Source organism: Ranitomeya imitator, chromosome 2 (assembly GCF_032444005.1).
Source record: "Ranitomeya imitator isolate aRanImi1 chromosome 2, aRanImi1.pri, whole genome shotgun sequence".
NCBI lineage: Eukaryota > Metazoa > Chordata > Amphibia > Anura > Dendrobatidae > Ranitomeya > Ranitomeya imitator.
This window is the reverse complement of record NC_091283.1, coordinates 330,091,145-330,234,101: the sequence shown is the minus strand read 5'-3', so window position 1 is coordinate 330,234,101 and position 142,957 is coordinate 330,091,145. Positions and strand designations below refer to the sequence as shown.

The 142,957-nt window shown below is 45.4% G+C and overlaps 2 protein-coding genes across 2 annotated transcripts; both read left to right on the top strand.

The window, feature by feature from the left end:
* Positions 1-23,556: 23,556 nt before the first annotated feature.
* On the top strand, positions 23,557-83,282 carry LOC138663573 (oocyte zinc finger protein XlCOF6-like). The gene is made up of 8 exons (XM_069749820.1): positions 23,557-23,595; positions 27,693-27,874; positions 30,937-31,086; positions 31,216-31,395; positions 31,470-31,593; positions 31,677-31,774; positions 31,973-32,063; positions 81,706-83,282. The coding sequence occupies exons 3-8, from the start codon at positions 31,009-31,011 to the stop codon at positions 83,124-83,126; spliced, it is 1,992 nt and encodes a 663-aa protein (XP_069605921.1). The 5' UTR covers positions 23,557-23,595; positions 27,693-27,874; positions 30,937-31,008; the 3' UTR covers positions 83,127-83,282.
* Positions 83,283-88,678: 5,396 nt separating this feature from the next.
* Positions 88,679-90,243, top strand: LOC138666491 (oocyte zinc finger protein XlCOF6-like). Its single transcript, XM_069754708.1, has 3 exons — positions 88,679-88,693; positions 89,375-90,113; positions 90,158-90,243. Exons 1-3 carry the CDS (start codon positions 88,679-88,681, stop codon positions 90,241-90,243), a joined length of 840 nt encoding a protein of 279 aa, XP_069610809.1.
* The last annotated feature ends 52,714 nt before the right edge of the window (positions 90,244-142,957 follow it).

Genomic DNA, 142,957 nt, shown 5'->3' with positions numbered 1-142,957 from the left:
AGCGGAGAGACGCTGGGAGCTGCAAGCAAGAAAGGTGAGTATGGCTTTTTTTTTTTCATTGCAGCAGCAATGGCACAGTTTTCTATGGTACATCAATGGGGCAATAATGAACAGTGCAGAGCACTATATGGCACAGCTATGGGGCAATAATGAATGGTGCAGAGCACTATATGGCACAGCTATGGGGCAATAATGAACGGTGCAGAGCACTATATGGCACAGCTATGGGGCAATAATGAACGGTGCAGAGCACTATATGGCACAGCTATGGGGCAACAATGAACGGTGCAGAGCACTATATGGCACAGCTATGGGGCAACAATGAACGGTGCAGAGCACTATATGGCACAGCTTTCTATGGGGCAATAATGAACGGTGCAGAGCATTGTATATGGGGCACCGCTTTATATGTAGCATCTATGGGGCAATAATGAACTGTATGGAGCATTATATGGGGCTCCTGATTCAATATGGATATTCAAAAACAGTTAACCTACTGATGTCTCAATTAATTTTACTTTTATTGGTATCTATTTTTATTTTTGACATTAACCGGTAGCTGCTCCATTTTCCACCCTAGGCTTATACTCGAGTCAATAAGTTTTCCCAGTTTTTTGTGGCAAAATTAGGGGGGGTCGGCTTATACTCGTGTCGGCTTATACTCGAGTATATACGGGTGTATATGTCCACATGATTAAGCATAGCCAATGGTATATTTCTCACGTGCGTATAATCCGGCGCTTGATTCACCGCCGCAAGACACGGCACCATGTCACCGGCCCTGCGGCAACATCACTAGAGGGCGCAGTCACACCCTCTGCAACGTCACAGGCAGGGCACGTGACCAGGCACACGTGCAGGGAGGCAGATCAAGCGAGCTGCACTTAATCATGTGGACATATATATATACGGCTATAGCCCTCATTCCCCATCACTCCCTGACGAAGCAACGTGTGAAACGCGCGTTGGAGTGCGGGGTAGCAGTAGCACCACGTGGGAAATGAATCCTGGTTAGTATATGGAGGTCTTTTTCATTATGTGCCAGTTACCTTCCTATTAGGGAATACTATATGTGATCTTATTATGTGCACTTTATTTATATCCTGAGGTTATATATACCCTGTTATTTATGCACTTTATATGATACTACCTGGACTTGATTGAATACTTATAAGCACTTTATCTATTTATTTATTTATTAACATTTATGAAATTTAGTATACAAAAGATATATTTCCCTAATTATGGCCGCTGAATCTGTATAGTACCATACACTAGTTTGATTAATTATTCAGATTACAGGTGGTGCTCTGCTCCCTCTGGTTTTTAGTTTGTTGTATATGTTTTTTAATTATGTGTTTGTGTTAGATTGGATTGGTGTCTCTAATAAAAGTATTTATATTTGAACATCATTGTTTTTGGATTTAGTTATTTATTTAGATTTTTAGATATTTCTTTTCAAGTGGTTCCTTTTTGGTATCATGATGTGGTTTCTGATTCTTGCCAGCTCCATATTCTGTGCCTCTGCTCTCTGCGTGCTTCCTGGCTGTGTGCATAGGGAGGCGGTGCCTGAACTCTCTGGTTCTTATAGGAATCAGGTGCACCTGTCTAATCAGTTCCTGACCAATTACCAAGAAGCCTCCAGTATTTAGTGCAGCTCCACCCAGTGAACTGGGCCTGTGCAATTTGTTAACTCAGTTAGTGCTTTGCTTCTGAGCTGCCAGGCCTTGCTCTGTGTTCCTCCTTCTCTGGAGGTTCTACTGATGAATGGCTGTTGCTGTCATCTGATATCAGCCCCCACAGTATTGTTTACTAATATGCTAATGACATATTGACCTAGCTTGTTGAAACAAAGAGCCCCTGCGATCTGTTAATGAGGAGAGGGACTTGTAAATATCAGGGAGGTGAGACACAGATCAGTCCTGTGTGGAATGATGATGTGTTCACAGCATCTTAAAGAAAAGAAGAGTATATGGACTATGCTATCCTCTGTCTGCTGGATTGTTGGACTTTTATCCTGTTACTGGACTGCATTCGTGTTCTGGACTATTTTATCCTTTGTGTGGTGGATCATATATGGACCTTTCGTATTTTTGCCTAAATAAAGGTCATGGAATTGATTACTATACTCTAGCTCTGTTGATTGTGTGGTACTGGAGAAGGACCCTGTGACAACTGGTGGCAAGCAGTGGGATCAGCAAAGCGTAACCTAATGGAGAACCACTCACAGAGTGAGTACAGAAATTGGACTGTATCTAGTTTACAGGAGAGAGCCAGAGACCTGGGCCTGAACTACCAGGGACTGACTAAAGGCCTTAATTGACCTACTGGTGGGTGCCAGCCCGGCCACCTCCTCCCATATATCTGAAGGATGAGCACTAGAGGCGAGGACCCCCACCCCAAAAAGCCAGTGGGTGGTGTGGTACGAAGAAGAGATGGCGGTTCTGGGCCCAGGCATCTCTCAGGAGCACAAGGAGGAGGCTGCCCGCGGGGCACAGCTGAGACTAGAAGCAATGGAGCTTGAAAGAGGGAGTAACGCAATGTGAAATGTAAACCCAACGATTCGGGAGCCTGTACGGATCACCTGGACAGAGTTTAAGCCATTTGATGAGACTTCCGGAGATGTGGAGGGGTTCTTCAAGGACTTTGAGCAGCAGTGTTATGTGATGGAGGTGGCCCACTCTGGCTGGATGCGTTTGTTAGTGGGACTCCTGAACGGTAGCCTGGCGGAGGCTTACCGAACCATTGACTCACAGCGGAATCGGGATTATAACATTGTAAAGCAGACTATCCTGGATTACCATGCCATCACCCCAGACTCATATAGGGCCAAGTTCCGAGACCTCCCATGCACCACAGGGAGATCGTTTAGGATGTATGCACATAAGATTTCCCAGGCATGTCGGAGATGGATGGAAGCAGAAAACGCCTTTACTGTGGAAGATGTTATACTGGCGTTCCTTATAGAACAATTTCTTGCCAAGTGCCCCACAGAGGTATGGGAATGGGTCCGGGAGCGCACGCCGTGCACCGTGGATAGAGCTGCAGCCCTGGCCGATGAAGCCCTTACTATCTGACTGCAATGGAGGAGGCTTCTGGACAATGAACCACGGCCTGCTGCCGCGCCCTGTTGTGAATTCTGTTATCGAACTCCCTCCTGTGGTCATGAATGGTACTTTGGCGAGTTCTGTCCATGGACTCCCTCTGGTGGCTGTGAGTGGAGCTGCTGCTTCTGAGGTTCCTTCCACAGGTGACGTAGTTTATTCTTTGGCTGGCTGCTCTATTTAACTCCACTCCATGCCAGCTGTCAATGTTCTTGTACTGGTTCAGTTCGCTCTTGGATCTTTCTGGTGACCTGTCTACTTCAGCAGAAGCTAAGTCCCTGCTAGTTAATTATTTGTTCATTGTTTTCTTGTCCAGCTTGCTATCATGATTTTGCCTTGCTAGCTGGAAGCTCTGGGATGCAGAGTGGCACCTCCACACCGTGAGTCGGTGCGGAGGTCTTTTTGCACACTCTGCGTGGTCTTTTTGTAGTTTTTGTGCTGACCGCAAAGATACCTTTCCTATCCTCAGTCTGTTTAGTAAGTCTGGCCTCCCTTTGCTGAAACCTGTTTCATTTCTGTGTTTGTGACTTTCATCTTAACTCACAGTCAATATATGTGGGGGGCTGCCTTTTCCTTTGGGGAATTTCTCTGAGGCAAGGTAGGCTTTATTTTCTATCTCTATGGCTAGTTAGCTCTTAGGCTGTGTAGAGGCGTCTAGGCAGAGTTAGGCACGCTCCATGGCTATTTCTAGTTGTGTGATGGGATTAGGGGTTGCGGTCAGCAGAGCTCCCACTTCCCAGAGCTTGTCCTGCGTGAGTTTAACCATCAGGTCGTTCCGGGTGCTCCTAACCACCAGGTCCATAACAGCGCCCCGTCCCCCTCCGATTATATCTGCCCTTCCACCTAGTCACAAGCCGATGACAATCACGCCTCAATCCTGGGCCCCAACAGTTCCGATCACGACCTGGGGGTATCACAGAGAGATGTTATGGGTGTGGGCAACCTGGACATTTGCAGTCTGTCTGTCCCTCCAGGATTCGGAGGGAGCCCCATGCAACCCCACTTTGTCCAGTACATCTTGTGCACTCCATCCCGCCTGAGGAAGAGCTACCACCACAGTGGACCACGGCACCATAGATACCCCTCCTGGAGTGTACGGACTCCGGCCTTTGTCCATCAGAAATAGAGAGCAGCGGCATTGCCACCTGCAGGATGTCTTAATTGATGGATACAAAGTGTCGGGATTTAGAGACACGGGGGCATTCCTGACTATCGCTGACCTCCGTGTGGTTCGACCTGAGGCAATTCACCAGGGTTCGGGAATTCCCATTGTCCGGGCAGGTGGGTGTCCGAAAATATATACAGCAATCGTTGGTGCGTTTGGATTATGGTTTTGGAGAAAAACTGTTGGATTGGAGTTATGGGAGGACTTCCTGCAGATATCCTCCTTGGAAATGACATTGGGGAGTTACAAAGTCATTGTGTGGGAGCAGAAGGTTCGTGGGCCTCTCACTCTTCTGAAAGAACAATTGGATGGAGATATCGCAGACACCGAAACGCCCATCATTCCCTATGTTCTAGAGTTCAGAGACTGTGTGGCCCAGCTAGCTACCTGTTATGATCTGGTGGCCTAGGAGCAGCATGAGACGGACTCTGGAGAAGGTGGTCCCTGTACTGACCGCAAACCTTGAACCTAGCAGCGCAACTAGAAGTAGCCGTGGGGGGTGCCTAACACTCCCTAGACCCCTCGGCACAGCCTCAGAACTAACTTCCCCCAAAGACAGAAACAGGAAACCTATCTTGCCTCAATGAAAATCCCCAAAGGATAGATAGCCCCCCACAAATATTGACGGTGAGAGGAGAGGGAAATAACATACGCAGATATTAAATCAGATTTTAGCATAGGAGGCCATACTAGCTAAAAAGAAAGAATAGAACAGAGTACTATGCGGTCAGTATTAAAACACTAGAAAATATCCACCACAGAAAATACAGATCGCCACATCTGACTAAAGACATGGAGGGTATATCTGCATGTCCAGAGACACAGCTTGGCTGCAAAAAATCCTTCACAGACAAAGCTGGACAAGACAAAAACATGAATATGCACAGAACTATAAGGTCCACAGCAGGTGGACAGCAAAAACAAAACCAGGACTTATCTTTGTAGAAAAGCACAGCAAACTGGAGAGACCAGCAGGGAAGTGAATCCTCCAAAAACAATGGACAACTGGCAGGGACTAAAGAGTCCTGCAAAGCTATATACCCCAGTCAGTTTTGCAATTAGTAGATACACCTGTCCAATCCTGCAGTCCAGGCACAACTGCATTACCCTCTACAACCACCGGAGGGAGCCCAAAAGCTGAATTTACAACAGCTACCTTGGCTAATGAACATCAGCAAATGGCCCAGTCCAGTCAAAAAGCCTGGTATGACCATAAAGCCAAGACCCGGGAATTTATGGACAAGTGCTCATGATTATTGCAACCCCTGCCACAGTACAAGGAACTATAAACTATTGAGCAATGTGGACTAAAGTGAGCAGGCCAGAGGTCTGTGTAGACCTCATAGCGTGCTCACTTATTATGAGGGGAGAGAGGTTCTGATGGTGTGATATGCTATGTGGGTTTCATTTTTCTGTATATTTCTATTTTACTTGTTTTTATGGTGTTCTCTTGTAGGATGAGTTGTTTGCTAATTGATGAATGTTTGTTGCTGCCATCTGATATCAGCCCCCACAGTATTGTTTGCTAATATGCTGATGACATATTGACCTAGCTTGTTGAAACAATGAGCCCCTGCGACCTTCCCCCTCTTGACCTGTGAATGAGGAGAGGGACTTGTAAATATCAGGGAGCGCAGACACAGATCAATCCTGTGCGGAATGATGATGTCTTTACAGCATCTCAGAGAAAAGAAGAGTATATGGACTATGCTATCCTCTGTCTGCTGGACTGTTGGACTTTTATCCTGTTACTGAACTGCATTCGTGTTCTGGACTATTTTATCCTTTGTGTGGTGGATTGTATATGGACCTTTCGTATTTTTGCCTAAATAAAGGTCATGGAATTGTTTACTATACTCTAGCTTTGTTGATTGTGTGGTACCGGAGAAGGACCCTGTGACAACACCCCACATAGTATATAGCATAGCCACGTAGTATATAACAGCCCACGTATATAGCATAGCCACGTAGTATAATGCACAGGCACGTAGTATATAGCACAGCCACATAGTATATAACACCCCACATAGTATAGAGCATGGCCACATAGTATATTGCACAAGCACGTAGTATATAGCACAGACCACGTACTATATGACACAGCCCACGTAGTGTATTGTACAGCCATACAGTATATAACAGCCCACGTAGTATATTGCACAGCCACGAAGTATATAACACAGCCCACGTAGTATATAACACAGCCCACATAGTATATAGCATAGCCACGTAGTATATTGCACAGCCCATGCAGTATATAACACAGCCACATAGTATATAGCACAGCCACGTAGTATATATCACAGCCACATAGTATAAAACACAGCCCACGCAGCATATAACACAGCCCATGTAGTATATAGCACAGCCCACGCAGTATATAACAGCCACGTAGTATATTGCACAGGCACGTAGTATATAACACAACCACGTAGCATATAACAGCCCACGTAGTATATAACACAGCCCACGCAGTATAGAACACAGCCCACGTAGTATATGACACAGCAGTATATAACACAGCCCACGCAGTATATAACACAGCCCACATAGTATATATATATACTTAGAAAAAAACGATGATATTAGGTCAAAGAATAGAATATAAAAATCAATACTTTATTAATTAAAAATTGACAACAAGTGAATGGAGACAATATATAGTGCAAAGCAAACTAAGTGACGTGAAACAATGGCAGGAGGCGAGTATACAGGAGGTTCAAATCAACTACCTTGTCATAAAAATAACAATATCCAATACAATTTATATTGCACAGCAATAGGATACCCGATACTGTATAATTAGGGTTGTATACCCCAAATAGTAATTACTTAGTCATTTAGATTGTGGGGTAACACCCAGACATTGTATTGAGCGGCCCGAGGTTACTGCCTGAAGTAGTCAAATAACCGCTGAGCACACTCTTTATTGTAATAGTATTCAAACAGGCATAATTAAGATAGTGAACAATGTCTTACCCACCGCAGTGCAGGGACACTCCACGAACCCGCCTCCGCCCCAACGCGCGTTTCAGGAAAACAACCTTCGTCAGGGGGCATTACAATCATACACAGATGTGTCTAAATAGGATTGACCCCGGAAGTACTGCGAGGCTATGCACCGGAAGTAAAGAGTGCCGTCATGACAACCCGGCACGCTGAGCGCACCAAGGAACTACGTGCAGAGACGGGCGATCACGGCCCCATATGATCACCAGTCACCTGACCGAGACCCGGAATCGTCAGCGCTGAGGGAAAGAACAGCGCTCAGCAATACTACGTGAGTGCTACAGCTGAAATAGGAATATAGCGCACAAATAAGCCTAGTACAAGATACCACACAAAGTGCGGTCTGTCACCAAATCACCAATGCAGGAATACTATGCAAGGTACATATAGAGATACCACAGCGAGAAAGTAAACAGACATAGATGTCACTGGTAATTCATAGATATCACTATTAATTCACTTAGGCCTAAGGTACCACAGTGATAATCTGTACCAATGTACATATATCTAGCGGGCAAAATCCCAATACTAACGACGTTGATTACCCATAGAAAGTACCTAAGCATAGATGTCTTACATCGCTGACTCGATAAATGCTTCATATTTAAGGACATAACCCCCCATTAGAGACAATAGTAATAAATTAGCAACAAAAAATCTATTCAGTTAGTCTATAAGGGGATAGGCCTTCGATTGGCCACGTGTGCAGATGTAGTCCATGATTACAGGAAACGATCTAATTCTGGAGAGGAACCGATTTCTTACTGATAGCCACCATGTCATGAACACCACAGGAACAGTAGACCAAAACCGAAACTAGAACAAAAGTACATACAGTTAAAAACAAAGAATAAAAACAATATATACAAAGCGATTTATACAAACACGACACTCGCAGAGCGATGCTCTGATACACAACAGAACTCCAATAATCACAAAAATGGGGCATAACTGATGTTCTCATTCAATCCTGCTGGATGGACTGTATTCAATGTCCAGATCCACCTCGATTCAATCTGAGCTAGACGTTGAAGAGTGCCTCCACCTCGAATCCCCACCTCCAACACATCAATGCCCCTGATTCTAAGGAGACTGGCATCACAATTATGAAATCTCCTAAAGTGGCGGGGCAATGTCTTTAAAAGGGAGATGTCCTCAACACCTGCCGCCGCGCTGATGCCCCGCACATGTTCTCTAACCCGTATTCTTAATTGTCTGGTAGTCATACCGATGTAAATCTTGTTGCACGTGCATAGCGCATAGTAGATTACATTTTTGCTGATGCATGTAATCTTCTTTCTAATTGTGAATTCACGAGATCCATCAGAATTAGAAAAAGATTAGTGCGCTCAATGTTGGGGCAGGCCACGCAGCGGCCACAAGGGCCACACCCCTGATTTACCATCACAGAGTCCAAGAAGGTTGTCACTGGTGTACCTGTGTAGTGACTGTGAACCAAGATGACTCGCAGATTCCTAGAGCGTCTCACCGCAATACCTACATTCTCACGGATATAGCGTGACACTATGGGATCAGCCCTAAGCACGTGCCACGATTTTGCCAGAATCTTTTTCATGCGCGAAAACTGAGAATGATAGTTAGTCACAAACCGGACTATCTCATGGTCGTGACTGCTTTTAGTCTCATATAATAAAGAATGTCTGGAGGTATGTCTGGCCCTATTAAATGCCCTTTTAATGCTGCGATTGCTATAGCCACGTGCCAACAACCTCTTCTTCAAATCCTTGGCCTGTATCAGAAAGTCTCTTTCAGTCGAGCACAATCTCCGAATAAGGAGGAACTGGCCAGTAGGGATTGCTTGTACAACATAGTCAGGGTGGGAGGATGAGGCATGCAACAATGAGTTCGTGGATGTGGGCTTGTGATAAATATTGGTCTGTAATTCACCATGTCTATCTCTTCTGATCATAACATCTAGGAATTCAATCGCATCCTTGTCATATTTATAAGTCAGAAAGATGTTACGATCCTTGATGTTTAATGATGACATAAAATCTTGTAGGCATTCTTTGGTTCCCTGCCAGATCATCAAACTGTCGTCAATGTGCCGCGCCCAAAACAGGACGCGGCCAATCAACGACAGATGATCCGGCAGGTAGAGGTCCCTCTTCCCCAGGAACAGGTTGGCATAAGCCGGGGCAAACGGCGCCCCCGTGGCTGTTCCCTGGAGCTGCAGGAAGAAGGACCCCTTAAACACGAAAAAATTATGGGTTAAGGCGAACTCCAATAATTTGTAGATCAAATTCACAATTTCCCTGGGTAGGTTGGAAGTACCCAGGAAGAAGTCAATAGGCCACAACCCATCCTGATGCCTTATATTGGTATATAATGATTCAATGTCAGCTGTCACCAATGTCTACTCGCCTCAAAAGATCCCCAGTATCCTTCAAAAATGAGGGGAAGCTTTCAACAAGGGGCTGCAATTTAGAATCAATCCATTGATTAACCTTTTCAAGATAATTACCCCTACCAGAAATTATAGGGCGACCGGGGGGCGTCTGCATGTCCTTATGGATCTTCGGAAGCAGATAAAACGTGGGGATCGTGGGTTCTGTAACAATTAAGGCTGAAGCCAGATCACTGGTAATTGTACCATCATTTTTTGCGGTGGTAATAATATCCTTTAATTGGAGAGAAAAAGCGGACAAGGGGTTAAACGTGAGCTTCTTATACCATGTTTGATTGTTTAACTGGCGAAAGGCCTCCCTCTCATACAGAGTTTTTGGCCAAATCACCACGTTTCCCCCCTTGTCTGCTAGTTTGAATACCACGTCTGGGAGATTCCGTAGGACATGCAGATGCTCTCTCTCCTCCCTTGCTAGATTATCATTGTAAACATGACGAGGAATATCTAAGACTTCCTTCGTCACTAATTGCACGAATAAATCCACATTCGGGCAAGTAGAGAGCAGCACGCCGATACAGTTACATTCTGTGGAAGAGCAGGGAGAATCGATCTCCCTGCTCTGCCGCTATGGGGCCCCTGAGCATGCGGGGGGGCCCAGTGCCAGCAGTGGGCCCCCGCAGTCATTGGAAGATCAGCTGTACCGGCATTTAGCCGATACAGCTGATCGCATTGATGGGAGAAGGAGCGCTGCGCTCCTTCTCCCATCATCCCCCTGTCAGTGTCGGCTTCTGACGTCGCCGACACTGACAGTGGGCGCGATGATGTTACTGCCCGGCGCCCACTGTCAGGAGATGAGCGGGAGCAGCGCAGGAACCAGGAAGAAGAGAGGTGAGTATTTATTTATTTTTTTATGGGTGTTGCCGCCTTATTACAGGATCTGCCTATGGGGGGCTGCCTTATTACAGAGTCTGACTATGGTGGGCTGCCTTATTACAGAGTCTGACTATGGGGGTTGCCTTATTACAGGGTCTGACTATAGGGGTGCTGCCTCATTACAGGGTCTGACTATGGGGGTGCTGCCTTATTACAGGGTCTGCCTATAGGGGTGCTGCCTTATTACAGGGTCTGACTATGGAGGTGCTGCCTTATTACAGGGTCTGCCTATGGGGGGCTGCCTTATTACAGAGTCTGACTATGGGGGCTGCCTTATTACAGGGTCTGACTATGGGGGTTGCCTTATTACAGGGTCTGACTATAGGGGTGCTGCCTCATTACAGGGTGTGACTATGGGGGTGCTGCCTTATTACAGGGTCTGCCTATAGGGGTGCTGCCTTATTACAGGGTCTGACTATGGGGGCTGCCTTATTACAGGGTCTGACTATAGGGGTGCTGCCTCATTACAGGGTCTGACTATGGGGGCTGCCTTATTACAGTGTCTGCCTATAGGGGTGCTGCCTAATTACAGGGTCTGACTATGGGGGTGCTGCCTTATTACAGGGTCTGACTATGGGGGTTGCCTTATTAGAGGGTCTGACTATGGGGGTTGCCTTATTACAGGGTCTGACTATAGGGGTGCTGCCTCATTACAGGGTCTGACTATGAGGGTGCTGCCTTATTACAGGGTCTGCCTATAGGGGTGCTGCCTTATTACTGGGACTGACTATGGGGGTTGCCTTATTACAGGGTCTGACTATAGGGGTGCTGCCTCATTACAGGGTCTGACTATGGAGGTGCTGCCTTATTACAGGGTCTTATAGTACCCCCCAAAAAACAATTTTATTAAGTCTTATTAAAATGCCACCAACCTGTGGCTACACCACACAAAACCCACCGTGAAAAAACTAGTGTGGGGATAGACATTCCCTTCATGATTGCTATATTGGTGTCTATCCGTCTGCGGGGGTTGGCGCCCTAGGGGATACGAGTTTGGCACCCCCGCTCGGCGACGGCTGGCCCTAGGGTCCCTAAATCAACCCTAACGATCCAATTGGGTCCCTCTGCCCACACAAAGATGTGTGTGCTAAAGGTACCCCTATAATCTAGACATAGATCACACCTATGAATAGGGAGTCCTATGCACCACACCGTGCAGTAAAAACAATAGAGAACATGTTATTAGGCTTTTGACGGTAATCAAATGCAATTTGCGCAATCGCTATATATGATTTATAAGGAAACTTATTCAATCCCTTCACGTGGATTACAGCATTGACAGTTCATCTGTACCCCCAGATATGACTATGATATAGTTTGTAACCTTATTCAGTTACCAGCTGGTATATGCAATATTATCACCATTAGGATCACAGCTGATAGATTCCTTTGATAGATTCTCTGCAAACTATATCATATATGTATATATACTCCAAACAAGCATAAAGCTCACAACAGAGTTGAATGCCATCCCCTTCCAGTGCCACCATTACATCTACAGTCGATATCCCCCTTGATCATGTTTTGTGGGGAGTCGGGACTATATCGCATAGGTAGGTACACTCAAAGAGAAAATGATACTCATCGCCAGGTAAGGTGCCGTCCGCCTAATGTCTGTTTAGCCTCAACGCGTTTCGCCTCTCTGGCTCATCAGGAGGCCTGATATCATGCCATGTGTTTCGATGGTCTGTGATCAATATGAATCACAATTTTATTACCTCAGTTTAAAAAGGCCCGCCCGAGCACCGGGCACGCCATGCTTCCTGTTTCTGGACCGGAAGTCCGGTCTACCTCCTACCTCATAGGGCAGGCACAGCAATCTAGTGCGCCTGCTCCAGGTGGAGCGCACACCTGATTCCTGCGTGCCATAAGCTGCGGGCTGCGCAGACTCACTGTGGCATATAGATATCCCTGCTATGGGTCATGTATCGCTCCACCCACTGGCATACTGCGCACGTGTCAAGTGGAGCACATTCATGCCAGATATGCGCTCCACCCTCATGAGTATGAGTCATTTACACCCCTGATAACCCTGCGTAGATGATTCTTTATAAAGAAATACTGTGTGGAGCGCGCCTCTAGTCCCTCCGGGCTTAAGGCTATGCTGACTCATCATCATGTGCAAGCATACCCGTAGAATGTATGTCACTCTCTGCTACTTGTCCTGATCTGCCTTCCAGCCTCATCGATATGAGCCATCTTTCGGCCTGTTCTCGCTGCAGGGGCTACTCAAACTGCCAATACTCCATACAGGGATTTTTTAATTACCGAATCTTTGTTCTAATTATTATAGTTATCATGATGAATAAATGTAGCCTTCTCTTCTATATATATTGTGGTGCAGTGACCCACGTTACAGCCAGGGGGCACTGTGTGTGCGCTTCAAGATGCGCTTGGAGGCATAAATGTGATGAGACAAAGTCTGGCAGGAGTGTAAATGGCCGGTGTGTGTGTTCCAGAAGAAGACACTCTGCGCTGTCAGTCTGAAGTTTGGTTGGTGTTCTAGGACCTGTAGTCCCACAAGTAATGGTGTAGTTCTAATGGGAGACTGGCAGGACTAGTTATGAGTGATGGGAGGGTCAAACTAGCCACACACACCCACACTCCCACCCAGGGGAGTGGTTGCACCTAGATAATGTGACCAGGGTGTGGGTCACATGGTTCCTGTATTTGGATCCGTTTGGTCCAAGTGCAAGGCCCTGGAAGCCTGTGTTGGAAATCCTGGGAATTCCTGAATAGCACATGGTTGGGCTTTGGCACTGAGTGGCCTGTGTGCTGAGGCTATGGACTGAAAGCTCAAGGGTATTGGATTGTCCTGGGATGGACTGGAGTCCTGCAAGCACCTGGTAAGAGTGTGAGTCCTGGAATGGTCAGAGTGTTGGATTGTCCATGGATGAACTGGAGTCCTGTAAGCACTTGGTTAGAACATGGACTGATGGCCTGTGTGTTAGAAGTGCCTGTGATTGGTCTTCCTGGAAGCGCATGGAAAGGCTGCATCTCTCTTTGTCTTCCCAACATAGTCCTTTGGGCATGGGCATGTAGCAATATATACAACTCCTGTTGATTTACAGTTGGAGAAATCTCTTTGATAGAAAACCCTTTCTGTAGAAGAGCTCACAAAAGACTTTGGGTTTCATCAACTTACACATTTGGCAACCCCCAAACGATAAGCATCTACTATAAACCCACCAGCACCAACAACCTCTTAAACTGGAATAGTCATCACCCCATTCCCCTGAAGAATGGGATTCCAAAGCCAGTTTTTGAGGCTTAGGAGAAACTGTTCAGACACTAGAATGTTTCATAGCCAAGCAAGTGATATGCTCAATAGGTTTAGGTAAAAGAGCTATCCAACACATGTGTTGAATGCAGCCTATAAGGCTGCGACAAACAAAGACAACAGCTACTGCATAGGCACAACAAATGAGACTATGAGGATCATAGGGACTTTTGACCATCAACACCATAAGGTGAGGGAAGCCATAAACAAGCATTGGGATATCCTTAAAATGGACCCAGACCTTAGAGACATACTGGGCACACACCCTGACATCACCTATAGAAAAGGGAGGTCATTGAAAGACTCTCTAGTACATAGTCATAACATGAAGCCAGCAGCGGAGGGCACTTGGCTAGACAGGAGGCCTTGTGGCTTCTACCGGTGCTGAGGTTCTCCTCCACTCGTAGGGCACGTCACCGAGTTGTAATCGAGGTTACCTGGTTAGGGGCCCATTTAGAAGTTTCGCACACACCCCCACCCCCCCCCCACCCCGATCCAAAACCCTAGCTACGCCTCTGTCGTAGTGTTAAGGGATTTGTGGTTGAATCTGAACACAGACGTGTTCGTGCTGATAAAGGCACAATAAGGGAGGTTTCTGCCAGGCAAGTTCATCAGATTAGGAGAGCAGCTGCTAAAAGGCCATTACAAACCCGCAAACAGTTATTTGAAGCTGCTAGTGCCTCTGGAGTCCATCGAACCTCAAGGTGTAGGATCCTTCAAAGGCTTTCTTTGGTTCATAAACCTATTATTTGGCCATCCCTAAACAGTGTTCATAAGCAGAAACGGTTGCATTGGGCCCAGACATACATGAAGACTAATTTTCAAACAGTCTTGTTTACTGATGAGTGTCGAGCAACCCTGGATGGTACAGATGGATGGAGTAGTAGATGGTTGGTGGATGGCCACCATGTCCCAACAAGGCTGCGACGTCAGCAAGGAGGAGGAGGAGTCATGTTTTGGGCCGGAATCATGGGGAAACAGCTGATAGGGCCCTTTAATGTTCCTGAAGGTGTGAAAATGACCTCTGCAAAGTATATAGAGTTTCTGCCTGACAACTTTCTTCCATGGTATAAAAAGGAGAAACGTGCCTTTAGGAACAAAATCATCTTCATGCATGACAATGCACCATCTCATGCTGCAAAGAATACCTCTGAGTCATTGACTGCTATGGGCATAAAAGGAGATAAACTCATGGTGTGGCCACCATCTTCCCCTGACCTCAACCCTATAGAGAACCTTTAGAGTATCATCAAGCAAAAGATCTATGAGGGTGGGAGGCAGTTCACATCAAAACAGCAGCTCTGGGAGGCTATTCTGACTTCATGCAAAGAAATACAAGCAGAAACTCTCCAAAAACTCATAAGTTCAATGGATGCAAGAATTGTGAAGGTGATATCAAAGAAGGGTTCCTATGTTAACATGTAACTTGGCCTGTTAGGATGTTTTGGAGTTAAATAGCTTTTTTGTTCAGTGAATGTGACCTCCTAATGCTGCAAATTCCACAAATGAGCATTTTCAGTTCTTTAAAACATATCAAATGGTTAGAAATTCTACTGTGCCTAATAATTTAGAACAGTGCATTTTGAGTTTTTATTCATTTTGGAGATTATACTGTTTTCATTGGGAGGTTTCTTCAATAACATTCGATGTATTCTCTAACGGGTGATGACTTTTATTAGACTGACTGTCATTTGCACTGACCATTTAGGAAAATCCAAGAAAAATGTAATTTGCATAATTTGGAACATGGTGTATATATATATGTGTTTCACTGACTATGTGTTTCATAGGCTATATATATGTTTTCACGAATATTTGAGCCCATTAATCCATTATATGTCCATTTTGCAAGCCGGTGAGAAAATCTCGGCATACGGATGACATACGGATGACACACGGATACTTTTTTGACAAAAAAAAATTGCATCCTCGCATTGCACACGGATGACATACGGATCACTGTTCGGGAACATTTCTGCATATCTCAGCCCTAAAAAACAGACCGTACTTTTATACGTTATGTGTGACGACGGCCAAACTGAAAAGATGGTAACAAATTAGTTTTCATTTCGAAAGCTTTCAGTTACCTTTGCAAGTTAGCAAAGGTATCAACCACTGAAGATTCAAATCTTAATAATTTTGTATCTAGTGGCTAACACGGTACGAAGATTTTGATCTTTCCTGTGACCAAAATAGACATTTTACCAAAACTTCTTAATATATTCCAGACCTTTCCTTCTGCGGTTCTCAGACCTTTTTCTCCCATCTCAACAAGACTATTAGCAAGTTTGTATTGGGAACATCGAGGCCTAGGATATATTTTAAAATATTGTGTTGTCCAAAGAATAAAGGGGATACTAGTCTGCAATTATTATAAGAGTAGTGGATTGGTTCAGGTCTGTAGAGCATAAGCATTGTGTGACACTGGAAGGAGACCTCCTGTTGGGTGTCAAGTTCCCGCCTCTGCACAGAGGGAATCTCAAACCATCTCAACTGTGGTCTCCAATTCTTCTCCAGCCACAGTGGAGTCTGCTCAACTAAGACATCAGTCCCAGCGTCTAGCTCAGGCTGATACTGGACAACTGGTTACTACTCCCCTTCCAGGCTCTGTCCTTGTAGCCAGCAATGTTCAGCAGCGAGCAGGTCTTTCTGGGACTAAGTCCTGCTTTTACCTTATTGAGCATGCCCACGGGACAACCTCCCATTGGAGGTCGGGGGGTCACATGTTCAGGTCCTGTTGCGGCTCCTATTGGCCCATCTGGAAGGTCTTGTAGCACTGCCGCTATAAAAGGTTCGCATGGCCGTTCGGCCATGCGCTAGTGTACACTTGTAAACATGTGTGTTGATGTGTGAAAATCTTTCATTAATTATCCCCTCCCTTGTGTATGACTGCTCGTGTAAGGTGGATGACTGCTATCTAGCACCCGACTTAGCTATCAGCACGTGACACACAAAACAGCGTCAAATTGCTGTGACCGCAGTGCTCCGCCGTGTGCTTTCACAGCGCTTTCCTTACCCAAGCCTGGGAGGTTAGTGGCGTCCGCCAGAGCGGCACCGCACGCACTCCCGTGCATCTAAATTATTATTTCAGTTACGCTGACACCCCAGTTGCGGTGTCGAGCGCAAGAGGTCTAGTTGTACTCTAATCCCGAGTCTAGAGGTAGAGTTCTGTGACTCCTTGCTTGCGCTCTTTGTGCGGTACCGCGGCCCTGTGATGCAACAGGGTTTGGTTTCTTCATACTGGGTGACGTTAACCCGTGTGTGAATCCATATTGTACCGCCATATAGTCCGTCATTACTTAGCAGCAGGTTCCATCTCTGCACTGCACGGTGGACCCCGGACTGCGAACGCACCTTACTCTATCTTTCTAACTATTTGGTGCTTTCCGTTAGCTCTAACACCTCCCTCTCTGGATACTCCCATCTCTGCCTTGGATCCACAAAATACATGTACAAACGAAACATGTACCAATATTCATTCAACACTTTTTGGAAACATGGGAGCAAGCCTTAATGTCATCATCTATATCTCATAGGTTGGACCCATTAATGTTAGAAAAGGACTGGCAAAATGTAAGGACCCTTGACGTGGGTTGCCAGCTTACAGTAAGTATTGTGACCATAATATCAACCAATACCTTGCATACATTTTTATGTTTTTGTGCACTTTATATTTTTCGAGGCGCAGTTGGGCCCTAGATGGCTCTGTAAACTGTGGCCTCTGTTCACACAGAATGCATTAGTCAGCACTGGTTAGCCCGCCATATGGCGTCATTAATAGGCTTTGAGCCATATGCTCTGCATTTTCTGTGTGAACATCGCCACATACAGATTATTTGTTTGCACTGGTGTTCCAAACTGCCAGTCCCTGATTGTAGGCTGTCTGCCTCATCGGTATTGCTGCACCTGTGTAATTGCAATCTTAACTTGGGTCTTCTGCACCTTGATAGTGCAATTGTTTAGAGGCCATGACAGGTAAGCACCTTTGCTTGTGTACTGGTGTTTTTTTGTATATAGTTGGTGGAGGTTTTTTCCTCTTATGGTGTTTTTTGGGTCCATTAATGCCCTTATTTGGCAGCCCAGATTTCCCCCTGCTTCAGGTGCAGATTCATTTCTCATCTGGGACAGATCTTCTGGGGTTAGACTGAGACACGTTCTCATGGATCAAGCTCTTTTCCTTCCTTTACAGACCTTGGTGACTCTTGACAAGGTAGGTGTCTATCCTGACTGCCTTATTTCCAGATCAGGTCATTTATAAATTCTCACATATCTCTGACTAGTATAAATGATGAACTAACTTGGTTACAAACCTTAATCACCCAAGTAGGTCCTTGTCCTAAACTTCTATCTTGTATATGCAAAGCACCACAAAGGGACTGCTGCAATGATCTCTACCCTCTACTGGGGCTTGGGAGAAGGAATTGAGTTGTGAAATGTCATAGGAGGATTGGAAAAAAGCATTCATACTCTTCCATACATTATCTATTACTTGTCGTGCTAAGAATAAAAACTATAAGGTTCTATCTAGATGGTACCGTTGTCCCACTATGCTACGTAATATCTTCCCCTCTGTGTCAGACTTGTACTGGTGGTGTGGTGGTGGAGCTGGGTCCATGTTACATATACTCTGTGTTCCAAATTATTATGCAAATTGGATTTAAGTGTCATAAAGATTTAATTGTTTTGTTTTTCAAATAAACTCATAGATGGTATTGTGTCTCAGGGCTCAATGGATCACGGAAACCAATCTTAAACACATGTGATAATTAGTTTTCCAGGTGATTCTAATTAAAGGAAAACTACTTAAAAACGATGTTCCACATTATTAAGGAGTCCACAGGTTTCAAGCAATATGGGAAATAAAAAGGATCTCTCTGCTGCTGCTGAAAAGAGGTAAATAGTGCAATGCCTTGGACAAGGTATGAAAACATTAGATATTTCACGAAAAACTTAAGAGTAATCATCATACTGTGAAGAGATTTGTGACTGAAACAGAGCACAGACAGAGTTCATGCAGATAAAGGCATAATGAGGAAGGTTTCTGCCAGACAAATTCATTGGATTAAGAGAGCAGCTGCCAAATACCATTACAAAGCAGCAAACAGTTATTTGAAGCTGCTGGTGCCTCTGGAGTCCCTCGAACCTCAAGGTGTAGGATCCTTCAAAGGCTTGCTGTGGTGCATAAACCTACTATTCGGCCACCCCTAAACAGTGTTTACAAGCAGAAATGGTTGCAGTGGGCCCAGACATACATGAAGACTAATTTTCAAATAGTCTTGTTTACTGATGAGTGTCGAACAACCCTGTATGGTCCAGATGGATGGAGTAGTGGATGGTTGGTGGATGGCCACCATGTCCCAACAAGGCTGTGACGTCAACAAGAAGGTGGAGGAGTCATGTTTTGGGCCGGAATCATGGGGAAACAGCTGGTAGGGCCCTTAAAGGTTCCTGAAGGTGTGAAAATGACCTCTGCAAAGTATATAGAGTTTCTTCCATGGTATAAAAAGGAGAAACGTGCCTTCAGGAGCAAAATCATCTTCATGCATGACAATGCACCATCTCGTGCTGCAAAGAATACCTCTGAGTCATTGGCTGCTATGGGCATCAAAGGAGATAAACTCATGGTGTGGCCACCATCAGGGCCGCCATCAGGGCATTACAGCCGTGACTGGCGTATGGGGCCCGGTGAGCAGGCTGAACCGGGCCCTTAGCGGCGGCCGGCGCTACAGCTGTTTAACGCTATTGACGTGCGGGCCCGCGCCCGCACGCCAATAGTTAACAGCCGCCAGCCGCAGCGTGCAGGTCGCCGGCGTCTGATGTCATTGTCAGTCGCCGGCGAGTGCACGGTGCAGCTGCGTGGAGAGAGCAGGAGCGCGGCAGGTAAGCAGAACTTTTTTTTTTTTTATTGAGAGCGGCGAACCGGGGGGGGGGGGGGGTAGCACAGTAAAGCTGGCCACAGGGGGGGGGGCAGAAAGCTGGACACAGAGGGGGCAGTAAAGCTGGACACAGGGGGGGCAGAAAGCTGGACACAGAGGGGGCAGAAAGCTGGACACAGAGGGGGCAGTAAAGCTGGACACAGGGGGGGCAGAAAGCTGGACACAGACGGGGCAGTAAAGCTGGACACAGGGGGGGGGGCAGAAAGCTGGACACAGAGGGGGCAGTAAAGCTGGACACGGGGGGGCAGAAAGCTGGACACAGAGGGGGCAGTAAAGCTGGACACGGGGGGGCAGAAAGCTGGACACAGAGGGGGCAGTAAATCTGGACACAGGGGGGCAGAAAGCTGGACACGGGGGGGCAGAAAGCTGGACACAGAGGGGGCGGTAAAGCTGGACACAGGGGGGACAGAAAGCTGGACACAGAGGGGGCAGTAAAGCTGGACACGGAGGGGGCAGTAAAGCTGGACACAGGGGGGGCAGAAAGCTGGACACGGGGGGGCAGAAAGCTGGACACGGGGGGCAGAAAGCTGGACACGGGGGGCAGAAAGCTGGACACATGGGGGGCAGAAAGCTGGACAGAGATGGGGCAGAGTGCTGGACAGAGATGAGGCAGAGTGCTGGACAGAGATGGGGCAGAGTGCTGGACAGAGATGGGGCAGAGTGCTGGACAGAGATGGGGCAGGATTGGACAGAGATGGGGCAGAGTGCTGGACAGAGATGGGGCAGAGTGCTGGACAGAGATGGGGCAGAGTGCTGGACAGAGATGGGGCAGAGTGCTGGACAGAGATGGGGCAGAGTGCTGGACAGAGATGGGGCAGATTGCTGGACAGAGATGGGGCAGAGTGCTGGACAGAGATGGGGCAGGATTGGACACAGATGGGGCAGAGTGCTGGACAGAGATGGGGCAGAGTGCTGGACAGAGATGGGGCAGAGTGCTGGAGACAGATGGGGCAGAGTGCTGGACACAGATGGGGCAGAGTGCTGGACACTGATGGGGCAGAGTGCTGGACACTGATGGGGCAGAGTGCTGGACAGAGATGGGGCAGAGTGCTGGACAGAGATGGGGCAGAGTGCTGGACAGAGATGGGGCAGAGTGCTGGAAAGAGATGGGGCAGAGTGCTGGACAGAGATGAGGCAGGATTGGAAACAGATGGGGCAGAGTGCTGGACACAGATGGGGCAGGATTGGACACAGACGGGGCAGAGTACTGGACACAGATGGGGCAGGATTGGACACAGATGGGGCAGAGTGTTGGACACAGATGGGGCAGGATTGGACACAGATGGGGCAGGATTGGACACAGATGGGGCAGGATTGGACACAGATGGGGCAGGATTGGACACAGATGGGGCAGAGTGCTGGACACAGATGGGGCAGAGTGCTGGACACAGATGAGGCAGAGTGCTGGACACAGATGGGGCAGAGTGCTGAACACAGATGGGGCAGAGTGCTGGACACAGATGGGGCAGAGTGCTGGACACAGATGGGGCAGAGTGCTGGACACAGGTGGGGCAGGATTGGACACAGATGGGGCAGAGTGCTGGACACAGGTGGGGCAGGATTGGACACAGATGGTGCAGAGTGCTGGACACAGATGGGGCAGGATTGGACACAGATGGGGCAGAGTGCTGAACACAGATGGGGCAGAGTGCTGGACACAGATGGGGCAGAGTGCTGGACACAGATGGGGCAGGATTGGAAACAGATGGGGCAGAATGGAGACAGATGGGGCAAGATTGGAGACAGATGGGGCAGGATGGATACGATGGAGACAGATAGGGCAGGATGGGGAGATCATATGGGGCAGAATGGATACTCATGAGGGCAGGATGGGAGAACATATGGCTGGAGCCTGGAATGAGACACACAGGGGCTACGATGGCGAATATTACCATAGGGGCTAATTAAGGGATATTATTATTGCAGTGATGTATTTATTTTATTTTTTGAGTATACTGTTTTAAATGGGGGGGGCGGTCCTGTTACTGTGTAGAGTGATACTATGTTGCCTTCTTCATGTGGTGTAATGTAGAAGTTGGGAAAATTTAAGCAATGTGTTCTACAAGCGGAACTCGAGATAACTGTTTTATTTCCTGCAGAGACGAGTCCTGGCTGGATGAAGTGATGGCGGTCTGTGCTGGATGAAAGATGAAGGACTTCACCTAGAGACGTCACTGGTGAATCAGTGTTACCTATACACTGTCACTATATACTGTATACTATATACAGAGGTTCTGTGTACAATGTCACTGGTGATCACTGTATTACCTGTACACAGACACTGCTTACTAATTACAGATCTCCTGTGCATAATGGCACTGCTGGTGATAGTATTGTGTTTTTTTTTTTATTACTGATCAGTATTGTAGTATTCAGTCATTGGTGGTAATATGCGGTCTGGTCATGGTGTAGCGGTATTTGTTCCTTGTATTTTATATTATTCGATCACTGTGGTGGTAATATGTCATCTGGTCATAGTGCTGTGGTATTTGTTCCTTGTATGTAGTATTATAGGTCATTTTAAAAATTGAAAAATAAATAAAAATATACCTAAATTGTATTGCATATTTTAACAAATATTTAGTAAGTTACAGTAGAGTAGGGCCCGTCCAAAAGTGTCTACCGTGTTATGGTGGAGGCTTAAAAAATCTTTTGGCCAAAACAAAAGCTGCCGGCTATATGTGTGATCTGGTGATGGGAACTGTTAATGTGTAAGGTGAGAAGTGGAGATTTTCCAAGAGAGAGCGGTGGGACTGTGGACAGTTCGTGGGGTGGAGCCTGGAGGCGGGGCTGGGGTGGAGCCTGGGCGGAGTTTCAAGGGGGCCCCGAAAATTTTGCCAGTATGGGGCCCCGAAATTTCTAGTGGCAGCCCTGGCCACCATCTTCCCCTGACCTCAACCCTATAGAGAACCTTTGGAGTATCATCAAGCAAAAGATCTATGAGCAGCCTTCCGCAAAGCCCCCCATATACTATTGTGAACCCGGCCTAACACCAGGGCTTGATGCCTTCGGTGGTATTTGAGAAATAACAGCTGACATCAACCCCAAGACCCTTTACACCAATTATCAACGCACCAGGGCAATCGGGAAGAGCAAAGGCAAAACACCATAACTGGTGCATCTCATGTGATGTGCCACATGTGAGGGCTACGGGCCGGCATTTATAGGCTGCGAGGGGCCCAATAACCAGGGACCTTCCCAACCTAAGGCCGGGGACACACTAGCGATGAATACGGTCAAGTGCTATGCGATAAAACATCACATAGCACTCGGACCAGTATTCATCTATGGGGCAGCTCACTTCACCGCTTTATTTCTCGTCTGTTTTCAACGTCCGAGTCACATCGCAGCATGCTACGATTGTCACCGATACTCGGCCGAGTCTCGGCTCACTCACACCCATATAAGCCAATGGCTGCGAGTGCGAGTGAGACAACGCACATCGCTCATATCATCCGAGTGATGTGCAATATACGCTGACCCCAGAAATGGAGATGGAGAAATTCATTTCTCCGCCGCCTCCACAGCTGTGCTCTGATCCTCTATGTGCAAGATGCTCGGAGCACAGACGCACAACACTTGGCTCCTGCTTGCAGCAGAGCTGAAGCAGAGGGTCATTAGCATATCGCATCCCATGCCATAGGCTAGTGTGACCCCGACCTTAGGAGAAGTTTCCATGTAGCATCTACACTCTGGATATCATTCACTGAGGCCTCTGATCATGTGACCCCTGACTCCTCCCCTCCTGTGACCTCATCACAGGTCCTGTGCACACAGAGAGTACAGCCATATATGTGGAGGTAGGTGTCGAAGGCAGCATTATTCTCTATATGGAGTGAGGCTCTGCGGGTGGAGGTCGGTGCTGGAGGCTCCATTATTCTCTATGTGGAGTGTGGGTGGAGGTCGGTTCTGGAGGCTCCATTATTCTCTATGTGGAGTGTGGCTCTGCGGGTGGAGGTCGGTGCTGGAGGCTCCATTATTCTCTATGTGGAGTGTGGGTGGAGGTCGGTTCTGGAGGCTCCATTATTCTCTATGTGGAGTGTGGGTGGAGGTCGGTTCTGGAGGCTCCATTATTCTCTATGTGGAGTGTGGGTGGAGGTCGGTGCTGGAGGCTCCATTATTCTCTATGTGGAGTGTGGCTCTGCGGGTGGAGGTCGGTGCTGGAGGCTCCATTATTCTCTATGTGGAGTGTGGCTCTGCGGGTGGAGGTCGGTGCTGGAGGCTCCATTATTCTCTATGTGGAGTGTGGGTGGAGGTCGGTGCTGGAGGCTCCATTATTCTCTATGTGGAGTGTGGCTCTGCGGGTGGAGGTCGGTGCTGGAGGCTCCATTATTCTCTATGTGGAGTGTGGCTCTGCGGGTGGAGGTCGGTGCTGGAGGCTCCATTATTCTCTATGTGGAGTGTGGGTGGAGGTCGGTTCTGGAGGCTCCATTATTCTCTATGTGGAGTGCGGCTCTGCGGGTGGAGGTCGGTGCTGGAGGCTCCATTATTCTCTATGTGGAGTGTGGGTGGAGGTCGGTTCTGGAGGCTCCATTATTCTCTATGTGGAGTGTGGGTGGAGGTCGGTGCTGGAGGCTCCATTATTCTCTATGTGGAGTGTGGCTCTGCGGGTGGAGGTCGGTGCTGGAGGCTCCATTATTCTCTATGTGGAGTGTGGCTCTGCGGGTGGAGGTCGGTGCTGGAGGCTCCATTATTCTCTATGTGGAGTGTGGGTGGAGGTCGGTTCTGGAGGCTCCATTATTCTCTATGTGGAGTGCGGCTCTGCGGGTGGAGGTCGGTGCTGGAGGCTCCATTATTCTCTATGTGGAGTGTGGGTGGAGGTCGGTGCTGGAGGCTCCATTATTCTCTATGTGGAGTGCGGCTCTGCGGGTGGAGGTCGGTGCTGGAGGCTCCATTATTCTCTATGTGGAGTGCCGCTCTGCGGGTGGAGGTCGGTGCTGGAGGCTCCATTATTCTCTATGTGGAGTGTGGGTGGAGGTCGGTGCTGGAGGCTCCATTATTCTCTATGTGGAGTGTGGCTCTGCGGGTGGAGGTCGGTGCTGGAGGCTCCATTATTCTCTATGTGGAGTGTGGCTCTGTGGGTGGAGGTCGGTGCTGGAGGCTCCATTATTCTCTATGTGGAGTCCGGCTCTGCGGGTGGAGGTCGGTGCTGGAGGCTCCATTATTCTCTATGTGGAGTGCGGCTCTGCGGGTGGAGGTTGGTGCTGGAGGCTCCATTATTCTCTATGTGGAGTGTGGGTGGAGGTCGGTGCTGGAGGCTCCATTATTCTCTATGTGGAGTGTGGCTCTGCGGGTGGAGGTCGGTGCTGGAGGCTCCATTATTCTCTATGTGGAGTGTGGCTCTGTGGGTGGAGGTCGGTGCTGGAGGCTCCATTATTCTCTATGTGGAGTGTGGCTCTGCGGGTGGAGGTCGGTGCTGGAGGCTCCATTATTCTCTATGTGGAGTGTGGCTCTGCGGGTGGAGGTCGGTGCTGGAGGCTCCATTATTCTCTATGTGGAGTGTGGGTGGAGGTCGGTTCTGGAGGCTCCATTATTCTCTATGTGGAGTGCGGCTCTGCGGGTGGAGGTCGGTGCTGGAGGCTCCATTATTCTCTATGTGGAGTGTGGGTGGAGGTCGGTGCTGGAGGCTCCATTATTCTCTATGTGGAGTGCGGTTCTGCGGGTGGAGGTCGGTGTTGGAGGCTCCATTATTCTCTATGTGGAGTGCGGTTCTGCGGGTGGAGGTCGGTGCTGGAGGCTCCATTATTCTCTATGTGGAGTGCGGTTCTGCGGGTGGAGGTCGGTGTTGGAGGCTCCATTATTCTCTATGTGGAGTGCGGCTCTGCGGGTGGAGGTCGGTGCTGGAGGCTCCATTATTCTCTATGTGGAGTGCGGCTCTGCGGGTGGAGGTTGGTGCTGGAGGCTCCATTATTCTCTATGTGGAGTGTGGGTGGAGGTCGGTGCTGGAGGCTCCATTATTCTCTATGTGGAGTGCGGCTCTGCGGGTGGAGGTCGGTGCTGGAGGCTCCATTATTCTCTATGTGGAGTGCGGCTCTGCGGGTGGAGGTCGGTGCTGGAGGCTCCATTATTCTCTATGTGGAGTGCGGCTCTGCGGGTGGAGGTCGGTGCTGGAGGCTCCATTATTCTCTATGTGGAGTGCGGCTCTGCGGGTGGAGGTTGGTGCTGGAGGCTCCATTATTCTCTATGTGGAGTGCGGCTCTGCGGGTGGAGGTCGGTGCTGGAGGCTCCATTATTCTCTATGTGGAGTGCGGCTCTGCGGGTGGAGGTCGGTGCTGGAGGCTCCATTATTCTCTATGTGGAGTGCGGCTCTGCGGGTGGAGGTCGGTGCTGGAGGCTCCATTATTCTCTATGTGGAGTGTGGCTCTGCGGGTGGAGGTCGGTGCTGGAGGCTCCATTATTCTCTACGTGGAGTGCGGCTCTACGGGTGGAGGTCGGTGCTGGAGGCTCCATTATTCTCTACGTGGAGTACGGCTCTGCGGGTGGAGGTCGGTGCTGGAGGCTCCATTATTCTCTATGTGGAGTGCGGCTCTGCAGGTGGAGGTCGGTGCTGGAGGCTCCATTTTTCTCTATGTGGAGTGCGGGTGGAGGTCGGTGCTGGAGGCTCCATTATTCTCTATGTGGAGTGCGGCTCTGCGGGTGGAGGTCGGTGCTGGAGGCTCCATTATTCTCTATGTGGAGTGCGGCTCTGCGGGTGGAAGTCGGTGCTGGAGGCTCCATTATTCTCTATGTGGAGTGCGGCTCTGCGGGTGGAGGTCGGTGCTGGAGGCTCCATTATTCTCTATGTGGAGTGTGGCTCTGCAGGTGGAGGTCGGTGCTGGAGGCTCCATTATTCTCTATGTGGAGTGCGGCTCTGCGGGTGGAGGTCGGTGCTGGAGGCTCCATTATTCTCTATGTGGAGTGCGGCTCTACGGGTGGAGGTCGGTGCTGGAGGCTCCATTATTCTCTATGTGGAGTGCGGCTCTGCGGGTGGAGGTCGGTGCTGGAGGCTCCATTATTCTCTATGTGGAGTGCGGCTCTGCGGGTGGAGGTCGGTGCTGGAGGCTCCATTATTCTCTGTGGAGTGCGGCTCTGTGGGTGGAGGTCGGTGCTGGAGGCTCCATTATTCTCTATGTGGAGTGTGGCTCTGCGGTGGAGGTCGGTGCTGGAGGCTCCATTATTCTCTATGTGGAGTGTGGCTCTGCGGTGGAGGTAGGTGCTGGAGGCTCCATTATTCTCTATGTGGAGTGCGGCTCTGCGGGTGGAGGTCGGTGCTGGAGGCTCCATTATTCTCTATGTGGAGTGCGGCTCTGCAGGTGGAGGTCGGTGCTGAAGGCTCCATTATTCTCTATGTGGAGTGCGGGTGGAGGTCGGTGCTGGAGGCTCCATTATTCTCTATGTGGAGTGCGGCTCTGCGGGTGGAGGTCGGTGCTGGAGGCTCCATTATTCTCTATGTGGAGTGCGGCTCTGCGGGTGGAGGTCGGTGCTGGAGGCTCCATTATTCTCTATGTGGAGTGCGGCTCTGCGGGTGGAGGTCGGTGCTGGAGGCTCCATTATTCTCTATGTGGAGTGCGGCTCTGCGGGTGGAGGTCGGTGCTGGAGGCTCCATTATTCTCTATGTGGAGTGCGGCTCTGCGGGTGGAGGTTGGTGCTGGAGGCCCCATTATTCTCTATGTGGAGTGCGGCTCTGCAGGTGGAGGTCGGTGCTGGAGGCTCCATTATTCTCTATGGGGAGTGCGGCTCTGCAGGTGGAGGTCGGTGCTGGAGGCTCCATTATTCTCTATGGGGAGTGCGGCTCTGCAGGTGGAGGGATGTGGATATTCCCCATTACTGGCGCATTAATACTAGGAATATATTGCACATGAGATATCGCAGCCAATTCCCTGGAAACACAGAATTAGAAATGATTCTTTCTCCGCAGTTTCTATAGGACTTAATACATTCCTGATTCCGGAGAGTAATAGAAATACGGCAGAAAACAGAGGAAGACAGTTCAGAGAAGAAGCTTCAGAGAAAGACATTGAAGTTACAAACTGGATTTAACCCTTTGGGAGACAGTGATTCCAGCACTTTACCGAGTAAATCCCACCAGAACTGTAGCAGGTAAAGACCCCAATATCCACAGGTGTCCCTTCTAATCGGGGGAAACTATCACCTCTAATAATCCTCGGACAGTTCTGACAAACACGGAAAAGTGCCCCTTTATGGAGGTGACAGAAAGTCTGTTTAGGCTACTTTCACACCAGCGTTTTCTGCAATCCGTCACAATGCGTCGTTTTGCAGGAAAAACGCATCCTGCAAAAGTGCTTGCAGGATGCGCTTTTTCCCCATAGACTTGTATTGACGACGCATTTGCGACGGATTGCCACACGTCGCACCCGTCGAGCGACGGATGCGTCGTGCTTTTGCGGACCGTCGGGAGCAAAAAAACGCTACATGTACCGTTTTTTGCTCCTGACGGACCGCCCCCACCTCCCCGCACCTTACAATGGGGCAGCGGATGCGCCAGAGAAATGCATCCGCTGCCTCCATTGTGCAGTACGTTAAACGCTAGCGTCGGAATCTCTCCCCGACGCATTGCGACAGGGACATTCCGACGCTAGTGTGAAAGTAGCCTTAGTCACTTCAGCTTCATAGTATCAGCTCTAATCCAATGGTGAGAGAGCAATTTACCCTGAAGAGTCACAGATTGTGGGGTTGTTATAAAATGTTATATTTAGGGGGATGTTGTGAATTCTGTTGTCGAACTCCCTCCTGTGGTCGTGAATGGTACTTCGGCGAGTTCTGTCTATGGGCTCCCTCTGGTGGCTGTGAGTGAAGCTGCTGCTTCTGAGGTTCCTTACACAGGTGACGTGGTTTATCCTTTGGTTGGCTGCTCTATTTGACTCCACTCGGATCGTTGCTCCATGCCAGCTGTCAATGTTCCTGCATCAGTTCGCTCTTGGATCTTTCTGGTGACATGTCTTCTCCAGCAGAAGCTAAGTTCCTGATAGTTATTATTTGTTCATTGTTTCCTTGTCCAGCTGGTTATCATGATTTTGTCTTGCTAGCTGGAAGCTCTGGGATGCAGAGTGGCACCTCCGCACCGTGAGTCGGTGCGGAGGTCTTTTTGCACACTCTGCGTGGTCTTTTGTAGTTTTTTGTGCTGACCGCAAAGATACCTTTCCTATGCTCTGTCTGTTTAGTAAGTCTGGCCTCCCTTTGCTGAAACCTGTTTCATTTCTGTGTTTGTGACTTTCATCTTTACTCAGTCAATATATGTGGGGGGCTGCCTTTTCCTTTGGGGAATTTCTCTGAGGCAAGGTAGGCTTTATTTTCTATCTCTAGGGCTAGCTAATTCTTAGGCTGTGAAGAGGCGTCTAGGGAGAGTCAGGAACGCTCCACAGCTATTTCTAGTTGTTGTGATAGGATTAGGGCCTGCGGTCAGCAAAGCTCCCACATCCCAGAGCTTGTCCTGCGTGAGTTTAACTATCAGGTCGTGCCGGGTGCTCCTAACCACCAGGTCATAACAGGGGGATTTGTGAAGGAAACGTGTGTTAGTCTAATAGTACAGAGCCCCTCTCTTGGCCCCCACACAGTGTAATGTTCTCCCAGTATCGATATCCTCCACACATTATGATGCCTGTTGTGAATTCCGCTCTTGGGCTCCCTCTGGTGGTTTTAAGTGGAATGGCTGCTCCTTGGATTTAGCAGTCTGCAGCTGCTTCCACTGATTGTCTTTCTGATCGGCTATTTATGCCTGGCACTTTCCTTCAGCCAGTGCCACTTGTCAATGGTTCCTGGTTGGATTCACATCTCTGCTTGGATTTCCCTGATATCCTGACCAGTTCAGCAAAGATAAGTCCTTGCTTTGCTCTTTTCTGTCCACATGTAGTGGACTTAATTGTTCTGTACATTCTATGTTTTTTGTCCAGCTTGTCAGTATGGATTTATTCAGTTAAGCTGGAAGCTCTGGGAAGCAGATTTACCCTCCACACCTTTAGTCAGGTGTGGAGATTTTTGTTAACTCTGTGTGGATTTTTCTAGTTTTTTTTAATACTGACCGCACAGTATTCTGTCCTGTTCTATCTATCTAGCTAGACTGGCCTCCTTTGCTACATCCTGGTTTCATTCTACGTATGTCATTTCCCTCTCCACTCACAGTCATTATTTGTGGGGGGCTGTCTATCCTTTGGGGATTTTCTCTGAGACAAGATAGCTTTCCTGTTTCTATCTTTAGGGGTAGTTAGTTCTCCGGCTGTGACGAGGTGTCTAGGGAGTGACAGGAACATCCCACGGCTACTGCTAGTGTTGTGTTAAGCTTAGGAACTGCGGTCAGTACAGGTACCACCTCCTTCAGAGCTCGTCCCATGTTGCTCCTAAACCACCAGTTCATAACAGATGTCCTACAATTTGCTACCACCTACACCACTAGATAACACATTCTCACTTATCCCCATTCTTGATACCGTACAGTGCATTTTTCTTGGTTCCCACAAACAGTAAATGTTTCCACAGTACCTCGATCCCCAATTTTTTTTGTCCTCTTTTTTTTTTCTTCATGTACTTTATGGAAGCCTACAAGAAAATGCTAAAAAAAAAACATCATATCCATTGACAAAAAAACACTTAACATAGAGACATTGGCCTAACATATCTCCTGTCTTGGTTCTTACAAACCATCTTTTCTCAAAGCCTCAAACTTCTGTGTGTGAATCAGATCTGAGATCTAACGTGATAGAAGATTACAGTGCGGGGAAGATGGGAAACCTTCATATAGACGGCCGGTGGTGATGGAGTCAGTGACGGACTCTGGACAAATATGTTTCTAGAGCCGTAGTAGAAGATGAAGATGTCGTCCTCATCATGAAGTAGTTATTTCTCCTGTCACATGTAATGAATATCTCCTGCAGTATTGCTAATGCTGATTCCAGGGTCGGTAAATGAGACGAGAATTAGCGTTATGGAAGATGAGTCTATGAGAAACGTATTCAGCTGCCGACTCCGAGGGAGAAACTGCTTGTTGTCTGTGGCCTAAAATATATAGGTTTTATTAGTAGATCTAAAGAAGAAACTAAATACTGTAAAATAATAAATCTCCTCATGTTTCCCTTATTATCTCCAGTAATTGTATTATTACACAGGATTCTTATGATGTTACATCGGCTCATCTTCTTCTCATTCAGGTCTCTACAATATCGGATCCTCTCAGTGAAGATTTTCTGTATAAGAGAATTTTCCTGATTTACCCATCAAGGATGAATATGGACAGAGACAAGATGGCGGAGAGGATATTACACCTCACCCTAGAGATCCTCTTCCGGCTTACTGGAGAGGTGAGAGATTCTGATGATGTCACATTACATCATTCTTATCTATGGGAATAACAGATGGACAGAACTGGAGAGGTGAGGACTCTGGAAATGTCTGTAGTGAGATTCATTAATGTGTCTCTCCATAACCAGGATTACACAGTAGTGAAGAAGACCTCTAGTGAGCGCTGTCAGGACTCTGTGTCTGAGGGATGGGGAAGACCCCTGAGCCCAATCACGGGGCCTCCACCTCACCTACTGATACATGAGGACATGAATGACCAGAAGATCCTAGAACTGATCTACAAGATGATTGAGCTTCTGACTGGAGAGGTGACACTGCTGGGACATTATACAGTAACAATATTAAGGGATCGGGGGGATAACGGTATCATTGTATGTGTCAGGTTCCTATAAGGTGTCGGGATGTCGCTGTCTATTTCTCCATGGAGGAGTGGGAGTATTTAGAAGGACACAGAGATCTGTATAAGGACGTCATGATGGAGGTTCACCAGCCTCTCACATCATCAGGTAATAGACAGAACTAAATAGACACGGCCTATAATTATCTGTATGTAAAGAGTGAATTTAGTCCCTGTATGTGTTTCCTCCAGATCTATCCAGTAAGAGGAAAACACCAGAGAGATGTCCCCGTCCTCTTCTTCCACAGGACTGTAAACAAGAAGATCCCAATGTTCCTCAGGATCATCAGGTAGATGGAGAGAAGGTGTCATGAGATCTCTCGTATGATGTGTAGACGGCTGTGAAGGTCTTGTGCTCAGTCTTGTTTTATCCACCAGTATTATATGTTTTATACTTGTGTGATGAGAACGGTGGAGATGGCAGGATTAGAGCTGATCATAGATGTGACTTCTCCATCTGTCGGTGACTTTTACAATATTTGTTTCAGGGTGAAGATTTGACCCATATTAATACTACAGAGACCTATGTGAGCGGTGATGAGCGTTGTAAAGAGGAGATTCCTACATATGACTACCCAGGTGAGTAGTAACCAATAAATGCAGAGAAGTCACAGATTCTTCTCAGTCACCAGCTGTGGCTGCTTTATCGGTGGTGTAGTCCGGCCGTATCACAATCATGTGATCACCATTTTGCCTCTAGACCACAACATTCTCCTCCACCCAAAACTGCACAAATGACTTTTGGCATTGAAAACCCTTTTCTATAGAACGTATAGCCTGGAGAATCCACCTACCCCCTTGGTTTAGGAGACACTGACCGTAACCTGCCCAGATCTGTAAACTAGAAAGCCAAACTGTGTACATAGAAAGTTTTGACAAGTTAGAAAATCACTTGAGGAAAAATATTATGATGGGCCTGTAAGAGAAAGCGGAGGGTAATGATGCTGTTGGCTTCCTAGAACCCTGATATCTTATTGGATGAATCTACCTTCTCTCCCTTGTGTGCTGATGAATGTGATCATATGGTCCCTACAAGACCAGGTCCAGTCTTTCTGGACAAACTTCACTGTTATGATCGACAACAGTAAATGTGCAGTGAGGCCAAGTGTGAATTTCTGTACAATAACAACAGAGTTTCCCTTTATCCTGACTTTTCAATTTATATTAAAAACCAAGTTCAAGGAGGATTGTGATAAACTACAGTAAAACCATTACACCTGTGCCATGATATATCTCTGAGCTGTGCGTGGCTGATGGCTGTAATATACATTTATTCACGCCTGCAGGAGATGTGTTGGCTCGAGTTCTGGTTTCATGGATTCACTCAACATCATAAATGACATTAGGTTTCCTATCATAAGGAATTCAGATTATTGCACAATCTCTCCCGAAATGGGGGCACTAATACTTTCTGTACTCTTCTGGTCAGGACTCACAGTAGCGCCAATGGTCCATTATAAATGAGTGCAACTCCGGTTTATTGTTGGAGTTCTCTCCTTGTACATACTGTACGTTGTTGTTGGGGATGTAACATAGAATTAAAAAAAAATTCTTTTTTTACAGGTTCATTCTGTATGATAGTTTGATTGTGGTGGGATTGTCCTGCGTCACTTATGTGAGCCTGTAACTCCCTCATAATCTTAAAAAAAAAAGGCTCTCCATCGCCTCTTCCAAATGCCTAAGATCTAAATTTAAAGTGCCCCTGTCAGCAGGATTGTGCACAGTAACCTACAGACAGTGTCAGGTCTGCGCCGTTATACTGATTACAATGATACCATCCATATTCATCTGTATTGGCTTATGACTGGTCGCTGATCCCTCAGTGACCTGCCCCCTATTTTACATAATGCATAATAAATTACATCCAGCAAAATGTCACCGGCGATGGCGGCGCCTGTACAGTAGCATCTATAAGTAAGAGATAGATAATACTGGACAGTCGCCACCGTGACACATTGCTGGATGTAATTTTTTTTCTAAGTTTCACAATAGCCACAATATTATAGGCATTATCAATAATAATATCAACACTATTATATGCATTATGTAAAATAGGTGGCAGATCACAGAAGAATCATTGACCTGTCATAAGCCAATACAGATGTATATGTAATCATAGCACCACATAAAGCCCCGCCCCAGAGCACGAGAATCTCATTAACTGAAGACTACAAATACAGTTTAAGATAAACTTAATCCTCTGAGGAATATACCACAAAGAGGATAAGAAGTGAATAAACAATTGTAGTAAATTTAAAATTAATGTTTATTAATACAAATTCTAAAATAAAAAATATACAATAAAAGAGACAGTATTATGGGACCTCCAATTAATGTAGGGGAAAAGAGCCAGCAAAAAATTAATAAAATTGTTGATCAATATAATAAATACGCATGAATAGATTCCCCTCCAATGCGGTTAGCATGGGAATGCTAGATTCACAGATCTCAAAATGCAGATGTAGTAAGGGTTAAAGTGCAAGGTAAAAAGACGTCATTGCTAAACTTTAGCTATTAGGCCGGCGTCACACTCAGCGTATAAAAATACGGTCCGTAATTTACGGCCGTAATACGCAGAAAAGTCCCCAAAATAGTGGTCCATATCTCCTCCGTAGGCAGGGTGTGTCAGCGTATTTTGAGCATGGCATCCTCCATATGTAATCCGTATGGCATCCGTACTGCGAGATTGTCTCGCAGGCTTGCAAAACCGACATACGGACATACAATGGATCCATGTTCTCAAAAAATCATAAAAACATATATACTGTTTGTGTATATATATATATATATATATATATATATATATATATATATATATATATATATATATATAATGTCATTGAGACACATATATGTATATATATTAATATTTAATACAGCGCTAGATAGCAGAAAAGCCGGTAATTCAATTGCAGGCTTTTGCTATCTCCTTCCTAAACCCGACATGATATGAGACATGGTTTACATACAGTAAACCATCTCATATCCCCATTTTTTTTTTTTTGCATATTCCACACTACTAATGTTAGTAGTGTGTATGTGCACAATTTGGGCGCTCTAGCTATTAAAGGGTTAAATGGCGGAAAAAATTGGCGTGGGCTCCCACGTAATTTTCTCCGCCAAAGTAGTAAAGCCAGTGACTGAGGGCAGATATTAATAGCCTGGAGAGGGTCCATGGTTATTGCCCCCCCCCCCCCTCCTTTCCCCCTGGCTAAAAACATCTGCCCCCAGCCACCCCAGAATAGGCACATCTGGAAGATGTGCCTATTCTGGCACTTGGCCACTCTCTTCCCATTCCCGTGTAGCGGTGGGATATGGGGTAATGAAGGGTTAATGTCACCTTGCTATTGTAAGGTGACATTAAGCCAGATTAATAATGGAGAGGTGTCAATTATGACACCTATCCATTATTAATCCAATTGTATGAAGTGGTTAAAAAACACACACACACATTATTACAAAGTCTTTTAATGAAATAAAAACACAGGTTGTTGGAATATTTTATTATCCTGGTAATCCACCTGAAGACCCTCGCTCTGTAACAAATGAAAAATAAAAAAACAACAATATCTCATACCTTCCGATGATCTGTCACGTCCCACGATGTAAATCCATCTGAAGGGGTTAATTTTTTTACAGGCAGGAGCTCTGCTAATGCAGCTGTGCTCGTGGCTGTAAAACCCCAGCGAATGAATGGAAAGTAGGTCAATGACCTGTAGTTACTTTCATTCGCGGTGATGTGCCCTCTGCTGGTTGTCCTCATATGACCTCGAGGCTGGGAAAATGTTCTGAAAAGTTCCCACGCTCGAGTTCATATGAGGACATCCAGCAGAGGGCGCATCACCACGAATGAATGAAACTACAGGTCATTGACCTACTTTCCATTGATTTGCTGGGGTTTTACAGGCAGGAGCACAGCTGCATTATAGCAGAGCTCCTGCCTGTAAAAAAAAAATTAACCCCTTCAGATGGATTTACATCGTGGGACGTGACAGATCATCGGAAGGTATGAGATATTGTTGTTTTCTCTAGTCACCTTCCACGACAGCAGGATCGGAGGATGTTTCCCCGCCCTAATAGGGGACAGGAAATCAAGAGGTTAAATACCCTCCCCTTCCTGCAACCACCAGTGTTTTTCCTGTCCCCTATGGGGCATGAAGAGGTTCTCAGATGGTGCTCGGAGCACTAGTACCTTTTATAGCCGGGCAGTTGAGGTCGGAGGGTTTCCGCTCTCCCCCTCGGTGACTGCTCCCATCTCCGCAGCTTCGGCATGACTTGGGACCCTCCATCCCGCCCTTCCTGCGCCTCCCTCGTAGGGCAAAGCAGGGCGGTGAAGCTCTCCGGGGTCCTCTTGTAGCTCCCCGGCTCTCCTCCTCCCTCCTTGCTGCCGCTGGAAGCCGCGCACCGGAAGTGACACTTCCGGACTTCCGGTCTAAGCCTGCAGGCTTTGGAGGCCTCATGCGTGCCAGCCAGCGTCCCACCCTATGGCCGGGGCTGGCGGCAGCCATGACAGGCGTTTCAATCAGCAACCCCTACGGACCTGGGAGGAGGAGGAGGAGCATGAATCAGCTGACGACCTCGATATGTGCATATATTCCTGGTCGGGGGAAGCCTCCAGGTAAGGCCTATGTCTGTATCCCTGCTGACGGTGACTGACGGACCCTATGGACGGTGACAAACCCCTGCACTCTGCTTCTGCAGAGCCCAGCGTACACCCTCCTACTGTAAGTAGAGGATGAGGTCCCTTGCTGTCCAGTGATAACGGTATTTAAAAGACTTAGTCAGCCTCTCTCTCTCTCTTTTCTAGGGAGACAAGGCCTCTGCCCCAAAAAAATCCAGCCGCAAGTGTGGTACATGTGCGACCAAGCTTCCTTCGGCTTATAAGAAAAAGCTTTGCCAACCATGCACAGATGAAGTGCTACGTAGTGAACAGCCCTCCCTCCTGAACAGTATCAGAACCCTCATCAAACAAGAGGTTCAGTCCTCTATGGCGGCCCTGTCCCAGGCTCCGACTCCACAGCCTCCTCCTCCTAAGAAAAGGAAGATGGCTCCTATTATATCTGACTCTGACTCAGGCGAGATCCATACCTCGGGTTCAGAGGAGGTTTGGGAGAATGAGGGTTCTACTTCCAACCCCAAAACAGACAATAAAAAATTTCTCTTCCGAAGATATGGAAGAGCAGATCTCCATGGTGAGGGGCACTATGGGGATGGAAGAGGAGGTAACAAGTCATTCCATTCAGGATGACATGTTTGGAGGATTAAAACCTAGGACCCCGAAAGGTTTTCCCATCCACGAGAATATTGAGAACCTTATCCTTCAGGAGTGGGGCCTACCTGAGAAAGCTTTGCGTGTCCCTTCAGAACTGAAGATTCGTTTCCCTCTTGAGGGGGACTGTTCTTTATGGGAGATGCCTAAAGTAGACGTACAAGTGTCCAGGGTGACCAAAAAGACAGCTCTACCCTTCGAGAATTCCTCACAGCTCAAAGATCCTATGGATCGCAAAACTGAGAGCTTACTGAGGAAATCCTGGGACACATCTACTAATTTACTGAAGACAAACGTGGCCTCCACATATGTTGCCAGATCTCTATTTCTTTGGTTACGTACCTTAGAAAATCACCTTTCTCAGGGGACACCTAGGGAGGAAATTTTAGATTCCCTACCACTACTCCAGAAGGCTACAGGGTTCCTGGCGGATGCTTCAGCTGAATCTGTACGGGTAGCTGCTAGGTCCGCAGTTCTCTCCAACTCCGCTAGGAGGGCTCTATGGCTTAAGTCCTGGGGAGGTGATTTAACTTCTAAATCCAGATTATGTGGTCTTCCCTTCCAGGGACATTATATGTTCGGGCCAGCCCTCGATGACATACTAGACAAAGCTACGGATAAAAAGAAAGCTCTCCCGAAGCAAAAAAGCTCAAGGAAACGCTTTTTTACTCGGACTCCCATGACAGCACGACGAGAGAGGGGATCCGCCCATTAGGAACAGGAAACCTACAGATACAAAAGGGCGGCACCTCTCCCTTGCCTCAGTTGGTTTCCTGTTCCTGAGGGGACGGGTGCCTACAGAAGGAGCCCAGGCCGGCCGGCCGAATACGGTAGCAGGGGGGTCTCCTACCTCGGCCGGTGCGGAGATCCCTGGAGACGCCACGGTGGTCCTTGCTGGATTGCACGCGGTGGTGTTCGCAGCAGGGAGCGGAGTCCGGAGGATTTCCTGCCTCCATCAGCGTCGGCGCAGGTAAGTATCTCCCATTGGTGGTGCAGCGGTACGGCGTGGTTGCGGGTGCCGGGGTCAGGTGTGTGGGTGAGCTCCCGGAGCGCTGCGATCCATCCCCGGCGTCCTGCACCGCTCTCAGCGCGTGCTGGAGCGTTTCCGGGTGCAGTGACGTGGGGGGCGGAGTTAGTAGCCGCTTCCGGGTCGCCGGACGTCTGCGCATGCGCGGTCCATCCAAGATGGCGGCGCCCATCGCATCCTGAACGCCGGTTTGTCCGCAAGACCTCCTGCCCTCCCTGCTGTGTCCCGGGCCAATAGGGACAGCGCTGGCCCATCTGCTGACCGGATCCAAGGGGGATTTAAGCAGGTTACGATGATAGAACCCTGCTTTTGGTCGCAATTCGTCATGGAGAGTGGTGGTGAGCAGCAGCAGCTGCCAGACGAGGTGCGTCAGAAGCCCTAGCAGAAAGACAGAGGCGACCAGCCCAGTCGTAAAAGCTCATCCGAGCAGGGATCCAGAGCTTCGACTAGGAAAGAACCCCCTCGTATTCCGGTACTTTACTTTGGCGCACGGGTAAGTGATCTACGTGAAAGTTCACTCTGTGACGCGGGCCCCTTATACTTTATCTTTCCAGGGGAAGAAGAGTACGGACAAATCAAAACATAAGGAGTGTGCCCTCTGTGGAGGCCCCTTACCTGATTCTTGTTCTAAAAAGTTATGTGCCCCCTGTATGCAACAGACGGTGAGGTCTACAGGAGTGGTTGGGTGGAAGTGACTTTAGGTCAGATAGTAGTTATCACCTATATTGTGCTCCCCTAGGTAGCAGAAGAGACTGTGAGTGCGGCAAACCTAAAGGAAATGATCCGGCTGGAAGTAAGGGAATCACTACGGTCCCTATCCCAAGCGGAAGGCTCGAAACATAGGACCCCCCCTGGACTCTAATTCTTCAGAGGAAGAAAGAGAGGAAAGTGCCTATCTCTCTAGTCCTGTCTCCTCTTCATCGGATGAGGAGTCTGAACGATTCTGTCTACCCTTGGATAGGATAGACAAAGTAGTCAAATCAGTTAGAGGCACGATGGGTATAGAGGAACCTAAATCACAGCCCTCAAAACAGGAGTTGATGTTTAGCGGATTGGATCGTAAAAAACAGAGATCTTTTCCGGTAAACGAGAAGATCCAGGACTTGATCCTCCGAGAATGGGAAAAAAACGGAAAAAAAGGGGGCCTTACCGCCAGCATTAAAACGCAGGTATCCCTTTGATGATCCGGTTGTGGATACGTGGGATAAAGCCCCTAAGTTGGACGCGGCAGTAGCAAAAGCGTCAAAGAAAGCCTCATTACCTTTTGAGGATATGGGGACCCTCAAAGATCCTCTGGACAGGAAGGCAGATATCTTCCTTAAAGGTACCTGGGAGATGGCGCCTGGATCTCTCAGACCAGCCGTGGCCGCAACATGTACAGCCAGGTCATTAATGGTCTGGCTAGATCAGTTAGAGTCCCAGCTTAAGGACGGTGCATCCAGAGATACTATTCTGAAGGCTCTACCAACAATTCAGAATGCTGCGGCTTTCCTATCGGACGCATCTGTGGACTCTGTCAGAATGGCGGCTAGAGCGGCAGGACTATCTAACGCGGCTCGCAGGGCTTTATGGTTAAAATGCTGGTCAGGTGACATTCAGTCCAGAACTAAACTCTGCACCATTCCGTGTGAAGGACAATCTCTCTTTGGTCCAACTCTGGATGAGTTACTGGAAAAGGCAGGGGATGACAAAAAGAAATTTCCCAATCTGTATTCAGCATCCTACCGCCGACCCTTCAATCGAAGGAGGTTTGGTCGCGGGAAGAAACGCGGGTCCTCTCCCTCTAGAGAGAGTTTTAGATGGGAAGATAGACGCGGAAGAGGTAAGGGCTACATGTTTCGCCGTTCCTCAAAAGATCAGAAAAAACCGGACCAATGACTAGCGATCCCTGTGGGGGGTAGACTGTCGGCGTTCTCCTCAGCATGGTTTGACATTACGAACAGTAAATGGGTCAGAGGCATTATAACAAAAGGTCTAAGGCTGGACTTCGATCACTGGCCTCGAGAAAAATTTAAGTTAACCCCTTTACGTTCCTCCCCCCTTGAGCAAGCAGCTCTAGAAGCAGAGGTCATGAACTTATGCTCCAAAAACGTTTTGATTGAAATTCCAGAATCAGAAAGAGGGAGGGGATTTTACTCTCCTCTTTTTCTGATCAAGAAGCCAGACAGATCTTTTAGAACGATCATAAATCTCAAAAGTCTTAATGAGTTCCTGGTCAATGAATCGTTCAAAATGGAAACAATTAATTCAGCAATAAAAATGTTGTTTAATCACTGTTTCATGGTAGTTGTAGATCTAAAAGATGCATACTATCATGTTCCGATACATGAAGACTTCCAGAGGTTCCTGAGAGTAGCTGTGTCAATGGGGGGACAGATTCGCCATTTCCAGTTCAGAGCTCTTCCCTTTGGCTTATCAGCGGCTCCTAGGGTGTTTACAAAGCTAGTGGCCGAGGTCATGGCGCACTTACGAGAGTCTGATATCCTGATTATTCCCTACTTGGATGATTTCCTTATAGTAGGGAGCTCAGCAGACCATTGCCTTTCTCAACTAGAAACAGCCACATCCAAACTTGAGCGTCTGGGGTGGATCATAAATTATGAGAAATTTAGTTTACAGCCCCAAAAAATACAAAGATTCTTAGGACTGTTGTTAAATTCAGAATCCCAACAGTGTTGTCTTCCACCCGACAAATTGTTACACATCCAGCAACAGGTGTCTAAGGCAATTGAGAAACCATCCATGACCCTTAGACAGGCTATGTCACTATTAGGATCTCTAACCTCTTGCATTCCCGCTGTCCGTTGGGCCCAATTCCACACCAGACCGTTACAATCCGAGGTGCTGGTTAATGATAGAATTTTACATGGGTCCTTGCAGAGTCAGATTACTTTAGGTCCAAAAACTCTTACATCTCTTAGGTGGTGGCTAAACAATGGAAATTTATCGGCGGGAGTTCCCTGGGTGACACAGGTAACACGTATTGTAACAGACGCTAGCCCTTCGGGTTGGGGAGCACACATGGATGACATGACAGTCCAGGGTCTATGGAACCCCCTAACATCAGCCTCCTCCAACCAAAAAGAGTTAATGGCAGTAGAACTTTCAGTGAAAAAATTCCTCATATATCTGCAGGGTCATCATGTCAAGATCCTCTCGGACAACCAGGTGGCGGTCGCATACATAAATCACCAGGGTGGAACTCATTCCGAATCACTGATGAGAGTGGCGGATCTTCTGTTCCAGACAGCGGAAAATCATTTCTTATCTTTATCCGCTCTACGTATAAGAGGAAAAGAAAATGTCAAAGCGGACTTTCTAAGCCGCAACACCTTGAGACAAGGGGAGTGGTCTCTAAACAGTCTCGTGTTCGACCAGATTGTCCACAAATGGGGACATCCAGAGGTAGATTTATTTGCCACCAGGGACAACTGAAAGACAATAAAATTCTGTTCCCTAAATCCCAGGGAGAATCCTCTGGCGGTAGACGCCTTTCTGATCAATTGGGATTTTCGGCTGGCTTATGCGTTTCCTCCGCTAGGCCTGATACCCCTGGTCACTTGGCTCAGGATCATGTCAGTGGAGGACCCCTGGGTACTTCCGGAGATTTCAGATTTGCTCTACCAGGGTCCGATCAGTCATCCGCAAGTAAAGAATCTCCATTTAACGGCATGGATTTTGAGAGGGCGTTACTAAAAAACAAAGGGTTCTCCCCGAGTTTAATTGAGACCCTTATGAAAAGTAGGAAGCAGATAACCACAACAATCTACGCTAGAACCTGGCGGAAGTTTCTGGCCTCTTCTGATTTTAATTTAGAAGAGGGAATACCTATAAAACAAATCTTAGAATTCCTGCAAAGAGGCTTAGAGCTAGATCTATCCACTAGTACCCTAAGGGTACAGGTCTCGGCCCTAGGGGCTCTATTTTCCTGTAACATCGCCAATAATTATTGGATCTCAAGGTTCATTAAAGCATCTAGTAGAACTAGACCCATACATAAAGATAGATCTATGCCTTGGGATCTCAACCTAGTCCTGTCAGCATTGACTAGAGAGCCGTTTGAACCATTACAATCAGCTTCAATTAAGGCCTTATCCATTAAGACAGCATTTCTTGTAGCAATTACATCTGCCCGTAGAGTGGGAGGCATACAAGCTCTCTCCAGGCTTTCCCCTTATACAGAGTTTCTGCCAGATACGGTAGTCCTCAGACCGGACCCGGCCTATTTACCAAAAGTGTCGTCACGGTTTCACAGGTCACAGGAGATAGTTTTACCATCCTTCCTTCCCAATCCCTCCAACCCTAAAGAAGAACTACTCCATACATTAGATGTTGGGAGATGCCTGCTAGAATACATCTCTGTTACCGATACGTGGAAGAAAGATGATGCGTTATTTTTATCTTTCCAAAATCCTAGAAAGGGACTCAGGGTATCAAAGTGCACACTAGCAAAGTGGATTAGGGAGGCTATCTCTTTGGCTTATACTGCAGGTGGGGGTCCGGCTCTGCAGAATCTGAGGGCGCATTCCACCAGGGCCATGGCTACATCCTGGGCGGAAAAATCTGGAGTATCAATCGACCAGATATGTAAGGCGGCCACATGGTCATCCCCGTCCACCTTCTTTAAACACTATAGGTTGGATTTGGGGGCTTCCTCTGATCTCACATTCGGGTTAAGGGTGCTACAGGCCATCGTCCCTCCCTAAGGTACCTTACATCTCTGTAATTCTCTCGTCGTGCTGTCATGGGAGTCCGAGTAAAGCATTAAGCTACTTACTGGTAGCGGCATTTCTCGGAGGCCCATGACAGCACCCTTAGTTCCCTCCCTATTCACGTGGGGGTTGCACTTCCCATAAATGTATATATCTCACATATGATACCAATTCCAATAGATGGCTGAAATTTTGTATATAATCTGTATATAGTGTATATTTTTGTGTGTCCCTAACCGCGGTAGTCCTCTCAAGACTCTGAAATACAACTGAGGCAAGGGAGAGGTGCCGCCCTTTTGTATCTGTAGGTTTCCTGTTCCTAATGGGCGGATCCCCTCTCTCGTCGTGCTGTCATGGGCCTCCGAGAAATGCCGCTACCAGTAAGTAGCTTAATGCTTTCGTCCCAACCCCGGGAACAGGTTCCCCAGAGGGATTACAGAGGTAAAGGCAAGACAGGTCGGTGGAGTTGCCCCAAAGGGGGTAAGGCTAGGAACATCCTTGTTCCTCAACCCCAGCAGACCCCTGACAAACAATGACTGCCCTCCGGTCGGAGGTCGACTCTCAGGTTTCTTTCCCCAATGGCAGACCATCACCACAAATCAGTGGGCCCTGCGTACCATTCAGGAGCGATTAAGGTTAGAATTCGAGAGTCCTCCTCACCGTCTAAAAATTACATCCCTACAATCTCCATACCTTCGAGGATGCCTCAATGCAGACATTCTCAATCTGCTTTGAACAGGGGCGATCTCCCGGGTACCTCCTCAGGAAGTAGAAGGCCACTACTCTCACCTATTTTTGGTGAAAAAACCCTCTGGAAAACATTGGGTTATCATAAACCTGAAACCCCCTGAATCAAGTAATCAAATACCACAGATTCAAGATGGAGTCAATCAAATCGGCAATCCCGCTGATTGGCCAGGACTGGGTAATGGCTACGTTGGATCTGAGGGATGCTCACTATCATGTGCCGATACATCCCGACCACAGAAAATTCCTCAGATTCGCGGTGATCCAGAACCATCAAACCAGCCATTATCAATTCAACGTCCTCCCATTCGGGGTCTCGTCAGCTCCACGGGTTTTTACCAAGATCATGTCAGAGGCCGTGATCTTCATCTGGCATCAAGGGATTTGTATCATCCCATACCTGGACGATTTTCTTATTACCGCTCCATCTGTCCCTCGGTTAAATCAGGATGTAACGAGAGTCCTGGATATCCTGAAGTCACTGGGTTGAATTCCGAACCTGGAGAAGTCGGACCTCCATCCATCACCAAGGAAAAAATTAATAGGAGTTCTTCTGGACTCAAGGGAAAGAATATCCTTCCTGCCCAGGGACCGTCAGGACGATCTAGTACTCAGGATCTCCAGGTTCAGGAGCCAGAATTTCCCGACCCTAAGGGACTCAATGTCAATCCTGGGTTTGTTGACGTCCTGCATCCAGGCAGTCTCCTGGGCCCAGGCTCACACAAGAATCCTTCAGACCCACATCCTGAGACATTCAAGAGGAGCCCAGAATTCCCTGAACAAGAGGATTTCCCTTCCCAATCACGTGAAATCCTCCCTTTCATGGTGGTTGAACTCCCAGAACCTTCAAAAAGGAGTCAGCTGGGATCAGAGACCTCTGAAGGTGCTCACAACAGATGCGAGCCAGAGAGGGTGGGGTGCCATAATCTAGGGATCTCACTTCCAGGGGTTGTGGCCCCCAGACGTCAGATCAAGATCCTCGAATCTGAGAGAACTGAAAGTGGTGGAGGAGGCGCTAAAAGCTGCTTCGACCATCATCCGGGGTCACCATGTACGGATCATGTCCGACAATACTACTACGGTGGCCTACCTCCGTCACCAGGGAGGCACGAAAAGCACCAGCCTAAAATCTACCGCTACAAAAAATTTTTCCTGGGGAGAAAGACATCTCCTGTCCATCTCGACAGTACACATAAAGGGGTTCAGACAATGCCGAGGCGGACTTCCTAAGTTGGAAAGATTTCCATCCTGGAGAATGGTCCTTGAACCAAGAGGTGTTTCTTTCCCTAGTCCGGAGATGGGGAAATCCCGACGTGGATCTGTTTGCCAACAGCAGGAACACGAAGTCGAGCACGTTTTTCTCCCTCAACCTATCAGACGGGGCTCAGGGATTGGACGCCTTCTCCCATCCTTGGAAGTTTACCCTGGCATATGCCTTTCCACCAATTCCCATGTTGCCAAGAACTTTACTGAAGATCCAGACGGATCAAGTCACAACAATTCTGGTAGCACCAATGTGGCCAGGAAGGAGCTGGTACGGTGCACTAACAGACATGGCTCTGGAAGGCCCGATACCTCTACCTCAGATAGCAGACCTTCTTTATCAAGGACCACTGGTATACCCAGACATACACAAGCTAAAACTGGCAGCCTGGTTACTGAGGCCGAGATTCTGAGAGCTAGGAGTCTCTCAAATGACGTCATTAAAACCCTACAAAATAGTAGAAAGCCTGTAACTAATGCCATTTATGGCAAGGTCTGGGAAAAATTTTCTTCTTGGTGTGACCCAAACAAACCTGATCCATTCCATCCCAATATCGCTCAGATATTAGAATTTCTCCAAAAAGGTCTGGAGCTAGGTCTCTCACCTAGCACCTTAAAAGTTCAGGTGTCGGCTCTAAGTTCCTTCTTTGATCAGGATTTAGCAGGCCACCGATGGGTTAAACGTTTTATGGTTTCCGCAGCTAGAATTCGTCCCAGGTTTCAGGTCCAGACCCCTCCTTGGGATCTGAACCTCGTACTAAATAGTCTAACCAGGGACCCCTTTGAGCCTTTACCAGCCATTAGTCTTAAAATCCTGACCCTCAAGACTGTCTTCCTAGTGGCAATTACCACCGCTAGGCGTGTAGGAGAGCTGCAGGCCTTGTCAGTACAAGAACCATACTTAAAGGGAAGGTGCCATCAAAAAAATTTTTTTTTCAGAAATTGTAAAAATGTAAAGAATTAATGATTACATTTTCTTAAAAAAAATATCATTTGTTTATAATTTAGTAAAATATGAAAAATAATTTGAAAAGTTTTGGAATTTCCACTTTTCAACACTAGGGGGAGCAGCTGTTGAAATTTCAGAAAAACCTAGTGTACAAATAGCTCACATTACTGCACTGCAGTAATTATGGGCGGAGTCTGCTGACGTGTGTGATGGCTCCTCCCCTTCTGGGTGTTTGCTTAAAGGATTAGAGAGGATGATATTCAGGAACCCAGTGAGCAGCCATTTTGTTGGTGACTGCAGAGTATGGCTGCCGTCACACTATCAGTATTTTACCTCAGTATTTGTAAGCAAAAACCAGGAGTGGAACAATTAGAGGAAAAGTATAATAGAAACATATGCACCACTTCTGTATATATCACTCACTCTTGGTTTTGGCTTACAAATACTGAGGTAAAATACTGACCAAATACTGATAGTGTGAAGGCAGCCTTATACTGACAAGTAGACAGTCACCGAGGATGGCAGGCAGCAAGGATTCTGGGAGATATGTGGTGGAGGGAGCAGGGTGACAGCAGCACAGAGTATTTCAGGTGAGCAGTGTGCTGGTCTATGAGGGCCCCCTGTTCGGTGTGCGGAGCAGCCAGGGATTGTACATAAAGCGCTGTCTTTTATACACATGGATGGACCATCTGCTCCACAGAAATCCAGGAAACATTTCTGCGGATTGATGGCCTGGTCTGATCCAGACTTTGCATACAGACCCCATTCCCCTCCTCAGATCCTGTCTTCCCCATCCTGTCCTGGCAATGTGTGAAAGCGAGGCGACAGGCGCAGTCTGGGGTGACGCTGGGAAGGAAATGTAGCCATATAGTAACAATAAAAATGAGACCCCTCTCTTCAGCTGCCTCACCAGCCTTCCCCTGACTGCACCTAACTGGAGGTCATGCTGCCCCTCTATTACCCCAGACCCACGTGCAGGTGTTCAGCCAGAACCACCATAGAATGGGTCCGCTTTCTGAAGATAATACTGCCATAGTGTTCTCACATAATACCGCCATATAGATCACACACAATACTATCAAATAGATCACACAATACTGTCATACAGTTCTCACATAATACCAGCATATAGATCACACATAATACCGCCAGTGTTCTTACATACCGCCATATAGATCACACATAATACCGCCAGTGTTCTCACATACCACCATATGCTTCTCACATAATGCCGCCACATAGATCTCACATGTATTGTAAATACTCGGCCAGAATAAAGTCCTTTATTAATCTTTTTTAAACCATACCGAATGCATAATCCTCGACTCCCTCATCTCCCACAACAAAAATAATAAACCACAATGGGGAAAGACACGCAAGGGGGAGAGGAGTTCATAGGAGAGGATTAGATACTGACTGCTGAGCCGTGTATCTAATCCTGTCCTGTGTGATGCTGTGCTGCGCCGTGTATTTAATCCTATCTTGTGTGATACTGTACACAGGACAGGATTAACTACACAGGACTAGATTAGCTACACAGGACAGAGGTAGCAGTGGTAGATGGTATATAGAGGCAGGCAACAGTGGTATATAGGGGCAGGTAGAAGTGGTATATAGGGGCAGGTAGCAGTGGTATATAGGGGCAGGTAGCAGTGGTATATAGGGACAGGTAGCAGTGGTAGATACATAAGAAAATAAAAACTCTGTACTTACCTTCAGTCCTCTTCCAGGAAGTGCTGAATCATGTTCAGGGCAGAGCAGTGTGACGATCTCCCTGCTCAGAACAGGTCGGCAGTGAGCAGTGATTGCAGCCTGTGCTGTAATACTAAGTACAGGCTGCAATCACAACTCCTGGCTGCAGATACTCACCCCGAACCTCGCTTCCCAGCAGCAGCTTCTCCCTGGCAGCTCCTGCTATGATCACACACACTGAGCTGTGTGTGCGATGACAGAGGAAAATAAAAAACAAAATGGCCACGATCTCCTCTCACAGCTGTGACATAGCAGCCCAGTGGGCGTGCCCAGGTCACAGCTGAGAGGCAGGAGAAGCAGCCTCAATGAAAGAGATGCGGTCGGGTCCGACCGTTGGCTCCTATGTCCATGGCTGCCGTAAGTGAGGTGTGCAAGTGTCGTGCCCAGACACACACACACCCCCACTAATGAAAATAGCGGCCTCCAGTGGTAAAAGTAAAAATGAATAAATAAAAAAGTATGAAAGTAGTACATTTACTTTTGTATTAAAAATAATTGATTATATAATCAATAATTATTAATACAAAAACTAAAATCACGGCACCCTCCCTTTAACAATAACTATGGATAGCATAATCCTTAAACTGGACCCTGCCTTTATGCCGAAAGTGGTCTCAGACTTTCACAAAAATCAGGATATTGTCTTACCCTCATTCTGTCCAGATCCCTCTAATCCGAAAGTAGAAACCTTTCACACCCTGGATGTCCGCAGGGTGGTCCTCTTCTACCTCCAACAAACCGAGGGTTGGAGGATAGACAAAAACCTTTTCGTCCAGTGGTCAGGACGAAATAAAGGCAAAAAAGCGGCTAAAAATACAATCGCTAACTGGATCAAGCAGGTCATCTGTTTTGCATACTCAACCCGGGGAATGGCTCCCTCGGCATCACTGAAAGCTCACTCCACCCGTTCAGTCTCAACATCCTGGGCAGAGAGGGGCAACGCATCATTGGAGCAGATATGCAGAGCTGCCACCTGGTCATCAGTCCATACATTCACCAGGCATTACAAACTAAATTTCAATAGGGACCTATCGTTTGGCAGACGCGTTCTGCAGGCTGTTGTCCCTCCCTAGAGAAATTAGCTGTTGGTATCACTCTGATACTGCTGTCGTGGAAGGTGACTAGAGAAAATAGAATTAGTTCTTACCGATAATTCGGTTTCTAGGAACCTTCCACGACCGCACTAATTTCCCTCCCTATCTGATATTTTATTGGATGATTCCTGCACTTAAGTGGTAACTATACATGCTACTGTGTCCAGAAAAAACACTGGTGGTTGCAGGAAGGGGAGGGGTATTTAACCTCTTTTGATTTCCTGTCCCCTATTAGGGCGGGGAGACATCCTCCGATCCTGCTGTCGTGGAAGGTTCCTAGAAACCGAATTATCGGTAAGGACTAATTCTATTTTTTTTATTTTTCATTTGTTACAGAGCGAGGGTCTTCAGGTGGATTACCAGGATAATAAAATATTCCAACAACCTGTGTTTTTATTTCATTAAAAGACTTTGTAATAGCGTGTGTGTGTGTGTGTGTGTGTGTGTGTGTGTTTTAACCATTTCATACAATTGGATTAATAATGGATAGGTGTCAATGTCATAATTGACGCTTCTCCATTATTAATCTGGCTTAATGTCACCTTACAATAGCAAGGTGACGTTAACCCTTCATTACCCCATATCCCACTGCTACACGGGAATGGGAAGAGAGTGGCCAAGTGCCAGAATAGGTGCATCTTCCAGATGTGCCTTTTCTGGGGTGGCTGGGGGCAGATGTTTTTAGCCAGGGGGAAAGGAGGGGGGGGGGCAATAACCATGGACCCTCTCCAGGCTATTACTATCTGCCCCCAGTCACGCCACGCCAATTTTTTTCCGCCATTTAACCCTTTAATAGCTAGAGCGCCCAAATTTTGCACATACACACTACTAACAGTAGTGTGGAATATGCAAAAAAAAAAGTGATATGACATGGTTTACTGTATGTAAACCATGTCTCATATTATGTCGGGATTAGGAAGGAGATAGCAAAAGCCGGCAATTGAATTACCGGCTTTAAAGCTATGTAGCGCTGTATTAAATATTAATATATATACATATGGGAGGTGGAGCCGCATATTCATTACTGTAAATGAGCGGCCCCACGTGACCGTATACAGGAGAAGCTGCGGCCAGGAGAGGAAGCAGCGCCGGCGAGGGAGCGAGCCGGGTGAGTATTTTCTGAATAGCGGGTGGGGGAAGGGAAGATAGATCTTTAATTTAAACACTATTATTCATATCTTCCCTGCAGCAAACGCTGCTGCAGGGAAGCTATGAATCGCGGATTCAGCACCAGTGGGGGGGGACAGCGTTTAATGTAGCGCTGTCTCATGCACTGCACACGGACAACGTTCATGTGCGGTACGTGTTTTACACGGACCCATTGACTTTAATGGGTCCGTGTAATACGTGCGCTCCCACGAACACTGACATGTCTCCGTGTTTGGCACACGGAGACACGGTCCGCAAAAAATCACTGACATCTGAAAAGATGCATTGATTTTTATGTGTCTACGTGTGTCCGTGTCTCCGGTACGTGAGGAAACTGTCACCTCACGTACCGGAGACACTGACGAGTGAAACCGGCCTAAGACTGTATTTGCCCAAAACAATACAAAAACTATCCTAAATTAGCAGACCTCAAAAAATGCCAATATAATTCAAGTTGAAAAGTGAGGTAAAAGACAGCTAAAGCTTAGATAAAGCTACTTAAACTTACAGGGAAATACCTATTTACTATGGCATAGGCTGCTAAGAAAAAGATATAGGTCATAAGAATCAAAAAGGTTAAATATAATGATATTACCTGCTATGCACCACAGTGGAGATAGAGGCTAGTGTCGAGGGATCATGCACGTGTATAGGGATAGCTGGCAGAGCTCCCCCAGCGCCCGACGAGCGCCGTTTCGCAAAAGCTTCTACATTCTAACCCTTTCACCCACGGAGCTTTTTTCGGTTTTGCTTTTTCATATTTGGCTCCCCTCCTTCCCAGAGCCATAACTTTTTTATTTTTCCGTCAATATGGCCAAGTGAGGGCTTATTTTTTGCGGGACGAGTTGTACTTTTGAACGACACCATTGGTTTTACCATGTCATGTACTAGAAAAGGGGAAAAAATTCCAAGTGCTGTGAAATTGCAAAAAAAGTGCAATCCTACACTTGTTTTTTTGTTCGGCTTTTTGCTAGGTTCAGTAAATGCTAAAACTGACCTGCCATTATGATTCTCCAGGTCATTACGAGTTCATAGACACCAAACATGTCTAGGTTTTTTTTTTTTTATCTAAGTGGTGAAAAAAAATTCCAAACTTTGCTAAAAAAAAACAACAACAAAAAATGGTGCCATTTTTCTGATACCCGTTTCATATTTTTAAAAGCATTTTTTTTTTTACTTTTGCCATGCTTCAATAGCCTCCATGGGAGACTGGAAGCTGTCATAGGCTGATCGGCTCTGCTACATAGGAGCAATTGTTCAGATCACCTCTATGTAGCAGAATTACTGCATTGCTATGAGCGCCGGCCACAGGGTGGCGCTCACAGCAATCTGGCATCAACAACCATAGAGGTCTCAAGGAGACCTCTGATTGTCAAGCCAACGCACCGATGACCCCCAATCACCGATGGCCAGAAGCGCGCGTTAAATGCCGCTGTCAGAATTTGACAGTGGTATTTAACTAGTTAATAGGCACAGGCGGATCGTGATGCCACCTGTGCCTATTGCAGGCACATGTCAACTGTTCAAAAGAGCTGACATTTCCTGGCTTTAATGCGGGATCACCGCTGGAGCCCACATCAAAGCAGGGGTTCTGTCCTCAGACATACTATTCCGTCCAATGGCAGAAAGGGGTTACACAACAACCAGAAGACGGATTTGATCACAAGGTGTCATTGTAATCAGTATAACGGCGCCGACCTCACAGTGTTTGTAGTTACTGAGCACAATCCTGCTGACAGGTTCACTTTAAGACATCTCAGCTCTGCACTATTATACACAGTTCTCTTTAAATGTGTAATATTTCTTCTTGAATCTCATCTGACAGAAAATATTGGACTTAACAATAGATTAGATTGTGAAGTCACCGAGCCGCATACTCTAATTACCCCAGAGAGGTTTCACCACTAGCTACTCATTTATTACTGATGGAGACTGCTCAGTTTGATCATTTCAGTAGATGTTATTGTCTATAGTCACAGTTTATGATTACAGTAGTGTCCAAAATACTCTGATTTAACCTCTTCCTGCATACCAGTTTTGTGTTCCTAATCAGACCCCATTTTTCAAATCTGACGAGGTCACTTTATGTGGTGATAACTTTGGAATTATTCACAAAGGATAATAGAAAACAAATGGATCTTACAAATTATTTTCCAGCTTCACACAATGCCCTATATACGATTGTACACTACTGTCTGGACACATTGCAGTGTTCAGAAGGGAAGGAGCGCCATTTAGGTGTTTGAATGCAGATCTAGCTGGAATAGTTTGCAGACACAATGCATTGGGTCACCTGGCAGCTCAAAAGACGTCCACCATGAACATGCTTGGCACTATCCTCTCTGCTTTCCGTATCCCAAGGATTGCCTTGCTCATCGCCCTTTAACACCATTACATGGATCTGGACTTACACTTGGACCCCTAGTCTTGGACCTTGGTGTTACCTGCTATTCTGAGGTGTTAGATGGCAAGAAGAGTATTCAGGTAGCTGGGTTACAATCAGGACAGAATATAGAATCAGAAGACACAAGAGTAGTCAGTAAACGGGCCACGGTCACAACAGGAAACAAATACACAAGCCGCAAACTGAGCACAGAGGACTGAATGAGAGGAGAACAACGCTGTATCTGGCAGATTCCGGCAATGTACTTTGAGGTTTAGTAGGGTGTGGTACTTTCCAATTGGCTGAAGTAGGGAGCATATTACTCCAGCTGGACAGCAGGGACAGATCCCAGATGAGATTGGACACACCATATGCAGAAGCCCTAATATAACTAAATGACAGAAAACCAGAACAATCGAAATCCCCATAAAGTGATTCCATTTTATAAATTAGTTCACTGAGGGTTATAATCTATAGGAGGAGTGACTATTTTGACTCCACAGCCACTTTCTGGAAATTAACATGCAGTGGATGTTGGAGAGTGAAACATTACACACTTGCCATTTTATTACCCAACACAAAGGGCCCAGATTGTGGTTCAGGAGACAAACACTGTAAATTAAGTGGACTGTTCTCACTATAAGGCCGGCGTCACACTACCGTGTTTTACGGACGTAAGAGAGGTGCTGAAAATACGGATTGCATACGGTACAATCCTTCTCTATGGCCCAGCTCCTATCAGCCGTATTTTACTGATCCGTATTATACGTTCTTCTACGGCCGTAGAAAATCGCAGCATGCGTTTGTCACCGTATTGCGCAAAAAATACGCCAATGAAAGTCTATGGGGGCGAGAAAAATACGGATTACACATGGACCAGCAGTGTGACCTCGAGCATGGGAACTTTTCTGAATATTTTCCCAGCCTCGAGTTTATATGAGGACATCCAGCAGAGGCGCCTCACCGCGAATGAAGGTAACTACAGGTCATTGACCTACATTCCATTCATTCCCCGGGGTTTTACAGGCAGGAGCACAGCTGCATTATAGCAGAGCTCCTGCCTGTAAAATAATTTAACCCCTTTAGATGGATTTACATCGTGGGACATATCAACGGAAGGTATGAGATATTGTTGGTTTATTATTTTTAATTTGTTACAGATCGAGGGTCTTCAGGTGGATTGAGAGTGGAATAAAATATTACAACAACCTGTGTGTTTATTTCATTAAAATACTTTGCAATATTGTGTGTGTGTGTGTTTTTTTTAACCATTTCATGCTATTGGATTAATAATGGATAGGTGTCATAATTGACGCCTCTCCATTATTAACCTGGCTTAATGTCACCTTACAATAGCAAGGTGACATTAACCCTTCGTTACCCCATATCCCACCGCTACACGGGAATGGGAAGAGAGTGGCCAAGTGCCAGAATAGGCGCATCTTCCAGATGTGCCTTTTCTGGGGTGGCTGGGGGCAGATGTTTTTAGCCGGGGTGGCCAATAACCATGGATCCTCTCAAGGCTATTAATATCTGCCCTCAGTCACTGGCTTTACTACTTTGGCGGAGAAAATTGCGCGGGAGCCCACGCCAATTTTTTCCGCCATTTAACCCTTTAATTTACTAGCTAGAGCGCCCAAATTTTGCACATACACACTAATAACAGTAGTGTGGATTATGCAAAAAAAAAATGGGGATATGAGATGGTTTACTGTATGTAAACCATGTCTCATATCATGTCGGGTTTGGGAAGGAGATAGCAAAAGCCGGCAATTGAATTACCGGCTTTTGAGCTATCTCGCGCTGGATGAAATATTAATATATATATATCTGATATATATATATATATATATATTACAGTACATATGTTTTTATGTTTTTGGGAGCACATGGATCCATTGTATGTCGGTTTTGCAAGCCTGCGAGAAAATATCACAGTACGGATGCCATACGGATTACATACGGAGGATGCCATATGCAAAATACACTGACACACCCTGCCTACGGATGAGATTCGGACCACTATTTTGGGGACTTTTCTGCGTATTACGGCCGTAAATTACGGACCGTATTTTTATACGCTGAGTGTGACGCCGGCCTAATATTGCTAAATACAGGGATTCTACATGTTGTTTAAGCACACTGCAAGACTCAGATTTTGCTGGACTGGTTTAGAGAATGTTTATTGCTTTTCAACAGCCTTTGAGCCACTAATAGTGTGGGAACCTCTCTTTTTCTATTGACAGATGATGGACCTGATGGGGACTTGTTTTTTGTGAGATGAGAATTGGAATTATTTTCACCTACATAACACTGATTGGTTTCTTTTTATTCGATATTTGGGAGGCAGAATAAGCAAGCAGTTGAACACCACACTCTACTGGTTCATCCAACAAGGTTTTCTATTATGGCTCATACCCATTTGTGAGAAAAACAGACTGAAAAAACGGACGAGTGCTATGCGAATGTCATGCGAGTGTAATGCAATTTTTCCATGGAACATCCATATGACATGCGTATGGCAATCCGTATGCAATGCGATTTTAACATGAGGTCTTACATACATCAGTTCTCTGTATGTAAAAGCTAATGTTAAATTCGAGTTGTAAAACACAACTGTACACATCGTTTTAAAACCAAACAATCAGCAAAACATATATAAAATATATATTTAAAAGCCGGCAGAAGCTGCGTACAATATAGAATAGGTTAGAATAGATAGAACAGAAATTTACACATAGTATAGTTGTGTGTGTGTGTGTGTGTGTGTGTGTGTCGTCCATAAGGGATTGAATGTATGCAATACTGTTATTGAAGAAATCTGGAACTTTTTAATGGATAAATAAAAGGTATATTTTACTCTACCATTGGACTGATCGCTGGAGAAACAAAAAGATATATATATATATATATATGTATTGCTAAAAAAAGAGCACATCCTAGATATCACTGAATGAAATATTCCAGTTGTAAATCTATATTCATTACATTCATTAAATAGTGGAATGTGTTGAGAATAATAAAACCTAAAAATGATCAAAGTAAATGGAAAGTGGAAAATGAAGTTACAGGCTGATCCAACTTCAGTGGAAATGCCTCAAGACAAGGAAATGATGCTCAGTAGTGTGTGGCCTCCACATGCCTGCCTATTCAACGGCTGGGCATGCTCCTGAGGAGGCGGCAGATGGATCTCCTTCCAGACCTGGACTGTCTGTGGTGAAATGTGACGTTGGTGGATGGTGCGAAACATGATATCCCAAATGTGTTCAATCGGATTCAGGTCTGGGGAATAGCTTCAATACCTTCATCTTGCAGGAACTGCTGACACACTCCAGCCACATGAGGTCCGGCATTGTCCTGCATTAGGAGGAACCCATGGCCAACCGCACCTGCACATGGTCTCATAAGGGGTCTGAGGATCTCATCTCTGAACCTAATGGCAGTCAGATTACCTGTGGCGAGCACAAGGAGGGCTGTGCGGCTCTCCAAAGAAATGCCACCCCACACAATTACTTACCCACTGCCAAACCGGTCATGCTGAAGGATGTTGCAGGCAGCAGATCGCTCTCCACGGCGTCTCCAGACTCACATGTGCTCAGTGCTAACCTTTCATCTGTGAAGAGCACAGGGCGCCAGTGGCGAATTTGCCAATCCTGGTGTTCTGTGGCAAATGCCTAGCATTCTGCACGGTGTTGGGCTGTGAGCACAACCCCCATCTGTGAATGTCAGGCACTCAGACCATCCTCATGGAGTCGGTTTCTAACCATTTGTGCAGACACATGCACATTTGTGGTCTGCTGGAGGTCATTTTGCATGGCTTTGACAGTGCTCCTCCTGATCCTCCTTGCACAAAGGCTTAGATAGCGGTGCTGCTGCTGGGTTGTTGGCCTCGTACGGCCCCCTCCACGTCTCCTGGTGTACTGGTCTCTCTTGGTAGCACCTCCAGCCTCTGCACACTACGCTGACAGACACAGCAAACCTTGCCACAGCTTGCATTTATGTGCCATCCTGGATGAGCTGCACTACCTGAGCCACTTGTGTGGGTTGTAGAGTCCGTCTCATGCTACAACAAGTATGAAAGCACAACCAACATTCAAAAGTGACCAAAACTTCAGCCAGAAAGCATTGGTACTGAGATGTGGTCTGCACCTGCATAAACACTCCATTGTTGAGCGTGTCTTGATAATTGCCAATTTCCATCTGTTGTCTATTCCATTTGCACAACTGCCTGTGAAATTGATTGTCAAACAGTATTGCTTCCTAAGTGGACAGTTTGATTTCACAGAAGTTTGATTTACTTGGAGTTAGAATCTGTTGTTTAAGTGTTCCCTTTGTTTTTTTGACCAGCTAATGCCACCGTCCCTGCTGTAAATTACTGGGGAATGAATGAAATGCTGGGAGCGGAGTGACTAGTGGTGATGTCACTGAAGCTAAATCTTCTGGCATTTTCCCACGCTCAAGTGTTCATCTGAATTTATGCCGGCAGGGAGCGCAGCTTCGGTGACGTCACCACTAGTCACTGAATTCATTCCCCAGTAGTTTACAGCCGGGGACGGTCGCATTAGCACCACTCCCGGTTGTAAACTGTATGTACCAGAGATATGGATTACGGCGTGGGACTGGCTTTATACTGGACAGGTATGGGTATATTGTTGGTTTCTTATTTTTCCATTTTTTTACAGGAGATCCAGGACTTCACATGAATTACTAGTAACAATAAAATGGTCAAATGGTGTTTAGTGTTTTATTTCATTAAAAGACTTTATTCTGCCTGTGTGTGTTTAATTAACCCTTTACAAACTGTATGATTAGAAATGTATAGGTGTCTTATTGACACCTCTCCATTACTAAGGCTAGGTTCAGATTGCGTTAGTGCAATCCGTTTAGCGCCTAGCGCTAGCGGATTGCGCTAACGCAATGTGTTGAAAAGGGACCGCGGGCGCACCTCAGGCGCTGCAAGCAGCGTCCGCGGCGCGCCGCAAAACACCGGCACATCGCTAGTGCGTGCCAAAAATGGCACGCGCTAGAGATGCGCGTCCCCATTGCTGTTAATGGGCGCGCTAACAGACGCGTTGCACGGCGTTAATTTCGCCGTGCAACGCTGTTCGTTAGCGCGGTCCCATTAACGCAATGGGAACCTAGCCTAAGCCAGCTTAATGTCACCTTACAATACAAAGGTGACATTAACTCCTTATTACCCCATATGCCACCACTACAGGGCACTGTGAAGAGAGAGGCTAAGTGCCTGAATTGTTGCATCTTACAGATGCACCTTTTCTGGGGTGGCTTGGGACAGATGTTTTTAGTCAGGGAGGGGGCAATAACCATGGTCCCTTTATAGGCTATTAATATCTGCCCTCAGTCACTGGCTTTCCCTTTCTGGCGCAGAAAATTGCGCGGGAGCCCATGCCAGTTTTTTCTGTGAAAAGACTCTTATTAAATACATACAGGTCCCAAATTTTACACACACATAATCCTAACAGTATTAGTTACAGACATATATAAATCTAACTGTTCAGCAATGGTTTGCTGTATGTAAACCATGTCTTCTATCCTGTTGCCTTCTGCAATGATAGTTCATTTGTCGGCTTCTGCAATATCAGCTATTGTGCTAAATCTCTATGAAATATAAAGATATATATATATGTGTGTGTGTCACATATATATATATATATATATATACAGTGGGGCAAAAAAGTATTTAGTCAGTCAGCAATAGTGCAAGTTCCACCACTTAAAAAGATGAGAGGCGTCTGTAATTTACATCATAGGTAGACCTCAACTATGGGAGACAAACTGAGAAAAAAAAATCCAGAAAATCACATTGTCTGTTTTTTTAACATTTTATTTGCATATTATGGTGGAAAATAAGTATTTGGTCAGAAACAAAATTTCATCTCAATACTTTGTAATATATCCTTTGTTGGCAATGACAGAGGTCAAACGTTTTCTGTAAGTCTTCACAAGGTTGCCACACACTGTTGTTGGTATGTTGGCCCATTCCTCCATGCAGATCTCCTCTAGAGCAGTGATGTTTTTGGCTTTTCGCTTGGCAACACGGACTTTCAACTCCTTCCAAAGGTTTTCTATAGGGTTGAGATCTGGAGACTGGCTAGGCCACTCCAGGACCTTGAAATGCTTCTTACGAAGCCACTCCTTCGTTGCCCTGGCGGTGTGCTTTGGATCATTGTCATGTTGAAAGACCCAGCCACGTTTCATCTTCAATGCCCTTGCTGATGGAAGGAGGTTTGCACTCAAAATCTCACGATACATGGCCCCATTCATTCTTTCATGTACCCGGATCAGTCGTCCTGGCCCCTTTGCAGAGAAACAGCCCCAAAGCATGATGTTTCCACCACCATGCTTTACAGTAGGTATGGTGTTTGATGGATGCAACTCAGTATTCTTGTTCCTCCAAACACGACAAGTTGTGTTTCTACCAAACAGTTCCAGTTTGGTTTCATCAGACCATAGGACATTCTCCCAAAACTCCTCTGGATCATCCAAATGCTCTCTAGCAAACTTCAGACGGGCCCGGACATGTACTGGCTTAAGCAGTGGGACACGTCTGGCACTGCAGGATCTGAGTCCATGGTGGCGTAGTGTGTTACTTATGGTAGGCCTTGTTACATTGGTCCCAGCTCTCTGCAGTTCATTCACTAGGTCCCCCCGCGTGGTTCTGGGATTTTTGCTCACCGTTCTTGTGATCATTCCGACCCCACGAGGTGGGATTTTGCGTGGAGCCCCAGATCGAGGGAGATTATCAGTGGTCTTGTATGTCTTCCATTTTCTAATTATTGCTCCCACTGTTGATTTCTTCACTCCAAGCTGGTTGGCTATTGCAGATTCAGTCTTCCCAGCCTGGTGCAGGGCTACAATTTTGTTTCTGGTGTCCTTTGACAGCTCTTTGGTCTTCACCATAGTGGAGTTTGGAGTCAGACTGTTTGAGGGTGTGCACAGGTGTCTTTTTGTACTGATAACAAGTTTAAACAGGTGCCATTACTACAGGTAATGAGTGGAGGAAAGAGGAGACTCTTAAAGAAGAAGTTACAGGTCTGTGAGAGCCAGAAATCTTGATTGTTTGTTTCTGACCAAATACTTATTTTCCACCATAATATGCAAATAAAATGTTAAAAAAACAGACAATGTGATTTTCTGGATTTTTTTTTCTCAGTTTGTCTCCCATAGTTGAGGTCTACCTATGATGTAAATTACAGACGCCTCTCATCTTTTTAAGTGGTGGAACTTGCACTATTACTGACTGACTAAATACTTTTTTGCCCCACTGTATATATATATATATAATCTGTATCATATATAGTGGTGCAGTGAATAATACTGCAGCCAGGGGGCGCTTTATGGGCTACTGAGGATACGCATGGAGGCGTAACGGGGTTTGTGAAACAAGGTCTGGCATGATTGTAAATGGCCGGTATGTGTCACAGAGGGAGTCTGCCCTGTAAGCCATTGTTGTTCTGTGACTTGTAGTTCCATAAGAGTTGTGTTTGTGTAGCTTTAAAGAGAGGCTTAGAGCAGGGGTGTCAAACTGCATTCCTCGAGGGCCTCAGACCTTGCGTGTTTTCAAGATTTCCTTTGCATTACACAAGGTGCTGGAATCATTCCGTGCAGGTGATTAAATTATCACCTGTGCAATACAAGGAAATCCTGAAAACATGACCTGTTTGCGGCCCTCGAGGAATGCAGTTTGACACCCCTGGCTTAGAGGGTTAGTTAGTGAGCTGGGTGGGACTGACTAACCACACACACCTCCCACCTATGGAGGTGGTTACAGGTACATAATGTGACCAGGGTTTGGGTCACATGTTCAGAGTTTGTGGACCTGAATGGTCAGTGTGAGGTCCTGGATGGCCTGTGTGTTGGAATGTCTTGGAGTGGATTGGATTCCTGGAAGCACATGGTGAGGTCATGCACTGAAGGCCTTGTGTTGGAAGTTCCTGGGACTGGTTTTCCTGAATAGCATATAGAGAGGCCATATGTGCAGAGTTTGTGATGACACTGCGTTGGGGAAGCTACCGATCCTTCTGCGGGTCTGGACTATCTGAAGTGCCCTGGTCACAAGGACGGTGATCCCAGTTAGGCAGCTTCCCTGGGAACCAGGACTTGAAATGGAAAGAAGGTGGGCACCACTTAATAAAATACAAATATACCATACAGCCAGGTGCTACTCAATGCACAACCAGAGTTATAGATAGTAGAGAAAAAGAGCGCAAAATATAGTGCACACAAGACAATAATAAAAAGAAAGAGGCTTTATTACAACAACAATGCCAACACAGACAAAAAATACAATTAAAAGCAATTAAAATCATGATGGAGCAACATGCAAGACAATGAAAGGCAAGTACCGTATATACTCGTGTATAAGCCGAGAATTTCAGTCCATTTTTTTAGGCTGAAATTGCCCCTCTCGGCTTATACTTGAGTCATACCCAGGGGTCGACAGGGGAGTGGCAGTGGCAGCTGTCTAAGCATACTCACCTGCTCCTGGCGCGGTCCCTGCTTCCCGGTGCCGGCAGCTTCTTCCTGTAGTGAGCAGTCACATGGTACCGCTTATTACAGTAATGAATATGTGGCTCCACCCCTATGGGAGTGGAGTGGGGTCCATATTCATTACTGTAATGAGCGGTACCATGTGACTTCTCACTACAGGAAGAAACTGCTGGCGCCGGGGAAGCAGGGACCGCGCCAGGAGCAGGTGAGTATAAGCAGTGCGCTATATTCACCTGCTCCCCGTTCCACAGTCGCCGGCCGCTGATGCATCTTCTGCATCCTCTGCAGTGACGCTCAGGTCAGAGGGCGTGGTGACGCGATTAGTGCGTGCCGCCCTCTGCCTGAGCAGTCAGTGCAGTGGACGGGGAACGTAGCAGCGGCTGGCGGCGGTGGAACGCGGAGCAGGTGAATATAGCAAGTGCCGGGGGCCTGAGCGACGAGAGGTGAGTATGTGATTTTTTTTAATCGCAGCAACAGCATACGATACGATACACTTTATTGATCCCGTGGGAAATTATGGTATATTGGTATGGTATAGCATATGGGGCAAATGACTGTATGGAGCATCTTATGGGGCCATAATCAGTATTTATGGAGCATTACATGTGGCAAATGTCTGTATGGAGCATCGCATGGGGCCATAATCAGCATTTCTGGAACATTACATGGGGCAAATGACTGTATGGAGCATCGCATGGGGCCATAATCAGCATTTGTGTAGCATTATATGGAGCATCTTATGGGGCCATAATCAGCATTTATGGAGCATTACATGGGGCAAATGACTGTATGGAGCATCTTATGGGGCCATAATCAGCATTTGTGCAGCATTATATGGGGCAAATGTCTGTATGGAGCATCTTATGGGGCCATAATTAGCATTTGTGCAGCATTATACAGGGCAAATGTCTGTATGGAGTATCTTATGGGGTCATAATCTGCATTTGTGGAGCATTGTATGGGGCAAATGTCTGTATGGAGCATCTTATGGGGCCATAATCAGCATTTGTGCAGCATTATATGGGGCAAATGTCTGTATGGAGCATCTTATGGGGTCATAATCTGCATTTGTGGAGCATTATATGGGGCAAATGTCTGTATGGAGCATCTTATGGGGCCATAATCAGCATTTGTGCAGCATTATATGGGGCAAATGTCTGTATGGAGCATCTTATGGGGCCATAATCAGCATTTGTGCAGCATTATATGGGGCAAATGTCTGTATGGAGCATCTTATGGGGCCATAATTAGCATTTGTGCAGCATTATACAGGGCAAATGTCTGTATGGAGCATCTTATGGGATCATAATCCGCATTTGGGCAGCATTATATGGGGTGTATTTTGTATGGAGCATCTTATGGGGCTCCTGATTCAATATGGATATTCAAAAACACTTAATCTACTGATGTCTCAATTAATTTTACTTTTATTGGTATCTATTTTATTTTTGACATTTACTGGTAGCTGCTGCATTTTCCACCCTAGGCTAATACTCGAGTCATTAAGTTTTCTCGAGTATATATGGTAAATAGGAAATGTGCAAAATTACAAAAATCTTCAAATCTGAAAAAAAAAAATATTTTATAATATATAGTGTTTAACAGGCTATGTAATATAGTAATGAAATGTTCAAATAACTGTAGTAAGCCAATGGATCAATCTCCCTAATCATATATAAATACCCACCTGACAATTGTCATATATGCAAAATATAAACATGCATGAATCAATGTATGAAGTCATAGATCACCAGAGTGGAGACAGTCCATCAGAGGCTCAAACACACATGCAAACACTCAGAATGTGTTTGTAACAAAATACTAAGGCAGAAATAAGCCGAATAAGGATCACATGTGGGAACAAGCCCCATGGTGAGCTGACAATCACCAAGTATCTCAACAAAGACCACACAAATATCCAAACATACTTACTAAGTCAGCATGCCCTAGCTCTGCCCAACGCGTGTCGCTGCCTCAAAGCAGCTTCATCAGGGTAACTGTCATAGTGTGAGTCAGAACCCGATTTATAGAAAGCAAGTGCACTTGCTAATCACTCAGGGAACGCCAACACATGCAAGCGGCATCCACTGAGTGTTTACAATCTGATGGAGAGAAAGTCCAGTGGCCAATGCGCACGCGCTAATTCAATCATGTGCGATCCAGGAAAAGAGGCGACTGTGTGTCAAATGCCGGAAACAAGCATCCGGCCATCAGTGCGCATGCGCAAATTGGTCCCATGCATTCCGCAGTGCCTGGGAAGAATGGTTTGCGTACCAAATACCGGAACAAAAAGTGCAATCAGCAAAGCACCTGCGCAGGTAAAGTAAGTAGGTGACATATCAGAAAAAACAGTATTATTTATTTAACCTTTCTGACACTAGACGTACTACCCGTCGAGGTGGTATGGGCCGTATTACCACCGATGGGATAGTACGTCTAACGCGATCAGCCGCACTCACGGGGGGAGCGCGGCTGGGTGTCCGCTGACTATCGCAGCTCACATCCGGCACTATGTGCCAGGAGCGGTCACGGACCGCTCCTGGCACATTAACCCCTGGAACACTGCGATCAAAGATGATTGCAGCGTTCCGGCGGCGCAGGGAAGCATCGCGCTGTGATGGCGTTGCTCCGAGGGTCTCCTACCTCCTCCCTGCAGGCCCAGATCCAAAATGGCCACGGGGGCCTTCCGCGTACTGCAGGGAGGTGGATTGCAAGCACCTGCTCAGAGCAGGCGCCGGGAAGCCTCCCTGCAGTGCCTGTGTGGTCGCTGATCTGACACAGTACACTGCAAAGTGTCAGATCAGCCATCTGTCACTATAATGTGATGTCCCCCCTGGGGCAATGTAAAAAAATAATATATACACGTGTAAAAAAAAAAAAAAAAAATCCTAAATAAAGAAAAATATATATACTGTATATATTGTTCCAATTAATATATTACTTTATCTAAAATTTAAAAAAAAACAATAAAATTACACATATTTAGTATCGCCGCGTCCGTAACGACCCGACCTATAGAACTGTCACATTAGTTAACCCCTTCAGTGAACACTGTGAAAAAAAGGGGGCAAAAAACGACGCTTTATTATCATACCGCCAAACAAAAAGTAGAATAACACGCAATCAAAAAGACGGATATAAATAACCATGGTACCGCTGAAAACGTCATCTTGTCCCGAAAACAAAGAGCCACCATACAGCATCATCAACGAAAAATAAAAAAGTTATAGTCCTCAGAATAAAGCGAATGAAAAAATAATTATTTTTATCTAAAATAGTTTTATCGTATAAAAGCGCCAAAACATAAAAAAATGATATAAATGAGGTATTGCTGTAATTGTTCTGACCCGAAAAATAAAACTGCTTTATCAATTTTACCAAACGTGGAACGGTATAAGCGCCCACTCCCCCCAAAAAATTAATGAATAGCTGGTTTTTGTTCATTCTACCTCACAAAAATCGGAATAAAAAGCGATCAAAAAATATCACATGCCCAAAAATGGCCTCACATGACTCTGTAGACCAAAATATGGAAAAATTATAGCTCTCAAAATGTGGAGACGCAAAAACTATTTTTTTTGCAATAAAAAGCGTCTTTTAGTGTGTGACGGCTGCCAATCATAAAAATCCGCTAAAAAACACGCTATAAAAGTAAATCAAACCCCCCTTAATTAGGGAAAAATAATAAAATTTTAAAAAATGTATTTATTTCCATTTTCCCATTAGGGTTAGGGTTGGGGTTAAAGTTAGGGTTCGGGCTAAGGTTAGGATTGGAGCCAAAGTTAGGGTTGGGGCTAAAGTTAGGGTTGGGGCTAAAGTTAGGGTTTAGATTACATTTACGGTTGGGATTAGGGTTGGGATTATGGTTAGGGGTGTGGTTAGGGTTTTGGTTGGGATTAGGGTTAGGAGTGTGTTTGGGTTAGCGTTTAAATTAGAATTGGGGGTTTCCACTGTTTAGTCACATCAGGGGCTCTCCAAACACGACATGGCGTCCGATCTAAATTCCAGCCAATTCTGTGTTGAAAAAGTAAAACAGTGCTCCTTCCTTTCCGAGCTCTACCGTGCGCAGAAACGGGTTTACCCCAACATAAGTGGTATCAGCTTACTCAGGACAAATTGGACAACAACTTTTGGGGTCCAATTTCTCCTGTTACCCTTGGGAAAATACAAAACTAGGGGCTAAAAAATAATTTTTGTGGGAAAAAAAAGAATTTTTATTTTTACTGCTCTGCGTTATAAACTGTAATGAAACACTTGGAGGTTCAAAGTTTTCACCACACATCTAGATAAGTTCCTTAGGGGGTCTACTTTCCAAAATGGTGTCACTTGTGGGGGGTTTCAATGTTTAGGCACATCAGGGGCTCTCTGAACCCGACATGGCGTCCCATCTCAATTCCAGTCAATTTTGCATTGGAAAGTCAAATGGCGCTCCTTCCCTTCCGAGCTCTGCCATGCACCCAACCAGTGGTTTACCCCCACATATGGGGTATCAGCATACTCAGGACAAATTTTACAATATCTTTTGGGGTCCCATTTCTCCTGTTACCCTTGGTAAAATAAAACAAATTGGAGCTGAAGTAAATTTTTTGTGAAAAAAAGTAAAATGTTAATTTTTTTTTTAAACATTCCAAATATTCCTGTGAAACACCTGAAGGGTTAATAAACTTCTTGAATGTGGTTTTGAGCACCTTGAGGGGTGCAGTTTTCAGAATGGTGTCACACTTGGGTATTTTCTATCATATAGACCCCTCAAAGTGACTTCAAATGTGATGTGGACCCTAAAAAAAATGGTGTTGTAAAAATGAGAAATTGCTGGTCAACTTTTAACCCTTATAACTCCCTAACAAAAAAAAAATTTGGTTCCAAAATTGTGCTGATATAAAGTAGACATGTGGGAAATGTTAATTATTAAGTATTTTGTGTGACATATCTCTGTGATTTAAGGGCATAAAAATTCAAATTTGGAAAATTGCGAAATTTTCAAAATTTTCGCCAAATTTCTGTTTTTTCACAAATAAACGCAGGAAATATCAAAGAAATTTTACCACTGTCATGAAGTACAATATGTCACGAGAAAACATTGTCAGAATCATCAAGATCCGTTGAAGTGTTCCAGTGTTATAACCTCAGAAAGGGACAGTGGTCAGAATTGTAAAAATTGGCCTGGTCATTAACGTGCAAACCACCCTTGGGGGTAAAGGGGTTAAAGGTCACAACCACAAGAAAAAATGAATGAAAAAATTAGAAAAAAAATTTTTTTGAGAAAAATTTCTTTTTTTTCGTCTTTTCCTCTCCTTATCTATCTTTTTTTCTTCTTTTTTTTTTATAAATAAATAAAAGAAATTAATACAAAAATAAACAATGAAACATACAACACCTAGTAAGCACATTTGGATGGCATACACAAACTGTGCAGAGCAAAAGTTGGCATACCTTTCATGGGGAATATGGGTGAGGGAACCAAGCAACAAAAAATGCACCGTGTTCCAAAGAGTTGATCTCTATTATCCTTCATTACCTTATCCCTCTGCTATCCCTTCCCTGTCTCAATATCTCCCTCTAATCCCTTTCTCGCCTCTTTTCCTGGATCGCACATGATTGAATTAGCGCGTGCGCATTGGCCTTTGGACTTTCTCTCCATCTGATTGTAAACACTCGCACGTGTTGGCGTTCCCTGAGTGATTAGCAAGTGCACTTGCTTTCTATAAATCGGGTTCTGACTCACACTATGACAGTTACCCTGATGAAGCTGCTTTGAGGCAGCGACACGCGTTGGGCAGAGCTAGGGCATGCTGACTTAGTAAGTATGTTTAGATATTTGTGCGGTCTTTGTTGAGAAACTTGGTGACTGTCAGTTCACCATGGGGCTTGTTCACACATGTGATCCCTATTTGGCTTATTTCTGCCTTAGTATTTTGTTACAAACACATTCTGAGTGTTTGCATGTGTGTTTGAGCCTCTGATGGACTGTCTCCACTCTGGTGATCTATGACTTCATACATTGATTCATGCATGTTTATATTTTGCATATATGACAATTGTCAGGTGGGTATTTATATATGATAAGGGAGATTGATCTGTTGGCTTACTACAGTTATTTGAACATTTCATTACTATATTACATAGCCTGTTAAACACTATATATTATAAAATTATTATTTTTTATTATTTTTTATTATTTACGCTATCACAGCGCGATGCTTCCCTGTGCCGCCGGAACGCTGTGATCATCTTTGATCGTAGTGTTCCAGGGGTTAATGTGCCAGGAGCGGTCCGTGACCGCTCCTGGCACACAGTGCCGGATGTGAGCTGCGATAGTCAGCGGACACCCGGCCGCGCTCCCCCCGTGAGTGCGGCTGATCGCGTTAGACACACTATCCCATCGGTGGTCATACGGCCCATACCACCTCGACGGGTAGTACGTCTAGTGTCAGAAAGAGGTTAAATAAATAATACTGTTTTTTCTGATATGTCACCTACTTACTTAACCTGCGCTGGTGCTTTGCTGATTGCACTGTTTGTTCCGGTAGTTGGTACGCAAACCATTCTTCCCAGGCACTGCGGAATGTATGGGACCAATTTGCGCATGCGCACTGATGGCCGGATGCTTGGCTCCAGCATTTGACACACAGTCGCCTCTTTTCCTGGATCGCACATGATTGAATTAGCACGTGCGCATTGGCCACTGGACTTTCTCTCCATCTGATTGTAAACACTTGCACGTGTTGGCGTTCCCTGAGTGATTAGCAAGTGCACTTGCTTTCTATAAATCGGGTTCTGACTCACACTATGACAACTTTCCCTGATGAAGCTGCTTTGAGGCAGCGACATGCGTTGTGCAGAGCTAGGGCATGCTGACTTAGTATGTTTAGATATTTGTGCCGTCTTTGTTGAGAAACTTGGTGACTGTCAGTTCACCATGGGGCTTGTTCACACATGTGATCCCTATTTGGCTTATTTCTGCCTTAGTATTTTGTTACAAACACATTCTGAGTGTTTGCATTGGTTGTTTGAGCCTCTGATGGACTGTCTCCACTCTGGTGATCTATGACTTCATACATTGATTCATGCATGTTTATATTTTGAAGACACAAAAGAGCACAATGAGGTCAAAATACTCTGTTGTAAAAAAAATCACAGTAATGAGCAAGTGCTAGTCAAAAAATGGAAAAAAACAGAGTATTTAGTTGATACGTTTTTTGCAAAAAAAATGTACACTAAGCTGCTCCACCAATCGTCAAGGTATACCCATAATAGAGCAGTCCTAACTAATGTATATAATCCCTATCTGATGTATTTAAAAACCTGATCATCTGTATAGTACCTGTATAAGCAGGGTTCAAAGAGGTAATATCCACGTGGACCTGCTAGATGGGACAGCTTTAGTGCAAATGACCCGCAGACGAGTGGTGAACTCCCAAGTCTTGTAGAAACAAGAGAACAATTATAGAACCAGAAACACATGGGCTACTTGCACATTGAACAAGTCTGTAGGAACATGTTCACACCACCAAGAAACTTGAAGACACAAAAGAGCACAATGAGGTCAAAAATACTCTGTTGTAAAAAAATCACAGTAATGAGAAAGTACTAGTCAAAAAATGGAAAAAAAACAGGGTATTTAGTTGATACTTTTTTTTGCAAAAAAATGTATACTAAGCTGCTCCACCAATCGTCAAGGTATACCCATATAGAGCAGTCCTAACTAATGTACATAAATGTTTATATTTTGTATATATGACAATTGTCAGGTGGGGATCTATATATGATTCGATTCTCAGGGAGATTGATCCATTGACTTACTACAGTTATTTGAACATTTCATTATTATATTACATAGCCTGTTAGACACTATATATATATATATATATATATATACTATATATCCTATTCAATCTTTCCTATTCTCAATATGCCAGTGTGATTTTACTGTATGCCGCACATGAATTGCCGGCTTTTCAAAGGACACTGGGGAGTAAAAATTGGACAGCACTCACATGGTGCGAGTGCTATGCGATTTTTTTTTTTTATCAGTCTGATTTTGGCTGAGAAAAAACTCGACTCACAGAAAAAATCCCCCCAAAAAAGAAAAAATACACTAAAATTTATCCTTTATTAATATATATTATAAGACCATAAATGTGCACTTGACAACACCATCACCATTGGATGCAAGCGTACTACAGAAAAGGCCGGGTAGTGCCTCGCCCTAAACTTTCTCAATGCTCCCTACCTGCCAGCGGAGGTTGGCACCCTATTATCCTGCGCCGTGGCGCCCCCGCTCCTCGTCGGCTAACCCTGCTATCCCTATTGTGCCCTAATAGGGTCAGGAGAGAAAATCTCACTTAAACAATAATTAAATATGGATAGCTTGAAAGGGCATGAATATGTCAGTAAAATATCTGACTAGATCTAGGGATCTCACCTGACTTGGTAGTCTGTGTCCCTTACTCCTTATATATATACATAAAGATCATTATTCAGGCAAGATGATATAAACAGCAGGTAGGGATGTTACAAAGAGACTAAAAATACATATGTGATCTTGGTCTAGCTATATATGTATTACGGTCACCAGATACTGTGATGACAATAGGGAAGATGTATTTGCTGAAATGTCAAGCATACCCCATACAGCCATAGAGGGATCAAGCTGCAGCTCTCATTAAATAATCAATGCAAAGTAGCCACATGCCGTCCCCACATATTTGTTTGTTGTGACCCACGTGCTGACCAGATCCATAAACCACCTTCTATCTCATACAGAGGTTAATAAACATATCCCTTTTCTACTCAACGCGTTTCTCCCCTTCTGATGAAAAGGGGTTCATCAGGAGTACATCCAGATAACAAAGGGTTACTTAGCTTGCAATAAGACAGCAGCACATTGGCATGGTAGACAGCTGCACCACCGGGCCGATCCCCTTCTCTTAGTGGCTCTTTGGGGGATTTTTTCTGTGAGTCTAGTTTAATTTACCCCAAGTGTATTCTTTGACTGTGAGATATTACTGAGAAAAAACTCGCAAATGAGATGTCACCTATTGAATAACATTGGTCTGAGTGCAATCCGATTTTTTTTTTTTTATCGGATTGCACTTGTCCGTATTTCTCGCAAGTGATTATGAGTCCTTAGACTGTGAACTGTCATTGTCTTGGCAAATAAAGTTTTTTACATAGCTTGCCATTTTTATGGACAGTTTAACCCCTTTCTGCCATATGACGTACTATCCCATCGAGGTGACCTGGGACTTAATTCCCAGGGACGGAATAGTATGTCATAGGCGATCAGCCGCGCTCTCAGGGAGGAGCACGGCCGAGCGCCGCCGGGTGTCAGCTGATTATTACAGCTGACATCCGGCACTATGTGCCAGGAGCAGTCACAGACCGCTCCTGGCACATTAACCCCCGCAGCGTTCTGGCGGCATAGGGAAGCATCGCGCAGGGATGGGGCTCCCTGTATGCTTCCCTGAGACCCTCGGAACAACGAGATGTGATTGCGTTGTTCAGAGGGTCTACTACCTCCTCCTCCCTGCAGGCCCCAGATCCAAAATGGCCATGGGGCTCCTGCAGGGTCCTGCAGGGAGCTGGCTTACAAGTGCCTGCTCAGAGCAGGCACCAGCAAACCTCCCTGCAGTGCCTGTCAGATCGCTGATCTGACGCAGTGCACTGCAAAGTGTCAGATCAGCGATCTGACACTATACTGTGATGCCTTCCCCTGGGGCAATGTTATAAAGTAAAAAAAATATATATATACATGTGTAAAAAAAAAAATCCTAATTAAAGAAAAAAAAATATTGTTCCAATAAATACATTTCTTTATCTAAATTAAAAAAACAATAAAAGTACACATATTTAGTATCGCCGCATCCGTAACGACTCGACCTATAAAACTGTCCCACTAGTTAACCTTTTCAGTGAACACCGAAAAAAAAAAAAGAGGCAAAAAACAATGCTTTATTACCATACCGCCAAATAAAAAGTGGAATAACACGCGATCAAAAAGACGGATATAAATAACCATGGTAACACTGAAAACGTCATCTTGTCCCGCAAAAAACGAGCCGCCATACAGCATCATCAGCGAAAAAATAAAAAGCTTTAGTCCTCAGAATAAAGCAATGCAAAAATAAAAATTTTTTATATAATAGTTTTTATCGTGTAAAAGCACCAAAACATAAACAAATTATACATATCGCTGCAATCATACTGACCCGAAGAATAAAACTGCTTTATCAATTTTACCAAACGTGGAACGGTATAAACGCCACCCAAAATCAGAATAAAAAGCGATCAAAAAAGTCACGTGCCTGAAAATAGTACCAATAAAAACGTCAACTCGTCCTGCCAAAAACAAGACCTCACCTGACTCTGTGGACCAAAATATGGAAAAAATTATAGCTCTCAAAATGTGGAGACGCAAAATCTATTTTTTGCAATAAAAAGCGTCTTTTAGTGTGTGACGGCTGCCAATCATAAAAATCCGCTAAAAAAAACACTATAAATAGTAAATCAAACCCCCCTTCATCACCACCTTAGTTAGGGAAAAATAATAAAATTAAAAAAATGTATTTATTTCCATTTTCCCAATAGGGTTAGGGTTGGGGCTAAAGTTAGAGTTAGGGCTCCAATTAGGGTTGGGGTTGGTGCCAAATTTAGGGTTGGGGCTAAAGTTAGGGCTTGGGTTGGGGCTAAAGTTAGGGTTTGGATTACATTTACGGTTGGGATTAGGGTGTGGTTGGGGTTATGTTTGGGATTAGGGTGTGTTGGAGTTAGGGGTGTGGTTAGGGTTGGGATTAGTGGTGCGTTGGGGTTAAGGGTGTGTTGGGGTTAGGGGTGTAGTTGGGATTAGGGTTAGGGGCATGTTCGGGTTAGGGGTGTGGTTAGGGTTGGGATTAGGGTTAGGGGTGTGACCGATATCAATTCCAGCCAATTCTGTGTTGAAAAAGTAAAACAGTGCTCCTTCCATTCCAAGCTCTCCTGTGTGCCCAAACAGGGGTTTACCACAACATATGGGGTATCAGCGTACTCAGGACAAATTTGACAACTTTTGGGGTCCAATTTGTCCTGTTACCCTTGGGAAAATACAAAACCGGGAGCTAAAAAATAATTTTTCTGGAAAAAGATTTTTTATTTTCACGGCTCTGTGTTATAAACTGTAGTGAAACACTTGGGGGTTCAAAGTACTCACAACACATCTAGATAAGTTCCTTGGGGGGGTCTAGTTTCCAATATGGGGTCACTTGTGGGGGGTTTCTACTGTTTAGGTACATCAGGGGCTCTGCAAACGCAATGTGACGCCTGCAGACCATTCCATCTAAGTCTATATTCCAAAAGGTGCTCCTTCCCTTCCAAGCTCTGCCATGCGCCCAAAAGTTCTCACAACACATCTAGATAAGTTCCTAAGGGGGTCTTTCCAAAATGGTGTCACTTGTGGGGGGGGGGGGTTCAATGTTTAGGCACATCAGGGGCTCTCGAAACGCGACATGGCATCCCATCTCAATTCCAGTCAATTTTGTATTGAAAAGTCAAACGGCGCCCCTTCTCTTCCGAGCTCTGCCATGCGCCCAAACAACGGTTTGCCCCCACATTTGGGGTATCAGCGTACTCAGGACAAATTGTACAACAACTTTTTTGGTCCATTTTCTCCTTTTACCCTGGGTAAAATAAAACAAATTGGAGCTGAATTAACTTTTTTGTGAAAAAAAATTAAATGTTCATTTTTTTTTAAACATTCCAAAAATTCCTGTGAAACACCTGAAGGGTTAATAAACTTCTTAAATATGGTTTTGAGCACCTTGAGATGTGCAGTTTTTAGAAAGGTGTCACACTTTGGTATTTTCTATCATATAGACCCCTCAAAGTGACTTCAAATGTGATGTGGTCCCTAAAAACAAATGGTGTTGTAAAAATGAGAAATTGCTGGTCAACTTTTAACCCTTATAACTTACTAACAAAAAAAATTGGTTCCAAATTTGTGCTGATGTAAAGTAGACATGTGGGAAATGTTATTTATTAAGTATTTTGTGTGACATACATTACAGACCAAAAGTTTGGACACACCTTGTTAGGGCTAGCGGAACACACCAAATAAATAGATATAATAAGGTGCGTTCCCAGCCCAGGGTCCACCGTGCAGAGATGGAACCTGCTGCTAAGTAATGACGGACTATATGGCGGTACAATGAGGATACACACATGGGTTAACTTCACCCTGTATGAAGAAAGCGATCCCTGTTAAGTCACAGGGTCGCGGTACCGCACAGAGAGCGCAAGCAAGGAACCACAGAACTCTATCCCAGGACACAGGATTAGAGTTAGTGTAGACCTCTTGCGATCAACACCACAATTGGGTTATCAGAGGTAACTAATATGCACAGAAGTGCATGCTGTGCCACACTAGCGGACGCCACTAACCACCCAGACTTGGGTAAGGTAAGCGCTCTAATAGCGCACGGCGCTGCACTGGTGGTCACAGCAGTTAGATGCTGCTTCGTGTGTTAAAGCTGTGAGTTCAGCCAGGCACTAGATTGCAGCCATACACCTTACGCGAACCGTCATACACAAGGGATGGGTTTTTTAAGGAACGACTTGCAGTCATCAACACACACACGATAACAATTGTATACTAGCGCATGGCCGTGCGGTCATGCAAACCTTTTATAGCTGCAGCAAGTACAAGACCTTCCGAGAAGGACCAATGGGAGTCTGCCACAGAAGAACAACACCTTTAGGACCTTCCTAGAGGACCAATGGGATTAGCTGCAGTATCTAAGCATGTGACCCCTGACCTCCAATAGTAGGTCATCCCGTGAGCATGCTCAGAAAGGGAAAATCTGGACTTAGTCCCAGAAAGACCTGCTCGCTGCTGAACATTGCTGGCTACAAGAACAGAGCCTGGAAGGGCAGTAGTAACCAGTCGTCCAGTATTAGCCTGAGCTAGACGCTGGGACCGACGTCTCTGCTGAGCAGACTCCACTGTGGGAGACCGCAGCGGAGATGGTTCGAGATTCCCCCAGTGCAGAGGCGGGAACTCGACACCTAACATTACTTCCCTCCTAGGGCCCCCCCCCCTCCTTGGACCTCGCTACGCTCAAAGGCCGCAATGAGCTGTGGAGCTCGAATGTGTTCAGCAGGCTCCCTGTCCTCTGGGCCATAACCCTTCCAATCCACCAAATAGAATTTTTTGCCACGTACCACCTTGCACCCCAAAATAGCGTTCACCTCGTAATCGTCCGTAGACGAACCCGATGTCCCGGCAGATGACTCGGAAAATCGGGACATGTATACAGGCTTCAAGAGGGACACATGATACCCAGGCGTGGAGGAAGGGCCAGACGGTAGACCACAGGATTAACCTGTTCGAGGACCTTGAAGGGACCCAAGTAGCGAGGTGCAAACTTAGTGGACTCAACGCACAGCCTGATGTTACGGGCGGAGAGCCACACCAAGTCGCCAGGAGCAAAAGTCGGAGCGGGGCGCCGATGTGCATCGGCGGAGGTCCTCATTCTCTCCTTGGAGGCCCGAATGGCATCCTGAGTGCGGTCCCAAATGTCCCGTGCCTCCACAGCCCAGTCTGCCACCCTGGAGTCAGTGGAAGACACAGGCATGGGCACAGGGACACGCGGATGCTGGCCGTAATTTAGGAGGAATGTAGTCTGACTGGTGGAGTCGGCTACGGCGTTGTTAAGCGCAAACTCTGCCCACGGTAACAAGGATGCCCAGTCATCCTGCCTGGCAGAAACAAAATGTCGTAAATATGTGACCAGGGTCTGGATGGCCCTCTCAACCAACCTATTTGTCTCGGGATGATATGCCAAAGAGAGATTCAACTCAATGCTGAGTAGATGACAAAGCTCTCTCCAGAATCGAGACGCAAACTGGGGACCCCGGTCGCTGACAATTTTGTCCGGCATACCGTGTAGGCGAAAGATATGCCTGATGAACAACGCTGCCAGAACCCGGGCAGAAGGTAGCCGTGGAAGAGGCACCAAATTAACCATTTTGGAAAAATGGTCGGTGACCACCCAGATAATGGTGCAGCTACAAGACTTGGGTAAGCCCACCACAAAGTCCATCCCGACCATCTCCCAGGGCCTGTCTGCCACCGGCAGGGGGTAAAGCAACCCAGCTGGCCGTTGCCGAGGAGACTTGTTCTTGGCACAAGAGACACACGCCCGAACATAGTCTGCGACATCACGAGCCATATGCAGCTACCAGTATGTCCTCGCCAGTAACTCAGATGTCCTTTTGGACCCAAAATGTCCACCCACCGTGGAAGAATGAGCCCAAGAAAGAACCTCCGGACGCAAACTGGATGGTACAAAAGTCTTGCCTGGAGGCGAAACCAGGGCCACAGTTCTCAGGCTCTCAGTTGGGACAATAAGCCGAGGCTCCTCTTCTTCCTCCACAGATGATACAACGGAGCGAGAGCGTGGGCACGAATGTTCTTCTCCCTGGAAAGAAAATGAAGGGTGAAATGAAACCGGGAGAAGAACAAGGACCATCTGGCCTGGCGAGAATTTAACCGCTGGGCTGTCTGCAGGTACAACAAATTTTTGTGATCTGTGAAGACTTGGAAGGGAAAACGAGCTCCCTCCAAGAGATGTCTCCACTCCGAGAAGGCCAACTTCATGGCTAGCAACTCCCTGTCCCCGATGGAATAATTCCTCTCTGCTGGTGAGAAGGTCTTAGAAAAGAAGAAGCAAGGATGCTTCCGACCTTGAGCATCCTTTTGGAAAAGGACTGCTCCAGCACCAACAGATGAGGCATCCACCTCCATTATAAATGGCTTATCTACATAGGGGCGATGCAGGATGGGAGCGCTAGCGAAGTGAGACTTGATGGAGAGAAAGGCCTTGGAGACCTCCTCAGACCACAATTTGGGATTTGCTCCCTTCTTGGTGAGAGCAACCAAGGGAGCTACCAAAGTTCAGAAGTGTGCAATGAACTGGCGATAGTAATTAATGAACCCCATAAAGCGCTGCACCGCTTTAAGAGAATGGGGTTCCTGCCAGTCCATCACAGCCTGTAGTTTGGCAGGATCCATAGCCAATCCCTGGGCGGAGATGATATAGTCTAGGAAAGGTAGGGACTCCTGCTCGAACACACACTTCTCCAACTTGGCATAGAGGGAGTTTGCCCGTAGGAGGTCGAAGACTTTGCAAACATCTGTCCGGTGGGAGTCAATATCTGGAGAGTAGATGAGAATATCATCCAGATTGACTACGACCAAGGTGGAGAGCATATCCCGGAAGATGTCGTTCACAAAGTCTTGGAAAACGGCTGGGGCATTACAATGCCCGAAAGGCATCACCAGATATTCATAGTGCCCATCCCTGGTGTTAAAAGCCATCTTCCATTCGTCCCCCTCACGGATGCGAATCAGGTTGTAAGCACCCCGCAGATCTAATTTTGTAAATACCCTTGCTCCCCGAAGCCTATCAAAGAGCTCAGATATCAGGGGCAAAGGATACTTATTCTTAACGGTGATGGCGTTAAGATCCCTGTAATCTGTGCATGGAAGTAGTTCCCCATTCTTCTGCACGAAGAAGAACCCAGCCCCTGCAGGTGACATTGACTTCCTAATGAATCCTCTTGCTAAATTTTCCTTGATGTACTGTGACATTGCCTCTGTCTCCGGGAGAGATAACGGATAGACTCGACCCCGGGGAGGCTCAGCACCAGGCAAGAGGTCAATAGGACAGTCATAGGGGCGGTGAGGCGGAAGGGTCTCCGCAGCTCTTTTGGAGAACACGTCTGCATAGGGCCAATATTGCTTTGGGAGAGGATAGATCTGCGGGTACCTCAGTAGTAGCAACCTGAACACATTCCCTCTGACATCTACCCCCACAAGATTCACCCCATCCCAAAATTCTGCCTGTGGACCACTCAATATGAGGAGAGTGGTACCGTAGCCAAGGCATCCCCAACAGGACCTCGTCAATTCCCTCAGGAATGACAAGCAGATATATAATCTCCTGATGAGATGCGACATGGACAGAGTGAAAGGGATGGTCTGGTGTGTTATCTGTGAGGGCAGTGTCGACCCATTTACCACTCGTACGGTCACTGGTTGAGCTAACATTACCAGGGGAATTGCGTGACGTTGGGCGAAGGCAGAAGACATAAAATTGCCCTCCGCCCCAGAATCCACACAGGGCTCTACCGAGTGGGAAAATGAGCCTATAGTAATTGTCCCCTTATAGGACAATTTGGAGGCAAACGTCGCCATGTCTAGTGTACCTCCACCTACTACCACTAGACACTGACGTTTCCTCGACCGCTGGGGACATCTGGTGGCAAGATGTCCTGACTGCTGGCAAACATGACAAACCTGGAGCGCACGAGCGGTCCGGGACTTAGATCCCGCTCGTGACACTACCATAGGCTCATGGGACTCAGGGGCCTGGACTGGAGATTCCAAAGGTTTGGTGAAGGTAGGAGCCAGCCGAAACCTCTGCCTACACTGGCCTCGCTCTAACCTCCGCTCTTGGAAATGGAGTTCAATACGAGTAGACACTGCTATTAACTCTTCCAGTGTGGCTGGAATCTCCCTAGTGGCCAGAGCATCCTTCACGTGGTCAGCCAGCCCCCTCCAAAATATCGGAATAAGGGCTTTATCCGACCACTCCAGCTCAGATGCTAGTGTGCGAAAGTGGACGGCAAAATGGCTGACCAAGTACGAGCCCTGAGTTAATGCCAACAGTTGGAGCGCCATATCATGGGTGACACGAGGTCCTAAAAAGACCTGTTTCAGAGTGCTCAGAAACAACGGAGCATTCTGCACCACATGATCGCCACGCTCCCACAGCGGCGTAGCCCACTCCAACGCCCTGTCCGACAGGAGAGACACAATAAATCCCACCTTATCCAAATACGGAAGAAGAGAAAGGAACGCACTCACCGATCTTGTAAAATCCAATCCTTTATTCAAAGCATTGACAGACTTAGCAGGGAGGGGTGTGGAGGATGACGGACGACGGCCGTTTCGCGCTTCTACGGGTCCTGAGCATTGCTTGGCTATCTGATATGGCGTTCTGAGTTGTTGCAGCTGTGCGGAGGTGTTTTTCTCTTTACATGGTTACAATAAATCCCACCTTAGCCCGCTCTGTGGGGCAACGTGCGGCCAGAAGCTCGAGATGAATAGAGCACTGACTCACGAAACCCCTACAAGATTTACTATCACCAGAAAAATTTTCTGGCAGCGGGAGGCGAGATAGAGTCGGAACAGGGGTGGCAGTGGACAAGGTTGCTGCTGCCACGCTAGCAGCCTGAACAGCAACTGCGGTTACATCCACAGCTGAGGGTGTGCGCTCAAGAGCCGCCAACCTACCCTCCAGCTGCTGGATGTACTGCAAAGATTGCTGTTTGTCCGTCATTACTAGCCAGACCCTGGTGCTAGAACAATGTTAGGGCTAGCGGAACGCACCAAATAATTAAATAGATATAATTAGGTGCGTTCGCAGCCCGGGGTCCACCGTGCAGAGATGGAACCTGCTGCTAAGTAATGACGGACTATATGGCGGTACAATGAGGATACACACATGGGTTAACTTCACCCTGTATGAAGAAAGCGATCCCTGTTAAGTCACAGGGTCGCGGTACCGCACAGAGAGCGCAAGCAAGGAACCACAGAACTCTATCCCTTGGTTGTTCCTTCCCGGGGAGAGGCCTGGCTATTCACTGCCTGCGTTGAGAAACACATGATGGTGTCTCCGCAGCTCCTCTACATGCATTTGCATATTTGGGGGCAGTGTTGTGGAGTAGGAAACTGGCTATCAGGAGCAGTGCCTAGTAGAAAGTCTATAAAGGCACGGATGATTGACCTCGTGCCTTTATAGACTTTCTACTAGGCACTTCTCCTGATAGCCAGTTTCCTACTCCACACTGATGAGAGGAAAAAACCCTGAAACAGCTGTCTGTGGATGGATACCGTGCTTGGCATAGGTGGTTTTCCTTTATTGGATGTTTTCCTTTATTGGATGCTGCCCTTCCCTTGGTTGTTCCTTCCCGGGGAAAGGCCTGGCTATTCACTGCCTGCGTTGAGAAACATGTGATGGTGTCTCCGCAGCTCCTCTACATGCATTTGCATATTTGGGGGCAGTGTTCTAGATCACTGCGTTGAGAAACACGTGATGGTGTCTCCGCGGTGTTGGATGTTTTGGTCTCCACGAGGTCAATCATCCGTGCCTTTATAGACTTTCTACTAGGCACTGCTCCTGATAGCCAGTTTCCTACTCCACACTGATGATGGGGAAAAAACCCCGAAACAGCTGTCTGTGGATGGATACCATGCTTGGCATAGGTGGTTTTCCTTTATTGGATGCTGCCCTTCCCTTGGTTGTTCCTTCCCGGTGAAAGGCCTGGCTATTCACTGCCTGCGTTGAGAAACACGTGATGGTGTCTCCGCAGCTCCTCTACTTGCATTTGCATATTTGGGGGCAGTGTTCTGGATCACTGCGTTGAGAAACACGTGATGGTGTCTCCGCGGTGTTGGATGTTTTGACCTCCACGAGGTCAATCATCCGTGCCTTTATAGACTTTCTACTAGGTACTGCTCCTGATAGCCAGTTTCCTACTCCACACTGATGATGGGGAAAAAACTCCGAAACAGCTGTCTGTGGATGGATACCATGCTTGGCATAGGTGGTTTTCCTTTATTGGATGCTGCCCTTCCCTTGGTTGTTCCTTCCCAGGGAAAGGCCTGGCTATTCACTGCCTGCATTGAGAAACACGTGATGGTGTCTCCGCAGCTCCTCTACATGCATTTGCATATTTGGGGGCAGTGTTCTGGATCACTGCCACTAACCACCCAGACTTGGGTAAGGTAAGCGCTCTAATAGCGCACGGCGCTGCACTGGCGGTCACAGCAGTTAGACGCTGTTTTGTGTGTTAAAACTGTGAGTTCAGCCGGGCGCTATATTGCAGCCATACACCTTACGTGAACAGTCATACACAAGGGATGGGTTTTTTAAGGAACGACTTGCACTTATCAACACACACACAATAACAATTGTATACTAGCGCATGGCCGTGTGGCCATGCAAACCTTTTATAGCTGCAGCAAGTTCAAGACCTTCCAAGAAGGACCAATGGGAGTCTGCCACAGAAGAAGAACACCTTTAGGACCTTCCTAGAGGACCAATGGGATTAGCTGCAGTATCTAAGCATGTGACCCCCGACCTCCAATGGGAGGTCATCCCGTGAGCATGCTCAGAAAGGGAAAATCTGGACTTAGTCCCAGAAAGACTTGCTCGCTGCTGAACATTGCTGGCTACAAGAACAGAGCCTGGAAGGGCAGTAGTAACCAGTTGTCCAGTATTAGCCTGAGCTAGATGCTGGGAACGATGTCTCTGCTGAGCAGACTCCACTGCGGCTGGAGAAGAATGGGAGACAGCAGCGGAGATGGTTCGAGATTCCCACTGTGCAGAGGCGGGAACTCAACACACCTTCTCATTTACAGATTTTTCTGTATTTTTATGACTATGAAAATTGTACATTCACACTGAAGGCATCAAAACAATGAATTAACACATGTGGAATTATATACTTAACAAAAAAGTGTGAAACAACTGAAATTATGGCTTATATTCTAAGTTCTTCAAAGTAGCCACCTTTTGATTTGATGACTGCTTTGCACACTCTTGGCATTCTCTTGATGAGCTTCAAGAGGTAGTCACCGGGAATGGTCTTCCAACAATCTTGAAGGAGTTCCCAGAGATGCTTTTCACTTGTTGGCCCTTTTGCCTTCACTCTGCATTCCAGATCACCCCAAAGCATCTCGATTGGGTTCAGGTCTGGTGACTGTGGAGGCCAGGTCATCTGGCGTAGCACCCCATCACTCTCCTCCTTGGTCAAATATCCCTTACAGCCAGGAGGTGTGTTTGGGGTCATTGTCCTGTTGAAAAATAAATGATGGTCCAACTAAACGTAAACTGGATGGAATAGCATTCCGCTGCAAGATGCTGTGGTACCCATGCTGTTTCAGTATGCCTTCCATTTTGAATAAATCCCCAACAGTGTCACCAGCAAAGCACCCCCACACCATCACACCTCCTCCTCCATGGTTCATGGTGGGAACCAGGCATGTAGAGTCCATCTGCGTCGCATAAACACACGGTGGTTGGAACCAAAGATCTTAAATTTGAACTCATCAGACCAAAAGCACAGATTTCCACTGGTCTAATGTCCATTCCTTGTGTTCTTTAGCTAAAACAAGTCTCTTCTGCTTGTTGCCTGTCCTTAGCAGTGGTTTCCTAGCAGCTATTTTACCATGAAGGCTTGCTGCATAAAGTCTCCTCTTAACAGTTATTGTAGAGATGTGTCTGCTGCTAGAACTCTGTGTGGCATTGACCTGGTCTCTAATCTGAGCTGTTTGTTAACCTGCAATTTCTGAGGCTGGTGACTCGGATAAACTTATCCTCAGAAGCAGAGCTGACTCTTGGTCTTCCTTTCCTGTGGCGGTCCTCATGTGAACCCGTTGTAGCGCTTGGTTGTTTTTGCCACTGCACTTGGGGACACTTTCAAAGTTTCCCCAATTTTTCGGACTGACTGACCTTCATTTCTTATAGTAATGATGGCCACTCGTTTTTCTTTACTTAGCTGCTGCTTTCTTGCCATAATACAAATTTTAACAGTCTATTCAGTAGGACTATCAGCTGTCTATCCACCAGACTTCTGCACAACACAACTGATGGTCCCAACCCCATTTATAAGGCAAAAAAATCCCACTTATTAAACCTGACAGGGCACACCTGTGAAGTGAAAACCATTTCCGGTGACTATCTCTTGAAGGTCATCAAGAGAATGCCAAGAGTGTGCAAAGCAGTCATCAAAGCAAAAGGTGGCTACTTTGAAGAACCTAGAATATAAGACATATTTTCAGTTGTTTCACACTTTTTTGTTAAGTGTATAATTCCACATGTGTTAATTCATAGTTTTGATGCCTTCAGTGTGAGTGTACAATTTTCATAGTCATGAAAATACAGAAAAATCTTTAAATGGGAAGGTATGTCCAAGCTTTTGGTCTGTACTGTATTTCTGTGATTTAAAGGCATAAAAATTCAAAGTTGGAAAATTGCGAAATTTTCACCAAATTTTGTTTTTTTTACAAATAAACGCAGGTAATATCAAAGAAATTTTACCACTATATTGAAGTACAGTATGTAACGAGAAAACAATGTCAGAATCATCAGGATCCGTTGAAGCGTTCCAGAGTTATAACCTCATAAAGGGACAGTGATCAGAATTGTAAAAATTGGCCCGGTCATTAACATGCAAACCACCCTTGGGTGTTAAGTAGAAATGTTCAAAAGTATAAAACTCAAGGATATTTTATTAAAAATAATAGTTTTTTATCTTAGCAGATGACTGTACCAGGAGATCAGTGGGACAGCTGACATCTTCAAATTTTAAATCGGATGATCCTGAGATCCTACAATATACAACTGAAGTGATTGCTATTACTCCAGATATACCATCATCTATTCATAGCAAAGATCTGTCATCTGGTCCTATGAAACAGGTCCCATCTTCTGATTCATTACTGACTACTAAGGAAAATAAAAGTCACAAAATAGGCATTAAAATACAAACTGCTCTTAAAGCAAAGAAGTCATTTTCATGTTCGGAATGTGGGAAATATTTTACACTGAAATCACATTTTGTTAAGCACCAGGGAACTCACACAGGGGAGAAGCCTTTTTCCTGTTCAGAATGTGGGAAATGTTTTAACTGGAAATCGTTTCTTGTTAGGCACCAGAGAACTCACACAGGGGAGAAGCCTTTTTCCTGTTCAGAATGTGGGAAATATTTTAACCGGAAATCAGTTCTTGATAGCCACCAGAGAACTCACACAGGGGAGAAATCTTATTCATGTTCAGAATGTCAGAAATCTTTTGCACATAAATCACGTTTTGTTAACCACCAGAGAGTTCACACAGGGGAGAAGCCTTTTTCCTGTTCAGAATGTGGGAAATGTTTTATCCAGAAAGGTAATCTTCTTATACACCAAAGAACTCACACAGGGGAGAAGCCTTTTTCATGTTTAAAATGTGGGAAATGTTTTAAATCGAAATCAGAGCTTGTTACTCACCAGAGAATTCACACAGGAGCGAAACCTTTTTCATGTTCAGAATGTGAGAAATGTTTTGCACAAAAATCAAATTTTGTTACTCACCAGAGAACTCACACAGGGGAGAAGCCTTTTTCCTGTTCAGAATGTGGGAAATGTTTTAGCAGGAAATCGATTCTTGTTAAGCATCATAGAACTCACACAGTGGATAAGCCTTTTTCCTGTTCAGAATGTGGGAAATGTTTTAACTGTAAATTGTTTCTTGTTAGGCACCAGAGAACTCACACAGAGGAGAAGCCTTTTTCCTGCTCAGAATGTGGGAAATGTTTTAACTGTAAATCGGTTCTTGATATCCACCAGAGAACTCACACAGGGGAGAAATCTTTTTCATGTTCAGAATGTCCGAAATGTTTTGCACATAAATCACATTTTGTTAACCACCAGAGAGTTCACACAAGGGAAAAGCCTTTTTCCTGTTCAGAATGTGGGAAATGTTTTAACCGGAAATCGGTTCGTGATAGACACCAAAGAACCCACACTGGGGAGAAACCTTTTTCCTGTACAGAATGTGGGAAATGTTTTAACCGGAAATCGGTTCTTGATAGCCACCAGAGAACCCACAAAGGGGAGAGGCCTTTTTCATGTTCAGAATGTGGGAAATGTTTTAAATGGAAAAAAAATCTTGATAGGCATCAGAGAACCCACACAGGGTAGAAACCTTATTTTTGTTCAGAATGTGGGAAATATTTTAACCGGAAAGTGCATCTTGTTAGACATCAGAGCAGTTACACAGAGGAGAAGCCTTTCTCATTTTCTTAATGTGGTAAATATTTTACTTGGAAATCAGCTGTTAATAAACATCAGAGCTCTGACATAGGGGAGAAGCCTTTTTTTAGGTTCAGAATGTTGGAATATTTTAACCAAAATTGTATCTTCTTAAATGGGTTGTCTCTTGTCATTCCTCATGTTTGCTGACAGAAGGATAAAACTAAACGTTACTAATTCCAAATGTAAAACTATACCCATAATTCACCCCCTGAAGATTAGTCAGAAGATGACTATTAGTAAAAGCATATACACCACATTTCAGTATATAGTGTGAGGTGATGTATACACACTCACTCGCCAAGCCTCTAATTTTTGCGAGTTTGTAGTCCTCACCAAAGTCGAGTCATCAGGAGACTTTATTTAATACTGACAGACTAGATGAAAAAAAAATAAAATAATGTATCATGTCCGAAACAATCAGAAAATTAGCCATATATAGGCAGACCCCAGAGTTCAAATATACTTTGTAAGTTTATAAGCCACTCCAGTGGCGGTCAGTCAGGAATAGAAAGTATGTGAAAATACACTATAATTATTGTGTTTTTCCTCCTATAGGGACTGTCCCAGTTTGGTATTGTAACAGCTGACAATTAGTAGTGCAGACAAATTGTCCTAGACTAAACTCAGTTTTCAGACGAACCAATATGTACCACTCAGGGAAAACTTACCTGCTCCAAAGATCACTTGCAGCTTCTAACTAATGGCCATGCTACAATCAGTCAGGGAATGAGTACAATATCATTATAAAGACTAGGGATATGTGCAACCATAATGTATGGGAGATCTATGCCATTATTTAGTATGAATATGGAAATGATCTCTGGAAGTTAAGTGTTCCCTGAGTGGTGTATACTGTATTTTCACATACTATCTATTCCAGGCACTGGAGTGGCTTATAAACTTACAAATTAAATTATTTGAAGTCTGGGATCTGCCTATATATGGCTAGGTTTCTCACTGTTTCGGTAACATGATACATGATTCTACGGTTTTCTTCGTCTAGTCTCACTTGAATATAGGTCAAGATTAAATAGTCTCTTGATGAGTCGCCTTTAGTGAGGACGATGAAACTCGTAGAATTGAGAGGCTTGGAGAGTGTGTGTACGTCACCTCACCCTATATACTGAGATTATACGTCACCTCACCCTGTATACTGAGATGTGGGGTATATATTTTTACTATTAGTCACCTTCTGACTAACCTTCAGGGGGAGAAGACTGGTGAGACCCACCCAACCATGCTTCTTCCCATGGTGTCCCATGAAAACAATAATACACATATTTAAACTAACAATTTACTTTTAGTGGGTGAAAGTCGGTCACAGCGATAGGGGCGTGCACAGCAAGTGAATATCAAAGATCACAGATAAGGCACCATAGGCCATAAGAACTGGTACGAATCGATATGCCAGTCGGACTCCCAGCTCAAGTCCGACTTCGTACACATCAAAACTCTTATAAAATAACAACTTGACCGCCGCTTTGACTCAAACACCAACAATATATCAATCAAAATTCAATAAAATAAGGGAGGGAAGGTGGGACAACGCTGCCTCCAGTTCCCACAGTTGTGAGGAGAGAGACAGAATAAAAGGTATAAAGGGAGGAGAATACAGAGGAAGTTGTCTCTAATAAGCAACAGGAAGGGAGGGGATAAGATTAATGCAAGAACATTGGGACACCAAACTTTAACCCCTTTTGAACTGGGTACACCAGTCAGAGGGCATCCAATAAATGATTGATGTGCCCTTCAGACTGGTGAGACCCACTGAGCCATGCTTCTTCCTGTGATGTCCCATGAAAAACAACAATACACATATTTAAGCCAACAATTTATTTTTAATGGGTGAAGGTCGGTCACAGCGATAGGGGCGTTTACAGCACGTGAATATCAAAGATCACCGATAAGGCACCATTGGCCATAAGAACTGGTACGAATCGACTTCTTACACATCAAAACTCTAAGGCTACTTTCACACTAGTACGTCGGTACGGGCCGTCGCAAACCGTCGGCCCGACGTACCGATTGACAGTGTGCTAATAAATCACAACGTGGGCAGCGGATGCAGTCTTACGACAGCCCAGTGTGATGAGCGGGGAGGAGGGGGCTCCTCTGACTTGCGGTGGATACCGTGTCTTCCATCCGTGTACCCTCTACTGGCGTGATCGGCTAGCATAGCCCTCTATTAACGAGACTTCCCTGTGTTACCTCCAGTGCTCGACCGGCTAGTGTCAGCCCTCTACCTTAAACAGCCTACCCTGTTTAAACTCCTATACCTGATGCAAATTTCTAAATTATATGGGTGAATAATATATGCCCTATGGCTCATATAATAGAGCACACTGATGGTCTTTCGCAGACCAAAACGTTTGTGAATGTGAATACTGAATGTATTAAACACCCCCTTTTTGCATCAGACATTTTGGAGTGTGCTGAGTATATTCTATATCTGTGGCCACTCCAATCCTGAAAGAATGGGTACCAAACTCACTAGGGGAGACCCAAGTGAAGTAAAGAGTTACAAAAAAGAGATTGAAACTGGAATACCGTCAGTGGGGAACCATCCACATGAGAGAAAAAAGCATTCCCAGAATGGAGAAGGAACAAATAATTGTGAACTAAACCTAAAGAACACATAAGACCAGAAAAAGAAAAGAGGAACACCCAGGAACCCAACCCTGACGGGTCAAACTTAAATTTACGAATACGAATCTGAAGACCCCCATCACAAAAGAAGACGTCATCATGCCAAAGGCCACCTAAAGTATATGTTGACACACGGATTAATTCGGTGTTTCTGAAAGCACTGGAAAAAAAACAATGCCAAAAGGGCAGATTCGAAAGAAGAACGGATGATAGAGGTGGCGTTAACCTAACGCGTAAGCCAATTACAAGAAACAGGTCATCTGTTTTCCTGACGAATGTGCCCCCTTTTCCAACCCTTGATGGCTTGACAAATAATAAAAACTTTGTAGCATCCGCCCAACCATATAGCTGGAAATAAAAGGCCAAACCAGATTGTTAGGAAAATATGAATCATATTTCATTGTTTCGATTAAACGTAGAGCTATATTGGCTGCAGTTCCTTGATTTTTGAATGCCACGCTGCCCCTCCCTCCAGCTATACAAGCTGGAGTAATGTGAGAACATGGTATGCCCGGCAACACAGGATCCTTTTAAGACCCTGACTGGTTAAAAGCAGTTCTTCTAGCACATGGATTTAAACTCTCCTTTATTCATTCAAACTCAAATATAATAATACAGGATAATCAAAGAGGCAGGAAACTGATATTTTTGGAATCTGCATGATTAAAGCTATTCACAGTGGCGTTTTTGGGCTTCTGCACCTACTAGAAATCAAGTAAAGGGTACATGCTTCCCAGTAACACATAAATATACAATGTGGTATCAAAAGAAAGGTAATGTCGTAATAAGAAAAAATATACCTCTGTCATCTCTTTCCCAGGTTTACACCCAGAGTTATGACAAATAGAAGTTTATTTGTAACTTTCAAAAGGGGAGTACATTCCCTAGCTCCGCGCACCCTGTGAGGTCATCGAGGGGGATCCCTTGGTTTTGGGCAAAGGTATAAATCTCAGGCCCAGACAAAGGGGGGGCTTTTGCCTGGGGAATCAGATAAGGAAAGCTGTGCATTTTGACCTGTTGCTCTGGGAAGGTACCCCTCCCCCTTCCTCCACATGGTGTGCCAGTGACTGAGATGTGTAAGCTTCATATTTTAACCCTTTTATTTTGTAACTATCTGTATATACTGTATCTTGTCTCTTTTATAACATCTTTTATATTTTTGTAAACACTGCCTATATTTTGTGGAGTAAATCTATAAATTTACTAATTTCATTTTTCCTTGCTCTATAAACGCACTGCCATGACCGCCGAGCTAATTACGCTACCTTTTGGCTGGGCTCCTGACCCAATATTGGTTTTAATATAGAACGAGGAGCTGGTGGCAGCAAAGTGTTCTGGGGTATTTGGTACAGGAAAGATATATATCTTGGTACTGTGTTAGCCAGTGGATAGAAAAATATTTAGAATTGAGAGTCCTCAGTAAAAGGTATCAACCACTGAGAACTCTCAAGTCTAAATATTTTTCTTGGGTATTTGGGAGACCCTGGTAGTGATGGAAGAGAGGTTTATGTGTGTATTTCCTGCCTGAGACTGGGGATATACAAACAACCCTCACTGCAGAATGCCCAATAGCCAGTACACGTCAAGGCAACCTTTCTGGCGACTTCTTATCCTAGGTGTAGTTCCCTGACTGACCTGAGGTTAATGGGGGCACCAAAGAGCTGCAAGTTCCTTACTGGAGCTGGAAAGTGGGATATAATAAATCCCTGACAACTGGGGGCAACCACACACCCTCAGATCCTGACACAGATATACAGTTCTGAGCAACAGCGCCCGATACTCCCAAAGATCGCAGATGAAGTAATCAATGGTTACTTACAAATAAATATCCTGGGAGGAACAAATAGGTCTGTCGCCCACTAAACTACACCACTCCCTCCACGCCTTACGGTAAGAACGTTATGTTGATGGGGCAACCAAAGATCTCACCAGTTCCATTAAACGTCCTCCACCACTCACTACCTAAGTGAGGGGCATGGGTGCCCCTCCTGACTGGCCATGGGTAGACAGTTCCAAAATTTCTGCCAATCAAAATGAGAAAGAGAGTCAGCGATTACATTGTTCATACCTGAAATGTGTCGAGCTCTAAACCAGATATTAAAATTCAAACATTGCAAAACCAAAAACCTGAGCAACTTCATAACCGGGGGAGAAAGAGGATGACAGATAATTTATGCAGTGTACAACACTCATGTTATCAGTCCAAAAACAAACCCTCCTGTCCCAATGGAGGGAACCCAGATTGCGATAGCTGTAACAATGGGCAATAGCTCTAACAGAGTGAGGTTTTTTAACCCGCCTGAGGAGATCCAGGAATCAAGCCAATGCTCCGCACACCATTGATCACCGAAAATAAAGCCAAAACTCAAAGACCTGGCAGTATCGGAACAAAGGGAAAGATCATCATTAGTCACCTCTGGGGACTGAAAACATATGAGACCATTGTAGGACAAGAGGAATTCTTTCCAGACCAGCAAATCAGCTTGCAAAGGTGGTTTTATATGAATTTTGTGATGCGAGAGCTTAATACCTCTGGCTGACAGAGACAACCATCTAGAAAAAATTCTTCCCATGGGCATTACCTGACATGCGAACGTGAGAAGTCCCAACAATGACTGCATCTGCCAAAGAGTAACTTTGTGGACCAAGCAAAAACCCTCAATCAACGACAAAAGTTTTTAATTTTTTTCAGAGGGAATTAAAACCATTGCCGTGAAATCAATTTCTATCCCTAAAAAGGATAGGATGGTGGAAGGATCAAAAGTTTTGTCTTCAGATACAGGAATACCGACATGAAAAAACGGAAAGTATCCAACAAAAAACTGGCAAGACTCAGAGTCCTTTGGACCCATGAACAAAAAATCATCAAGATAATGGATAACTGCCTGGGAACTGGTGGCATACGTGACTACCCACTCAAGGAAAGTACCGAATAATTCAAAATAATAGCAAGAAATAGAGCAACCCATAGGCAAACATGTCATAATAATAAAAACCGTCCACAAACCAAAACATGATGACAATCCGGAAGAACTGTAAAAAGACGGGAAATGTTTTAACTGGAAATCTTTTGCAAATTGCCTCTTCTGAGAAAAAGAGGACTTAAACTCTATAGCGCCACCTGTTGGAAGTAGCGATCCTACAAGTCACAATCAACTCTTTAACGAGTCGTGCAATATGACTTAGGATAAAAGCCAAATCAGTATCGCAGACACAGTGTTTCGGGCTGTTGGCCCTCGTCAGTGCGAAGCATGAGAACTTATTTGGCTAGGTGAGAGGCTCTGGACTGGGGTCTAAGGGGTATCGTTTCTCCTTATGGAGAGTGACATACCATCTCTGGCTTGTCAAGGTAAAGAAGCTTATTCGCCGTGCAATGCTCCTCTGGGAAATATAATATGCAAATTGCCTCTTCTGAAAAAAAGAGGACTTAAACTCTATAGCGCCACCTGTTGGAAGTAGCACATAAATCACGTTTTGTTAACCACCAGAGAGTTCACACAGGGGAGAAGCGTTTTTCCTGTTCAGAATGTGGGAAATGTTTTATCCAGAAAGGTAATCTTCTTATACACCAAAGAACTCACACAGGAGAGAAGCCTTTTTCATATTTAAAATGTGGGAAATGTTTTAAATCGAAATCAGAGCTTGTTACTCACCAGAGAATTCACACAGGAGCGAAACCTTTTTCAGGTTCAGAATGTGAGAAATGTTTTGCACAAAAATCACATTTTGTTACTCACCAGAGAACTCACACACGGGAGAAGCCTTTTTCCTGTTCAGAATGTGGGAAATGTTTTAGCTGGAAATCGATTCTTGTTAAGCACCATAGAACTCACACAGTGGATAAGCCTTTTTCTTGTTCAGAATGTGGGAAATGTTTTAACTGTAAATTGGTTCTTGATAGACACCAGAGAACTCACACAGGGGAGAAATCTTTTTCATGTTCAGAATGTCAGAAATGTTTTGCACATAAATCACCTTTTGTTAACCACCAGAGAGTTCACACAAGGGAAAAGCCTTTTTCCTGTTCAGAATGTGGGAAATGTTTTAACCGGAAATTGGTTCGTGATAGACACCAAAGAACCCACACTGGGGAGAAACCCTTTTCCTGTACAGAATGTGGGAAATGTTTTAACCGGAAATCGGTTCTTGATAGCCACCAGAGAACCCACGAAGGGGTTTCATGTTCAGAATGTGAGAAATGTTTTAAATGGAAAAAAATCTTGATAGGCATCAGAGAACCCACACAGAGTAGAAACCTTATTTTTGTTCAGAATGTGGGAAATATTTTAACCGGAAAGTGCATCTTGTTAGACATCAGAGCAGTTACACAGAAGAGAAGCCTTTTTTATTTTCTTAATGTGGTAAATATTTTACTTGGAAATCAGCTGATAATAAACATCAGAGCTCTGACATAGGGGAGAAGCCTTTTTTTAGGTTCAGAATGTTGGAATATTTTAACCAAAATGGTATCTTCTTAAATGGGTTGTCTCTTGTCATTCCTCATGTTGGCTGACAGAAGGATAAAACTAAACGTTACTAATTCCAAATGTAAAACTATACCCATAATTCACCCCCTGAAGATTAGTCAGAAGATGACTATTAGTAAAAACATATACACCACATTTCAGTATATAGTGTGAGGTGATGTATACACACTCACTCGCCAAGCCTCTCATTTTTGTGAGTTTTGTAGTCCGACTCCTCACCAAAGTCGAGTCATCAGGAGACTTTATTTAATACTGACCTATATTCAAGCCAGACGAGATGAAAAAAAAACTAAACAAAAAACTAAAATCATGTATCATGTCCGAAACAATCAGAAAACTAGCCATATATAGGCAGACCCCAGAGTTCAAATATACTTTGTAAGTTTATAAGCCACTCCAGTGGCGGTCAGTCAGGAATAGAAAGTATGTGAAAATACACTATAATTATTGTGTTTTTCCTCCTATAGGGACTGTCCCAGTTTGGTATTGTAACAGCTGACAATTAGTAGTGCAGACAAATTGTCCTAGACTAAACTCACTTTTCAGACGAACCAATATATACCACTCAGGGAAAACTTACCTGCTCCAAAGATCACTTGCAGCTTCTAACTAATGGCCATGCTACAATCAGTCAGGGAATGAGTACAATATCATTATAAAGACTAGGGATATGTGCAACCATAATGTCTGGGAGATCTATGCCATTATTTAGTGTGAATATGGAAATGATCTCTGGAAGTTAAGTGTTCCCTGAGTGGTGTATACTGTATTTTCACATACTATGTATTCCAGACACTGGAGTGGCTTATAAACTTAGGAATTATATAATTTGAAGTCTGGGATCTGCCTATATATGGCTAGGTTTCTCACTGTTTCGGATAACATGATACATGATTCTAGGGTTTTCTTCGTCTAGTCTCACTTGAATATATATTAAATAGTCTCTTGATGAGTCGCCTTTAGTGAGGACAATGAAACTCGTAGAAATGAGAGGCTTGGAGAGTGAGTGTGTATACGTCACCTCACCCTATATACTGAGATTATACGTCACCTTACCCTGTATACTGAGATGTGGGGTATATATTTTTACTATTAGTCACCTTCTGACTAACCTTCAGGGGGAGAAGACTGGTGAGACCCACCCAACCATGCTTCATCCCATGGTGTCCCATGAAAACAATAATACACATATTTAAACCAACAATTTACTTTTAGTGTGTGAAAGTCGGTCACAGTGATAGGGGCGTGCACAGCAAGTGAATATCAAAGATCACAGATAAGGCACCATAGGCCATAAGAACTGGTACGAATCGATATGCCAGTTGGACTCCCGGCTCAAGTCCGACTTCGTGCACATCAAAACTCTTATAAAATAACAACTTGACCGCCGCTGTGACTCAAACATCAACAACATGTCAATCAAAATTCAATAAAATAAGGGAGCGAAGGTGGGACAACGCTGCCTCCAGTTCTCACAGTTGTGAGGAGAGAGACAGAATAAAAGGTATAAAGGGAGGAGAATACAGAGGAAGTTGTCTCTAATAAGCAACAGGAAGGGAGGGGATAAGATTAATGCAAGAACATTGGGACACCAAACTTTAACCCCTTTTGAACTGGGCACACCAGTCAGAGGGCATCCAATAAATGATTGATGTGCCCTTCAGACTGGTGAGACCCACTGAGCCATGCTTCTTCCTGTGATGTCCCATGAAAAACAACAATACACATATTTAAGCCAACATGTTATTTTTAATGGGTGAAGGTCGGTCACAGCGATAGGGGCGTTTACAGCATGTGAATATCAAAGATCACCGATAAGGCACCATTGGCCATAAGAACTGGTACAAATCGACTTCTTACACATCAAAACTCTAAGGCTACTTTCACAGTAGTACGTCGGTACGGGCCGTCGCAAACCGTCGGCCTGACGTACCGACCGACAGTGTGCTAATAAATCACAACGTGGGCAGCAGATGCAGTCTTACGACGCATCCGCTGCCCAGTGTGATGAGCGGGGTGGAGGGGGCGGAGTTTTGACCACTCATGCGCGGTCGAAAATGGCAGACTAGTTGCACAAAAAAAGTTACATGGAACCTTTTTTTTGTGTTTTGTGCTGACGGTCTGCCAAAACACGACGCATCCGTCGCACGACGGATGCGACGTGTGGCCATACGTTGCAATACGTCGCTAATGTAAGTCTATGGGGAAAAAACGCATCCTGCAGAAAACTTTGCAGGATGCGTTTTTTCTCCTAGATGACGCATTGCGACGTAGGCAAAACGACGCTATTGTGAAAGTAGCCTTATAAAATAACAACTTGACCGCCAAGGAGGAGCAAAGTAATTTATACTGCGCTCCAACCTCCACCCATTTGGTACAAGGCCTGATTTATACCGTCCTGAAGGCGAAAGAGAAAAATGTCCAAACCAATTTTCGTGAGATGAACACCATCAGGGAACTTCAAACCGGAATTGTCTCCTTCCAACTGATGATGCCTGATAACCACTCTGGCTTTAAAGCGTTTAGCGTGCGCCTGGAACACTCCACAGCCACCACAATCCCTCGCACCTTGCCATGCAACGCGGGAAATGACCTCTGACCAGATCAGGGTTAGCTCTGGGAAGAAGCCTTGAAATTTATCAATGTCCGAATGTATCATGGTGAGTAGTTCAGCTAGATGGAAAGAGCATAGATCATTTTTCCCCGCATGGACAACCAAAATCACGGGAGAGGAAGCGGCCTGATCAATTCAAACAGCTTCAGAGAGAACCTGAGCCCAGGTCAAACCCCTGATTCCTCTCCAGAAAACATCAATGCAGTGGAAACCAAGGCCTCTTCCACCAGGCCGGCGCTCCGCCCTTTGTGTTGCCCAGAAAATTTGGGAATACCTGAAAATCCACATGACAGGTTTCACACTTCCTGAAAAAAAACAAAACCAAAGTTAATGGAGTAATAAATCCGGTCTAATGTACTGAGCAAAACAAGAGGAACGCCATCTACCAATGCGCTGAATATCAGGATTAGACAAACTGGACAGGGCTGCCTCTGTGGCCACTCCATTGTAGTAAAGTAAATGTTCAGCACAGCCCGGGGTGGAGGTGCATAAAAGTAGGTGCCCAGACCTTAAACGTGATATACAGTGGGGCAAAAAAGTATTTAGTCAGTCAGCAATAGTGCAAGTTCCCCCACTTAAAAAGATGAGAGGCGTCTGTAATTTACATCATAGGTAGACCTCAACTATGGGAGACAAACTGAGAAAAAAAAATCCAGAAAATCACATTGTCTGTTTTTTTAACATTTTATTTGCATATTATGGTGGAAAATAAGTATTTGGTCAGAAACAAAATTTCATCTCAATACTTTGTAATATATCCTTTGTTGGCAATGACAGGTCAAACGTTTTCTGTAAGTCTTCACAAGGTTGCCACACACTGTTGTTGGTATGTTGGCCCATTCCTCCATGCAGATCTCCTCTAGAGCAGTGATGTTTTTGGCTTTTCGCTTGGCAACACGGACTTTCAACTCCCTCCAAAGGTTTTCTATAGGGTTGAGATCTGGAGACTGGCTAGGCCACTCCAGGACCTTGAAATGCTTCTTACGAAGCCACTCCTTCGTTGCCCTGGCGGTGTGCTTTGGATCATTGTCATGTTGAAAGACCCAGCCACGTTTCATCTTCAATGCCCTTGCTGATGGAAGGAGGTTTGCACTCAAAATCTCACGATACATGGCCCCATTCATTCTTTCATGTACCCGGATCAGTCGTCCTGGCCCCTTTGCAGAGAAACAGCCCCAAAGCATGATGTTTCCACCACCATGCTTTACAGTAGGTATGGTGTTTGATGGATGCAACTCAGTATTCTTTTTCCTCCAAACACGACAAGTTGTGTTTCTACCAAACAGTTCCAGTTTGGTTTCATCAGACCATAGGACATTCTCCCAAAACTCCTCTGGATCATCCAAATGCTCTCTAGCAAACTTCAGACGGGCCCGGACATGTACTGGCTTAAGCAGTGGGACACGTCTGGCACTGCAGGATCTGAGTCCATGGTGGCGTAGTGTGTTATTTATGGTAGGCCTTGTTACATTGGTCCCAGCTCTCTGCAGTTCATTCACTAGGTCCCCCCGCGTGGTTCTGGGATTTTTGCTCACCGTTCTTGTGATCATTCTGACCCCACGGGGTGGGATTTTGCGTGGAGCCCCAGATCGAGGGAGATTATCAGTGGTCTTGTATGTCTTCCATTTTCTAATTATTGCTCCCACTGTTGATTTCTTCACTCCAAGCTGGTTGGCTATTGCAGATTCAGTCTTCCCAGCCTGGTGCAGGGCTACAATTTTGTTTCTGGTGTCCTTTGACAGCTCTTTGGTCTTCACCATAGTGGAGTTTGGAGTCAGACTGTTTGAGGGTGTGCACAGGTGTCTTTTTATACTGATAACAAGTTTAAACAGGTGCCATTACTACAGGTAATGAGTGGAGGAAAGAGGAGACTCTTAAAGAAGAAGTTACAGGTCTGTGAGAGCCTGAAATCTTGATTGTTTGGTTCTGACCAAATACTTATTTTCCACCATAATATGCAAATAAAATGTTAAAAAAACAGACAATGTGATTTTCTGGATTTTTTTTTCTCAGTTTGTCTCCCATAGTTGAGGTCTACCTATGATGTAAATTACAGATGCCTCTCATCTTTTTAAGTGGTGGAACTTGCACTATTGCTGACTGACTAAATACTTTTTTGCCCCACTGTAGAATATATTCAGCACACTCCAAAATTTCTGATACAAAAAGGGGGTGTTTAATACATGCAGTATTCACATTCACAAACGTTTCAGTCTGTGAAAGACCTTCATCAGTGTGCTCTATTATATGAGCCAGAGGGCGTATATTATTCACCCATATAATTTAGAAATTTGCATCAGGTATAGGAGTTTAAACAGGGTAGGCTGTGTAAGGTAGAGGGCTGACACTAAACCGGTCGAGCACTGGAGGTAACACAGGGAGGTCTCGTTACTAGAGGGCTATGCTAGCCAATCACGCCAGTAGAGGGTACACAGATGGAAAACACGGTATCCACCGGAAGTCAGAGGCTCCTCTAGAGAGACTAGATTTCAAGTCACCTGTCCACCATTAACACCCGAGGACACAGTAGCAGACAGAGCCCGGAGTCATCTGAGAGACCTTTTAAAAGGCTTGAGTTACCTGTTGTGTGGGTAGTGTCCTACCAACCTGGGGGACAGAGAGAACTTGAGGACCTTGTGTGAGGCCTAAGGCAGTAAGGGACTACAACACAGCGCCTAGTGGAAGGCTTCCAACCCCGCCTAGTTAGGGGATTCCTGAGTCGCTTCCAAGCAGGCCAGACCAGTCCAGCACCTGTGATCTGGTACCTTGGACTGTGACTGCCTGAATTCCACAGTTAAGAGACTGCAACTTGTGTCCTCTGTATCTTTCTACACCATCTACGATCTGTCCCTACTACCCCAGGAGCCCTGGGGACCTAGCTTCACCTGCGGGAAGCCATACCATCCCAGCTGCCATAACATCACCCCAGTGGACCCCTTTAAGCAGCATCGGTCATTCCTGACCGAATACCACAGGTGGCATAACGAACATTTCTTATTTCACAACCCCTTTAAAGACCTTTAATTACCGCCGCCGCCGAGACACATCCCTTTAAGAACTGGACCCGGTACCAAATACCCCAGGGCCCTGGCGGGCATTCCATATGCTGGACAGAGCAGGGGGATCTGTTCTAGGAATATTATCTAACGCGCAAGGGTTAACCAGGATCTTCTGAACTGGGGAAAAATTAGTCTGATTCAATTTTGCTTTTAAGACTGGAAGAAAACCCGCACCCTCCCCCAATCCCCTGTATATTGGTACTCACCACCACCTTGCTGAACCGACTAAGCAGGGGGGAACAACCGGAACAGGAGTAACAGCATCCCAGGAAGGATCTGGAACCATAAGGAGCTCCAGGGGAGCGACGGTGATGCGTTGACCTATAAAACATCTCTCCTCAATCCACCAGACGTCTCGTCACATGAGGAAAATGATCGCCAGAGGGAGGACTGTGCATTAGGTACCTGCAAGGGGAAGGCAGGCTCCTCAACAGAGGACGAGTTACTGATTGCCTGACCTCCCATTGCAGTAATTGGCCAGCACAAGAGAGGTGGAGGGTGCAGGGGGTATAAGATGGCAATGTGTTTTGTAGGAGGCTGAAAAATGGTGGCTCCGCGTTGCCTTTATGAGGAGGAAGGGGTGTGGATGCTGCAGGAATTGAAGGGGGTGTGGCCACAGTATATTTGCGCAGCACTGAGTTGTCACTGTGACTGGAGAGACCTGCAGCCACCGCATGTAGAGAAGGGGCGTGACTGAAGGGTGTGTACGCGTCTGATGTGTGCACCTGCCCTGTGACATCACAGGGGAGGGGCTTAGGCGTTCTCATGGGTGGATGCACCGATCAGACCGCCGGCCACCAGAAATGGACGCCTAAGGCCTCTTTCAGATTTCCGTCTTTCAGCTCCCGTCACAATCCGTCGATTTTTGAGAATGGAGAAAAAAAATTGCAGGATCCTGCAATTTCTCATAGACTTGTATTAGCCACGGATTGTGACGGATGGCCATCCGTCATGCACTGGATCCTGCATAAAAAAAATGGTCCGTCGGGCAGAGAAAATGTTCAGAGGAACATTTTTTCTGCACGTTGGAAAATCGGTTAGCGCTGCCCGTCACTGGCTACAATGGAAGCCTATGGGTGCAGGATGCGTCGCTGACTGTGAAAAGCAGGAATCCAGCAACGGGTCCCATCTTTTCAGACTGGGCATGCGTGGAAGAATTTCCCATCAGGGAAATTCTCTCTTGCTCGCTCTCTTTCTCTTTTTACTGTTGATGCTTCCTATGCAGCATCAATAGTAACAAAATATAATGTTAAAAATAGTAAAAAAAATAAAAAAATCGCAATATCCTCACCTACCGGCGTTCCTGTACAGTGCCACCGATGCTCCCGGCAGCTAGCGTCACTTCCTAGTAATACATTGTGAAATCTCGCGAGAAGTTGCGGTCTCGCGAGAAGTTGCGGTCTCGCGAGACCGCGACTTCTCGCGAGATTTCGCAATGTATTACTAGGAACGCTAGCTGCCGGGAGCATTGCTGTGCGGGAACGCCGGTAGGTGAGAATACTGCGATTTTAATTTTTTTTTAACCTGGTTTGTGTTGTGTATGCGTTTTTGCAGCGGAAAACCGCTGCAAAGACGCATACACAACAGATGAACATAGGCTCAACAGGTCTGTCAGAAAGACGAGCCCAGTGCACACGTTTTCCACAATCTGCACAGGATCCGTCATTTCAATGTCTTGACGGATCCTGTGCAGATTTGGAAGATGGAAGTGTGAAAGAAGCCTAAGCTACAGGAGGGGGTGCTTCCTTCTCTACCAAGATGCTGGTAAGGCAGGACGCACCTTCCCTCCTGATTCTGTCTCTCACTACTGACATCAAATCCTCAGCAATCTCTCACCAGCAGGCAGCACAGCACGCAGGACAATGCAGCCTCAGGGTTCCACAGTTGTGAGGAGACAGACAGGAAGAGGATGGGACAACATTTATAAAGAGGGGATAAAGGGAGGAGTATACAGGGGACGTTGTCCCTAATGACCAACAGGAAGGGAGGGGATAGGAATAATGCAAGAACATTGGGACACAAAACTTTAACCCCTTGTGAATGGGACGCACAAGTCAGAAGGCATCCAATAAATGATTGAAGAGCCCTTCATTGTGGTTATAGTTTGACATTTTGAATTAATAAAGTTTAGTTTTATCCTTTTGTCAGTGAATCTTCTAATCAAGAGATCATTTTATATGTAATTATATATTATAAAAAAAAATTTCTCAGTTAACTTATTCCTCGTGTTTGGCCTCATTAAAATAAAAACACTCACACTCCGCTGGCGTGCCGGCTCTACTTCAGCATTGTTGAGACTCACTGTGTCGGGGCTTATGTGAGTTTGTCACTAGTGATGAGCGAGCATTAAAATTCTCGGGTGCTCGTTGCTCGAGTCGAGCAAATTGGAATACTCAGGTACTCGGACAGAACAATGAGCCAAATGTAAGTCTATGGGAGGCCCGAGCATTTTTACCACGATCCCCCGGGGGTCCTTTTAAAGGGGTTGTCCACTACTTTCAATTAACCCCCCCAATGTATCCCCCCAGGGCCCCCAATGAATTGTGTAAATACCTTCCGTTGCTGTTTTCGCCTGTGAGCGGCGCTATGCTGGCGGCTGAGTCCGGGTCATGTGACCCCCAGGTTGCAGCGCTGCTAATTTCGGCCGACGTCACGTCAATTTCCAGACTCTGGAAATTGACGTGACGTCATGACCAGGCGTGACCCAGCCTACACAGACAGCGGTCACTCATCAAGAGTGACTGGGCTGTGGGCGGGGCTGCGGGTGGGGCTAGGATGGGCGGGCGCGGGGGTCTGCGTGCCGGCGCCATGATGTGCAGGCACTGGGGGTCTGCGTGCCGGCACCAGGATGTGCGGGCGGTGCTGGGGTCTGCGGGTGTGTGCGGTGGGTTTGCTGGCCATGCTGGGGTCTGCTGCGGGGGGGGGGGTGTCATTGGTGTGTGTCTCTGTGTGCAGAGGAAAACCGCATGCACTATCCGGAAATGGTGCCTTAGTAGGGTCCAAAGCCGTATATAGTGAAAGATAAACTTAGGCACTCAACTTAAATGGAGTTTTTTGTAATTTATTGTAGTCATCAAAATAAACATTTCGCCCTCAATGCTTGGCCTTCTTCAGTAGCTACATACAAAAGAGAGTGTATTTACAAAATATAACAAAACTGTTGGTCAACCAGTGGCAGTGTATAACAAAATAAAGTATATACAAAGAATGGGGGAAGGGGAGAGGGAGGAAAGATATATTTAACAATAAGGCCTAATAGTATTTAGGATACCTAGAAAGCAGGGAAAATAGCGTATTATGCTCAGGCAAAATGCACCCAACGAACAATCGGTACAGCTGGAATATGCACCCAAAACAAAATGAACCCCTTTAATAGACAAGGTAAGCTTGTTTAATTGTCAACATACCAATTTCCATAAGGAAGATATAGACTTACTTCTGCCGATCTTAGCATAGGGAGAGGTTGCTGCCGCTTCATCAGAAGCAGGGATAGCGTTAGGCAGGGTCCATTAACCCCCAAACCGCCTGTGCTGTAGCGATTTCCACTGTCCAACACCACCTTTTGTTTGCAGGGACAGTGGAAGCTACATTTTTTTTCCTCAACGCTGTAGCTCATTGGGCTGCCCTAGAAGGCTCCCCGATAGCTGCATTGCTGTGTGTACGCCGCTGTGCAAACCAACTGCTTTTTTCAAAGCACAAATCCTGTTGTTCCTTCCTTTCTGCACAGCTATCTTGTTTGTCCACACTTTTGATTTAATTTGTGCAGCAGTCCACTCCTTCTTATTGCTACCTGCCATACCTGGCTGAGATTACTGCAGAGAGATAGTAATTGTAGGACAGTCCCTTTTTTTTTTTTTTATTCTCCCTAAAAAAAAAGTAGTGGGAGATTAAGATTGGCATTTCTGCTAGAGTGCCATTCCTTTGGGTGCCATCTCTCTCCAATTTTGGGGCACAGAAAGCCTAGTGTGTAATACTGGCCCTGATTTATTGGCAATTCTCCCTAACCAAAAAAAGCAGTGGGAGATTAAGATTGGCATTTCTGCTAGAGTGCCAGTCGTGTGTGGGCCATCTCTCTCAAATAGTGGGCCACAGAAAGCCTAGTGCCTGTTTTTGGTTTTTAAATTCTCCCTTAAAAAAAAACACAGTGGGAGATTAATATTGGCCTTTGTGCTTGTGTGCCAGTCCTGTGTGTGACATCTCTCTCAAATAGTGGGCCACAGAAAGCCTAGTGTTTTTTTTTTTTTTTGGTTTATAAATTCTCCCTGACAAAAAAAAAACACAGTGGGAGATCAATATTGGCCTTTGTGCTTGTGTGCCAGTCCTGTGTGTGCCATCTCTCTCAAATAGTGGGCCACAGAAAGCCTAGTGTTTTTTTTTTATTTGGTTTATAAATTCTCCCTGACCAAAAAAAAAAACAGTGGGAGATTAATATTGGCCTTTGTGCTTCTGTGCCAGTCGTGTGTGCCATCTTTCTCAAATAGTGGGCCACAGAAAGCCTAGTGCCTGTTTTTGGTTTTTAAATTCTCCCTTAAAAAAAAAAAACAGTGGGAGATTAATATTGGCCTTTGTGCTTGTGTGCCAGTCCTGTGTGTGACATCTCTCTCAAATAGTGGGCCACAGAAAGCCTAGTGTTTTTTTTTTATTTGGTTTATAAATTCTCCCTGACCAAAAAAAACCAGTGGGAGATTAATATTGGCCTTTGTGCTTCTGTGCCAGTCGTGTGTGCCATCTCTCTCAAATAGTGGGCCACAGAAAGCCTAGTGCCTGTTTTTGGTTTTTAAATTCTCCCTTAAAAAAAAAAAACTGTGGGAGATTAATATTGGCCTTTGTGCTTGTGTGCCAGTTCTGTGTGTGCCATCTCTCTCAAACAGTGGGCCACAGAAAGGCTTTTTTTTTCTTTTTTTTTTTTAGTTGGTTTATAAATTCTCCCTGACAAAAAAAAAACAGTGGGAGATTAATATTGGCCTTTGTGCTTGTGTGCCAGTCCTGTGTGTGCCATCTCTCTCAAATAGTGGGCCACAGAAAGCCTAGTGTTTTTTTTTATTTGGTTTATAAATTCTCCCTGACCAAAAAAAAAACAGGGGGAGATTAATATTGGCCTTTGTGCTTCTGTGCCAGTCGTGTGTGCCATCTCTCCCAAATAGTGGGCCACAGAAAGCCTAGTGCCTGTTTTTGGTTTTTAAATTCTCCCTTAAAAAAAAAACAGTGGGAGATTAATATTGGCCTTTGTGCTTGTGTGCCAGTCCTGTGTGTGCCATCTCTCTCAAATAGTGGGCCACAGAAAGCCTAGTGTTTTTTTTTATTTGGTTTATAAATTCTCCCTGACCAAAAAAAAAACAGTGGGAGATTAATATTCGCCTTTGTGCTTCTGTGCCAGTCGTGTGTGCCATCCCTCTCAAATAGTGGGCCACAGAAAGCCTAGTGCCTGTTTTTGGTTTTTAAATTCTCCCTTAAAAAAAAAAACAGTGGGAGATTAATATTGGCCTTTGTGCTTGTGTGCCAGTCCTGTGTGTGACATCTCTCTCAAATAGTGGGCCACAGAAAGCCTAGTGTTTTTTTTTAATTTGGTTTATAAATTCTCCCTGACCAAAAAAAAAAACAGTGGGAGATTAATATTGGCCTTTGTGCTTCTGTGCCAGTCGTGTGTGCCATCTCTCTCAAATAGTGGGCCACAGAAAGCCTAGTGCCTGTTTTTGGTTTTTAAATTCTCCCTTAAAAAAAAAACAGTGGGAGATTAATATTGGCCTTTGTGCTTGTGTGCCAGTCCTGTGTGTGCCATCTCTCTCAAATAGTGGGCCACAGAAAGGCTTTTTTTTTCTTTTTTTTTTTTAGTTGGTTTATAAATTCTCCCTGACAAAAAAAACAGTGGGAGATTAATATTGGCCTTTGTGCTTGTGTGCCAGTCCTGTGTGTGCCATCTCTCTCAAATAGTGGGCCACAGAAAGCCTAGTGTTTTTTTTTTATTTGGTTTATAAATTCTCCCTGACTAAAAAAAAAACAGTGGGAGATTAACATTGGCCTTTGTGCTTCTGTGCCAGTCGTGTGTGCCATCTCTCTCAAATAGTGGGCCACAGAAAGCCTAGTGCCTGTTTTTGGTTTTTAAATTCTCCCTTAAAAAAAAAAACAGTGGGAGATTAATATTGGCCTTTGTGCTTGTGTGTCAGTCCTGTGTGTGACATCTCTCTCAAATAGTGGGCCACAGATAGCCTAGTGTTTTTTTTTTTCATTTGGTTTATAAATTCTCCCTGACCCAAAAAAAAACAGTGGGAGATTAATATTGGCCTTTGTGCTTCTGTGCCAGTCGTGTGTGCCATCTCTCTCAAATAGTGGGCCACAGAAAGCCTAGTGCCTGTTTTTGGTTTTTAAATTCTCCCTTAAAAAAAAAACAGTGGGAGATTAATATTGGCCTTTGTGCTTGTGTGCCAGTCCTGTGTGTGACATCTCTCTCAAATAGTGGGCCACAGAAAGCCTAGTGGTTTTTTTTTTTATTTGGTTTATAAATTCTCCCTGACAAAAAAAACACAGTGGGAGATTAATATTGGCCTTTGTGCTTGTGTGCCAGTCCTGTGTGTGCCATCTCTCTCAAATAGTGGGCCACAGAAATCCTAGTGTTTTTTTTTATTTGGTTTATAAATTCTCCCTGACCAAAAAAAAACCAGTGGGAGATTAATATTGGCCTTTATGCTTCGGTGCCAGTCGTGTGTGCCATCTCTCTCAAATAGTGGGCCACAGAAAGCCTAGTGCCTGTTTTTGGTTTTTAAATTCTCCCTTACAAAAAAAAACAGTGGGAGATTAATATTGGCCTTTGTGCTTGTGTGCCAGTCCTGTGTGTGACATCTCTCTCAAATAGTGGGCCACAGAAAGCCTAGTGTTTTTTTTTTTTATTTGGTTTATAAATTCTCCCTGACAAAAAAAACACAGTGGGAGATTAATATTGGCCTTTGTGCTTGTGTGCCAGTCCTGTGTGTGCCATCTCTCTCAAATAGTGGGCCACAAAAAGCCTAGTGTTTTTTTTTTATTTGGTTTATAAATTCTCCCTGACCAAAAAAAAACAGTGGGAGATTAATATTGGCCTTTGTGCTTCTGTGCCAGTCGTGTGTGCCATCTCTCTCAAATAGTGGGCCACAGAAAGCCTAGTGCCTGTTTTTGGTTTTTAAGTTCTCCCTTAAAAAAAAACAGTGGGAGATTAAGATTGGCCTTTGTGCTTGTGTGCCAGTCCTGTGTGTGACATCTCTCTCAAATAGTGGGCCACAGAAAGCCTATTGTTTTTTTTTTTTTTTTTATTTGGTTTATAAATTCTCCCTGACAAAAAAAAACAGTGGGAGATTAATATTGGCCTTTGTGCTTGTGTGCCAGTCCTGTGTGTGCCATCTCTCTGAAATAGTGGGCCACAGAAAGCCTAGTGTTTGTTTTTTATTTGGTTTATAAATTCTCCCTGACCAAAAAAAAAACAGTGGGAGGTTAATATTGGCCTTTGTGCTTCTGTGCCAGTCGTGTGTGCCATCTTTCTCAAATAGTGGGCCACAGAAAGCCTAGTGCCTGTTTTTGGTTTTTAAATTCTCCCTTAAAAAAAAAAACAGTGGGAGATTAATATTGGCCTTTGTGCTTGTGTGCCAGTCCTGTGTGTGACATCTCTCTCAAATAGTGGGCCACAGAAAGCCTAGTGTTTTTTTTTTTATTTGGTTTATAAATTCTCCCTGACCAAAAAAAAAACAGTGGGAGATTAATATTGGCCTTTGTGCTTCTGTGCCAGTCGTGTGTGCCATCTCTCTCAAATAGTGGGCCACAGAAAGCCTAGTGCCTGTTTTTGGTTTTTAAATTCTCCCTTAAAAAAAAAAAAACAGTGGGAGATTAATATTGGCCTTTGTGCTTGTGTGCCAGTCCTGTGTGTGCCATCTCTCTCAAATAGTGGGCCACAGAAAGGCTATTTTTTTTTTGTTTTTTTAGTTGGTTTATAAATTCTCCCTGACAAAAAAAAACAGTGGGAGATTAATATTGGCCTTTGTGCTTCTGTGCCAGTCGTGTGTGCCATCTCTGTTGTGAATTCTGTGGCTGAGTTCACTTCTGTGGTCACAAGTGGTATTGCAGTCTCTGGGCTTCCTCCCTCAGGTGTTTTGCTGAGCTCGTTGGCTGCCTTGCTATTTAGCTCCACCTGAGTCTGTCTTCCTTGCTCCTTGTCAATGTTCCAGTGTTGGATCTGAGCTACTGCATCTTTCCTTGGGCCAGCTGCTCTGCTAGATAAGTGCTTCTAGTTTGTTTTCTGTTTTTTCTGTCCAGCTTGCTATTAACTGTTGCTGGAAGCTCTGAGAAGCAAAGGGGTGCACCGCCGTGCTGTTAGTTCGGCACGGTGGGTCTTTTTGCCCCTTTGCGTGGTTTTCGTTTTAGGGTTTTTTGTAGACTGCATAGTTCTCTTTGCTATCCTCGCTCTGTCTAGAATATCGGGCCTCACTTTGCTGAATCTATTTCATTCCTACGTTTGTCTTTTCATCTTGCTAACAGTCATTATATGTGGGGGGCTGCCTATTCCTTTGGGGTATTTCTCTGAGGTAAGTCAGGCTTGTATTTCTATCTTCAGGCTAGTCAGCTCCTCAGGCAGTGCCGAGTTGCATAGGTAGTGATAGGCGCAATCCACTGCTGCTTATAGTTGTGTGAGGATAGATCAGGTACTGCAGTCTACAGAGATTCCACGTCTCAGAGCTCGTCCTATTGTTTTTGGTTATTGCCAGATCTCTGTATGTGCGCTGATTACTGCACGCTGTGTTGCCTGATTGCCAGCCATAACAGTACAAGGAGCCACACTAATGATTCCCAATAGAGGGAAAAAAGAAATTCTGACATCATTTTTTTTTCTTAGCTCTGTCTTCAGTCTTTTTTTTCCCCTAGACATTAGAGTGCTTCAGGACACAGCTGTGGACATGGATATTCAGGCTCTGTGCTCCTCAATGGATAATCTCGTTGTAAATGTACAAAAGATTCAAGATACTATTGATCAGAAATCGATGCTAGAACCAAGAATTCCGATTCCTGATTTGTTTTTTGGTGACAGAACTAAGTTCCTGAGCTTCAGAAATAATTGTAAGCTATTTTTGGCCTTGAAACCTCATTCTTCTGGTAATCCTATTCAACAGGTTTTGATTATTATTTCTTTTTTGCGCGGCGACCCACAGGACTGGGCGTTTTCTCTTGCACCAGGAGATTCTGCATTGAGTAATGTTGATGCATTTTTCCAGGCGCTGGGATTGCTTTACGATGAGCCTAATTCAGTGGATCAGGCTGAGAAAAATCTGCTGGCTTTATGCCAGGGTCAGGATGATGTAGAAGTATATTGTCAGAAATTTAGGAAGTGGTCAGTACTCACTCTGTGGAATGAATCTGCACTAGCGGCTTTGTTCAGAAAGGGTCTCTCTGAAGCTCTTAAGGATGTAATGGTGGGATTTCCTATGCCTGCTGGTTTGAATGAGTCTATGTCCTTGGCCATTCAGATCGGTCATCGCTTGCGCGAGCGTAAATCTGTGCACCATCTGGCGGTATTGTCTGAGAGTAAACCTGAGCCTATGCAGTGCGACAGGACTATGACTAAAGTAGAACGGCAAGAACACAGACGTCTGAACAGACTGTGTTTCTATTGTGGTGATTCTACTCATGCTATTTCTAATTGTCCTAAACGCACTAGGCGGTTCGATAGCTCTGCCGTTATTGGTACTGTACAGTCCAAATTCCTTTTGTCCATTACCTTAATGTGCTCTTTGTCATCGTATTCTGTCATGGCGTTTGTGGATTCAGGCGCTGCCCTGAATCTGATGGATTTGGATTATGCTAAACGTTGTGGATTTTTCTTGGAGCCTTTGCGGTGTCCTATTCCGTTGAGAGGAATTGATGCTACACCTTTGGCCAAGAATAAGCCTCAGTACTGGGCCCAGCTGACCATGTGCATGGCTCCTGCACATCAGGAAGTTATTCGCTTTCTGGTACTGCATAATTTGCATGATGTGGTCGTGTTGGGGTTGCCATGGCTACAAACCCATAATCCAGTATTGGATTGGAACTCTATGTCGGTAACCAGCTGGGGTTGTCAGGGAGTACATGGTGATGTTCCATTTTTGTCTATTTCGTCATCCATTCCTTCTGACATCCCAGAGTTCTTGTCGGACTTTCAGGATGTATTTGAAGAGTCCAAGTCTGATGCCCTACCTCCGCATAGGAATTGTGATTGTGCTATCGATTTGATTCCTGGTAGTAAATTCCCTAAGGGTCGTTTATTTAATTTGTCCGTACCTGAACACACCGCTATGCGCAGTTATGTGAAGGAGTCCCTGGAGAAGGGACATATTCGCCCATCGTCGTCACCATTGGGAGCAGGGTTCTTTTTTGTAGCCAAGAAGGATGGTTCGCTAAGACCGTGTATTGATTACCGCCTTCTTAATAAGATCACTGTTAAGTTTCAGTATCCCTTGCCATTGATTTCTGACTTGTTTGCTCGGATTAAGGGGGCTAGTTGGTTTACTAAGATTGATCTTCGTGGTGCGTATAATCTGGTGAGAATCAGGCAGGGAGATGAATGGAAAACGGCATTTAATACGCCCGAGGGTCATTTTGAGTATCTGGTGATGCCGTTCGGACTTGCCAATGCTCCATCTGTTTTTCAGTCTTTTATGCATGACATTTTCCGTGAGTATCTGGATAAATTCTTGATTGTTTACTTGGATGACATTTTGATCTTCTCAGATGATTGGGAGTCTCATGTGAAGCAAGTCAGAATGGTTTTCCAGGTACTGCGTGCTAATTTCTTGTTCGTGAAGGGATCAAAGTGTCTCTTCGGTGTGCAGAAAGTTTCATTTTTGGGGTTCATCTTTTCCCCTTCTACTATCGAGATGGATCCGGTTAAGGTTCAGGCCATCCAGGATTGGACTCAGCCGACATCTCTAAAAAGTCTGCAGAAATTCCTGGGCTTTGCTAATTTTTATCGTCGCTTCATCTGTAATTTTTCTAGCATTGCCAGACCATTGACCGATTTGACCAAGAAGGGTGCTGATTTGGTTAATTGGTCTTCTGCTGCCGTGGAAGCTTTTCAGGAGTTGAAGCGTCGTTTTTGCTGTGCCCCTGTGTTGTGTCAACCTGATGTTTCTCTTCCGTTCCAGGTCGAGGTTGATGCTTCTGAGATTGGTGCAGGGGCGGTTTTGTCACAGAGAGGTTCTGGTTGCTCAGTGTTCAAACCATGTGCTTTCTTTTCCAGGAAATTTTCTGCTGCTGAGCGTAATTATGATGTGGGCAACCGAGAGTTGCTGGCCATGAAGTGGGCATTCGAGGAGTGGCGTCATTGGCTTGAGGGTGCTAAGCATCGCGTGGTGGTTTTGACTGATCATAAGAACCTTACTTATCTTGAGTCTGCCAAGCGCTTGAATCCTAGACAGGCCCGTTGGTCGTTATTTTTTGCTCGTTTTGATTTTGTGATTTCATACCTTCCGGGCTCTAAAAATGTGAAGGCGGATGCTCTGTCTAGGAGTTTTGTGCCCGACTCTCCGGGGTTATCTGAGCCGGCGAGTATCCTCAAGGAAGGAGTCATTGTGTCTGCCATCTCCCCTGATTTGCGGAGAGTGTTGCAGAAATTTCAGGCTAATAAACCTGATCGTTGTCCGACCGAGAAACTGTTCGTCCCTGATAGGTGGACTAGTAAAGTTATCTCTGAACTTCATTGTTCGGTGCTGGCCGGTCATCCAGGAATCTTTGGTACCAGGGAGTTGGTTGCTAGATCCTTCTGGTGGCCATCTCTGTCACGGGATGTGCGTGCTTTTGTGCAGTCCTGTGGAATTTGTGCTAGGGCTAAGCCCTGCTGTTCACGTGCCAGTGGGTTGCTTTTGCCCTTGCCGGTCCCGAAGAGGCCTTGGACACATATTTCGATGGATTTCATTTCTGACCTTCCCGTTTCTCAAAAAATGTCGGTCATTTGGGTGGTCTGTGATCGCTTTTCTAAAATGGTCCATCTGGTGCCCTTGGTTAAATTGCCTTCCTCCTCTGATTTGGTGCCTTTGTTCTTCCAGCATGTGGTTCGTTTACATGGCATTCCTGAGAATATTGTTTCTGACAGAGGTTCCCAGTTTGTCTCGAGGTTCTGGCGAGCCTTTTGTGGTAGGATGGGCATTGACCTATCTTTCTCCTCGGCCTTCCATCCTCAGACTAATGGCCAGACCGAACGAACCAATCAGACCTTGGAAACATATCTGAGATGTTTTGTTTCCACTGACCAGGATGATTGGGTGTCATTTTTGCCGTTGGCTGAGTTCGCCCTTAATAATCGGGCCATCCTCGTTTCTCTTCAGGACAGGTTGAGTCTTCGGACTGTCCTGGTGTGGATTCTGTGGTGGACAGGTTGCAGCAGATCTGGACTCAGGTAGTGGACAATTTGACCTTGTCCCAGGAGAAGGCTCAGCTTTTCGCTAATCGCAGACGCCGTGTGGGACCCCGACTTCGTGTTGGGGATCTGGTTTGGTTATCTTCTCGTCATATCCCTATGAAGGTTTCCTCTCCTAAATTTAAACCTCGTTTTATTGGTCCGTATAGGATTTCTGAGATTCTCAATCCGGTGTCTTTTCGTCTGACCCTCCCAGACTCCTTTTCCATACATAATGTATTCCATAGGTCGTTGTTGAGGAGATACGTGGCACCTATGGTTCCATCTGTGGAGCCTCCTGCCCCTGTTTTGGTGGAGGGGGAATTGGAGTATATTGTGGAGAAGATTTTGGATTCTCGTGTCTCTAGACGGAAACTCCAGTATCTGGTCAAATGGAAGGGTTATGCTCAGGAAGATAATTCCTGGGTTTTTGCCTCTGATGTCCATGCCCCAGATCTTGTTCGTGCCTTTCATGTGGCTCATCCTGGTCGGCCTGGGGGTTCTGGTGAGGGTTCGGTGACCCCTCCTCAAGGGGGGGGTACTGTTGTGAATTCTGTGGCTGAGTTCACTTCTGTGGTCACAAGTGGTATTGCAGTCTCTGGGCTTCCTCCCTCAGGTGTTTTGGTGAGCTCGTTGGCTGCCTTGCTATTTAGCTCCACCTGAGTCTGTCTTCCTTGCTCCTTGTCAATGTTCCAGTGTTGGATCTGAGCTACTGCATCTTTCCTTGGGCCAGCTGCTCTGCTAGATAAGTGCTTCTAGTTTGTTTTCTGTTTTTTCTGTCCAGCTTGCTATTAACTGTTGCTGGAAGCTCTGAGAAGCAAAGGGGTGCACCGCCGTGCTGTTAGTTCGGCATGGTGGGTCTTTTTGCCCCTTTGCGTGGTTTTCGTTTTAGGGTTTTTTGTAGACTGCATAGTTCTCTTTGCTATCCTCGCTCTGTCTAGAATATCGGGCCTCACTTTGCTGAATCTATTTCATTCCTACGTTTGTCTTTTCATCTTGCTAACAGTCATTATATGTGGGGGGCTGCCTATTCCTTTGGGGTATTTCTCTGAGGTAAGTCAGGCTTGTATTTCTATCTTCAGGCTAGTCAGCTCCTCAGGCAGTGCCGAGTTGCATAGGTAGTGATAGGCGCAATCCACTGCTGCTTATAGTTGTGTGAGGATAGATCAGGTACTGCAGTCTACAGAGATTCCACGTCTCAGAGCTCGTCCTATTGTTTTTGGTTATTGCCAGATCTCTGTATGTGCGCTGATTACTGCACGCTGTGTTGCCTGATTGCCAGCCATAACACATCTCTCTCAAATAGTGGGCCACAGAAAGCCTAGTGTTTTTTTTTTTTTATTTTGTTTATAAATTCTCCCTGACAAAAAAAAAAAAACAGTGGGAGATTAATATTGGCCTTTGTGCTTCTGTGCCAGTCGTGTGTGCCATCTCTCTCAAATAGTGGGCCACAGAAAGCCTAGTGCCTGTTTTTGGTTTTTAAATTCTCCCTTAAAAAAAAAACAGTGGGAGATTAATATTGGCCTTTGTGCTTGTGTGCCAGTCCTGTGTGTGACATCTCTCTCAAATAGTGGGCCACAGAAAGCCTAGTGTTTTTTTTTTTTTTATTTGGTTTATAAATTCTCCCTGACAAAAAAAAACACAGTGGGAGATTAATATTGGCCTTTGTGCTTGTGTGCCAGTCCTGTGTGTGCCATCTCTCTCAAATAGTGGGCCACAGAAAGCCTAGTGTTTTTTTTATTTGGTTTATAAATTCTCCCTGACCAAAAAAAACAGTGGGAGATTAATATTGGCCTTTGTGCTTCTGTGCCAGTCGTGTGTGCCATCTCTCTCAAATGGTTGGCCACAGAAAGCCTAGTGCCCGTTTTTGGTTTTTAAATTCTCCCTTAAAAAAAAACAGTGGGAGATTAATATTGGCCTTTGTGCTTGTGTGCCAGTCCTGTGTGTGACATCTCTCTCAAATAGTGGGCCACAGAAAGCCTAGTGTTTTTTTTTTATTTGGTTTATAAATTCTCCCTGACCAAAAAAAAAACAGTGGGAGATTAATATTGGCCTTTGTGCTTCTGTGCCAGTCGTGTGTGCCATCTCTCTCAAATAGTGGGCCACAGAAAGCCTAGTGCCTGTTTTTGGTTTTTAAATTCTCCCTTAAAAAAAAAACAGTGGGAGATTAATATTGGCCTTTGTGCTTGTGTGCCAGTTCTGTGTGTGCCATCTCTCTCAAACAGTGGGCCACAGAAAGGCTATTGTTTTTTTGTTTTTTTTAGTTGGTTTATAAATTCTCCCTGACAAAAAAAAAACAGTGGGAGATTAATATTGGCCTTTGTGCTTGTGTGCCAGTCCTGTGTGTGCCATCTCTCAAATAGTGGGCCACAGAAAGCCTAGTGCCTGTTTTTGGTTTTTAAATTCTCCCTTAAAAAAAAAACAGTGGGAGATTATTATTGGCCTTTGTGCTTGTGTGCCAGTCCTGTGTGTGACATCTCTCTCAAATAGTGGGCCACAGAAAGCCTAGTGTTTTTTTTTTAATTTGGTTTATAAATTCTCCCTGACAAAAAAAACACAGTGGGAGATTAATATTGGCCTTTGTGCTTGTGTGCCAGTCCTGTGTGTGCCATCTCTCTCAAATAGTGGGCCACAGAAAGCCTAGTGTTTTTTTTTTATTTGGTTTATAAATTCTCCCTGACCAAAAAAAAAAACAGTGGGAGATTAACATTGGCCTTTGTGCTTCTGTGCCAGTCGTGTGTGCCATCTCTCTCAAATAGTGGGCCACAGAAAGCCTAGTGCCTGTTTTTGGTTTTTAAATTCTCCCTTAAAAAAAAAAAACAGTGGGAGATTAATATTGGCCTTTGTGCTTGTGTGCCAGTTCTGTGTGTGCCATCTCTCTCAAACAGTGGGCCACAGAAAGGCTATTGTTTTTTTGTTTTTTTTAGTTGGTTTATAAATTCTCCCTGACAAAAAAAACACAGTGGGAGATTAATATTGGCCTTTGTGCTTGTGTGCCAGTCCTGTGTGTGCCATCTCTCTGAAATAGTGGGCCACAGAAAGCCTAGTGTTTTTTTTTTATTTGGTTTATAAATTCTCCCTGACCAAAAAAAAACAGTGGGAGGTTAATACTGGCCTTTGTGCTTCTGTGCCAGTCGTGTGTGCCATCTTTCTCAAATAGTGGGCCACAGAAAGCCTAGTGCCTGTTTTTGGTTTTTAAATTCTCCCTTAAAAAAAAAACAGTGGGAGATTAATATTGGCCTTTGTGCTTGTGTGCCAGTCCTGTGTGTGACATCTCTCTCATAAGGTGGGCCACAGAAAGCCTAGTGTTTTTTTTTTTATTTGGTTTATAAATTCTCCCTGACCAAAAAAAAACAGTGGGAGATTAATATTGGCCTTTGTGCTTCTGTGCCAGTCCTGTGTGTGCCATCTCTCTCAAATAGTGGGCCACAGAAAGCCTAGTGCCTGTTTTTGGTTTTTAAATTCTCCCTTAAAAAAAAAAAACAGTGGGAGATTAATATTGGCCTTTGTGCTTGTGTGCCAGTCCTGTGTGTGCCATCTCTCTCAAATAGTGGGCCACAGAAAGGCTATTTTTTTTTGTTTTTTTTAGTTGGTTTATAAATTCTCCCTGACAAAAAAAAACAGTGGGAGATTAATATTGGCCTTTGTGCTTGTGTGCCAGTCCTGTGTGTGCCATCTCTCTCAAATAGTGGGCCACAGAAAGCCTAGTGTTTTTTTGTTTAATTTGGTTTATAAATTCTCCCTGACAAAAAAAAAAAACAGTGGGAGATTAATATTGGCCTTTATGCTTCTGTGCCAGTCGTGTGTGCCATCTCTCTCAAATAGTGGGCCACAGAAAGCCTAGTGCCTGTTTTTGGCTTTTAAATTCTCCCTTAAAAAAAAAACAGTGGGAGATTAATATTGGCCTTTGTGCTTCTGTGCCAGTCCTGTGTGTGACATCTCTCTCAAATAGTGGGCCACAGAAAGCCTAGTGTTTTTTTTTTTATTTGGTTTATAAATTCTCCCTGACAAAAAAAACACAGTGGGAGATTAATATTGGCCTTTGTGCTTGTGTGCCAGTCCTGTGTGTGCCATCTCTCTCAAATAGTGGGCCACAGAAAGCCTAGTGTTTTTTTTTTATTTGGTTTATAAATTCTCCCTGACCAAAAAAAAACAGTGGGAGATTAATATTGGCCTTTGTGCTTCTGTGCCAGTCGTGTGTTCCATCTCTCTCAAATAGTGGGCCACAGAAAGCCTAGTGCCCGTTTTTGGTTTTTTGAAATTCTCCCTTAAAAAAAAAAAAACAGTGGGAGATTAATATTGGCCTTTGTGCTTGTGTGCCAGTCCTGTGTGTGACATCTCTCTCAAATAGTGGGCCACAGAAAGCCTAGTGTTTGTTTTTTATTTGGTTTATAAATTCTCCCTGACCAAAAAAAAAAACAGTGGGAGATTAATATTGGCCTTTGTGCTTCTGTGCCAGTCGTGTGTGCCATCTCTCTCAAATAGTGGGCCACAGAAAGCCTATTGCCTGTTTTTGGTTTTTAAATTCTCCCTTAAAAAAAACACAGTGGGAGATTAATATTGGCCTTTGTGCTTGTGTGCCAGTCCTGTGTGTGCCATCTCTCTCAAATAGTGGGCCACAGAAAGCCTAGTGTTTTTTTTTTATTTGGTTTATAAATTCTCCCTGACCAAAAAAAAAAACAGTGGGAGATTAACATTGGCCTTTGTGCTTCTGTGCCAGTCGTGTGTGCCATCTCTCTCAAATAGTGGGCCACAGAAAGCCTAGTGCCTGTTTTTGGTTTTTAAATTCTCCCTTAAAAAAAAAAAAACAGTGGGAGATTAATATTGGCCTTTGTGCTTGTGTGCCAGTTCTGTGTGTGCCATCTCTCTCAAACAGTGGGCCACAGAAAGGCTATTGTTTTTTTGTTTTTTTTAGTTGGTTTATAAATTCTCCCTGACAAAAAAAACACAGTGGGAGATTAATATTGGCCTTTGTGCTTGTGTGCCAGTCCTGTGTGTGCCATCTCTCTGAAATAGTGGGCCACAGAAAGCCTAGTGTTTTTTTTTTATTTGGTTTATAAATTCTCCCTGACCAAAAAAAAAACAGTGGGAGGTTAATACTGGCCTTTGTGCTTCTGTGCCAGTCGTGTGTGCCATCTTTCTCAAATAGTGGGCCACAGAAAGCCTAGTGCCTGTTTTTGGTTTTTAAATTCTCCCTTAAAAAAAAAAACAGTGGGAGATTAATATTGGCCTTTGTGCTTGTGTGCCAGTCCTGTGTGTGACATCTCTCTCATAAGGTGGGCCACAGAAAGCCTAGTGTTTTTTTTTTTATTTGGTTTATAAATTCTCCCTGACCAAAAAAAAAACAGTGGGAGATTAATATTGGCCTTTGTGCTTCTGTGCCAGTCCTGTGTGTGCCATCTCTCTCAAATAGTGGGCCACAGAAAGCCTAGTGCCTGTTTTTGGTTTTTAAATTCTCCCTTAAAAAAAAAAAACAGTGGGAGATTAATATTGGCCTTTGTGCTTGTGTGCCAGTCCTGTGTGTGCCATCTCTCTCAAATAGTGGGCCACAGAAAGGCTATTTTTTTTTGTTTTTTTTTAGTTGGTTTATAAATTCTCCCTGACAAAAAAAAAACAGTGGGAGATTAATATTGGCCTTTGTGCTTGTGTGCCAGTCCTGTGTGTGCCATCTCTCTCAAATAGTGGGCCACAGAAAGCCTTGTGTTTTTTTGTTTAATTTGGTTTATAAATTCTCCCTGACAAAAAAAAAAAAACAGTGGGAGATTAATATTGGCCTTTATGCTTCTGTGCCAGTCGTGTGTGCCATCTCTCTCAAATAGTGGGCCACAGAAAGCCTAGTGCCTGTTTTTGGTTTTTAAATTCTCCCTTAAAAAAAAAACAGTGGGAGATTAATATTGGCCTTTGTGCTTCTGTGCCAGTCCTGTGTGTGACATCTCTCTCAAATAGTGGGCCACAGAAAGCCTAGTGTTTTTTTTTTTTATTTGGTTTATAAATTCTCCCTGACAAAAAAAACACAGTGGGAGATTAATATTGGCCTTTGTGCTTGTGTGCCAGTCCTGTGTGTGCCATCTCTCTCAAATAGTGGGCCACAGAAAGCCTAGTGTTTTTTTTTTATTTGGTTTATAAATTCTCCCTGACCAAAAAAAAACAGTGGGAGATTAATATTGGCCTTTGTGCTTCTGTGCCAGTCGTGTGTTCCATCTCTCTCAAATAGTGGGCCACAGAAAGCCTAGTGCCCGTTTTTGGTTTTTTGAAATTCTCCCTTAAAAAAAAAAAAACAGTGGGAGATTAATATTGGCCTTTGTGCTTGTGTGCCAGTCCTGTGTGTGACATCTCTCTCAAATAGTGGGCCACAGAAAGCCTAGTGTTTGTTTTTTATTTGGTTTATAAATTCTCCCTGACCAAAAAAAAAAACAGTGGGAGATTAATATTGGCCTTTGTGCTTCTGTGCCAGTCGTGTGTGCCATCTCTCTCAAATAGTGGGCCACAGAAAGCCTATTGCCTGTTTTTGGTTTTTAAATTCTCCCTTAAAAAAAACACAGTGGGAGATTAATATTGGCCTTTGTGCTTGTGTGCCAGTCCTGTGTGTGCCATCTCTCTCAAATAGTGGGTCACAGAAAGCCTAGTGTTTTTTTTTATTTGGTTTATAAATTCTCCCTGACCAAAAAAAAAAAACAGTGGGAGATTAATATTGGCCTTTGTGCTTCTGTGCCAGTCGTGTGTGCCATCTCTCTCAAATAGTGGGCCACAGAAAGCCTAGTGCCTGTTTTTGGTTTTTAAATTCTCCCTTAAAAAAAAAAACAGTGGGAGATTAATATTGGCCTTTGTGCTTGTGTGCCAGTCCTGTGTGTGACATCTCTCTCAAATAGTGGGCCACAGAAAGCCTAGTGTTTTTTTTTTTTTTTTGGTTTATAAATTCTCCCTGACCAAAAAAAAAAAACAGTGGGAGATTAATATTGGCCTTTGTGCTTCTGTGCCAGTCGTGTGTGCCATCTCTCTCAAATAGTGGGCCACAGAAAGCCTAGTGCCTGTTTTTGGTTTTTAAATTCTCCCTTAAAAAAAAAAACAGTGGGAGATTAATATTGGCCTTTGTGCTTGTGTACCAGTCCTGTGTGTGACATCTCTCTCAAATAGTGGGCCACAGAAAGCCTAGTGTTTTTTTTTTATTTGGTTTATCAATTCTCCCTGACAAAAAAAACACAGTGGGAGATTAATATTGGCCTTTGTGCTTGTGTGCCAGTCCTGTGTGTGCCATCTCTCTCAAATAGTGGGCCACAGAAAGCCTAGTTTTTTTTTTTATTTGGTTTATATATTCTCCCTGACCAAAAAAAAACAGTGGGAGATTAATATTGGCCTTTGTGCTTCTGTGCCAGTCGTGTGTGCCATCTCTCTCAAATAGTGGGCCACAGAAAGCCTAGTGCCTGTTTTTGGTTTTTAAGTTCTCCCTTAAAAAAAAACAGTGGGAGATTAAGATTGGCCTTTGTGCTTGTGTGCCAGTCCTGTGTGTGACATCTCTCTCAAATAGTGGGCCACAGAAAGCCTATTTTTTTTTTTGGTTTTTTTAGTTGGTTTATAAATTCTCCCTGACAAAAAAAAACAGTGGGAGATTAATATTGGCCTTTGTGCTTGTGTGCCAGTCCTGTGTGTGCCATCTCTCTCAAATAGTGGGCCACAGAAAGCCTAGTGTTTTTTTTAATTTGGTTTATAAATTCTCCCTGACCAAAAAAAACAGTGGGAGATTAATATTGGCCTTTGTGCTTCTGTGCCAGTCGTGTGTGCCATCTCTCTCAAATAGTGGGCCACAGAAAGCCTAGTGCCTGTTTTTGGTTTTTAAATTCTCCCTTAAAAAAAAACCAGTGGGAGATTAATATTGGCCTTTGTGCTTGTGTGCCAGTCCTGTGTGTGACATCTCTCTCAAATAGTGGGCCACAGAAAGCCTAGTGTTTTTTTTTTTTTATTTGGTTTATAAATTCTCCCTGACAAAAAAAAACAGTGGGAGATTAATATTGGCCTTTGTGCTTCTGTGCCAGTCGTGTGTGCCATCTCTCTCAAATAGTGGGCCACAGAAAGCCTAGTGCCTGTTTTTGGTTTTTAAATTCTCCCTTAAAAAAAAAAACAGTGGGAGATTAATATTGGCCTTTGTGCTTGTGTGCCAGTCCTGTGTGTGACATCTCTCTCAAATAGTGGGCCACAGAAAGCCTAGTGCTTTTTTTTTTTTATTTGGTTTATAAATTCTCCCTGAAAAAAAAACACAGTGGGAGATTAATATTGGCCTTTGTGCTTGTGTGCCAGTCCTGTGTGTGCCATCTCTCTCAAATAGTGGGCCACAGAAAGCCTAGTGTTTTTTTTTTAATTTGGTTTATAAATTCTCCCTGACCAAAAAAAAACAGTGGGAGATTAATATTGGCCTTTGTGCTTCTGTGCCAGTCGTGTGTGCCATCTCTCTCAAATAGTGGGCCACAGAAAGCCTAGTGCCCGTTTTTGGTTTTTAAATTCTCCCTTAAAAAAAAAAACAGTGGGAGATTAATATTGGCCTTTGTGCTTGTGTGCCAGTCCTGTGTGTGACATCTCTCTCAAATAGTGGGCCACAGAAAGCCTAGTGTTTTTTTTTTAATTTGGTTTATAAATTCTCCCTGACCAAAAAAAAAAACAGTGGGAGATTAATATTGGCCTTTGTGCTTCTGTGCCAGTCGTGTGTGCCATCTCTCTCAAATAGTGGGCCACAGAAAGCCTAGTGCCTGTTTTTGGTTTTTAAATTCTCCCTTAAAAAAAAACAGTGGGAGATTAATATTGGCCTTTGTGCTTGTGTGCCAGTTCTGTGTGTGCCATCTCTCTCAAACAGTGGGCCACAGAAAGGCTATTGTTTTTTTGTTTTTTTTAGTTGGTTTATAAATTCTCCCTGACAAAAAAAAACAGTGGGAGATTAATATTGGCCTTTGTGCTTGTGTGCCAGTCCTGTGTGTGCCATCTCTCAAATAGTGGGCCACATAAAGCCTAGTGTTTTTTTTTTAATTTGGTTTATAAATTCTCCCTGACCAAAAAAAAAACAGTGGGAGATTAATATTGGCCTTTGTGCTTCTGTGCCAGTCGTGTGTGCCATCTCTCTCAAATAGTGGGCCACAGAAAGCCTAGTGCCTGTTTTTGGGTTTTAAATTCTCCCTTAAAAAAAAAAAACAGTGGGAGATTAATATTGGCCTTTGTGCTTGTGTGCCAGTCCTGTGTGTGCCATCTCTCTGAAATAGTGGGCCACAGAAAGCCTAGTGTTTTTTTTTAATTTGGTTTATAAATTCTCCCTGACCTCCCAAAAAAACAGTGGGAGATTAATATTGGCCTTTGTGCTTCTGTGCCAGTCGTGTGTGCCATCTCTCTCAAATAGTGGGCCACAGAAAGCCTAGTGCCTGTTTTTGGTTTTTAAATTCTCCCTTAAAAAACAAACAAACAGTGGGAGATTAATATTGGCCTTTGTGCTTGTGTGCCAGTCCTGTGTGTGACATCTCTCTCAAATAGTGGGCAACAGAAAGCCTAGTGTTTTTTTTTTAATTTGGTTTATAAATTCTCCCTGACAAAAAAAAACACAGTGGGAGATTAATATTGGCCTTTGTGCTTGTGTGCCAGTCCTGTGTGTGCCATCTCTCTCAAATAGTGGGCCACAGAAAGCCTTTTTTTTATGGTTTATAAATTCTCCCTGGCAAAAAAAAAACAGTGGGAGATTAATATTGGCCTTTGTGCTTGTGTGCCAGTCCTGTGTGTGCCATCTCTCTCAAATTGTGGGCCACAGAAAGCCTAGTGCCTGTTTTTGGTTTTTAAATTCTCCCTTAAAAAAAAAAACAGTGGGAGATTAATATTGGCCTTTGTGCTTGAGTGACAGTCCTGCGTGTGTGGCATCTCTCTCATTTGGTGCCACAGAAAATCGAGTGTGTAACATTGTGCCTGATTTTCCTTGCGGTCTCACCCACCTATAAAGGGATATCTAAATCCTACCGAAGTTAGAGTTCACCTTGTAAGTTGTTTGACATTAACAAATACCGTTACTTTGGTTACGTTTTTAAAACAATGAGGAAGTCTGGTGGAAGAGGTCGTGGCCGTGGGCGTTCATTGACAGCTGGTAATGATGGTAGTGGTGGTGGAGCATCAGGTGGTCGTGGGAAAAGCAATATAGCACCTAAGTCTCGAGCTGTGGAGCCAGGTTCGTCGTCTGGCTACACAAGGCCTCGAACGCTCCCTTTTCTGGGAGTAGGAAAACCGCTTTTATAGCCGGAGCAGCAAGAGCAAGTTTTGGCTTACCTTGCTGACTCAGCCTCTAGCTCTTTTGCCTCCTCTTCTGAAACTGGTAAATGTAAAAGCAGCGCGTCGTTAGTGGATATTCACGGTCAAGGACAAGTCGCTTCCTTGTCCTCTTCAGCAAAAACAACAACAGAGAAGGATGCGGCAGGCGACACAACGAGCTACTCCATGGAGCTCTTTACACATACCGTCCCTGGCTTAGAAAGTGAAACAGTTAACAGGCCATGCCCATTACAAGTGGAATCGGACATGGAGTGCACTGATGCACAGCCACAGCCAGATTACTATGCTGTTCCTTTGACTCAGACTACAACATTGCCCTCGCAGGGTACTGATCCAGAATCAGACCCTGATGAGACTATGGTGCCCCGTCACGAACGCTATACCACCGACTTACACGGTGACACAGACGAAGTTGCACACGAGATAGAAGAGGAGGTTATAGATGACCCAGTTGTTGACCCCGATTGGCAGCCATTGGGGGAACAGGGTGCAGGCGGCAGTAGTTCTGAAGCGGAGGAGGAGGGGCCGCAGCAGGCATCAACATCGCAACAGGTTCCATCTGCCGGGCCCGTATCTGGCCCAAAACACGTGGCAAAGCAAAAACCTGTTGGAGGACAGCGTGGCCATCTGGTTAAAGCTCAGTCTGCAATGCCTGAAAAGGGATCCGATGCTAGAAAGAGTGCAGTCTGGCATTTTTTTTAAACAACATCCAACTGATCAGCGCAAAGTCATCTGTCAAAAATGTTCAACTACCTTAAGCAGATGTCAGAATCTGAAAAGTCTAAATACAAGTTGCATGCATAGACATTTAACCACCATTCATTTGCAAGCCTGGACTAACTACCAAACGTCCCTTAAGGTTGTAGCACCCTCGGCCAATGAAGCTAGTCAGCAACGCTACATCCCTTCCGTCACTGTAAGGCCACCATTTTCCGCACCACCTGCAGTATCTGTGCAGGTTTCGTTGCCAGGCCAAAGCAGTCAGGGTCAGGGAATCACCAGTTTCGTAGTAGGAAACACTGCATCTAGGGCACCGGCGGCAACAATACCGTCTCCAACCGTCTCTCAGTCTGCCATGTCCACCGGCACCCCCACTAGTTCCACGATCTCCAGCTCTCCAGTCCAGCTCACCTTACATGAGACTCTCGTTAGAAAAAGGAAGTACTTAGCCTCGCATCCGCGTACACAGGGTTTGAGCGCCCACATAGCTAGACTAATCTCGTTAGAGATGATGCCCTACCGGTTAGTTGAAAGCGAAGCTTTCAAAGCCCTGATGGACTACGCTGCACCACACTACGAGCTACCCAGTCGACACTTCTTTTCGAGAAAAGCCATCCCAGCCCTCCACCAGCATGTTCAAGAGCGCATCGTCCATGCACTCAGGCAATCTGTGAGTACAAAGGTGCACCTGACAACAGATGCATGGACCAGTAGGCATGGCCAGGGACGTTACGTGTCCATCACGGCACACTGGGTGAATGTGGTGGATGCAGGGTCCAAAGGGGACAGCAATTTTGGGACAGTTCTGCCTAGCCCACGGTCTAGGAAACAGTTGGCTGTAGCCGTTCGCACCCCCTCCTCCTCATCCTCCTGCAGAAGCGAGAGCTCGACCTCAGTCGCACAACCACTCCATCCGCAGCTGCCACTGTTGCACACCAGGTGTCCCATTATGGGGCAGCTACTGGCAAGCGTCAGCAGGCTGTATTGGCTATGAAGTGTTTGGGCGACAACAGACACACCGCGGAAGTTCTGTCCGAGTTCTTGCAGAAAGAAACGCAGTCGTGGCTGGGCACTGTAGATCTTGAGGCAGGCAAGGTAGTGAGTGATAACGGAAGGAATTTCATGGCTGCCATCTCCCTTTCCCAACTGAAACACATTCCTTGCCTGGCTCACACCTTAAACCTGGTGGTGCAGTGCTTTCTGAAAAGTTATCCGGCGTTATCCGACCTGCTCCTCAAAGTGCGCGGACTTTGCTCGCATATCCGCCGTTCGCCAGTACACTCCAGCCGTATGCAGACCTATCAGCGGTCTTTGAACCTTCCCCAGCATCGCCTAATCATCGACGTTGCAACAAGGTGGAACTCAACACTGCACATGCTACAGAGACTGTGCGAACAGAGGCGTGCTGTTATGTATTTGTGGGAGGATACACATACACGGGCAGGCAGTAGGATGGCAGACATGGGGTTGTCAGGTGTGCAGTGGTCGAAGATACAAGACATGTGTCAAGTCCTTCAGTGTTTTGAGGAATGCACACGGCTGGTTAGTGCAGACAACGCCATAATAAGCATGAGCATCCCCCTAATGCGTCTGCTGATGCAAAGTTTGACGCACATAAAGGAGCAGGCATCTGCAGCAGAGGAAGAGGAAAGTCTTGATGACAGTCAGCCATTGTCTGGTCAGGGCAGTGTACAGGACGAGGTAGCGGGCGAACAGGAGGAGGAGGAGGACGAGGAGGATGATGGGGATGATTATTTTTGTAATGAGGAAGCTGCTCCGGGGCCAATAGCAACTGGTGGCGTTGCAAGGCCGGGGTAAGGTTTTTTTAGGGAGACAAGTGACTTAGAAGTCCCTGAAACTGCACCTCAACCCAGCACAACCGCAGATTTGACAACTGGAACTTTGGCCCACATGGCGGATTATGCCTTACGTATCCTCAAAAGGGACACACGCATTTGTAAAATGATGGCCGATGATGATTACTGGTTGGCCTGCCTCCTTGATCCTCGCTGTAAAGGCAAATTGCAAAATATTATGCCACATGAGAACCTGGAAAAAATATTAGCAACCAAACAATCAACTCTTGTTGACCGTTTGATTCAGGCATTCCCAGTACACAGCACCGGTGATCGTTATCACACGAGCTGCAGGGGTCAGCAGGCCAGAGGTGTTAGATGTGCACAAATCAGAAATGGCGTTGGACAGAGGGGTTTTCTGACCAGGTTGTGGAGTGATTTTGCTATGACCGCAGACAGGACAGGTACTGCAGCATCAATTCAAAGTGACAGGAGACAACATTTGTCCAGTATGGTTACTAACTATTTTTCATCCCTTATCGATGTTCTCCCTCAACCGTCATTCCCATTTGATTACTGGGCATCCAAATTAGACACCTGGCCAGAATTGGCAGAATATGCATTGCAGGAGCTTGCTTGCCCGGCAGTTAGTGTCCTATCAGAAAGAGTATTCAGTGCTGCAGGTTCAATATTAACCGAAAAAAGGACTCGTCTGGCTACCCAAAATGTTGATGATCTCACCTTCATTAAAATGAACCACAACTGGATTTCGAATTCTTTTGCCCCACCTTGCCCAGCTGACACCTAGCTTTCCTATGAAAAGGTCTTGCTTGTGGACTACTCTGACTGACTTTTCCAATCTCGTAATTTGCAGCAGTTGTTTGTCCAGCATACGACATGTTTACATCTCCCTAAATGGCCAAACTCCCCCCATGGGGCCGTGGTCTCACCACTTGGCGCAAGCACCCATGAGAGTGACGTTTGTCTGAAGAGGTGGGTGTGCCCGCTTTTGGTCAACGGCACTGCCACTGGGTCCCTCATAGTACAATAAAGTGTCTCTGGCGGTGGTGGTGTGCACCCAACGTCAGACACACCGTTGTAACATGAGGGGCCCTGGGCCTGTACCGCCGGCCACAAGAGAGTTCCCCCCCAGCTCAAACATTGCTCTACCACTGGCACAATTATCTCTCACAGTTCCACCAATGTTTAGTCTATGCGCTGACATCCTTCAATGCCTGGCACTGACAATACCATTGTGTTGACATGTATGATGGTACTTAACATAGTCAGGGCCAGTGTCCTATATTTACACCAGTAAATACTAGGTCTGAAACTCAGCAGAGGAGCCCACCCCTGTACCTAAGTATTCCACCCTTTTGTGTTTTTTGGTTTTGTTGTAATGCGAGACATTAACATCTATTTATTTTTTGGGAGTACTAACTGGCAGACACTCATTACAATCGGCCTCCGCTGACAACACCAATGCTGCCTGTGTACCCCTGCAAGAGAATTGCAAGTGCCTACAGCCATATTTTATTATGTTAGGCCTACTACGCCTGTCTGCGGTCCCTCCTTCCACTAGTCCTCCACTGACCAGACCACTGCTGCCCGTGTACCCCTGGAACCAATTTTAAAGTGCCTACAGCCCACTTTTGTTATGTTAGGCCTACTACGCCTGTCTGCGGTCCCTCCTTCCACTAGTCCTCCAGTGACCAGACCACTGCTGCCCGTGTACCCCTGGAAACAATTTTAAAGTGCCTACAGCCCACTTTTGTTATGTTAGGCCTACTACGCCTGTCTGCGGTCCCTCCTTCCACTAGTCCTCCACTGACCAGACCACTGCTGCCCGTGTACCCCTGGAAACAATTTTAAAGTGCCTACAGCCGAATTTTGTTATGTTAGGCCTACTACGCCTGTCTGCGGTCCCTCCTTCCAATACTCCTCCACTGACCAGACCGCTGCTGCCCGTGTACCCCTGGAACTAATTTTAAAGTGCCTACAGCCGAATTTTGTTATGTTAGGCCTACTACGCCTGTCTGCGGTCCCTCCTTCCAATACTCCTCCACTGACCAGACCACTGCTGCCCGTGTACCCCTGGAACCAATTTTAAAGTGCCTACAGCTGAATTTTGTTATGTTAGGCCTACTAAGCCTGTCTGCGGTCCCTCCTTCCACTAGTCCTCCACTGACCAGACCACTGCTTCCCGTGTACCCCTGTAACCTTTTTTAAGCTGCATTGAGCCAAATTTTTTGTTTAAGGCCTACTACCTGTGTCTGTCTGCGCCACTCAATACAGCTGTCCTCCTTTTAAAAAAGCTGAGCGTCAATAGTCTGGTTTTCAGCCTATAGGAATTTGACAACTGCATTGGGGCTACTACTTCGCTAGGGCCTACTAACGGTGTCTTCCGCTCCAAGGTGTTCCCCAGGTTTCCTCTCCATAGCTTCGATCTTCTTGCTCTCGTTTAGTAGTTGTTGAAAACAACACTGCATTACGCCTACAAGTTGGGCCTGGGGTGTAGAGACGGTGTCTTCCACTCCAAGGTGTTCCCCAGGTTTCGTCTCCATTGCTTCGATCTTCTGGCTCTCGTTTAGTAGTTGTTGAAAACAACACTGCATTACGCCTACAAGTTTGGTCTGGGGTGTAGAGACGGTGTCTTCCACTCCAAGGTGTTCCCCAGGTTTCGTCTCCATTGCTTCGATCTTCTGGCTCTCGTTTAGTAGTTGTTGAAAACAACACAGCATTAGGCCTACAAGTTGGGTCTGGGGTGTAGAGACGGGGTCTTCCCCTCCAAGGTGTTCCCCAGGTTTCCTCTCCAGTCTCCATTGCTTCAATCTTCATGCTCGTCTTAAGTAGTTGTTGAAAACAACACTGCATTAGGCCTACAAGTTGGGTCTGGGGTGTAGAGACGGTGTCTTCCACTCCAAGGTGTTCCCCAGGTTTCCTCTCCATTGCTTCGATCTTCTGGCTCTCGTTTAGTAGTTGTTGAAAACAACACTGCATTAGGCCTACAAGTTGGGTCTGGGGTGTAGAGACAGTGTCTTCCACTCCAAGGTGTTCCCCAGGTTTCGTCTCCATTGCTTCGATCTTCTGGCTCTCGTTTAGTAGTTGTTGAAAACAACACTGCATTAGGCCTACAAGTTGGGTCTGGGGTTGTAGAGACGGTGTCTTCCACTCCAAGATGTTCTCCAGGTTTCCTCTCCATTGCTTCAATCTTCATGCTCGTCTTAAGTAGTTGTTGAAACAACACTACATTAGGCCTACAAGTTGGGTCTGGGTCGTAGAGACGGTGTCTGCCGCTCCAAGGTGTTCTCCAGGTTGCCACATAATCGAAGCTGCATAGAGCCTATTTTGTAATTTTACGCCTACAAAGTCTTTCTGCGGTCCCTCCTTCCAATTGTCCTCCACTGAGCACAACAATGCAGACCGTGTACCCATGTAACCTTTTTTAAACCAGCGTCGAGCCAACTTTGTGGTTTAAGGCCTACTTGTAGTGTCTGGCTGCGCCACTCAATACAGCTGTCCTCTTTACAAAAAATGACCTACAATTATCTGGTCTTCAGCCTATCGGAATTTTAAAACTGCAGTGGGCCTACTAGAGTTGGGTTGGGGCCTTCTATCTGTGTCTGCCGCTCCTTGCTGTTCTCCTCCAGTGAACAAAGCTGTGCCGCCTGTTTACTACTGTTGCCAATTTTGAACTGCATTTAGACTGCTTACTGATTTGGGCCCACTCTCTGTGTCAGCCTCTCATTCCAGTTGTCCTCCACTGAACAAAACAATGCCCCCTGGTTAGTCCTGTTACCAATTTTGAACTGCTTTTAGCCCACTTTATTCTTTGGGCCCATATCTGTTTTCCCCTCATCCTGCCCATTGCCCAGCCAGTGATAGATGAGTCTGCTGATACATTGACCCATAACGCAACATTCCCCGTGCACGCTACACTGCAAGATTGTGACCCTGCTGAAAGTCAGGTCCCCTTCCCGCATACCATACCACCTTACACGGGGACAAAGAGGAAGGTGCAGATGAAGGTGCAGGTTCCTTCATCAGGTGGGGGGAGGAATACTCGTTGGCGACGTCACTGGCACAGGGCCCCTCATAGTACGCAAAAGTGTTGCTGCCAGTGGGAGGTGCCCCCGCCGTGCAAACACACCGCTGTACTTTGAGGGGCCCTGTGCCAGTGCCAATGCCAACGAGTGGGCCCCCCCTGTTTGCTCAGGATCACAGCACTTGCAAAGTTGAAATACTTACCTCTCCCTGCTCCACTGCCGTGACGTGTGTCCAGATTTACTGGGCCCACTAATTACTTGAACCAGCCCTACCCCCCACAACTTTAGCCAAATACATAGTTAGTAAATAGTTAGTAAATGACCCCCAATTTCAAATGCCTTACTATTATTATAAGCTAAATTAAGATTGACAAGCTTCAGTAACAAGAATGGATGTTTTTGCCATTAAAATGGGCTCTGTACATGTTTTCCTGGCCTCCATTCACTGCCGACTATGCTCCCCCATTGACTTGCATTGGGTTTCGTGTTTCGGTCGACCCCCGACTTTTCGCGATAATCGGCCGATTCCACTCGACTCGACTTTTGAGATAGTCGGGTTTCGTGAAACCCGACTCGACTCTAAAAAAGTCAAGGTCGCTCAACCCTACTCCTGAGTCATTGTGATGTATCGCTTATAAACAGAGGTGCACAAAGGGTGAAGATGTATAAACAGACAAGCAGACAGTATCATAAACGTTCTCTGCAAATAAGAATGCAATAATTAGAATCATGCATAATAATCACGGCATATTATCTTGATACATTCTCTAAATGAGCCAATTAAAGCCTGTATGATCAGGGTACTTGAATAGGGTACCTGGATGGATTATAGAATATAGTATTTATATAAATGACACCAAGTCATAGTCCCTATTTAACCCACGAGGATGCAGGGTATCAAGTATGTGTATCCAGTATGCCTCTCTTTGTTTTAACAATGTAACACGGTCCCCTCCTCGCCTGGGAATAGAGACTTGTTCAATTATCTGAAATCTCAGTTGTGAGACTTTGTGATTATGATCAGTGAAACGTTTCGGGATGGGCAGTAAGAGATTTTTACACCTCACGGTAGACTTGTGTTTGAGATACGGTCCTTAATAGGCTGAGTGGTTTCACCTACGTAACCTAGACCGCAGGGGCATTTAATTAGATAAACCACATTGGAAGTATCACACGTGTAGTAATCTTTGATCTTGGACTGTTTACCCGAGGGGGTGAAAGATGGAACTGCCTTTCTGTACGTTGCCACACTGGTTACAGTACAGGCAAGGAAATGTGCCGCACCTAGGCTGATGTAGAGTTAATTGACGTGACGGTAATGAGTCCCTACCCAGGTCAGCTCTAACCAGTTTGTCCCTTATGTTTGGCACTCTTTTGAAACAGGGGAGAAATGGAGAATTGAACTCGGGGATATTAGGGTGAGCCTCTCCTAGGAGATGCTAGTGATGGCGTATGGTCCTGTGGAGAATGTACACAAACGGGTGATAACCATGTACAAATGGAATATGGTTATCTGTTTTAACTTTAGTTTGTTGATTGATGGTACTGCAAGAATTAAGAATATGGTCAGGGTAACCCCTCTCCCGAAACTCAGTGTGTAATTCACTTCTGCGTTGATCGTGTAGTGTGTCATTGGAGACAATGCACTCAATTCGCTGTGTTTGAGATTTAGGAATATAGTCAAGTAAATAAGGCAGCACACTGCAGCACTGAAACATGCAAACATGAAACACGAAAATTGAACTGCATTACTGCACTAGAAATATGAAAAATGAGCGTTTAGCGCATAAAAATGGCCAATTTTATGTGTACCTGGTAGCCACTTTAGGGCATCTCTCTTATACCAGGTCCTACACTTTCCTTTCGTTGCTGAGAATAAACGTCTCCATCTGAATGGGTACCTGTGAAACCTCTTCTTAGACTAAAATTCTCTCTCTCTGTGGAGGGGTAATGGACCTGTTGCGATTAAAACACGTGTAGCTAAGAGGCGGAGTGCTCGGTCAGGAGGCTAAATAATACATTTCAAAAAACTGACCGTCACATCCAAACATAGACTAAGTGTGAACAGGTGCTGAACCTAGAGTTACCAACTCGTATACAGTCAAGTAAATAAGGCAGCACACTGCAGCGCTGAAACATGCAAACATGAAACCCGAAAATTGAACTGCATTACTGCACTAGAAATATGAAAAATGAGAGCGTTTAGCGAATAAAAATGAGGCAGCACACTGCAGCACTGAAACATGCAAACATGAAACACGAAAATTGAACTGCATTACTGCACTAGAAATATGAAAAATGAGCGTTTAGCGAATAAAAATGGCCAATTTTATGTGTACCTGGTGTCCAGCTATCTGCCCCAGTATGTCCAGCATATTGCCCCAGTGTGTCCAGCATTGCCCCCAGACAGTGTGTCCAGCAATCTTTCCCAGTATGTCAAGCATATTGCACCCAGTGTGTCCAGCAATCTGCCCCAGTGTGTCCAGCAATCTGCCCCAGTGTGTTTAGCATATTACCCCCAGTGTGTCCAGCAATCTGCCCCAGTATGTCCAGCATATTGCCCCAGTGTGTCCAACATTGCCCCCAGACAGTGTGTCCAGCAATCTTTCCCAGTATGTCAAGCATATTGCCCCAGTGTGTCCAGCATTGCCCCCAGACAGTGTGTCCATCAATCTGCCTCAGTGTGTCCAGCAATCTGCCCCAGTGTGTTTAGCATATTACCCCCAGTGTGTCCAGCAATCTGCCCCAGTATGTCCAGCATATTGCCCCAGTGTGTCCAACATTGCCCCCAGACAGTGTGTCCAGCAATCTTTCCCAGTATGTCAAGCATATTGCCCCAGTGTGTCCAGCATTGCCCCCAGACTGTGTGTCCAGCAATCTGCCCCAGTGTGTCCAGCATATTACCACCAGTGTGTCCAGCAATCTGCCCCAGTATGTCCAGCATTGCCCCCAGTGTGTCCAGCAATCTGCCCCAGTATGTCCAATTGTCCAGCATTGCCCACAGTGTCTCCAGCATTGCCCCAGTGTATCCAGCATTGCCCCATTGTGTCCAGAATTGCCCCCAGTCAGTGTGTTCAACAATCTGACCCAGTATGTCCAGCATATTGCTTCAGAGTATCCAGCATTGCCCCCAGTGTGTCCAGCAATCTGCCCCAGTGTCCAGCATTGCCCCAGTGTCTCCAGCTTTGCCCCAGTGTGTCCAGCAATCTGCCGCAGTGTCTCCAGCATTGCCCCAGTGTGTCCAGCATTGCCCCCAGACAGTGTGTCCAGCAATCTGCCTCAGTGTGTCCAGCATATTACCCCCAGTGTGTCCAGCAATCTGTCCCAGTATGTCCAGCATTGCCATCAGTGTGTCCAGCAATCTGCCCCAATGTCTCCAGCATTGCCCCAGTGTCTCCAGCATTGCCCCAGTGTCTCCAGCATTGCCCCAGTGTCTCCAGCAATCATCTGCCCCAGTGTGTCCAGCAATCTGCCCCAGTATGTCCAGCATTGCCCCAGTGTCTCCAGCATTGCCCCAGTGTGTCCAGCAATCATCTGCCCCAGTGCGTCCAGCAATCTGCCCCAGTGTGTCCAGCAATCATCTGTCCCAGTGTGTCCAGCATTCTGCCCCAGTATGTCCAGCATTGCCGTCAGTGTGTCCAGCATTGCCCCAGTGTCTCCAGCATTGCCCCAGTGTCTCCAGCATTGCCCCAGTGTCTCCAGCAATCATCTGCCCCAGTGTGTCCAACAATCTGCCCCAGTATGTCCAGCAATCTGCCCCAGTGTCTCCAGCATTGCCCCAGTGCAATCTGCCCCTGTGTGTCCAGCAATCATCTGCCCCAGTGTGTCTAGCAATCTGCCCCAGTGTGTCCAGCAATCTGCCCCAGTATGTCCAGCATTGCCGTCAGTGTGTCCAGCAATCTGCCCCAGTGTCTTCAGCATTGCCACAGTGTCTCCAGCATTGCCCCAGTGTCTCCAGCATTGCCCCAGTGTCTCCAGCAATCTGCCCCAGTGTGTCCAGCAATCTGCCCCTGTGTGTCCAGCAATCATCTGCCCCAGTGTGTCTAGCAATCTGCCCCAGTGTGTCCAGCAATCTGCCCCAGTATGTCCAGCATTGCCATCAGTGTGTCCAGCAATCTGCCCCAGTGTCTCCAGCATTGCCACAGTGTCTCCAGCATTGCCCCAGTGTCTCCAGCATTGCCCCAGTGTCTCCAGCAATCTGCCCCAGTGTGTCCAGCAATCTGCCCCTGTGTGTCCAGCAATCATCTGCCCCAGTGTGTCTAGCAATCTGCCCCAGTGTGTCCAGCAATCTGCCCCAGTATGTCCAGCATTGCCATCAGTGTGTCCAGCAATCTGCCCCAGTGTCTCCAGCATTGCCACAGTGTCTCCAGCATTGCCCCAGTGTCTCCAGCATTGCCCCAGTGTGTCCAGCAATCATCTGCCGCAGTGTGTCCAGCAATCTGCCCCAGTGTGTCCAGCAATCATCTGCCCCAGTGTGTCCAGCAATCTGCCCCAGTGTGTCCAGCAATCATCTGCCCCAGTGTGTCCTCCAGCATTGCCCCAGTGTGTCCAGCAATCTGCCCCAGTGTCTCCAGCATTGCCCCAGTGTCTCCAGCATTGCCCCAGTGTGTCCAGCAATCATCTGCCCCAGTGTGTCCTCCAGCATTGCCCCCAGTGTGTCCACCGTTAGGTTATCAAAAAAACAAACAAAAACAAACCGAGTCTCCTCACCTGACTTGTGCGCTCCAGCGGCGAGCTCCCTCCAGCAGCACGCACTCGCCAGTGACTGACAATGACGTCAGATGCCAGCGACGTCTGCACTGCGCTTGCGGCTGACTTCAGCTGCCAGCCTCCAATTGGCTGGTGGCTGTTGTTAACTATTGACATGCAAGCGCACGCCCGCATGTCAATAGGAAACCGCCGCAGCACCGGAAGGGGCCCGGTGAGCAGATGAGATGGGGCCCGATGCGGGCCCCCTCTCTCTGCCCACCGGGTCCGGGGGCCCATAAATGCCGGCGGGCAATCTGTGCGGTAGCCCAGGGCCCCCCACACCACTGGGCCCCGGGCTACCGCCCATATTGACCCTCTTATAATCCGCCCCTGCTTGCATATCACAAAATTGTGCAGGACCACACAAGCTTTCACCATCTCATCAACAGTCTCAGTCTTCAGGTTGATAGTGGTCAATATAACTCGCCATTTGGCTGTCAGAATGCCAAAAGTGCACTCCACCATTCTCCGTGCTCGTGTGAGGCGGTAATTTAAAATTCTTTTAGTTGGTGTCAATCCACTACTGGAGTATGGTTTCAGCAGGTGTTCTGAGAGTTGGAAGGCTTAATCCCCAACACACACAAATGGCATTGGTGGCCCAGAGGTTTCAGGCAGTGGTCTTGGGGATGGAAATTGGAAGGTGTTTCCATAGAGATGATGCCCCATTGCAGACAATTTGAAAACTTGGGAATCATTGGAGCAGCCATACACCCCTATATCTACCGCTATAAATTTGTATTCCGCATCTGCGATGGCCATGAGCACAATGGAGAAATATTTTTTATAGTTAAAATATTCTGATCCAGATCCAGCCGGTTTCACGATGCAGATATGTTTCCCTTCCACTGCACCCAAGCAATTGGGAAACTGACAAACTTGTTGGAATTATTCAGTTATTTCCAACCAACTCTCCGTTGTGGGATGTGGTATAAATTCACCATGCAAAGAGTCCCACAATGCACGTCAGGTGTGCTTCACAATTCCCGATATGCTGGAAATTCCAAGTCGAAATTGAAAATGTAGTGATGAAAGGGGTTCTCTAGTTGCAAGGAATCTGTGAAAAAAGCAAGGCAAAAATTATTACAAAATACCAGCAATAACATTAGTTATAAGTCAGCTTTAACAGTAGGAGATACAATAAAAATAATTCATAAAAGATACCAGCAAAAACATTACAGTTAAGTGTGATTTAACAGTAGGAGATACAATAAAAATGGCTTACCGAAGAGTCACTATCAGACGCTCCGCCAGTGAAATGGAGAATCGGCAATGCGTGTCACTCCTTCGGATGAGATGTCCAATTCGGTCCACCATCAGATCAAAGTTCTCCGCTTTCATCCACATATGAGAAAAATTTCTCTGGATTTCCACGTAGGTCCATGTACAGTGTAGAATACACCCCAAGTGTCATTCTCTGTGCAGTGATGGGGTGGACCCGCAAAAAACGGATGAAAAACTGATAAAATAGATCCGGTTTTTCACTGGTTCCGCTAGTCAGATCCGGCGAACAAAACGGATCCGTTTCATCAGTTTAACACAATTTAAGTTGTATCAGTCAGTCGCTCTGGCTTAAGCTTAATGTTTTACAAAAATTGTTTTTTTTTGCAACAGCTATTTCAGTTTCATATATCTAATAACTGTTGGACACAGTAATGTTTCTGCCTTGAAATGAGGTTTATTGTACTAACAGAAAATGTGCAATCTGCATTCACACAAAATTTGACAGGTGCATAAGTATGGGCACCCCACCAGAAAAGTGACATTAATATTTAGTAGATCCTCCTTTTGCAAAAATAACAGCCTCTAGTCGCTTCCTGAAGCTTTAATGAGTTCCTGGATGAAGGTATTTTTGACCATTCCTCTTTACAAAACCATTCCAGTTCAGTTAAGTTTGATGGTCGCCGAGCATGGACAGCCCTCTTCAAATGATCCCACAGATGTTCAATGATATTCAGGTCTAGGGACTGGGATGGCCATTCCAGAACAGTGTAATTGTTCCTTTGCATGAATGCCTGAGTAGATTTGGAGCGGTGTTTTGGATCATTGTCTTGCTGAAAGATCCATCCCCTGCGTAACTTCAACTTTGTCACTGATTCATGAACATTATTGTCAAGAATCTGCTGATACTGAGAGGAATCCATGCGTCCCTCAACTTTAACAAGATTCCCGGTGCCGGCATTGGCCACACAGCCCCAAAGCATGATGGAACCTCCACGAAATTTTACTGTGGGTAGCAAGTGTTTTTCTTGGAATGCTGTGTTTTTTGGCCGCCATGCATAACGTCTTTTTGTATGACCAAACAACTCAATCTTGATTTCATCAGTCCACAGGACCTTCTCCCAAAATGAAATCGGCTTCTCCAAATGTGATTTTGCATACGTCAGCCAACTCTGTTTGTGGCGTGCTTGCAGAAACGGCTTCTTTCGCATCACTCTCCCATACAGCTTCTTGTGCAAAGTGCGTTGTATAGTTGACCGATGCACAGTGACACCATCTGCAGCAAGTTGATGCTTCAGCTCTCTGGAGGTGGTCTGAGGATTGTCCTTGACTGATCTCACCATTCTTCTTCTCTGCCTTTCTGATGTTTTTCTTGGCCTGCCACTTCTGGCCTTAACAAGAACTGTACCTGTGTTCTTCCATTTCCTTACTATGTTCCTCACAGTGGAAATTGACAGATTAAATCTCTGAGACAGCTTTTTGTATCCTTCCCCTGAACAACTATGTTGAATAATCTTTGTTTTCAGATCATTAGACAGTTGTTTTGAGGAGCCCATGATGCCACTCTTCAGAGGAGATTCAAACAGGAAAACAACTTGCAAGTGGCCACTTTAAGTAGCTTTTCTCATGATTGCATACACCTGGCTATGAAGTTCAAAGCTCAATGAGGTTAGAAAACCAAAAAAAGTGCTTTAGTAAGTCAGTAAAAAGTAGCTAGGAGTATTTAAAACAAGAAAATGATAAGGGTGCCCATACTTATGCACCTGTCAAATTTTGTTTGAATGCAGATTGCACATTTTCTGTTTGTACAATAAACCACATTTCAAAGCAGAAACATTACTGTGTCCAATAGTTATTAGGTATATGAAACTGAAATAGCTGTTGCAAATTTTTTTTTATAAAACATTAAGCTTAAGATTAATAGGGGTGCCCAAACTTTTTCATATAACTGTAATAGTGGTTGGGACATACACTTGATGCCTTATTGGTCTAAGCCGAATGACCTGGGGAAAATGCAAGAGCTCACAGGAAGCGAGTATACCCCACATAGGTAAATGCATCTGCAATGCCCCCAGGTGATGTGTCACAGGTGGGATCCCGAAAACACTATCACACGCCATCCCATGTAACTCCGATTCCCAGCATCTCTGATTGGATGGTGTTGCCGAGGGGGTGTGACAGGAGTGACGTGGATGAGCGCATCACCATGGAGACCGGACAGGCCCACACCAAGCGAGCATTCAGCATCCCCAGTGCAGCAGGGGGTTCAGGATGAAAACCTGTTGGTAAGATCAAGATGAATAATGCTGCATATAACTATGTGGTAGCGATTAGTGATGAGTGAATGTGCTCGTTATTCGAGTTTTCCAAGCATGCTCAGGTGTTCTCTGTGTATCTTGGGCGTGCTCTTAAATTATGTCTGAGTCCCGGCGGCTGCATTATTTGAAGCTGCTAGACAGTCTGAACACATGTGGGGATTCGCTAACAATCAGAATCCTCCTCTTGATCCCCGGACAGAAATGAGCGACAGAAGGCATCAGCTCTGACATTCTTGTCACTGGACCTGAAATGCAATAAATAGTTAAAGCAGGCAAAAAACAAAGACCACCTGGCTTGGTGTGGATTAAGTCTCTGGGTGGACTGGAGGTACACCAGGTTCTTATGGTCCATGTAGATGACCACTGGATAGACTGCATCCTCCAGCAGGTATCGCCACTCCTCCAAAGCCATCTTATCTCCCAGTTACCAATGGAGTAGAAGGCCATAGAGAAGAAACCGCAGGATACGCGATCCGAGGAAGGTTTCTGAGTGAGTGCAGCTCCAGCCCCTAACAAGGACGCATCCACCACTAAGAAGAACTGTTTGTTCAAATCCGGACAATGCAGAATGGGAGCAGTGGAGAAGGACCGTTTAAGAGAACGGAAGGCCTCCTCAGCTTCAGAGGACCAGTTCTTGGCATCGGCTCCTCTTTGGGTAGGAGCAGAGATGGGAGTGGTAAGTGGAGACGTGAGGAATGAATTGTCAATAATAGCAAAGCTAAGGAATCTCTGTATTGCTTTGACTCAGGCAGAGGCCATTTAAGGATGGAAGAGACTTTCTCAGGATCCATCCTGAGTCCAGTATCTGAGGTAATGTAACCCAAGAAGGGAAGGGAGGACTGTTCAAAAACGCATTTCTCATACTTGGCATAGAATCAAATCTCCTTAAGATGCCAAAGAATTTGCCAAACAGCTCGTTTGTCGGAGGCTAGATCCAGGGAAAATATCAAAATATCATCCAGACAAACAGCAAGACAGGAATAAAGCAGGTCCAGGAAGATATCATTGACGAACTCTTGAAAAACTGCCAGTGCATTATGGAGACCGAAGGTCACATCCAAACATAAATTAGGTCTGAGCAGGTGCTTACCTAGTCACCAACTCATATACAGTCAAGTAAAGCAACACTCTGTAGCGCTATAGCCTGCAAACGGGAAACATGAAAATTGAATTGCATTACTGCACTAGAAATATGAAAAATTGAGAATCCTTGGCGCATAAATTGGCCAATTCATGTGTACCTGGTAGCCACAATAAGGCGATTCTCGTTGCCAGGACCTAACCCAATGCCAATCCTCTCTTAGACTGAAGCCTACATTTTTATTGGAACTTGTGTATCCTCTCTCAGACTGAAATCTATATCTCTGTGGAGGGGTAAGAGTAAGATCATGCTGTAATTAAAAACGCCTGAGGCTCAGGGGTGGAGTGCTCAGTCTGAAGGCTAATGAACAAAAATATAAAAAAAAAACTGACAATCAGATCCAAACATTTATATTGGATATTTATATTCATTCATTATTCAAATTCTCCTGAATGTAGTCCGACATAGCTTGGGTCTCAGCTGGGGACAGAGGGTAAATTCGGCATCTAGGGGGTGTAAATCCGAGAATCAAGTCGATAGGGCAGTCATGCGGCCTGTGGGGCAGCAAAGTCTCTGCTTTCTTTTTGTCAAATACATCGCAAAAGGCCCAGTAGGCAGACGGCAAAATGGGCAACGATGCTAGAGAAGACGGGGCCTTAGCCGGACGTACTGGCACCAGACACTTCTCATGACAGGAATATCCCCATTGGAACACCTCTCAGTTCTGCAGTCCAGCACAGGGTCATGCTGTCATAGCCATGGTAGGCCTAAGAGAAAGGCGTGAGACATGTGGGAAAGAACATAGAAGACTATCCTCTCAGTATGAAGCATCCCAATATGGACCTCACCAGCTCAGAAGCCAGACGAACCATCTCCCGAAGAGTTCTCTCATCGACATATGTTATTGCCAGAGGGTTTTGGAGTGAACGAACTGGCATTTGGAGCCGATCCACTACAGCTTGGAAGATAAAATTTCTTGCTGCCTCGGAATCCAAATACGCTGACTCAATAAAATTCACCAGTTGCATTGCCACAGTAAAAGTCAGGGGTAGAGAGAAGTCTTTTCCATCTAGGGAGGCCTCTCTTACTGGTCCTAGATGCTGGAGTTTCTCAGGCTTCACCGGACAGGTTCGAATGTAGTGACCCATGTCCCCACAATACAGGCACTGGCCTTTAGCGCAACGATCCCTGTCACTGACTGGCATGGGCAAAGCGGTCAACCTACATGGGTTCAGGTGAGACCTCGACTCGACAGGAGAGGGCAAAGGAACAATCAGCCTTTGAAGCCAGGCACCGCAGTCTTCTTTCACGTGCCACATCACAGGCACGCTCTCGGAAACAAAGGTCTATATGGATGGAGAGGGAGATCAGGTCGTCGAAGGTAGTTGGTAGGTCTCGACCGGCTAGCTCATCCTTAATGTCTCCGGAAAGCCCCTCCCAGAATGTCACCACCAAAGCTTTGTTATTCCATTCGAGTTAGGATGCCAGAGTGTGGAAGCAAAACGCTTATTGTCCCACAGATGAATTGGACTGACGCTAATGGAGAAGAGCCGAAGCTGAAGAGGTTGTTCACCCTGGTTCATCAAATACTTTGCGGAAAACTTCCAAGAATGCAGGCAAATTGGAGATGATCGGGTCCTCTCTCTCCCATAATGGGTTTATTTTTATAAGCATTTTTTTTCACTTATTTTACTGGCTTCAATAGTCTGCGTAAGACACTAGAAGGTGCGATCATCCAATTGCCTCTGCTACACATAGTAAGACTTCAGTCTGCTGTGTAGCTAAAATGCTCATCTGCTATGCTTTGTTTTATTGTTTTGTTTGCTGTGTGAAACAATGTTTACATTTTAGAAATGGTAAAGAGAGGGGTGCAATATCGCAGTTACCAAAATAACAATCAGTTTACTGTAAGGTAAAATTCTCACCTTTACACGTTGTGAGTATGCACAACACATATAGTAAGTATGATAGGAGGGCTGCAGATGGCACCGGACCAGCGAAGGATCTTCAAGAAATTCTGGATAGGATATTCAAGATGCCGACAAATCCGCGCTCCTCCAAAATCAGGCAAGGAAATCAGAGTTCAGAAGAGTTGCATACTATATTCAGGGCTATAAAACTACGTGTTGCGTGGACATCCTGTCCACTTCTTCAGGTACATAGCCAATAATAACCACATGGTATATAAAGGGTAGGCTAGACATAGAAGAAATGGGCGTCAAACACACCTGGTGCCCTGAACGCTGCAGTTATATTTAAAATACAAACATAAATTTGTTACATAGCTATACAACAGTGATTAAAAATGCAATTTGTTAGCATAAAAATTATATATGACATTAAAATATAAGATTTTTCTGAGAATAAAATTGAAAAGAAAAGAAATAAGTCTGCCAAGATTGAAAAACATTTTTAAGCTTCAAGAGTCAATTAACATAATAGCTCAGAGGTCTGTGCCCCGGGGTCCTTGCACTTCCACGATGTTTCCAAGGTTGGTAGGTTCTAATCCTGGTCTGCATTTAAGACAAGAAAACATTCCGAGAAGAGGTTTTTCAATCTTAGCAGAATTTATATTTCCTTTCTTTTCAATTTTATACGCAGAAAAATATTAGATTTTAATGTCATATAATTTTTATGCTAACTGGGGATGCTTCAGCAAGGCTGGAATTGGGTAGGTTAATCTTTGCGAAGGATGTATGAATCAAGCCGCTTACAAGGTTATCCTAAAAAAAAAAAAAAAATTGATTTTTCCTGCTGAGGCAATGTTCTCCAACTCATGGTTATTCCACAAAATATTGATTTCTGTACTCTTCCTGAGTTAAAACATTAGTATTGTTGTTTGTAAATGATTATCAACTTGTTTTTTTACATTATTTGAGGTCTGCAAGCAAAGTTTTTTTTGTTATTTTGACCATTTCTCATTTTCAGAAAATAAATACAAAATGTATTGCTTGGAACTTCAGAGATATGTTGCCAGTAGTTCATCTATATATAATCGTCTAAAATCATGATATTCTCACCTTCTGGCATCCACGGCAGCTTTTCCCGCTCCTCGCGATGCTCCGGTCCCAGTAATGCTTTGCGGTAATGACCCCAGATGACTTTGCAGTCTCGCGAGACCGCCACATCATCACGGGTTATTGCAGCAAAGCATCACTGGGAACGGACCTGGCGGGAGCATCGCTAAAGGCCTGGATCCGGGGGCCGCCGGAAGGTGAGTATATAACTATTTTTTATTTTAATTATTTTTTTTAACAGGGATATGATGCCCACACTGCTATATACTACGTGGGCTGTGCTATATACTATGTAGCTGTGCTATATACTACATGGCTGTGCTATATACTATGTGGGCTGTTATATGCTACATGGGCTGTGCAATAATAATAATCTTTATTTTGATATAGCGCTAACATATTATACAGCACTTTTCAGTTTTGCACACATTATCATTGCTGTCGCCGTTGGGGCTAACAATCTAAATTCTCTATCAGTATGTCTTTGTATGTTGTTTGTGTGGTTTTCCTCCCATATTTCAAACTCTTTGCAGATGTTTTCCTTGGAGGGGTTTGAACCCAGGACTCTAGCGCTGCAAGGCTGCGGTGCTAACCACTGCGCCACCGTGCTGCCAATATACTAAGTGGCTGTTATATAATACGTGGCTGCAATATGCTATGTGGCTGTGCTATATACTACGTGGCTGTGTTACATACTACGTGGGCTGTTATATGCTACGTGGCTGTGCTATATGCTACGTGGCTGTGCTATATTTCTCTGCTGTATCTGTGCATCATGAATCAAGGTATGTGTTAAAGGGGGGGCACTGAGACTCTTTCACTTGGGGCTCTAAAAACCTGGAGCCGGCCCTGGCTTCACTGATTGATTGGTCGTGCCCGGCCGGGTGCGACCAATCAGCGACAGGTGCAGTCCGGCCGCGAATTGGCACGGGATTTGAACCACGCTTCGCTGATAGGATTCTGCAAGCCGGGTGCGACCAGTGTATTCATTGCATTATTCTTAAATCTTCATATATAAACTACATACATATTCTAGAATACCTGATGCCAGGGCCGGCGTCAGCACCCGGCGTACCCGGGCAAGTGCCGGGGCCCTGGCGAGACGGGGGCCCATTCAGGGCCAGCGTTAGGGGCAGGCTGCCCGCATGCGGCCCCTGAGGCAGGCATCTGCGGTCCGAGGTGCACGCTAGAAGAGAGGAGGCAGCAGGGAGCTCTGGGACTTTTGCAGGCTGCAGCTGCTGGAGAGACGCCCACAATCCGTCACCATGGATACGCAGAGCAGAGTGACTTCCGACCGTCCAGTGCTCGGAGAATGAGCTGAGCATCACCAAACAGGAAGTGTGCAGCACCTGCCACCTGGAACAATGGATTGCGGGGGGATGCAGAGCCTGGCTGGCAGGACAAGGTATGGGCTCTTATATACTGGTTGGGCTGTGTTATATGCTACTTGGGCTGCTATATACTACGTGGGCTGGGCTGCTCTATACTATATGGGCTGCTATATGCTATGTGGGCAGTGCTGTATACTACTATGGGCAGTGCTATGTACTACTATGTGGGCAGTGTTGTATACTACTGTGTGGACAGTGCTGTATACTACTGTGGGCAGTGCTGTATACTACTGTGAGGGCTGTGCTATATACTACTGTGTGGCCTGTGCTATATACTACTGTGTGGGCTGTGCTATATACTACTGTGTGGGCTGTGCTACATACTACACTGTGGGCTGTGCTATATACTACTGTGTGGGCTGTGCTGTATACTACTATGTGGGCTGTGCTGTATACTACATGGCTGTTCTATAAACTACGTGGGCCGTGTTATATACTATGTGGCTGTGCTATATACTATATGGGCTGTTATATGATACGTGGGCTGTGCCATATATTACGTGGCTGTGTTATATGCTACGTGGGCTGTTATATACTACATGGCTGTGTTATATGCTACGTGGCTGTGCTATATACTACGTGGGCTGTGTTATATACTACATGGCTGTGTTTATATGTGATCATGAATCGTGGTATGTGTTAAAGGGGGGCCCACTGAGACTCTTTCGCCCGGGGCCCTCAAAAACCTGGAGCCGGCCCTGCCCGATGCGTTAGAATCGGGCCACCATCTAGTATAATATAATAACAGTTTACCTTTTACTCAAAAATATACCTATAAAGAGAAAAATCAGACAATCTGAAAATGTTTCAGTGCTCTCTAAACCCTCTTCTACTCTTGACACACTGATAGCAACACAGCAGAAGAAATGCTAGCACAGGCTTCCAGTATCCATTGTTTCAGATACTGCACATCTCCTATCTTCACAGCATAGACAATTGCCTTCAGATGACCCTAAAGATAAAAGGTCAGAGCATTCTTAAGGTACCGTCACACAGTGGCATTTTGATCGCTACGACGGCACGATCCGTGACGTTCCAGCGATATATCCATGACGTTCCAGCGATCTCGCTGTGTCTGACACGCTCCTGCGATCAGGGACCCCGCTGAGAATCGTACGTCGTAGCAGATCGTTTGAAACTTTCTTTCGTTGTCTAGTGTCCCGCTGTGGCGGCATGATCGCATGGTGTAACAAAGGTGTGCACGATATTGTATACGATGTGCGCATAGTAACCAACGGCTTCTACATCGCAAATACGTCATGAAATTATCGCTCCAGCGTCGTACATTGCAAAGTGTGACAGCAGTCTACGACGCTGGAGCGATATTGTTACGATGCTGGAGCGTCACGGATCGTGCCGTCGTAGCGATCAAAATGCCACTGTGTGATGGTACCCTTACATGAACAGTTTCTTGGAAACTAGATTAGTCGTTGTGGGACAGTTGAATGGCCATCAAGGTCTACCGATCTGACCACATTAGACTTTTATCTTTGGGGTCATCTGAAGGAAATTGTCTATGCTGTGAAGATACAAGATGTGCAGCATCTGAAACAATGGATACTGGAAGCCTGTGCTAGCATTTCTTCTGTGGTGTTGCTATCAGAGTATCAAGAGTGGGAGAAGAGGGCTGCATTGACAATCCAACACAATGGGTAGAACTTTGAACACATTTTATAAGCGGTCATAAACTTGTAAATAACTCATGAAATAATAAAGGTACGTTAAAACAAAGCACACCATTGTTTTTCTTGTGAAATTCTCAATAAGTTTGATGTGTCACATTGAAGTGCCAGGGAGAAACCTCCTTAAGGGTATGTACACATGTTGCAGATTTGGCTGTGGATTTTTCCGTACAGAATCCGCATCTCTTGGCAGAAAACGCAGGCCAAAATGGTTGCGGATTTAATGCGGATTTGTTGCGGATTGTCTTGCATTTTTTGTTGTGCGGATTTGCCTTACTCATTGTATGGTCAATGGGTTCAGAAACGCTGCTTTTCCGCTCAAAGAATTGATATGCTGTGAAAAATAAACAGCTGCGTTTCTGCACAGAATTTTCCGCAGCATGTGCACAGTGGTTTGTTTTCTATAGGTTTACATGGTACTATACACCGCATGGAAAACTGCTACGGATCCACAGGGCCAAATCCACTGCGGATCCGCAGCCAAATCCGCAACGTGTGCACATACCCTAAAGAACAAATACTGGCCAGTTACTGACAACAAATACAAAATTTACTAATAACTAAATGACCGGTTATTTGCATTCCTTGTTCAGTTGACCATCTGGTTGAACATTTAATCTTCAATGACCTTTTGCTAACCTCCCTGAAAGTATAATATATATAACTGATTGAAACCATCTCAATATACAGTGGGGCAAAAAAGTATTTAGTCAGTCAGCAATAGTGCAAGTTCCACCACTTAAAAAGATAAGAGGCGTCTGTAATTTACATCATAGGTAGACCTCAACTATGGGAGACAAACTGAGAAAAAAAATCCAGAAAATCACATTGTCTGTTTTTTTAACATTTTATTTGCATATTATGGTGGAAAATAAGTATTTGGTCAGAAACAAACAATCAAGATTTCTGGCTCTCACAGACCTGTAACTTCTTTAAGAGTCTCCTCTTTCCTCCACTCATTACCTGTAGTAATGGCACCTGTTTAAACTTGTTATCAGTATAAAAAGACACCTGTGCACACCCTCAAACAGTCTGACTCCAAACTCCACTATGGTGAAGACCAAAGATCTGTCAAAGGACACCAGAAACAAAATTGTAGCCCTGCACCAGGCTGGGAAGACTGAATCTGCAATAGCCAACCAGCTTGGAGTGAAGAAATCAACAGTGGGAGCAATAATTAGAAAATGGAAGACATACAAGACCACTGATAATCTCCCTCGATCTGGGGCTCCACGCAAAATCCCACCCCGTGGGGTCAGAATGATCACAAGAACGGTGAGCAAAAATCCCAGAACCACGCGGGGGGACCTAGTGAATGAACTGCAGAGAGCTGGGACCAATGTAACAAGGCCTACCATAAGTAACACACTACGCCACCATGGACTCAGATCCTGCAGTGCCAGACGTGTCCCACTGCTTAAGCCAGTACATGTCCGGGCCCGTCTGAAGTTTGCTAGAGAGCATTTGGATGATCCAGAGGAGTTTGGGGAGAATGTCCTATGGTCTGATGAAACCAAACTGGAACTGTTTGGTAGAAACACAACTTGTCGTGTTTGGAGGAAAAAGAATACTGAGTTGCATCCATCAAACACCATACCTACTGTAAAGCATGGTGGTGGAAACATCATGCTTTGGGGCTGTTTCTCTGCAAAGAGGCCAGGACGGCTGATCCGGGTACATGAAAGAATAAATGGGGCCATGTATCGTGAGATTTTAAGTGCAAACCTCCTTCCATCAGCAAGGGCATTGAAGACGAAACGTGGCTGGGTCTTTCAACATGACAATGATCCAAAGCACACCGCCAGGGCAACGAAGGAGTGGCTTCGTAAGAAGCATTTCAAGGTCCTGGAGTGGCCTAGCCAGTCTCCAGATCTCAACCCTATAGAAAACCTTTGGAGGGAGTTGAAAGTCCGTGTTGCCAAGCGAAAAGCCAAAAACATCACTGCTCTAGAGGAGATCTGCATGGAGGAATTGGCCAACATACCAACAACAGTGTGTGGCAACCTTGTGAAGACTTACAGAAAACGTTTGACCTCTGTCATTGCCAACAAAGGATATATTACAAAGTATTGAGATGAAATTTTGTTTCTGACCAAATACTTATTTTCCACCATGATATGCAAATAAAATGTTAAAAAAACAGACAATGTGATTTTCTGGATTTTTTTTTCTCAGTTTGTCTCCCATAGTTGAGGTCTACCTATGATGTAAATTACAG

Coding starts and splice junctions, on each gene's coding strand:
- LOC138663573 (XM_069749820.1), top strand. CDS start 31,009: ATGAATATGGACAGAGACAAGATGGCGGAGAGGATATTACACCTCACC. Junction 31,396..31,469: donor TTGAGCTTCTGACTGGAGAG/GTGACACTGCTG, acceptor TGTATGTGTCAG/GTTCCTATAAGGTGTCGGGA. Junction 31,775..31,972: donor ATGTTCCTCAGGATCATCAG/GTAGATGGAGAG, acceptor TATTTGTTTCAG/GGTGAAGATTTGACCCATAT.
- LOC138666491 (XM_069754708.1), top strand. Junction 90,114..90,157: donor ATGGAAAAAAATCTTGATAG/GCATCAGAGAAC, acceptor ATTTTTGTTCAG/AATGTGGGAAATATTTTAAC.